Source organism: Tetrao urogallus, assembly GCF_951394365.1.
Source record: "Tetrao urogallus genome assembly, chromosome: 1".
Taxonomy (NCBI): Eukaryota; Metazoa; Chordata; class Aves; order Galliformes; family Phasianidae; genus Tetrao; species Tetrao urogallus.
The window spans coordinates 111616750-111759948 of NC_136813.1; the positions used below are offsets into that span (position 1 = coordinate 111616750).

The 143199-nt window shown below is 43.6% G+C and overlaps 5 protein-coding genes across 5 annotated transcripts; 3 read left to right on the forward strand and 2 right to left on the reverse strand.

Moving 5' to 3' along the window:
• Positions 1 to 805: 805 nt before the first annotated feature.
• GRAMD1C (GRAM domain containing 1C) lies at positions 806 to 51563 on the forward strand (the record flags this gene model as incomplete). Its single annotated transcript, XM_079549591.1, is given in 19 exon segments — positions 806 to 982; positions 984 to 1001; positions 2217 to 2345; positions 17985 to 18069; positions 23544 to 23647; positions 24728 to 24823; positions 25965 to 26045; positions 31244 to 31362; positions 32520 to 32640; positions 36044 to 36206; positions 41782 to 41928; positions 42752 to 42870; positions 43984 to 44126; positions 45853 to 45956; positions 46626 to 46805; positions 48322 to 48379; positions 48888 to 48998; positions 49827 to 49932; positions 51486 to 51563. Coding segments are annotated over 19 exon segments (2139 nt in total).
• A 1027-nt stretch (positions 51564 to 52590) lies between these two features.
• On the forward strand, positions 52591 to 55436 carry ZDHHC23 (zDHHC palmitoyltransferase 23; the record flags this gene model as incomplete). Its single annotated transcript, XM_079549421.1, has 4 exons — positions 52591 to 52700; positions 53070 to 53759; positions 54182 to 54349; positions 55169 to 55436. Exons 1-4 carry the CDS (start codon positions 52594 to 52596, stop codon positions 55434 to 55436), a joined length of 1233 nt encoding a protein of 410 aa, XP_079405547.1. The 5' UTR covers positions 52591 to 52593.
• A 7966-nt stretch (positions 55437 to 63402) lies between these two features.
• CCDC191 (coiled-coil domain containing 191) lies at positions 63403 to 82265 on the reverse strand (the record flags this gene model as incomplete). Its single annotated transcript, XM_079549734.1, has 17 exons — positions 63403 to 63535; positions 65059 to 65213; positions 65593 to 65745; positions 66893 to 67036; positions 68164 to 68265; positions 69417 to 69499; positions 71024 to 71100; positions 71604 to 72070; positions 73439 to 73688; positions 74397 to 74587; positions 76652 to 76811; positions 77618 to 77841; positions 78348 to 78523; positions 79048 to 79173; positions 81225 to 81366; positions 81885 to 81923; positions 82158 to 82265. The coding sequence occupies 17 exons, from the start codon at positions 82263 to 82265 to the stop codon at positions 63403 to 63405; spliced, it is 2730 nt and encodes a 909-aa protein (XP_079405860.1).
• Positions 82266 to 82382: 117 nt separating this feature from the next.
• QTRT2 (queuine tRNA-ribosyltransferase accessory subunit 2) lies at positions 82383 to 93428 on the forward strand (the record flags this gene model as incomplete). Its single annotated transcript, XM_079549982.1, has 8 exons — positions 82383 to 82579; positions 82668 to 82723; positions 85437 to 85513; positions 86572 to 86781; positions 87727 to 87926; positions 90488 to 90639; positions 92082 to 92202; positions 93167 to 93428. 8 exons carry the CDS (start codon positions 82383 to 82385, stop codon positions 93426 to 93428), a joined length of 1275 nt encoding a protein of 424 aa, XP_079406108.1.
• A 15890-nt stretch (positions 93429 to 109318) lies between these two features.
• On the reverse strand, positions 109319 to 119216 carry DRD3 (dopamine receptor D3; the record flags this gene model as incomplete). The annotated part of the gene is made up of 6 exons (XM_079549069.1): positions 109319 to 109515; positions 109893 to 110238; positions 111072 to 111268; positions 111730 to 111872; positions 113045 to 113157; positions 118935 to 119216. 6 exons carry the CDS (start codon positions 119214 to 119216, stop codon positions 109319 to 109321), a joined length of 1278 nt encoding a protein of 425 aa, XP_079405195.1.
• Between the last annotated feature and the right edge of the window lie 23983 nt (positions 119217 to 143199).

The window sequence follows — 143199 nt, forward strand, 5'->3', positions numbered from 1 at the left end:
GTGAATCCACCCTTAAATAGGACGTGACTGAGCAAAGCTGTCAGGCTGGCCAGTCATAACGGAATAGAAAGTGCTCTCGGTGCTGCTGGCAGCTGTCAGTTGAAGCTTCTCACATGGGATAACTCAGTGAGATTAAGAGAGAATTCCAACTTTCGGATGAAAAGGAAAGATGGTCCCCTGGCTGACGTTGAGAAGAGTTAGGAAAATGTGGATTTCGGGTGTCCAAATTAAGAAAGCAAGCAACAAAAGAGAGCTAAACAATGTGTTCTTTATTACACCTTCTTGTACACTTTGGAGACTCTCTACTGGCGGCACACGGCTGTCCTGTCCGGGCCCCCCGGCTGGGAGTGGACATCTGTCACAGGGACTTCTTCCACCCCGGCTACGTCTCTCCCCCTGTAGGTGTCCCCCTGGAGCGAGCTGACCGTTTAACGCACAGCCCCGCTCCGGCCGTTACCCACAAGGGGGGCGCGGGGCCGGCCCCGCCCGTCTCCCCCGGTGCCTCCCGCTGTCAGGAGAAGAGGCAGCCGCGGCCCAGCCGCATCCGCCCCGGCCGCACTCCTAAACATTCCCCGACTCCGCGCAGCCCTCACTACGCTCCCTAAAAGCGTCGGTGAAGCTGACCCCGACCCGCGCGCGTGTGGGCAGGAGGGAGCGCAGACCCTCTCCGCCCACCCTGGCAGCCCCTCGACGCGGGCGGGCGGCCCCTAGCCCCGGCCCGGCCTCCCGCTGAGCCGCTCTTCCCTGGCAACCGCCTCCCGTCCGGGTCCTCGCCCCGCGGCCCGGCCGGCGCCTGCCCCTTTAAATGGCGGCCGCGGCCCCGCCGTGCGCCCCGCTCAGGCAGTTCGCGGGCGCCGCGCCGCTCTCGCCCCCCTCCATGGTAAGCGCCGCGCTCCGCGCCCTCCCCGCCGGCTCACCCTTGCTCTTCTGCGGCCCCGCCGGCGGGCTCCGTGTCCCGGCCGTCGGCCCGCTATCCCGCCAGCCCCCCTAGGGCTGCGCAGGTAGGGGCGGCGGGGGTCTTTCCCTGGGGGACGCCTCCGCCCTTCCGGAAAGTTTTTGGGGGCGGGCGCGGGGAGGAGGGGGCCCGCAGCTTTCTGCCCCCCGCTGCGGCTTCGGCCTCCTCTCGGGGCTGCGCGGGGAGGCGCCGGCTGGCCGCCCGCGGACTGGCTGCGGGGTGCCCGGGGCTTAACTGAATTATAGAGCGGGTCGGGAAGTCTCTCTGTGGCGTTAAGATCTCTGCCTCCGGCGTGGGGTGGTGGCGCGGGACGGCTGCTGGATACCGTGGTGAGGCTGGGCTCCCTCGGGGCTGAGAACGCGGCTTTGCCTTTTCTGTTGCCTCTCTAGATCACCGCTATGGGCGGTGGTTCCTTCTGCTCCAGTTTGCTGTGGGGCTTGGGGCAAGTGTCTTCCCCTTTCTGAGGCTCAGCTTCCTGTCGTGAAATAAAAGTGACCTCCCCGGTGGAAAAACGCTGTCAAAAGTGTGCTTATTTTTGTAATAAGTGATGCAGGTAGAAGTGTCTACCTGTGAAGCGCTGCATTTCATTGTAGCAAGGTGTGTGTGTGGGGTGGGGTGACAGTCTTCTCCCAGGTACATAGTGGAAGGATGAGGGGGTAGTGGCTTCAGGTTGCACCAGGGGATGTTCGCGTTGGATATTAGGAAACATTTCTTCTCAGCAAGAGTGATGAGGCAGTGGCACAGGCTGCCCAGGGAGGTGGTGGAGTCGCTGTCTCTGAAGGTGTTCAAGAGCCATGTAGATGTGGCACCAAGGGACATGATTTAGTGGGCATGGTGGAGATGGACTGATGGTTGGTCTTGGCGATCACAGAGATCTTTTCCATCCTTTCTGTGATTTCTCATGGCTTTTCTCGCTCACTCAAAGGCCCTTCAGATCTTAGAGATGCTCTGTATATCATGTGCTGGTGTCTTGTGTTAATATTATTCTGGTGTTACATGCCTGTGTGGCTTCAGTGTGTAGGTTGAGGTGCTGCTGAGGAAATAATATACTCTGATAACAATGTAAGTAATGATTAAGTACAGCATACTCTGTAAAAACAATTAAAAGCCTGTCAGTTGGGAGTGTTTCCCTGCCACTCACCTAGGTAAATCTGGCATGTCAAGTTTTGTTTAACACACAGCTCTCATATGAGTTAAACATCTTATTTCAGGACCATTCTCTTCCATTGTCCAATGACATTGTTTGCTTCCTTGTTCACAGGAAGTTGATGAAGTGGATCATGGTGTTACTAGCCAGCTGGTTGCAGATTCACAGGAGACTCACAGCTCGTGCACAGAAAAGATGCAGGTTCCTGCTCAGTATAGCTGGAGTGCTGACTGGAGCTTTTGGGTAATGTTTTTTCCCAATTTGTTCCTCTATCTATATCCATGTGTTTACATACTAGCTTTATATCCCTTCTTCTCAGGTTGCTTTGTAGTCATGAATTAGTGAAGTGTTCTCCACCTATGTAGTGAGGTAGATAATTTGTCATTATCAGTTTTCTAAAGTGTAAGCTGACACTGAGAGGGAATGAGGTTGTTTACCTGATGTCATGTATCAAGTTAGTGGCAGGACTTCAGACCTCTGTGCCTAGTCCTGTCTCCCAGTTCCTTGCATGGTTCATGAGCCTATCCAGTGTCCCTATGCCTTTAGAAAGGTACTGTTGATGCTTAGTCTTGGATAAGCTTCCTTTGTATCTGTTTCTTGCTGGATAAGCATGTGTTTTTCATGAAGGTAGGCTTACTCTGTAGAAAAGGAATTTGTGAGTAGGAAGGGCAAAAGGGAGCAGATAGGGGAGATTCCTTTTGCTCTTCTCCAAGGTGCTGCTTCAGTGGAGAATGTAGTAAGAAACGCCATCTTTAACACTGTGTCCATGCTTTTAGTGGTTGTTTTTGTGGTTGTTTTTTTTTTTTTTTTCCCCCAGTGTCTTGACAGAGAGTAAACTTGTAATTTGTGGACTTAACAATGTGTTTTACTGTTAGTTCAATGGATGAGTGGTTGTTGGGTAGGAAGGGGGAGCCCTGTGTGTTGTATACAGCAACAGGTGTGGTAACGCCTGATCTCATGAGGTGTTTGGATTCCTTTCTTCCGAGATCTGACAGTGTGACTCAGGTTCTGCATCAGGTGACCCCAGAGTGAATTATGTGTCTTAGCTTGTGCACAGGGACATCCACTGGACCTTCACATCGTTGTCCTGATGAGTTCATCAGGGTGTTCATTGTGCACAGCAGATGAAAGATTAAAGGCCATGGGGAGTCAGTAGCAGAGCTGGGACCAGGACTGTGGGTTTTCTAACTCTTTTTTAATCAATCTAATTCGTGTCTTTTTATCGCTTCTTTTCAAACTGAGTGGATGTTCTCACTGTGAGAACACTGATTTCACATCTCAGATCCCAGTATATACTAAACTTGAGGTTTCTCTGAGTGGAACTTTTAGGCACGTATTTTGCGCTCGGTACATTGTGTGTCCTCACAGTGCCATTTTCTGCCTGCCCACAGCTTCTCTGGAGATCTGGATTCTTTAGTGCTCTGGCAGCCACAAAAAGAAGTGGGAAGTGTTCTCTGCTGTGTTTAAAAGGTTGCCATCTGCTTAAGATTTATACTTGAAGGCCTTGGTATTTGTTTGAAGTTCATGTTTATCTGGATAGATAAATATGACCTTGTACTTAAGAGGCAGATATTGACACAGTTCTCTTGTGAGGTAGTGCTGTGGCTTGTAAAGTTCTAACAGTGCTGTTCATGGCACTGATTAGTTTTAGAAAACCTCTATTGATCTGTTTGTAGGAGGCAGTGCTACTCTTTTTCTTAGCCTCAAGGGGACTTAGAAGTAGCATTAGACAGAATGTCGCAGAAGGAAGGCAAAAAAGGTGTCTGCATCTTCTAATTAAAACGTTATGTCATTGGCATCTTTCCCTCCTCTTCTAGACAGAAAATGCGTTTTAATAACTTGCATAGTTGATGATCAGCTGCTTAAGTATACAAACAAACCATTAAAACTCCCTGAGTACTGAGTCACAGTTGATGTGTAGGTGATAGCAGGGAAGGCAGCTTGCTGCAGTGGGCTAAGTGTGTATCATTAACACTTTATTGTGGATGATCTTAGTGTCATGTGGCAGGTTTGGATTTATTACTCTCATTCCTACCTTTGAGTCAGTAAAACCAAGAAATTGTTACAGTAGCAGGAATAGCCTATGGTGTACCCAGCTAACAGCTTTGTTGCCTGGCTTGATTGCTTTCAGACATCAGACACTTTTTTTTTTTTTTTTTTTTTTTTTTTTTTTTTTTTTTTTCTCTCTTTACCTGAGTATGTATTGTTGCTTCTCTGATGGAAGCCAAATGTCAATGGTAAAGCCTAACTGGTTTGACTTCAATTTTTCATGGATTTGAGTGGGAGTAAACTGTTGTGCCATGCCTCTGAAAGTCAGGCCAGGTATCATTAATTCTCTGTATGTGCTGTGAGCAGATGCAGTTAACAGCAGACTCTGATGGGAGCTTCTGGGTTATAATCTCTCTCTCCTGACTGTGGTGAGTGGGGAGAAGGAAGAAAGGGAAAGAAGAGAACAAAACAAACTCATCCTATTATGCCAGACTTTTTTTTTTCCCCCCCCCCCATCTCTAAAGCAAGAATGGTCTGGACAGCTTTATTGGAAAAAATGTGAGAATGAATTTTCCCAGTTACTGTAAGCAATCCTTAAATTAGCAGCACTTTGAATCCTTTCTACAAGATTTACAGCATTTAGTAGTGCTTGCAGTGCTTCTTTGAGGATATCATTTTCATAAATACCTTTTTAAAATGTTGTTTTGAGAATATATATATGTATATATACATGGTGTTGTGAGTTTTTTTTTTTTGGTGGTTGTTTTTTGGTTTTTTTGGGGGGCAGGAGTCTGTTCCCCAGCTAGAATTTTGTAATCTCATGGAGTAAGAAAAAAAGCTCACTTGGAAGTTTCATTTGAGGATTTTCCCTCTTTACTGGAACCTGTAAGACTTGCATCTGTTTTTGATTATGTGGTTCTGGTGTCTGCAGGTAGAAATGAAACTTAACTTCCAAAGACTCTTTGATTGTCATCATCTGGAAGTTTTATCTCAAGACTGATTTTTATTTTTTTTCCCCCACCCTTTTTACATTCTTTGTGTTGAAATGTAATTAAGCTTAACATCCTTGGAAGAAGAAATCTGTGGAAATCTTGACTTTTCCTATTGTGATGAACAAAAAGATAAAGATGGACAAGGAAACTAGTGAAAAGGATTGTTGCATCCAAAGTGAGCATATTCTGTCTGGGAACTCTGTTTTCTATTAATAAGCAGTCAAAGAAAGTTCATATATGTATATCATAAGAAGAATGCCAATGGAAAGAAGGAATAAAAAAGTAAGTCCTTCCCTTGTCACAAAATGTTTGGTAGAAAGAGTTGTTGAAATCAAATAAGCATCTCTCTGGGAAATGCTTTTATATGGGAGGCTTGTTTAAGAGCTTGGGAATGTGAGTGCAAGAGAGGTGTTGTAAAGTAGTAGAAGATGTTTTGAAGAAGAAAACTTGAATGCAATATAATGTTGAAAGAAGTGGTCAGTGTGAAGGCATGTGACAACGGTAGCAAATGAGTGATGCAGGGAAAAGTTAAAACAGGAAATCTTTTATTTTTCATAATACCAGAACAAGCAAGGTTGCACAAGACTTGGAAAAGGATTTTGAAATTTGGCAAGTGTGGATGTAGTTGATACAAGGAGCTAATGTATGGGAGTGTGCACATATGTTCTCAAGAATACAGTAAATAAAGCTCAAACCTGTACAGGAGGGATGGAGATACATACATAACATCCAAATGATAATGTGTTGCAGCACAGATGTCCACTGATATACTTTGGGGCCTGAGACTGGTAAGAGTTAGCTGAAATAACTAGAGATGCAAAAAATAGTTTAATACTCCTTTCTATGCAGACTCATGTTCACACTAGGGATGAATTATTGGGCTTGTTGTATCAGTAAATATATTTTGGCAGTCTCCTATTTAAGGTCCTCTAGTCACTTCATCTCCAATGTTGCGTACTTGACATGATACTTTCTTTTTCTAAATAAAGCTTTCTGTTCATCTGTACCTCTGAATGCTTGGCTTATGAAGAAGAGACATCTCTGCTTGTGACATCAGGGGAGGATTTTTAGTTGCCTCATTATTTGCTGGTATAAAGCATTCTGGTCAGGAGAACAAGAATTAGATGTAGAAGAGAATAAAAAATAAAAAATCTTAAGCTTACGTTGTTTTCTTCTGAAGTGCCATAATGTTGGTACAAATAGCTTTTTCTTTATTTCTAGCCCTTTTAGTTGTGTTGACTTACCTGGAATCTCTAGAATAGATGCTTTTAACCCTGTGATAACACTGCTTATAGCAGTATTTTAAAAGAGCGAGGAAAAGGCAAATTGTATTTCTAACTGGCCCTTGCACATTGCTTATTAGGTTTGTGGGGTTTGTTTGTTTATTTGGTGGTTGTTCCCCCACATTGCTTATTTTCATCCTGGGAATTGCTCGTTGTTGATGGAGCTCCAAAGCGAGCCCTGGAATAGATCTGTCTGCCAAAGAGTTTCAGCCTGTTCCGAACAGAGTCTGGCAGTTAGTACCCTGTCCAAATATGCCTTCCCCAGCTACAGTGGTTTAAAGCTATATCCAACATGTATTGTCACACTCATCTGAAGAATTAACTGCATAGTTAACAGATCAGGAAGAAAATACTTCAGATTCGTGTGATCTATTTATTAGGTCACTACAAACAAAACAATTGGAAGTGCAGCATCGCTTAGAAAATCAATAGAGTGTTGGTTGAATTATCATATCTTTTTAATGGAAAAGAGCCTCACAGTTTGAGGAGTGAAAGCTTTAAAAGAGCTCTAAGAGACAGAAGCTCTTCTAGGATCCTTTTGGAAGGGAAGAGGACAGATAAACAGAACTACATCATGTGTGGTTGTGTAGTGCTGCACTTAAGTCATTAGCAACGACTGGTGGAAAAATCTCTAGGAAGCGTTTAAGAGAAAAAAATCAATCTGGAATCTCATGTAGGTGTTGAGATGATTTGGGACACGGACTTACCTTTCTAAAAGCGTAAAAATGTTCAGGATGAATAAATGGTTTTGGTGTTAATGATGACTCTGGAAATCATACTTTGTCTCATCCTATGTAACAGATGGTTATGTCTCTTTATGTAAATACTCGTTAGTGATATCAGCCATATTTTAGAAGTTATACGGAATAAAAGTGCTTTCTGAGTAGTGCTTCCTGAAAATTGCTTGTGAAGGCAGTAAATTGGGATTTTCTGTCACAGCTTTTAAGTTTGATCATGTGGTAACAGATATGCAATCTGATCACAACACACCTGTTCTCCTTCCCTCCCTTCCACTCCCACTTTCCCTGAAATTCAAGGAAATGGGAGTCATTCAGAACTTCAGCTTGCTTGTGGGACTTGTCAACTCCCCCTGTTTTCTGTTATTTCTGCCCAGCAGAACTCAAGATATCAGCCCTTGTTTAGAGCGAGTGGAAGTCTGTGATCATAAATTGTGATCATACTTAAGCTTCCGTAGCTCTGCTTAGCCTATACTGACAAAAATGTCTTCTGATAGCTGACCCTTTACATTCCATTTTATATAAAGTTGAAAAACTGTGTTCTCTCCTGGTGAGAGTGATTCGATCAAATCCAGTAGCAGCTCTTAATGTAGCAATGGGTAGAATCTGCATTTGACTTATGAGGCAGAAAAGGAAGTCAAATTAGATATCTGAAAAATATCTTTAGGGTTAATTCAGTGTTATTTTTCATGCAATTTCAGATGCAGTAGAACTACTCATTAGCTAAATGAGATGACCACTGTTAATTACAACATTGTAATTGCTGTAGTATTCTGCATTCACTATAGCATAAACTACAGCCATTTACATAGTCTAATACACTTCTGCAATCTCTCACTATTGTCCTGATCCAAAATATTTATATATCCTTCTATGAGTTGCTGAAAAGCAAATGACAAAGGTCAGTTAATGCATCTGTGCTAAGGGAAAGCAGAATTAATCTTTTGAGAAGTCATCACCTTTTTTTTCTGACTTGTATACAAGTTCAGTTGTAGTCCCAAAATACAAATTGTAAGTGCCAGAGTCCAGTTCTGGCAAAGTAAGGGTGGAAAAGAACAACTGAAGTATGAGGGGGAAAGGATTACTTGAATCTTTTAATTACATCTTTGTAATCAGGAAAATATACAGACTGACAAACTTCTCCTAAACCAAAATGAGGATAGGCACTTAACACCCTTGTCAATTTGACTTCTATTGGTGTACTGGGGAGACAGTGTGAAACATCACCTCCAGAAGAAACGTTATAGGCATAACTTTACTACCAGATCTAAAGAAGTTGTTGCCAATCAATGCAGCGTGTTGGTGAGGATGCTGAATAAATCAGATCTTGCTTCCTGAAAGCTAAAAGCACATTGGGTTTCTTTTCAGAGCTGGCAAAGGTATTTTTTTTTTTCTATGGAAGAGTCCAAATCTTTGCTTAACTTTCATCTTTAGAAATCAAAGTGTTTCATCTCATCTCAGAGATGTTTTGTAGTAGTTATATAAATAATTATAGTTGAAACTGATGTTCCCAGCCTTATTGTGAGGTGGGTCAAACTTCCATGCTTAGGTGTTTAATCAGATGGTGACTTCACTTTATCAACAGGAAATGAATGCCCTTAAATTTCTTTGTACTCGTGCTGCTTCTGAGATCTGAATCACACTGGCATCCAGTGTTTGGCAATACCTTTCTGAGATCACTTTAGGTCCCCTGGTCTTCCTATGAGAAAGAAATTGCCAGCAAATATTTTCCTTTATAGCTTTTCCTCTCAGTGCCTTGCTGCTCTTATAGAACCTTGAGATTCCCTGTGACGTGTCTCATCTTTGCCTTGGGAAGGGAGAAGAGTTGCCTTGTTTTTCTGGTGAAACCAGTTCATGCTATTTGCTCATGCAGCTGATCTTGACAAGGGGACTGTGTGCCATCCAAAACGTCACCACCCTAGTAGGTGCACAAAGATGAGTGCTTAAGAGCAGTGTGTATCTGTGGTTTGTAAAATGACTGGAAATATGTGCCCATTGTATTCAGTTGTCTTCTCCTGCAGGCATTTAGATTTCAATCTGGTTGTTAGAATGATAAAAATGTGCTGAGATCAATATTTTTTTTCTCTCAGTTCCCTCAGTAGCACTGCACTAGGAGAGGGATGTCGCTTTGGTGAGTCATTAGTTGCATCTTCAGCCAGGTGCTCAAGCGTATCTTCTCACTCACAGCCTAGACTCTTATACAGTGTCACAAGGTCATCTGCCTCTTGTCTTTTGTCTTTGAAACCTTATGAGTATTACAGTAGCTTTTTGGACAGAATGTTGAAGCTGGGGATGCATGGCTGATGTGTAGCCAAAAAGGGCTATGCAGACTCTCCATACGTCAATGGCTTGCTGGCAGCAAGTGATGCTCACAAGCAGCCCATCCTTTTCTTCACAGTTGGGTTTTGCTTCCAGAACATCTCTCTGCAGAGGTAGTCAAAGCCTGACTTCACATCATTACCTGCAGAAATGCAACAGGCAGGCCCTAGATGGGATGGGCAGAAAAACATAGGGAGCACAAAGGAAATAGAGTAGTTATGGGCCTACTATTCCCTTTTGGGAGCAAGTGGAGAGTCCTATTGGGTATGCATAGCCCTATAACTTCACAGCAGCTGTTCTATGCCTGTGAAGAGCTGAGCTCCAGGCAGCAGTGTACTCATTTTGGCAGCTTGGCCCTGTGTGAAGCATGCATCAGTCTTCTCCTCTGATCCTCTGGAGCTCTGCCTGAGGAGGCTTCTTAGCAAGGGTGTGAAGACTTAAAGAAGCAGGCAAAGAGTGGGTGTTGTGCCAACCTAGGTTTGGTCACATACTAAGTTAAGTGGCGTAGACATGGTCTGTCTTTTAAGAGTTGTGTGCAGCTGGTACAGGGATTGTAGCTGTCTGATGCAGAGAGGAGGAGCACTGAGGACCAAGTGCTCCTTTCAGAGTTGATGTTTCCCTGGTGATGGTAGTTTCCTCTGCTGTCCCCTTTGGGACTTCTGTGAACTTGAAGTGACCTATGCAATTTCAGTCTGCGTTCCAAAGTCTTTTTAAGATTATGGTCATTTCAGGTTGGAACTGAGTGGCTTTACATGAATTCCCCTTTGCTGCCTCATTCCCCTTAAGATTTGACTTCTTTTTGTAGCATTTCTGTGCTAGTTCTGCAAAGCCAGTGTGTTTCTGCCCATTTTCCCTGCTGGTGTGTGAGCAGAGGCTGGCAGAAAGCTAACTGGTGCTGCTGGCTGGTGTCCAGCGCTGGCTCTGAGAGAGTGGGTGAGGAGAAGAGAGCTGCGGAGACTGCCTGAGTGTTGGCCAGGACTGGATTGGGCTGCAGTTAGCTAGAGGAGGAGGTATGTGTAGGCATGCACTTCTTCTGCCTTTACATTAGATTCATGCTTCAGTCAGCTTTATTTCTGAAATTGAACATATGCTCTGCTCCTTGCTGTACATGTCAGACTTGAGACTTTGCATCCAAATCAGAGTAGTTATGAAAGTACATTGACGTAGGAAAGTATATTGCCATTTAGGAATGGTTCAGAACACTTCCTTGCATAAAGAAAATACTAAACACTGCAAAGCAAGTGCTTCAGAGTAAGCATGGAGTATTTTCAATCTAAACAGTGTGGTTGTGTTTGTTTTGTTTTTTTCCCAAGGAGAAGTTTATAGTGTTCCTTATGATAAGAAGCTCTCTCATATTGATAAGAAGGCATTTCCATCTGTAATGTGTTCCCAGCAGGCTTTGTTTTTTGTGTGCTTGAAGTGTATTTTCTTTTGTGTTGGCAAGATGCATTATTCAGTAGGCTCTGCTCCCTCTGGATAGCAGGCTCTCATGAAAACTAGGCTCTGGTCTGGTAATGTGCATAGTTAAATTGCTTCTTTATTGAGCAGAGAATAGAGCCCCATAAGGTTAAATATAGACCTTGTTAGAGTAGCTTTTTGCTGAGTCCTAATTCCCTGATATATTGTGGCTGGTGAAACTAAGCTGATTCTGAAAGGAGTCCTGAAGGAGGAATTTTGCAGAGGTCTTCACAAGTTCTGAACTGAAACACTTTGTTTCAAGATTCTTCCTACTATTCTTTGGTGGTTACTGGGCGCAGGGGAGGAGGGGTTGGGAGGAGGAGAAGTAGAAAACTTATCTTTAGTTAGCTGTGCATCTGTGAAGATCTTTTATCCCCCATCTCTTAATATCAAACCTTTGAGTTGCCTTTCTGCTTTGGAAAAAAGCCAGGTTTCAATTTTTATTTTTTACAAAAAATTGCAGCTTTGATTTAATTGTGTAGCCTGGCATTAGCAATGTAGTTTGCTGTAACTTGCGTGGTGCTGAATTTTTTTGTCTGTGGGAACTGTAATTATGATGACTTCGGTTTTGGACTTCATAGACTGTTTTCCAAGTTGTGCTCCAACATGATCTGATATTTATGTTGTATAGGCACCTACCAAGCACGAAACCTTCTGTCCTGCTCTTGAAAGGAGAAGGTGGTTGGTGGAATACAAGAGACAATCAGGCCTTTGTGAGCAGGATTCCAGGCCAGCTGTGTTCATATCACACCACATGGTAAACAGTTGTGATACAGCCTTCCTCTTGAGTAGACAAGAGGAACTGCTTTTCAGAAATGTGGTGCTTTAGTCTGCATCAGGTCAACTAGGGCTTGATGCCTGCAGTGGAGCTAGGTAGGGCTGGATTGCTGTTTGAGATGTGGGGCATTAGTGGGTGAACTGATGAGGCTGGGGGACATGACACAGAGCTTCTAATGTACTTGACCCAGTTTTTAGTCTTGCTCCAGAAGTACCTAATTCAGCCGGTTTAATGACACTGAATGTTTTTCAAAGACTTCTTGAGAGTTTGTCCAGTATCATGGAAGCTCTCCATAATGAAATGCCTCAATTTTCTTGCTATGTGTAATTTTGGAAGCTACTCATATTAAGCAGAAAAAATCAGTGATCGTTTTTTCTGTGCCTGTCTTATACTTCTCTAGAAACTATTTAATATTACTAACACTTATTTTAAGGGGAACTAGGAACTGCCTTGCTTATGATATCTTAGTGGGTTTGTTTGTTTGTTTGTTTGTTGTTTTTTTTTTTTTTTTTTTTTTTTTTTAAAGCAAAAACCTGGAAAATAACTTGATTCCTTGCTCTTTTAATATCCCTTCTTTGAGATGTTATGTGGTGTATTTCCAACAGGAGGTGCGTACAGCGCAGTGAATTTCTCTTCCTATACTCAGATGCTATGGAAGGACAAGACTGACAGTGATTTGCTCTCTGCTCAGGCACTAAAAAATTTTTAAAACCTGTTTCTCATTCTGCCTCTGCAAATAAGAATGGGGCTGGTCCACAGAAGGGGACATAACAACCCAGTGCAGGGCCATGGGTCTGCCAGTAGCTCAGAAAAAGAATGCTGTGTGCTTAGGAAACTCTTCTTGCCAGAGAAGATGAGTGAGTGAAGAAGAGCATAAAATGAATGCAAGTGAAATAGTTTAGGCTCCTTATACTCTTCTTCCTTCCCATTGTGATTGAGCTAGTTTCCATTTCCTTGAGAGCATGGGATTTTGTGGGGAGCAGATACCTATAAATTATAATGGTTAAAGTGCCCTAGCAACTTGCTTTTCTTCTTATTTGATACGAATCATATGACCTATTAATTAAATAAAACTGTGTAGATAATGAGGTAAGATCAAATAGTTCCTTATTTAAAAAAAAAAAAAAAGTAGACTCTGTACACACTGAGTCCCAAAGTACACAATGTACTGTACACATCACAGTAAGTCACCTGAAGTCCAGTGACTAGTGCTTTCTCTGTGCAGGTTTAATATCTTTGTTAGCAGCAAGTTACTGTTAGTAAAGCTTAAGAGCACTCAATAGTTTGGAAGTCATTTCTAACCCAAGATTTGTCTGTGATTCTGTTAAGGTCTGATTAGTGTAACTGGATCACTGTAGAGGAGTGGATCTGTGCTGTTTGCCCTTGATAGGGTGAATTGTAGAACGAGTCTGGCATTCAAAGTACAGCCTCGCACTCATTTTCAGAAGAAATAGAAAACTGTCCCAGGATCCTGGAAATATAAGCGAGTCTAGTCGTCATGTGAACAGTGAGCTTCCACTGTGTTGCCTAATAGCAGACATGAGCCCTGGATATATGTGTTTGATGTGATGCCTGCAATGTTGTGTGTATCTCAGTAGCTTACAGCTAAAGAAGCAAACTGAAAGTAAGAGAGAATTCAATAGAGCATGTAAACAAGTCTGAAAAAAAAATCTTCCTGGCAATAGAATAGAGAAACTTAATATCTTCCAAAAGAAGATAGAGGGTAGCTTTCTTGCAGCAGTTCACAAGATGAAGGTAACATTCAATCTGTAGCTAGGATAGATTCTCCACCAGTGGTGATACTTCTTATATCAAGAAGATAAAGTGAGTGTGTAATTTTTTTCTTTCCCAAGAGGAAATTTAATCATCACAGCTCCAATTTTAAAGCAGGGGTTTTAGCAGAAAAGGTGTGGCTTGTGCTTTGTAGGTTAGATTGGATGGTTCTAATGAAGCTTTTTAGACTGAAGAAATGACTGTCGTGGGATTGGTGCTTCATAGTTGAAAATGCTTGTTAGCCTCAGTGGAGGGACCACTGCCCAAAAGTGCTATGGGAATTGCTCCAATTTTTATAGGTAAGTTTTGCCTGTATCTGCTTTGGAGGAAATAAAGTCCTAGTTTGGTTGCATTCTTCTGCTAAATGAGACTTTTGTTCAGGGCTGTTGACATAGGTAGGTTTCTCATAGCCTAATGAAACTTTAGACTTGGAAAAATTAGTGTTGGATTGCTTTTTACATTTCTCCTTCTACAGATAAGTTTCAAAAATACTTCTGACTTTTTTAAGCACTCTTTGTATAAAATTCAACTCCTTTCCCACTGTGTTGTCTTCCTGGAGACTTTACTCTTGATACTAAGTAGAATTTTAGACATAGTGGAGGAGGAGAAAACCGTACATTCTTTAAGAATGCAAATATTTTACCAAGGATAATTAATGGCTCTTTTAATGTGCTAATGTAGGATTTAAAAATAATTTATTTTCAGCCACACCTTGGAACTTAATAGGAAAGAATAGGTCAAGTTTGTCTGTACTTGGGGAATAGCACGTCGGGTGGTCTTTAAGGGAGGTGGACAGCATTAACTCTCCTTGCCTGTGGACTGGAGAGCAAAAGCAGTAGTTTCATTGGCCGTGTTTTGATGCTTAAGTGAGGCTTCTGAACATAAAAGGAGAAAGTTGGGCAGCTTGTATGACCTCAAGCACATGACGATAAGTGTTTCCAGGACTGTGAAGTTCATTGGAAGCTTGTGTGGATCTCTTAAAATCAGGTGATGTCCGAGTTGTGTTACTCTTAGTGAGGTCATCTGACCTGTGTTCTCAGCTTTTTGTATTTACTACTGCATGTCAAAAACACAGACTGCAAATTGTCAGGTCGTGTGTAGTTTTGTGGTGTTTCAAAACAAGGGCAAAATGTTAACAAAGCATATGCAAAATTATTATTGTCATTAGTATGCTTTAAAAATGTGTACACAATTCTGCTGAGGTTGACTCTTTGCATGCATAGCTATATGTGCAAACTATTTCCTGACAAGTAACTTTTTTTGTGGTACCTTTGGGAGAAGGTTTAGCTTAATTTTCCTCCGTGGTTTCCTAAGTGCCTCAAATTATTTGCATTGTCCACACTTTGATGTTGTAAGTGTGAAAGGACACTGTTTTTAACAAGCTTTCATCATATAAATAACTCAGGTTAGTCCTATTTAGGTTGACCTTATTTCTGGAACTTGACTTAATATAGTTGGACTCTGGTCCATTTCTGAACAAGGTGTGTTAATATCTTGGTTCAGTGTCTTCAGGTAGTACCTGATTCTTAAGCAACCGCCTTTATAAAACTTTCTGAATGATGCTGAAGAGGTTTTTCTGCTTATGTTGTTTTACAGATCTCTGGTGTATTTTGTGGCTTCAGATGAAGAGTGCTAGTATGTTGTTGACTGGACTTAATGGTTTGCTTAGTGATCAAATATAGCGTGCCCAGAAATGCCTAAGATTATCCTGAGGCAAAGTGTTTGCCTGATGACTCATAATTAAACTTAGAAATACACACGTATTAAAAACTGCTGTTTTCCTCTGTTAAGCTCTATAGTGCAGCCTAATGTCAGCCTTTCTTGTTTTAAAATTTGATGGTAAGTTTTGTAACCTGGAGGGGTGGCAAACCTGCCTGAAACACTGCTGTGTTATGAATATTTCAGTGGTGATATGAGAGATGCTATATTCACATAAATGCAGATGTCTGTTTTCTTCTTTTGAAGGAAATTGGTATTCCCAGTTGTATTAAAAATGCTCCTTTTGTTTCCAGAGTCCATTGACTGATGTCTTAATCACCAAGCCACATGCTGAGCGCATAATAATTACAGATCTAAGTGAGCTACTCTTCATACAAAATAAGGAAAAGATAAGGTTAAAAAGCTTCAATGTGCTCATTTTTCTTCTGCTGATTAGATAAGGATTTGGAGCAGGTTCTTCATAAACATTCTAAGAGCTTCATAGAAAAGTACAATTAATAAGAGTGTTTCTTATTGCTTATCATGTGACAAAAAACACTCGTCGGTGGCAGTAAGGGATTCTCAGACAAGTTGTAGCAGGTTTTATGCTCTACAGAAATTCCATTTCTAAGTAAAACTCAAGATTCTTGAGGTTTGGGTTCTTACAGCTCTTGAACTGGCTGATTCAGGCACTGGTATAAAAGTGTGTGTGATTCTGTAATATCTTGATTCTCTCTCCCTGATTCCTTTTGTCTTGTAACCACAGAAATGGTCAATTTCGATATAGCTCAGTTCTGAGAAAGTTCATCTTCCTTTAAAACATGGCTATGTATGTCAGACTGGAAGACTTTCAATTTTCTTCTGTTCTCATGACAGATGAGTTCTCTCCCTCTTCTCATATTTGAAGTAGTGTTATCGAGTTAGTGTTATTGAATAGGTTCAGACTTCAGTCTGACAGTCGTGGCTATGTAATGTGTATCTCTGCAACTATAGGTGGAAACTTCACAAATTCAAGGTAGCTTTTAATTCTTTCCCATGTCTTTTTTTTTTTTTCTTTAGAATAATTGAAAACAACCCTTTCTTGATGGGATGCAGTCATAGAATATCTGTTTCAGGTGATCAGTGAAAAGCGTGTTTCATAGTATGACGTGACAAGGCCAAGAAACCACAGCTCATCTACGTTAATAGATGACGTACTCCAATAATACAGCACTTATAACTTCAGAAATAGCTGTAATGAAATGGGGTAAACATACAGCTGAGAGGACATGCCTCAGATAGCCCTGTTGGTTGCACCTAAAGCATTCATTCTTCCTTCTCTCCCCTTTTGGGAGAAGTATCTATTTTCTCTGTCTCCCTCACTGCCTTTTTCATTACAGTGCTCAGAATATTAGTGGACAGCAAGTGTGTGCTCTCTTGAGGTCAGACATAAAGACTTTCTGTTATTAGAGGTAATATGAGGTAATATTTAGGATAATTTACTTAGTTATTATTTACTCAGTATCTTTTAAAAGCTAAACTGAGTTGGAAACTTCGTCCTTGGTGTATTTTATTCACTTAAACATCCGTACTTGAGGCCTACGAGTTGCATTCTGAACTGTAAAACTAAACTGTAAAAGCAACCATGGATGTATCTAAAGGGTACTGACCAACTACTGTGCTGCAGGAGTGTGCCAAAACTGGGTGTCTTCTAGTAAACATACTCTAAGGTTATATGGTCAAAAGTGGTTCTTCTGCTGCCCTTCTTCCCCCATCCGGAAAATAAATAGCCACTGATCTCTTAACAGAAATGAGTTTAAGATATATGCCAGGTTCTAGAATGAGAAGGGTGCTCCAAGGAAGAATAGCAGCTGTATGCTGTCAAGATTTTCAGAAAAGCTTAACTGAAATCAGACTGTTTAAAAAACAAACAACAGCAACAAAAGAACTTGTATTGCTTGAGAGTGACTTCTGCCTGTCTTAGCTATAATTTGACTGAAATGCTGACTTATGCAGCATTTCATCAGGAAGACCCCTAGAATAAGTGGTGAACATCTGTTAGGGAAAAAAATGAGACCTCATTATGTACAATGAAAGCTAGTACAGTGAAAAATAGGGCTTTTACAGCAGAGTTGTTTTTGGAGAACATGTGGAGGTTTTTTCATTTGAAAGGGAGCACGGACATTGATTTATAAGAATGAGAAGTTAAGGGCCACCTGGCTGAATGTGTTCTGCTGTGACTTTACCACATAATTTTCATCAATGATTTTGATCTTATTTTAAAATGCATGGTGAAGTAGCTCGGGTCTGATAATCAAGAAGTGACAGAGTGGTGCTGATGGCTGTACATACAGAAGGAAGCTTTGGCTTTTATTCCTATAGGTCTAGTTATAGCAACTAGCAAAAATCCTTTTTATAGTAACATTTTTCTTCAGTGGCACTCTAATTAGAAATTGGTGCTGTAGGTGGTATCGTTCTGTCCAGCTGGTGGCCTGTGTGAGGACCTGATCTGCTCTGGCACCTCTTGTGCTGTGATTTTGCTCTCTCTTCACTGAGTCTATGCTAGAAGAGACTTAGCCCTGCAAGGGCTGTCTTGTGTTTTTGAGTGGAATAGGTTGACATCAAGCAGCTGTAATGCCTTATAACCGGTGTCTGGCCTCGTACAGCGTGGATCATCTTATCCTAAATTCTGGGAGCACAGTCTTGTATAAGGGAAGATTGTGGCTGAGACACTGTCACATTTAGATACCACCTATTCCTTATTGCTCCTTTGATGTTAATTTGGTCTTTAAGATAAAGTTACAGATCTAGTACGAAGACAGTTAATGGCTGAAAATAAATCTGTTTGTTTAACCTTTTGCCGTTCTTTGTTGCAGCTCTCAAGTTCCACTTACAAATACAGGAGTGAGGAATTCAAGAGGCAGTTTTCTCATCTGCCAGATTCAGAGAGACTCATTGTAGGTAAGACAATGACACCAAAAGCTCTTGTGTTAGGCTGATAATTTCTGACTGCAGCTGTACCAAGGCTTTTTTTTAATGGCATATTCAATCTGTAGCTCAGCATTTTCTGTTCTCCTATCTCTAAACTACTATCAAATACCTGTAGGGAAAGCCTGGCCCAAAGTCCTTTCATGTACTGCCTAGTTTTGGAAAAGCTGGACTGTTGTTTGGGTTGAGAAGTGAAAAAAAAAATATACAGAGTTATCTGGTTCATCTGTATATTGGGTGAAAGCTTCTTGGTTTCTTTTACTACTGCTACTTTTTACTGAGTGACAAAATACCCACTGGAAGTGGTGAAGGTGTGACTGGTGCATGTTAGCTGACAAGCTGGGAAGAAGGGGTTACTCTGTAAGATCACGGTGAGCGCTTAGCCTGTGAGTGTAATATGCTTGTATTGAATTGTGCAATGCAAGTGTGAGAACAGAGGTAGAAGTAAATCCTAAGAGCACTGGATTTGTTTTATGTTCTTTTCAGAGTGAATGACTGACTTGGTAACTCTTGAAGCATTGTGATTACTCATTTTCCTATCCTTTGAGTGTGTGAAGAGTCCTCTTTATCTCTTTGAAGAGGAAATTAATTATGGTTGAATTAGTTGTTACAGATGTTGTGAGAGAAGGTAGGAATTCTGTAGTTGTACTGGCTTTGTTTTGAGGATACAAAGGCAAGGAGTGTTGCTTCATTGACCCAGTTAAGCAAGTAGATCATCCATTGCCTATAGCATTTCCTTTGCTTTCTGGAAATAAGCCTGAACCATTGTGCTTGACACCTTGACTGGTGCTTATTTCGGGACTGAGAGTGACATAGAGGTCACCTGCAGTTCAAGACGCTGAAAGACAAGTACCAGCTGTATGTTTAGAAGACAGAAAAACTGGTAATTGAAAGGAAAATAATCGATTACCCTTGGAAAACCAAAGACTTTTTTTTACTGCCCAAAGTAGCTTATCCATAGGCTGAGCCAGCAATGTGCCCTGGCTTCTAAGAAGGCTACATTAAGCAGAGTATTGCCAGCAAGTTGTGGAATAAGACCTTTCTCTCTATTCTACGTGTTGTATCTGGAGTACTGTGCCCAGCAAAAGGCTTCACAGTGCAAGAGAAACATGGACTTACTAGAAAGAGTACAAGGGCAACCAAGATGATTAGGGGATTTAGAGCACCTCTCCTTGGAGGAGAGGTTGGGACTGTTCAGCTGGGACAGTTCAGGGAGAATCCCTTTGATGTCAGTAAATATCTGTAGAAAGAGACAATGTAGCCAGGCTATTTTCAGTTGTGCTTGATGCCCAGACGAGAAGCAGTGGGCAAAAGCTGGGGCAGAGGAGGTTCTTTCTAAACATTGGGAATCATTTCTTTACTATGTGAGTGACTAACTACTGGCACAAGTTGCCTGGAGAGGTTATGGAGCTTCCCTCCTTGGAGATCTTCAAAAGCTACCTGATATGGCTGTCCCTGCTTGAACAGGAGGTTGGATCTAGTGGCCTCCAGACTTCCAATCTTAACTGTTCTGTGGTTCTGATGACATGGCTGCAGGAGTAGAAGTACAACTCAACTCTAAGTAGGAGTAGTGAGGAGCGTGGTGCAATGTGAGGTGTAGGGAAAGAGAGGCATCTGGCAAAGAGTTTTGGCCTATAGTGTCTAACTTATCACTACTTTGCTTCTTCAGAACTCTACCTGCCTGTTTTGCTCCATGGAAAAAAAAAAAAAATCAAAAGATGACAAGCGTGAAATTCTACCTCCTTTCCCTGTAGTGGTGCATTTTATTCCATTTTTATTTCTTGCCTTGCAGGTGAGTCTATTTGTGCTGCCTGACCATTGAGTAACAGCTGCACTAAGAGCTGAGCATTGTTTTTATACAGAAGCAGCATTGTAGCTGTTTCTCAAGTTCACATCTCATCTTTTGCAACCTTCAAGGCAGAGAGTATTGAGAGGCAGTATATGCTTGTTGCATGCCAAGTTTCTTCCAAGTTAATGAAAGAGAAATTAGGGCTTTCACTTGCATGGAAATGGTTAAATCCTTGTATTCTTTGTCAGCCCAGGAGGCAGTTACACTCTGAAATATCTTCCTCATTTAAAAATGTTGAAGTTCAGTACAGAAGTAAGACAAAAGAAGATAGCATTACTTCCAAGGTTTGATTTTTTTCCTCCTTGCACAGGACTGATTTAGAAAGCAGTGGAGCAAATTCTGAAGCACAGTTTCAATTAACAGAGTTAATTAACAGTTAAATTATTTGGTAACGATTAATGTCAACAATATTGCATTTTTCTCTCAGATGCAAAGTTACTATTTTATAATTATTTTTTTGTTGTTGTTGTTACTCTATAACATGTTGCCACTTAACTCTTGCATCTTCCATGTTAAGAACTGTTCTTTTGCTTGATTCAGAGAAAGATATCACAGGATTTACACTCCTCAAAGAAGCTGTAGCTCATCAAAAGAACTGTAATGATTCCTGCTTGTAATTTAACTGTTTTAAAAAGCCAAATGCATGCAACAAAAAAAACTATTCTGCTGTAATGAGCAAGAACTGCTCATTAACACCACCTATTTTATTATGTTGGCCCACAGTTTAAGAGGTGAGTGGTGGTATGGCTGAACCTTCCTACCAATATTTCCTTACATGTTGTTGCCATGAGGCAGATGGCAGCAGAGGGGCAGTCTGACAAAATGGCATCTGACATGGAAGTGTAGATGAAGCAAAGGTGAATTTCTCCACGTGAGGGGAAAAAAAAAGTCACCTATTGACCTATTCATTGGCTTGCTGAATATTTATGGAAACTAGACAGTGAATTTAAGGCGCAGTGAGGCAGTGGGTGGTGCATTTCAGCAGTAGTGACTGCAACATGAAATATGGTCCGTGTTCTGGACCAGCTCATCAGTGTGAATCAATGGGTTGTGACCAGGAAACTCTGTAGAGCTGAATATCAGCTTCAATGTATTAGAAAACCATGGTGGCAATGTTGGAATATCACAAAGTTTGCACCAGGTGAATCCCATGAGTGTTTACCCAGAGCAGAAAGAACACTGTAAGCAATTTGTCAGGACCTCTTGAACCAATATGAGGCTGAAAGTGAGTTTCTGGGTTGCATCATTACTGGTGTGTGAGATATTGGTATCACCACTATAAGCCAGTGTCGGATCTACCGTCTGTGGAGTGGTGACATATGAATTCCCCACTGAAGGGAAAAGTTTAAGATGCAGCTCCTGGTGAGTAAAGTGATGAGTACAGTGTGCATACCCTCTTCTAGGGTAAGAGGGGGATAATCCTTCTGGATATCCTGCAGCCTGGACAAACTGTTGGTGCTGACTAAGCTGAAAGCTCTGCCTTAAAGAGTCCAGCCAGAAACGATAACCTTTCTGTTGCAACACTGTAACATCAGGCCTCAAACCAGTTTGAAGACTGTGGAGCATGTTGCCAATCTTGGCTGGGCCATTCTGTCACGTCCACTGTATAGTCTGTCTAGTCAAACCTATAGATTTGGCACCTTTCAACTTTCATCTGTCCACACTGACGTGGGCAACGTTTTCCTAGTAAAGGTGCTGTCACAGAACGTGTGAAACAGCAGGCCATCTCCTTGATGCAGATTTTTGAGTGCAGCATGCAGGCTCTTGTTCATAGCTAGTGAAAATGCGTAGCTGAACTGTGGTGACTGTGCTGAGCAGTAGTGTTTTGTAGCTGAGAATTTGCTGTATCATAGTTGTGCTTTATAGCTGTTGTAATGTTCATGGAAATAAATAGGAAGAATTAATTTTGGAGCAAACTTTCAAAGATCATATGAAATAATTCTATGATAATAAAAGGTTTAGACTTTCAAAATGGGAGTTTAAAGGAGTGCCACTAACTTTAATTTGTCTGAAAATTATTGTTTCCAGGTAGCATCTTAAGTTACTGGATCTGATAACACAAAAGGAGAAATGCTAACCTCTTCCTTTGTTTTGACATTGTCTTTTGTAGGTAGGTCAGGGTGTTGCTTGTCACTCGCCCAAGCCTCCCAGGGGAGTAATTTTGTGCTAGCTCTGCAAGAAAGGAGGAGTATTTTTTTGGATATTGTTTCTAGTATGGGTATCTGGCTAGTAGTACGTGAATGAGGAAAAAGTAGTAAGATGCTCCCATAAAGTGCTAGATAGTACTTATAGGTTTAAATAGGAGCCAGTCTTCCAAACATAAAAGTTAGATGGAAACGTTTTGATATTAGTTTCTGGAAGTCCTTAACCTCAGACTCTTGCTGCCTTCTCTATCTCTCCAGCACTTTGGTTTTGGACTTTTCTTGAATTTTAAACGTGCACTTGAAATGTATTCGTTTGGAATTTAAGTTTGTGAAATTGTTTGGGCTTGTACATATGCTTCGTGCATCTTGTGAGAAACTTTATTTGTACTCACTTGAGGGAAAATCCAGGAGATTTACCATTAAGTTAGTGTGATGAGAGACTTCTGAACTTTTTGCAGCTTGGACAAGAACTGTGTTCATCTTTTTGATGCATACAAAATAAAAATGATAGGTTGGAAAATAACAAAGTGTTTTTCAGAATAAAAAAGGAGAAACACTTTGATACTTCTACAGTTGAAATCACTGAAGTTCTGTGTGAACAGATGCCTATTATGTAAGAAAAAACAGAATGCAACCTCTAGGTTGTAGCTTTCAGAAGCGGTCTGTCTGTCTGAACTTTCTTTCTGTATGACTAAAGAGAACTTTGACATTTATTTCCATATCCTCACTTTAGTGCTGAGTGCTTCTGGAAGAGTTTGAGTCTTCAGGCTCTTGATGAAAATTCTCTCAAAGACTTAAAAGTGCAAGCAAATCCTCATATCTCAGTTTTGATCAGCAGGTATCTGATGATGGGTAATTGCATTCCAGATGAAAAATATTCCTTAGTAGGGATGTTTCGGCCTGAGGCGGTGTCATAATAAAAACGACAGTCAAGTGATGAAAATATCCCCTGCCTAAAGAACTGGATTGCTTCAAGCTGTCTTTTAATGTCTTACTCTGCAGATAGCTTTAGCTAGTGATAGGATCTGTTCAGTGGAAAATCATTGCTGTGCTACAATATATGAATAATTGTTACGTAGGAGTTGGTAGTAGAATCTGTTATACTATAAATTGTCTGTGTATTGTTTTATTTAGGCTCTCTAATGCTTGACTAATGTTTGTGACTATTTCTCCTATGTATTCCTACTTCTTCTCTGAAAACACAGGATAAGGCACAGGGGGTCAGTGTATGAAATATTGTCTTTATACAGGTATTTCTATTGACTCTGACTTTGAGGTGTTCCCAAACAATAGCTTGGGTTCAACCCAACGCAAGTCTGCCATCAGAGTTGAAAAGAGTGGAAGAAATGCATTTTGATTTGTATTGTAATACCATTATCTCCTTTTAAGTTAACATGCTTGGGTCTACTGAACTGCAGTAAGTGAGTAAACTTGCTCTTTCTCTCTATATGCAGATTATGCTTGTGCGCTCCAGAAGGATATCCTGCTGCAAGGACGCTTGTATCTCTCTGAAAACTGGCTCTGTTTCCACAGCAACATCTTCCGATGGGAGACTACAGTAAGATTTCTTAGCGTACTTGAAACCCATTTCTTTGTCCTTGTAGTATCAGGATGTAAGATCTGTTTGAGGGACTTTTATCCTGTCCATCTCATGCTGAGCCTATATCCCTGAGTGGAAATGCAAATCTGTTGCACCATAAAATGAGGGTAGTCTTGGAGATGTCTGAGCAGAAATAAGCCTACTCGGTCATTCAGTATAGGAAGACATTTGGCAATTGTTTTCTTCTTAAAGCTGATCTTTTACAATTCTTTAATGATTTGCCTTGTCATATATATTTGTATATATAAAGTATCAGCATCTAAGAATAACTATAGGCAATCTGAAAAATAACTTTGGTACAAGTTCTCACGTTGTGGTGTGTAGCTTTTGATCAGTAAAAGCAGAAGTAGATATTCATGGTATATTGGCTCTTTTTCTTGAAATTAGCTTAATGAGTTAAGTTTTCATGAAAGCAGTTGTTGCAACCTGCTGAATAAATAGCATAAAGAAGTGAAGAGAAATGGAAGGTAGCCTAGGTAAAGGTGATGGTGATGTATCAAAACATGCAGCTGAGAAGGCTGACAACTTAATCTCTTGAATTCTATCTGCTTTGACATATACAGTGCAGGCAACAGGTAGTTTGTGTACTTAAGAAGGTATGGAAATACTCAATTAAAAATCATGCTTAATTTCATCAAATGGATTTGATGATCAAAATTTTCTTGTAGACCTGATACTTTAAAAAAAAAAAAAAAAATCCTTTTGAAATCACAGCCTGTATGGTTTTATATAGTTGGTATTTTGCCCTTCATTGTGGAGTGCTGCTGCATGGGTGGAAGGAAAGAAGAGAGAGAACAACTTGCCTCTCTAACCCTAATATGAAAGAAGAAATTGTTCTGAAATCAACTTAATTTGCTCCAAATTTGGGATGCTTGCTGTGAAGGTTAGCAAATGGAGACAACTGCCTTCAAAATCTTATTTGTATTTCATTCTGGTGTTTGGGATTAAAATTTTGAGTTCTTCTTGCGTGTTCTATGATTCTGTAAATTGGAAAAAAAGCTTAAATTTAAAAAATATATTTATTCTCTTTCTGCTTAGATTTCTATTGCTTTGAAGGATATCACTTTCATGACAAAGGAAAAGACTGCTCGGCTCATTCCAAATGCCATACAGATAGCAACAAAAGGAGAAAAGGTGAAAACCTGAATCTAAATACATTTGTCTTTTAAATGATAATTTCCAGAACTGAGCACTTCTGGTTTTGAATATGTAGCTTTCCCTGACAAGTTTTTAAACATTACTAGAATTAGAAGGCAGACTTGAAAGCTGATGTGCACAGAGACCAACTATCAACTCTAGCTTGATTACAAACCCCACTGATAACACTGATGCAGTAACCTGAAAGGGGAATTCTTGTCCTACTGGTTATCAAAGTCTACTTAAAAACTAAAAATGCAGGAAATGAATTCAGAATGTCTTTGGATTTGTTATTTTTGTGTTCTCATCGGATTTAAATGTTCCATAAGAAATTGCTGAAAATGAAAGGACTGTGATGCATGGGCTTTGAGTCATGGAGAAATCTACACGTAAACTATCCAATTTTATTTGGTAGAAATAGTTGTTTTCTGGGACTTGAATTTGGATGAAACTGAGAACTGTGATGCAGAATGCTCATGTCCAATGTGTATTTCATGATACCTCTTCTGGCAGTGTCTCAAAAGTGAGACTTCTTGACTGGATACAGAAGATAATTTTCTAGGATGATTCTGGAGCTGTTCTCTCTGAAGGGGCTATGATTCCTGTTGTTTCACATTTGGCTGCTCCCTCTCAATTTCTTCTAAAAACATTAACTTCTTTCATCAAAGAAGATATTTTTTCTCTACTGAACCAACTTCTAAATAGTTAAAACTACAAATGACACATTAACTTGATTTCTGATTTTAATTATTGTAATTTTGCGTCCCATGTGAAAAGATTTAATAAAAGGAGTATGTAGAGGTAGGATGGAAAGGGCTGTGACCTTTAAGAAATAGGCATATACATCTGATTTGTTTCACTTCCCATTTGGAAGTGGATGAAAGGCTTCATGTATTTAGTTGAGGGGTACAAATGGTTGCAATTGAATGCCCAGACAAGCAAGAGTTTTTATATGCTCTGACTACTGGAGATCTAATTCTTGCTTATTAGAAGTGATTAAGAAGTATTCAGTGTGAGGAATATGCAGTTACTGAGGAACATGCAATTACTGAAAATGTTAGAATGTTTAAGGTGAAAGGAAGCATTGTGGTTTTCTTTAAATACCTACAAGTGAGATTTTCATACTTTTTTCCTACAGTTTTTCTTCACATCGTTCAGTGCAAGAGACAGAAGCTACCTCAGTATCTTTCGCTTATGGCAGAATGTGTTGTTGGATAAGGTAAGCTTCTAATTGCTGGTGCCTGTGGTTGAATAACAAAAGAATCTTTTGTAATATATGGAGATGCATCTTGAGGGAGAGACTTTCCTGAAGAAAAGATTAACTCTGTCTTGACACGGAATTCTAACCTCATGGTCTCCTTTGCCTCCTTGCACTTCAGATGGCAAATAAGCTTCTTATCCTTTTTGCTTTTATACTGCTGTGTATAGCTTTGCTGGTTATTTTTGAAGATAGGTTGCATGCTTCTCTATACTAACTTAGGGAGGTATTTGTGTATATTTCCTTCAAGATTTCTATGGCTAACTTGTAGTCAAAAGAGCGAGTGTCTTTTTCAGTGAAAACTTTCTTTTCCTTTTAAGAAAAAAAAAAAAAAAGCCCAAAGTCACCTTCTCAGATAAGTTAGAACCTTTGCCAGCCATTCATTAAAATTCCTCTGACCTTGAATAAATGCGACAAAAGTAGGCTGAATGATATGGGAGTGTATTTTGGCAACTCCTGTTTGTTAGGTTGATTTATGTTTCAATTTGTGGGCACATAAGCTAATCTTTCTAAAAATGTACTGATAATTTTGTTGCAGAACATCAGTGTAAGTAATGCAGTTTTTGAAAACAGTCTCCTTCCTGTTTATGGCTCTCATTGTTTGAATATTCCAATGTATTTGCAGTTGAATACTGAAATATCTCTTTCAGTCTGTAGTGTAGTGGTACCCAAAGGCTTAAAGCTGTTGCAGTACTGATACAGTTGCCACATACATTTTTGGTTAAATGAGTGTTAAGGCAGCCCAGAGGCACTTCTGTAACCAAAAGCTGAAAATCAAAGAAAATGCCAATTAAGGCAAAATTAATCTGTTTATGAAAATCTTTACTGCTTATTCAACTAGATCAAGTTACAGAGAGGCACTGAGTAGATGAGCACATGCCCTCATCAGAGGGGCAGTATACATTTGAAAGGTACGTCTTAGCTCTGAGGCTCTGGTGTGGTATGCGGTGCTGTGAGCCTGGTGTTTCTGGGAGGTAGTTGTCAAAGGGATCCTGTCAGGATCTGTGATGCTTGTGACAACGTAATGATCTCCCTGGAACTGTTTCCAAAAGGAGCTGGTTTTAATGTTTCTTCTGCTAGCAGCAGAATATTTTAAACCCTATGGATAATTTAATTATTCTCTGCAGTGTATCTACCAGTCTAGGCAATGACGTGGTACTGTTAAATTATGAAATAAAGTTATTCGTGTCTCGTCAGAGGGAAACTCTGTAAGCAGCTGTCACAGTGTTGGTTTGCACCACCTTATCGTAGATAATCCCAGGGTTGCAGATTTTGATCCTGGGGTTTGGAATTGCACGTGCTTCAAATTGTGTTAGCACAACTGTCGATTTCAGTTGCTAGCTGTGGCCTTTTCAGAACTTCCTAGCTGTTGAGTTTGTGTTACACAGTCTCACTTCTTCTGAAGAGCAACTTACCTGCTTTACCCAGTATACTCTAAGCTTTTACCCCCTGCAGAACTTCTCAGGAGGGTCAGCATGCTCTTTACCAGATCTCCATCTTGTGGCCATTTTGCCTTGTACTTAAGTGTCATGTTCATAGACAGTTCAACAATTAGTCTTCTGTGAAGCCTGCCTTTTGGATTAGAAATTGTATTATGTAGGAGAAAGACATGGAATACGTGTAACCATTTACTCTAAGCTTAATTAGGCCAAGATGCTGTCCTCTAACTTCTTCATGGTCTCATAAGGATTCCTGATCACTTTAGCTGAGCTGCAATTCTGTAGCTCGTAGCTTCTCTGTACTTGATGCAGTTCACGTTTGTTTCCTTTTAAATCAGTGGGTAGCCTCCTCTTAAGATGGCACTTTTCTTTTTAAAATGTCCATGTAAAGACTTCTGTTTGAGGGGGGGAAAAAAATCCGCCTTTAATTCCTGTTGCAAAATGTAGTCGAAGTGAACCTTCTAGGTTTTTACCATGCCACTGTTTTTGAAATGCTTCTGTTTAGAAGGGAAGCATCATGGAAAATAAGGAATCATTAATGTAGGTCTGGAAGAGACATGACACCAACCTTGATAAAACAGATAGCAGCTTTCCCATCCACTGAAGCTTTAAATAATGCATCAGTTTATTAAATCAGCAATGATTCCTGCTTTTCAACAGGCTTTCCAAATTGGCAGAAACAATTTTAGTCATGGTTGTTATTGATAGAAAGAGCAATGGCATTTATACTATCGCTTTATTCTCCTGAAGTTCATGGATGTCAAATATCCCTCCAGTTTGAGGGAGAAAGAACAAATTAAAATATAATTAAGCAGATTATTCAAATTCCAAACAAACACAATGTTCCTTATTTCTGATAGAACAGGCTCTTAACTCCGTCTCAATTCCCATGAGTTCTTGTCCTTAGAGTTGGATTATTTTCCTTTTATTCCTTTGCTTTGCTTGATAGAGATTTGCACCAGTCTCCAGGTGCTGAAGCAGGGTGTGAGAAGGGACCAGAACTTCAGTTGAAGTGGGGTTCTTGTGGCAAACATCCTCTGGGGCAGCAAATCAACCAGATTCTAAGGCAAGGTTTTGAAAAAGACTTGTTGCACCTTTGCATTCAGCAGAGGTTGTTTTAAAGATCAAAGAGGGCTGAGTTTGATTTTGACCTTCATGTTCGGGCAGTTTTAACTGAACCGAGTGTTCACTGTTACCCTTTGCCATTGTAATCAAGAAATTGGGTAACATTCCATGTTAGAGTTGCTTGGTTTGAGAGTGTGTTTGTGTGTGGGGTGTCCCTGGATTAAATATTTGTGCAGTATCTTGTCTTTACTTTTGCACCTGTCTGCTGGGGTAAAAATCAGTAGCTTTGCTTACGGTATTTTGTAGGACAGCCTGTTTGATGCCACCACTTTAACTGCTGTGACATGAAGTACTGATACTATGTTCCAGGCTGAAAGGACAAAAATGTGCACCACTGCTGTTTTTAGCCTTTTTTTTTCTTTTTTTTTTTTCTTTTTTCTTTTTTTCTTTTTTTTTTTTTTTAATATAAAGAACTGAGAAATAATCTAGCACAGAGCATCACCTTGAGTGGGCAGAGTAGTCTGGATTTAGTTTCAGCTTTACAAGTTTCAGAGCCACTCCAGACTGCTTCTGCTCAGAGACAGAAATCTGAGCCAGAAAAGTCATGCCCTCTTTGCCTTTAGAACTAATCTTTTCTGATTATAGTACAGCAAGTCTGATTTGAAGCTGGGCTGACTATTAATGACTTACTGTATCTAACTGAGCTAGAAATAATTGAGTAGATTGCAAGAATCCTGACTCTAGAAACAGAAGTTAGTAATATTGACTTTTCAAAACCACAGGAAACAACTTTATAGATTACTAAAATGCACAGCTTGTAGTTTTTCTTTCTGTGAATCAGTGAGTTCCTTGTACAAGAACGGGCTGATAAGCCTGCAGACTGATGCAGACCGTGCTGATGAGTGTAGTGGTGCTTAGCCATGGCAGGTCTCTTAGGACTGGAAAAAAAGCTGGGAAAGTACTGGGTAACAGAATGAAAGCAGCCATTTAATGTCTGGTGGACAGGTGGGCTCTCAGGGTGTACCTCAGTCGTATTTTAAAAACAGGTAGGCACTGTCTGTTTTCAGCCAATTAAAGAGAAAGCTGAAGCACACAGTGTCCCTGGAAGGAAGGTGAGGCAGCTGTGCGTTTGGTGCTTGCCGAGCACCGTGGTGCCCCGCAGGAAATCTCACGGGGCAATGGAGGCTGGTGCTAGCTGTTAGGACCCGCGCTCTCTAGGTGCGTGTTCAGTGTTGTAACGCTTCCTTTGTCCCTGGTGCAAGTAAAGGCAGCGATCTGTGCCAGCAGGGTGCTCGTGGAAAAGCCCGACGTCTGTCCCCTCAGAGAGCAGCCGGCGCCGCCTGTGGCTTCGCGCTTCACCGTGAGGGAGGTGGCCGAGGGGCCGTGCGGTGCCGGCCCGGGGCAGCCCCTGCGGCTGTGGGGCCGGGCCTCGCCGCCGAGCAGGAAGTGGGAAAGGGCCGGGGTGGCCCGGGAGCGGCGGGGAGGAGCCGGGCGGCGGCTGCGGGCCCGGAGGGTGAGAGGAGAAAGTGCCGGGCTGTGTGTATCTGTGTGTGCGTTGGGCGGGGGGAGCGTATGGAGCGGGGCCGCGACCCGGCGTGAGGAACCGACCGTATGTAGGTGAGCGTTTACCTTGGTGCCTGTGCAGCGGCCTTTTTTGGGTGGCTAAAAGTGTAGGTGGTGTAACACTGCAGGCAGAGCAAAGAGGTGGAGAGGATCGCTTAAAAGCCCTTTAAATAATGCACGAGTATTTAATGTGATCATTTCATGCAAATAGTAAGCAGACCTGTGTTACTGCCTCATTAGCATGGTTCTGTTCCCTTGATCAATATGGATCATGACTACGGCACATTTTCCAGTGTAATGCCTGGCTTCTTTGACTAAATACACAAACAATATTATTGCATTTCTTTTTTTTTTTTTTCTTGTTTGGCCCTTTCCTGCCAGAAAAAGTGGACTTTGAAACTAGCTGCTTACTTTGCTGATATGAGTTGGCTGTAAAACTCATTTCCCTAACTTTCCTGATGGTCAGAAAGAATGTGGAATTCATGGAGCTTATAGGGAAAGAGAAGAGCGGCTAGCTGTGAGACGAGGTATTATACCTATGGAGCTTGTGGCAGTGTCCCACCTGCTGCCCCACCTTGGTGAGATGGACTGCTGGCTGAGCTAGCACTAATGTCTGCAGTGAGTGAAGTGCTAGTCTCTCTCTGCTGGTAGAGTGGTCTGCACATCCCAAGGAAACAGGCATGGATCTGTAAAGTTTGTTCGGGATCAAAGGGGGAGGGAGTGAGTGGCTGTCTGCTAGCTACTGGTTTTGTGCCGTGTCTTGTGAAACTCAGGAGGGGGACGCTTTGAAGATATTTCTGAAAACGCTGGTGATAAATGAAGATGCAAATACAAGCATTTTTTTCTTGAAATGCTAGTTTTTTTAACGTCTGGCATTATTGGTTGAACAGTGATGGATTGGGAACATGAAGTAGATGGGAGTTCAGTTCCCCAAAATGCTGAAATCTAATCTTGAAATGTGATACCTAAATGCTTGCAGACCTTGTCAGAAGCAAGGTTAAAGGCTGTGGCGTAATTCAAACTTCTTACTGTTTTACCTACTGTGCCTTACTGCTCCATAGCATAGTTCTTGACTAGCTTGCTTTCTTTCAGAGGCTGACCAAGCAGGAATTCTGGCAGCTGGTGCACCAGAGCTATGGCTCTGAGCTGGGCCTGAACACTGAGGAGATGGAGAGCTTCCACTCATCATCTGAGGACAATGGGCAGTGTCGGTAAGGGGAGACTATAAAGCTTATTGATATACTCATGGGGAAGTAATGTTCTCTTATTTTAGAAACTGCTTTCCAAAGTGCTGCTGTAGCCTTACCTGAAAGGTTAAGCCTAGAGTAAAATTATGCAGAGAACTGAACAGCGTAAGCTGAATATGCATAAAAACTTAATTGTGTTCATTGCTTAAAAGAGGAACACTGCTGAGGCCCCTTATACAGGGAGATAGGAAGACCTTGCTGCCTCTGGATTTGCCTGGTGGGAGGGCAGGATAGCTTAAATATCAACTTTTCCTCCTGATAATGTTTGGTCAGGATCTATATGCCCTTCAACAGTTTGGAAGGGCTGAATGGAATGGAGCTATATCTGCTGTTCAAATGCTTTTCCTCACTCTATGGAGACTAAAATACTTGCTTTGTTGTCCCTATGTATCAGGTCTTAGCTTATTTTACATATGATACTCAGGTTGAATTAGAAGAAAACTGTATATGGATATCTTTCTGAAATAGTTTTATTGATTTCTTGGAATAAATATGACCTATATCTTATGAACAGTCTGTGTAATCCTAACAGTGGAGTTTTAATTTTGTATCTATATGTAAATGACTTTGTAAAATTGAACAATGTAACTGGCATCTCTTTTTCATTCCTGCATTATCGAGTATGTGTAATAGGAAAAGAAAACAGTTCACTGCAAGCTTCAAAAAATGTCCCATTAAGTATTTCCTGGTTATCTGTTTTAAAAATAATAATAATAAATGCAGTACTTTGCAACTCAGGAATAATGGATGCAGGAAAAAAGTCTCAGTGTTTCTTCAGATACTTTTTTCTAAATTCACTCAGGGCTACCTCTGTTTCTCTGCAGAGTGCATGCTTTCTATCTCACCTGTGCTTTGTTTTTACTAACAACATAGGCAAAAGCTGGATTTATTGAGGTGGTTATGGTGAGAAGCACGGCTTAAGAGGTAATGAGGTTGATGTGGGAGGATTTAGCTGGTAGGTGTTAATATTAGCAGAATAACTATTGTGTGAGTGCAGGAATTGCTCATTAAAAGCTTAAAAAGGAGATGCGAATTGCATTGTTCAGTTTTACAAAGCCAAGTTTATTTACTTACAGATACGTATGTGGCTCCAAATACATCTTATTTCTTCCTTTGGACAGATCCAGCATTTGTGATGAACCTGGAGAAAGGGATGACAAACTACCTAAAACAGCTGGTTTAGTTCGGGAATCCACACTTCAAACAGAAGGAGAGTCACTCAATAGACACGTGTTGTCAGGTGTAAGTGCTGACTCAATCTTTCTTGCTATTCATAACTGATGAGAAATATTCTGAACTTGTCTATCTGTAAACATAAAATGCATGGGAATTGTAACTTGTGAAATTCATTGGCAGTTCCTGATAGCCTAAGAGGTTTTCACATCAGAAATTGGATATGAATACTGTCAGGTTTCAAGAATATATTTGGGAAGCAAACTTCAGGATAAGATAACATCATTGGTGTGAGTTTCTAATTCACTGCATAATGCTGAGGTTTAGGCCTTGGTCTTCCCAGCTGTAAAAACAAAACTAATCATGTTTTGTCCATCTTCCTATGCACGCTGTGCGTTTCTATGTAAGTGCTTTATGAAAGCAGTACTTGTGTTAACTTCCAATGCTTTTTTGCTTGTGCTATTTCTATTTAAAAAAAATCTCCTCAAGGCTCTTTTGCCTGCTATACATGAGGATTATTAGAGGGTGAGTTATGCTATGTATCCCTGCCTTCAGAGTTCAGCTAGTCTTCTGTTGTGAATATATGAAACCTCTTTTCTTCCACTTTACCCCTGCTTAATTAAACTTATGGAGATCATTTAGAAAGCAGGAAATTAAAAACAAACAAAACAAAACAACCAAAAAACAAAAACACCCTTGGTTAGGATGAGTTTTCCTCATCCTTTCAGTTGATAAAGAACTGAACAAACGTGGGTGGTTTTGTGGTGTTGAATGAATTTGTAAGTGTAATTCTCTATTTGAGAGGGCAAATGCTTTAGCAACGGTATCTGAGTTGCGCACAGCATTTAGCGTGGTTCCTGGGGCTACTATGTGCAGTTATAGTCCTAAAAAGTTACAGGCATTTTCTCTTGGTTAATAGATACCCCAAGGGAGGGAAAAGCAAACAGAGTGCCAAAGCCTGTCGCTATTCTCAGATCAGCTACATAGTTGCTGTTTCAGCTTTGGAAAAATTCAGAGGGAAGAAAGGAGATGCTTGTAACAGTGCTTACTATCATTAAGGTCTTCTGGCTTTTGTTACTTCCTAAAACTTGTTTGGGCTTTTAAGTAGGCTTTAAATAGTTCAGTGGAAATGCAAGTTAGTGGCTAGAGACTGATACCCAGTGAACAAAACCTGTGTTAAAAGCTTAGTTACTACAAAGGGTGTCCCTGAGTCCTAGGAGTCTAAAACAAGAGTTTTTGGAAAGCTGAAGGGAAGGCCTGGGAAGACTGGATGCTGCTGGAATTCTGACTTTTTAGAGTAAGTAAAATTACCCAGGTAGCCTTGATTTGGACTTGTTTAAATCTTATTTGCACAAGAACAAGTCATTTTAAAGTAATGGCTCTGTGTAGAGAAGTGTTTTGTTTACCTACTAGGTGTTGCTCCCAGAGATGTTAGTTGCAGGTGCTAAATCTAATTGGGCATGTAGGTAAGCAGAAATACCCAGGGATTTGATCTATGAGCAGGGTTAATTTTAGGATTCTTTTTGGATAGTCGTGCTTCAAAAAAGTTGTTTAATTATAATATAAAGCAGCAATCTTGATAAATGTGATTATGTATTTTAGCTACACTAAAATATTAATGTTTGTGTTAAACATTTGGTGTTTCTAAAGAATGCGTATGCTCTCCCCACAGCCCAGGATTATAGCAGATATTGTAGAAGCACAAGGGCAGTAAGAGGAGAGGGCAGTGCTTAGAAAGCTTTTATCAAATATCATTGCACTGATGATGCACAGCATAATTGCCTTCCAAAGGCTGGAGAGAAAAAGGCTTAACTCTTTCCTTACTGCTTTGACAGACAAAAGAAATCCACAAGCTCGCTTCAGTAAGAGATCTGAACCAATGAAGGAGTTGGCTGGCATCACTTGGGCTGTCTTGGAAAAAGCTATTATCAGTAGCTGTCTGTGGCTGATTAAATGAAGTCTGTGTAATGCCAGCTGTGGCATGTCTGCTCTAAGTGCAGGTCATCTCTGTATGGAAACCACCTTGCTCCTTCTGCTCCTCTTTAGAAGGCTCTGTAAGGTTTTCCCTATCCTGTAGCCTTCTCTTGGCAGGTCAGAAACAGAAATGCATTGGTACAGAGCTCAGCAGTACTGGACACTTCAGCACTACTAGTTCCTTTCTCCTTTTTTCGTGTGTTGATAGAATGTTATCATTGAAATGTTGGTTATTATCCTCATTTCCATTGTGTACCTGAGTATAACTTCAGGCATGTAGCTCCTTTCAATAGGAGCATTTCTTAATTGGTTGTCTTTGCTGATGCAGTATTTTTTTTTGACCTTTGGGGAATATTTTTGCTCACTTATACTGTGATCGAATTCGCATTTGTCTGTTTTCCAGCCACGCACCTTCTGCTAATGGTTCTCTGTTGCACAAAATAGTAAATGGTCTGTCTTTTGAAAAAAGTCAAGTAGTACAGGAAGAACATGATGATTATTCAAGCAGCGATTGCTTTTAGTTTTGACTCAGTGCTGAATAAATCTTTACTGCAATTAATTGGAGCTACTCAGTTAAGGAAACCTCATTTAATACTATCTGTGTGCTACTGCCTATGGGGACTTCACTGTTCTTGATCCCAGTTCTTTCACTGAACGCAATGGGAGCTTTAAGGGAAGGCTTAGCATGAGAACTAGAACTCTTAGACAAACGTTTTAAGTGGCAGTTTGAAATGCACAAACCTTGTGTATGTGGTTTCACTAGTAATTTCTTCTCAAGGTGTGTGCAAGCTGAACACCCAGTAACTGTAGCCCATGATTCAGAGCTGCATCACTGAGTCAATGGCTGGTGTGGTGGGGCATGCTCTGCTTCTGTACTGGAAATGGTAGCTGATACTCCATTGCTTTATTTCTAGAAGTAGCATTTTATAGGTAACATGACTCTATGAAGTGCTTTTGTTTGTTTTTCTTTTATTTATCTTTTTTGCTTTGTTAAAAGGTGATGAAGCCCTACAAAGTAGGAACATTTTTCAAATATTCAACTGAGGTGACCAAATGTCAGTGAAAAAGGGGTGCTCTGCCTGCTCACTGTGCTTCCCCTTAGGATTGTTGGACTCTTCAAATGGTATAAAAACGAATCTGACAAATGAGAAGTGAATTGCTGCATTAGATTAATGAGTTTATAAATGCCAGCATTGATGCAGGGAAAGGAACTGTAATAGGGAGTAAACTGCCTCTTTAAGGTGGCTCATGGTAAGAAAAGCTGATAAACAAGTCTTGTTACCAGGGTAAAGTGAAAGTCTGAGATAAAGAGTAAGGGAGGCTGGCTGAGGTGGAGGAAATCAGTGCTTGACTGTGTGGTAACTGAGCAGGTAGAATTTCTGGCTTTGGTTGTATTGTTTTTCTTCGAAAATAACTTTTTCTTTTTTCAGTGGCCTATGATTATTAATGATTTTTTTTTTCATATTGCTTTTTTTTTTTTTTTTTTTTTTTTTTTTAGGTGGAAGAGTCTCTAAATGAGAAACAAATAAAGAAGAGCCCCCTTCCATCTTCAGAAAGGAAATCTGTTAAGCTAGTCAGAAGCAGATCTTTAGAAAAATCCTTGGATCTGAATGAGAATGAAAATCTTCAAGAGAAGAGCAGTGCCTCGGACAGTGAAGAAGGTAATTTCTTTTAACTGTTTGGAATCCATAAGATGGCCTTATTCTTGTCCCCTTTCACTTGTAGAGTAAGTTGGAGACCTTTTCGATTTTGTTAAGCCTTTTCAGTATTTCACAGAGTTGAAGCAAAAATGTCTTATCCTAGGAGGAGAAAAAAAAATGTTGGAGGTGTTTAAAGTGAAAATTTTGATTATACTTTTTTCCCTTTGGTGGGTAAAAAGTTGCTAATATCTTATATTAAAAACTTTTTGACAATGTGATGTTCACTTCTCATGCTTTCATGGGCGTGAGAGGTTTTGCATGTCCTAGGGAGAGAGTAAGGCCAGAGCGTGCCTTGCACCCAGACTGGATGACAGTGACATGTGTCCAGATGAAGGACAGAAGAGCTCAGCTTCTGAATACACTGCTAATTTTCTTTCATACACAGAGAAAGAACTGTCATCATCTGCTGGCAGGAAGTGTGAGGCCAGCTCTTAATCTGCCTTTTCAGAGATGGCAATTGAAGGTGCTTGTAGATGCTGTTAGATTGGGATCATTGGAGTGTCTAGGAAAGCTTTCAAAGTAATCGATTGAATTGGCCACCTGCAAGTTGTGGTCTTTGCCTGAGGATATATTTATATTTCAGTTAGCTTTCCTTTTGCTCACCAGTACTGCTTCTGTTTTCTTGAATTCAAATTCAACTCAATGCATATCAAGCTGTATCATTTTTGTGAGTCTACATATTTGGGCAATTTGCTGCTTAATCCCGTACATGTTTAACAGGCTTTACAGATTGTTTACTCAATCTCAGTTGTATCCTATAAAGCTGCAGAAAGCTTCAGCTTTCTGGTGTTGAGAGATTTTGCAGTTTTCCTTTTTGTACTGCCTCTTTCAGCCTTTGGTAGTAAAGGTATGCAGTGAAACAGACTGAAAATAGTCCTGTTGTCTTTGTGCTGCTGTGTGCTGAAGTGATAGCAGCAAATAATAGCTGTCATCCCTGCAACTGATGCTGAGCAAAGAGAGCATATTAAACTGGAGGTGTCTCTTTAAAAGAGAACTGAACTTATGCTGCTTTTATTTCTCCACCTGCCCTCAGGATAAATCTCTTTTATTCAGAGCAGGATTTTCTAGTCACACAGCATCAGTCTTTTCTCACAGGTTCCCTTCTTCATGCTTAGGATTTTTTCTTGTCTGTTTCCTATTGCAGTTGCCCTATACTTTTACAAGGTGAATTCCTTCATGCAGATGAAATTAGCTTACCCACATGGCAAAGGTTTACCCATGCAGTTAACCTCTCTTGTGTCCTGGCAAATAAAGTGAGGGGCAAATTCAAGGCTGTCATTCTCTACCTCCAGGCCCACCTGACACCCAAAGCTGGAATACCAGAGCCTTGGCAAGTAGCTCCCTTGTCCTAGACAATTTTCACACAGCATACTAGGGAAGGGAGTCTCTTCCTGTACACCACTAGCTTCGCTACCTGCATCTTGGTGCTTTTGTTTAGTTTCCTATATTAGTGTGATAAACTTTGACTCATGACAAACTCTTGGCTGAACTAGAAGCTAATATCTATAGTCTCAATTATAAATTTCAGAAGATAAATTTTAGCACAGAATATGTATTCCCAAAATAGAAGCAGCAGATTCTGAGTTTCCTCAAAGGACTTTTTTGTATGTAGAGCTTCTATGTGTGGCTATGAAGCTCAGCAGCAGAAAATACTTTATACAAAGAATGAGAAATAAGATGCTGGAAAACAGTCTTTTGTGATAGAAAGCTTTACTGTGGATGGGGACATCACAAATTCCTGATCTTCTTGAATAACTTTACATGCTGTTTTGTTTCTATGTGTATTAATGACCACCTCAAATGCACGATCTGCAGGAGCATGACTGTGAGATGGGTGCCACAGTAATTGGACTTATCCTATAGATATGGATATGTGGTGCAGAAAATGTTGAAAATAGTTTGGTTGAAATTAGTCCTATTCTTATCAAGAGGTGAAATTCTGGATACACAGCCTTGTATACACAGTGGTAGCAGTGTTGCCTTGTTAACATTTTAATCAAAATCCTGACAGCGTATGTTCTGTTAAATGTATGGCTACCAATAATTTGTTGGTTAGGCATTTGGAGAGTTATCTGTCCTGAATTGTCTAAAGACAGGAGGTTTAAGTTTTATCTTGTGAGCAGGAAAAAGATAACAATATTTCTCAATGCATCCTCTAAGCTAATTTAACACTTTGGTCTTTGAAAAGATAGTAGAATTCTACTATGGTGGCAAACACTGCTGTGCAATCTTCAAATAGGTGGTGTCTGGAAGATGTTCCATCTAAGAGTTGGTCTTATTGACTTATTTTGAAGTGCGTCTGTTTTAAGTTTCTGACTTGCACATTATTCACACAGCGTGCAATTTTTCCCCTATTCCCAGTGGCACAGAAATCCCAGGCAGTGCCAAGAGCTGTGTATATACTTTATTTTTTCCCCTGACCCTCCCTCATCTCCACTGAGTGAAAAAAATCAGAAGTCTTGGTAATTTATCGGACAGCCTCTGTTCTTACTGGTTCAACTCCTTTAATTTGCTTGCAGCATGTATTTAGCTTCACGAGCTGTTGGTTATTAGTGGGAATTTCAAGACCAGAATTTTCTTTCCTGGACCCTTTCCCCCTGCTCCCCTCTGGTTTTCTGGCTCTTCCTTGTCTCACACTGCAGATGTTTTCAAACCTCTGCAATCACTGGTGCGTAATGGTATTATCTGCAAACAGTATTTCACAGCTTGCCTTGCAGTGATGGAAGTGACCTTATGAAGTGCAAGGCAGTAGTGGGGGAGGGAGCAGGCTTGCTACCTTTTTGTAGAACAAGGGTACTCAGGGCAATGTTTGCTTCTGGATTTTTGGGTCCCTGGGGATCCTTAACCCAAAGTCAGGGTAATTTCAGATTCTCTTATCAGATAGTATCTCCGATTCATCTATAAATGTTTTCAGACTGAGAGGTAGCAGCTGGCAATTGCGTACTGCTAAGGGGGTGGAACAGCACTAAAAGCTAAGGGATTAGTCCGATATTTTTACAAGAAAATAATCATTTTTTATAAATAATATTTCTAAGCCAATTCTAGGTAAATTGCTTACAGTTGTGGTAAGTAAAAAGTAGGTATGCTTACCTGTGAGTTAAACCAAAGGAAACAGACAAACATGATTTCTATTTGTAGCAAAGGTGAGCACTCGAGCTTCCTGTTCTGTCCAAATTGCAAGTATGTAATGTGCGTGCTTATTCTTCAGCTATGTTACTGTTTGGGCTCACTGCTTCCTGGAGGATTTCTGTAGATGCTCTGAGTAGCCCAGATGAAAGTGACTTGTCAAGCTCTCGGTACATGCACTGACCAGCTTTTGCTGGTGTGGAGTTGGGGTGTTAATACATGCATGTTGCAGACCTCACATCTGAAAGGTGTCCACACTTCCTGAAAAATAGCTGTTGAATCCTAGCATCTAATTAGCTAACTAGCCTGATATATCAGCCTAGTTCCAGCTTGGGTTTTCTGAAAGTGTTGTTTTGTGTGATAATGCCATCAATTTTCCAAGAACTGAAAGAGATTGTAAGGAAAAACATCCCTCAGTAGATATTTCCATGTACTTGGCAGCTCATTCCCTAGTCATGACTTATAAGGAATGGATTTTTAAAACATGTAGGGAAGCCAGCTAACAGGAATCCATCCATAAATATGAATTTACATTACAAGACCCATGGATGCTCTTAAACTTGAGCCTCAGTATAAGAAGGATTCATGCTTGAAAAGAAAAGTATTTCAGGAGCAAGGTAAGATCTTAAAGTAATAACACTTGGTCTTTGGATTATCTACTGTCTGGCTCCGTATTAATTAGCTGATGCATAGTAGTTGAAGGAGGTGTCAGCATAAGAATGTCTGAAGCTTCCCCCCTTTCTTAGCAAAGTATGGAAAGTGGGGAATGCTTTTTGTAGTAGGAGGTTTGCAGTGTTGGAGCCTTGTTGGCTGAGGTCAGACAGACAAGTTTGTTTTGTGTTTTGGTAGGTTCAGCTATGAGAGGAAACTCTGAAACTTTTGAAACTTTTGATTGAAAACTGGAGCTGAGCTTCTAGCTGTCTGCAGAATGTTTCAGTACAACTGGCTTTGTAGTCTAGCAAATAACTACTATATATTGGTTGGTTCAATAGGTCTTGAAATATGTGCTTGCTACTTGTTCCACTTCGCAATTATATAAGCAGAACCTAGAGCAGGGAGTACATCTCTTGTGCAGGCATAAAGTTTTCACTCCTACTTCAATTTTGGGGTTGTATAATGTAGCCTGCCTGGGTCAAAGAACTATTCTGGGGACATGTATATGTGTAATGGGGACTTCTAGAAGGCTAGAAGCAGTGCTAGAGCAGAAGTCTGCTCAGAGTCAGATCTTGTTTTCCCTGAGGAGCTCTGTTTTGGTATTTACTTCATGTACTTGCATTTATCAATACTGACTGCTACCAGATAATAGTGATTTAAGTGCTGTAATCTTAGCCTATGGGCACTTTGTGAACTGTAGCATGATATTCAAACTACCTTTGCATTGTGTGCTGGCAATGACCTTTTGCTAGCTCTGAGCATTTATTTATATCAATTGAAAGGCTAGGTATCCTATCTTTCTCTTGCTTCGTGAACTTTATTTTCAGGATTTTGGGTGAGGATGGGTTTTCAGGTTTTGTTTGGCTTTTTTGTTGTTGTTGTTGTTGTTGTTAATTCCCTGACAACCTGAGGATGGACTTTTTTCCTAAAACACAAGCAGACTGAGTTGGGGTTGACATAGGAAACTGCTTTCCTTCCAGGATAACAATTCTGTTCCATATGTCTTGTGAGAGTGGCTGAAACATCCACAAAGCAGAGCCATTCCAGGAACCAACAAGCAGCAGAAATAGCAAAGCTCAGTGGTGTACACAGAACACCTTTTGGGTGCTTGTTGGTAGTTTGAAATAGGGGAGGATGGTAAAGCATCTCAGTGCATTTGTCAGGACTGCAAAATAGAACAAGGTACTGCTTGTGCTTCCCATGTAGTAGTTACTGGGGGAGGAACAGTTTGAGGAAAGGTATTTGAGAGTCTGTACCTGGACTATGAGACTGTTAGAATGTGGATGCTGCTGGCATTATAGACTTTAAAAGCAGAATTTTGAAACTAGCCACAACTTAAAAGGAATGCTAGTGTGGTTTTACTGTCCCCTTTGCTATGCACGTGTCCTTCACACGAGAGGCACACATTAAGTGAGGATTGTGGTAACACTGTCTTCTCCAATGCTTCTTTGTAGGATCCTGAGGGCCAAAGGTTCCTCCAAGTGATGGGACCTTGCATTGTTGATTTTTCAAGTCATTTGTACAAAGAAACAGTGAGACAGGGTCTAGAAAACCAGCTCTTGGCTTTGCTCCTGAAAGCCATCTTACTACAAAGTGATGTGTTGCTCTCACTTCTGAGTTTCTGGGAATAAAAAGCAATTACTGATGCAAGATTAGAAAGGATTTGAGCTGTAATAAAGTTTAATACTATGAAGAAACTTCATAATATTGTGTTGTTCTTTTTGTTTTTTAACCTGATCCCTCTGCCTTTCTTTAGCAGTGAAGGAGACTGCCTCTGAGAACGATCTCTATGGGAGACTTTTTATAAACAGAGTTTTCCACATCACTGCAGATAAGATGTTTGAAATCCTCTTCACCAATTCTCACTTCATGCAGAGGTTTCTCAATGCCAGGAGTATAGTAGGTAATGTACTCTTCTTCCTTCTGTCTGTGTTGCAATTTACCTTGAGAATTTAAACCTCTGAGAAATGTTAAAGAGAACAGAGTTGAATTTTGTTCCTCCTGCTTTAAAAGAATTTTGAAGCTCTATATTTTCTCTGTGAAAGCAGACATTGAAAGCTAGCTTGTTTCTGTAGATCAATGATGTTTCTGAATAAAAACTTTATTTAATGCTGTTTTTAAAAAAACAAAAAACAAAAAACCACCACCAACAACCATCACTTGATGCCTGAATTTTGAGCAAGATATTAAAATGTTGCATTCTGTGGGGGTATTTCTGATTCCGTTATGTCCCAGAAATAGTGAAATATGTAGAGCTAGTGCACAGATGAAATTATTGCAGCCTCCTAAACGGCACTTGCAGGCTTTAATTTTCCGGATGAGTAAGCTTTATTCATTGAGATAATAAGGTAAGAAAACTAAGTTAAAAGGGTAATATTTATTCAGTATTAGCTTGGAAGGCAAAGTTGCAAAAGCTTTTGAATATCACTAAGTGAATCTATTCAACTTTTAAGCAGATGGGAAATAGCACGTTTTCACTTACTTGCTTACTCTTCTCTGCACCCTTGAGTTTCTTTCAGTAGACTCAGATTCAGCTACTTACTACCTCACTTTTTGCTCAGTTAGTGAACTAGTTTTCCCTTTTCCTGGGGAAAAAAAAAAAAGAACCCAACTGCTTGGAGTCTGTTTTTTCTCTCTGCACTGTTCTGCAGTTTAAGATATGCCAGGGCAGAGATGATGCCATTCAGGCAACCTGCATGTGAGATTTAGCATTATTTGTCATTTAGATGCTGTGTCAACTCCTTGGAATAGAGATTCCAGCGGCAATCAGTTGAGGACTTTGACGTACACTGTGACAATTAACAATCCACTCTGTGGGAAGTTTACGACTGCAACTGAAAAGCAGGTACCTGTCTGTGTGTCTGTTTGATGCCATTTAAAGCAGGGGAGAGCTGTACAGTCTGTCAGATCTGACCATGGGCTGGAGTTCATTGAGCTGAATCTGGATCTCCAATTCAAACACGGCATCTCAGAAACTGTTTTTCCATCCCTTTTGCTATTACTGAGTAAGTGCTGATGAAATCAAAGGGGCTTTTGAATTTCAGCATGGCTGAACTTCTACTGAAAACTCTGGGGAGAGTAGTATTGACCGCTTGTATGAATTAGAGCAGTCTGAAAAAAATGAAACAAAGTGCTTTCAAGTGTCCAGTTCTGGGCTCCCCAGTACAAGAGAGGGCGGTGCTACTGGGAAGTGTTCAGTAAAGAGCTAGAAGATAAAGGATTGGAATATTAATTCTATGAGAAAAAGGCTGATAGGGCTGGGATTGGTCAGCCTTTGGAAGGGAAGGCTTAGACAGAATCTTACTGATGTACATAAATACCTGAGGGAAGAGTGGTAAGAAGATGGAGCCAGGTTCTTTTCAGTGGTGCCCAGTGCCAAACCAAAAAGCACTGGACACAAACTGGAATACAAGAGGTTCCTTTTGAACATCAGGAAGCAGTCTTTTTACTGTTACCAGGCACTGACATGTGTTTCTTAAAGAGGTTAGAGTCTCCTTCCTTGGGGATCTTCAGAAGCTGCATGGACATAGTCCTGGTGTACCTGGCTTGAGCAGATGGCTTGGACCAGATCTAACCTTAATATTTCTGTGACTGTGGTTTGGGAAAGACCTCATAACTCAATCCTAAAGGACTGTGGTTAAGAGTCGGTGGTCAGTCTTGCATTTGGTATTTGAAATCTTGGAGAAGAGGAAAAGCAGGGAAGAGGAATGGTGTACTACTACCTCCTGCGCTGGCTCTGGCTGGAGACGTCCCACCTCCACTACTCTTACCATTCATATATATATTCTTACCATTAATTGACTTTCGTCATGGTTGTTCAGTCTTTTTACCTATTCCAGTTCACTTGGAGTTGGCTGATCCAACCTAAGCAGTTTGGTTTGAAACTAAAAAACCAATAAATAATCTGACTCCATGTGTATAGAATATACCTATCCATTTCTGTTATCTCTTCTGGTAGGTCCTGCACAAGCAGAGCCAGAAAGGTCAGTCTTATCAGGTGGATGCTGAGGTGCTGACCCACGATGTCCCCTACCATGATTATTTCTACACTGTGAACCGATACTACATCAGCCGCACGTCCAGTCACAAATGTCGATTACGGTGAGCCTGAGAGGTGTGCAGTGGGAGGGGAGGGAGCAGGTTGCTGAAATGTGCTCACCAAAAGATCTGCCTGCAGCACAGGAAAGGTTTGCTTTCTATTGAAGTTGGAAATTTCTTTTTGGGGGAAAAAAACAAAACAAAACAAAAAAAAACAAGCGTGGTTTATCTCCTGTCAGATGTCTACTGTACTTGGATCTGATTAATTCAGTGAGACATGAACTCTTACACTGATACAGAACTCATCTCCAGGGCTGTGGGCTGGTCCTGCCCAGCCGTACGTTTTCAAATGCAGTCATGAAAGGGTGATAAATTAGAACTATGCCAGATGTTTTGTAACAAAGTTTCTGAGATAGCCTTGCTAAAAGCCTGCAGGGGAGGATGATATTACAAGGTGAAGAAGCATACTCATTGTCACAGAGAGGCTATTCAAGCAGATCAGGCTTTGCTGTTACCATCAGGGTGGATGGAGGAGTCTTAATACACTTCCTTCTCTTCTCCTGTTTGTTGAAAACACTTGAAGTGGTGAAGTTACTTGTCCACTGCATTTGTGTGACAGACTATGTAATCTTTGATAGTTTTTCTTCAAGTCTTTTTATCTCAAACTTCATCAGAACATAAGGTAAGGAAAGGTAAGCAAGCCTAATTTTCCTTCTGACTTATCTTGGGCTATAAAAGTATTGAAGACTCCCTCCCTCACTAGGTGGAAAAAGGAGAAGTCCTTGAACAGCCACTCTAAATGACTGAGTGAATCATTACTCCTTTTTGATGGCTGTATTTGTTTTACTGAGACAAGACAACACTAGGATAACTGCAAAAGCCAGGGTTTGACTACAGTCTTTGTTGCATGCTTTTATGGAACAGAACGTGCATGCTGGTATTACGGCTGGCTTTATACTGTTTGAAGTGGCTCAAAAATTAATTGAGATGTGCTGTTTTATTAGAGTAGGAGCTTGGCATGCATATGCTGATTGGGATGATTATGTGAAACAGTTGGAGAGAAGTGTGCATTCCAGTAAGGTTAGTGTTCTTGATTTTAATAAATAAAGATTGTGGACTATCATTTTGCGCCTTTATCTTTATGAAAAGCTTTGGGATTCATTCAGTTGTTAGAACCTTGCGGAGGGCTGCTTCTAGTTGAGTATCTTTCCATTGTAGAAGCGCTATTGACTAGCATAACCTGAGAAACACAAGATAGGAATGCCATTTCCTCTCTGTGCTTCCTTAGAGACAATTTATCTACTCAAGGTACGTTCTTAGTACTGGATGCATAGTTGGTAGTGATGAGTTTCACATGTTACATTGCTGTGCCCCACGTATTATACCATGAGTGCGCATACAGAGTAAAAAGCAGGACTTTGTAAGGCTATTTTAAATGCTTGTTAAAACCAGAACAGTTCACAGAAGGGAAATTCCCTGTTCCTCTGAGCCTGAAGAGAAAACAATTTCTTTCCAGATCCTGGAAAGATCAGATCTCCTGAGGCTTTAACTGGATATGTTGTCTTTGTGTGCATCTGTTTCTTGCATCAGTTCAGTATAAGAGCTGCTCAGCTAGAAAGTTAAGGCAATTCCAGTTGGTATTTCAGGCTGTGGAGGTAAGCTGGAGGCTTCCCTCTGATAAGAGATTTCTACTGTCACTATGCTGTCCTAACACGGCACTATTGTTTTTCCTTTTTTTTTCTTTTTTTTTTTTTTCTTCCTTTCTTCACTGTTGCATTCTGTTTATTAGGGTTTCTGCAGAAGTAAAGTACAAAAAGCAGCCTTGGGGCCTTGTCAAATCTGTAATTGAGAAGAACACCTGGGGAGGGATACAGGAGAACTTCAAACAACTTGGTGAGGCATTTTCTTCTTCTACTGAAGTAAGGAGGCTACCTTTTTTCCTTTGCGTGTTTTCATGTACGTCAAACTTGATTCCTTAAATAATGGTTTGAAAGGAAGGCAGCACTCAGAAGAATCTCCTGTCCTCAATATACTTTTCAATTCTGGAGTGTGTAAAAATAAATAAATCAATAATCCTGGTAGCCAAGAACTCCTGTACACCTTGTCAGCAATTGCTTTCTGGAGGACACATGAGGAACGAGAGAAAAGCTGTTACTCTCAACTGCGTGCCCCTGTCTTTAACACAAGTATTTCCTTGCTTATGGGTATGAGAAGAGTAGTGGCACTTGGCAGGCTCCTTGGCTATGTCTGTTAACAGCCTGGTCAGCTCTGGCTGCTGGCTTGCAGTCTAACACAATTCCTGGTTTCAGTCTAACAGTGTCTTGAAGTGTTCTTCCAACTACTGCTTAATATGTCATTAAACAATCCTGCATAGACTGCACCTACATCATATTTGAAAAGCATACGAGTGCCATATAGCAATGAGGACAGACAGTGTAGGCTAGGGTGTGGTAGATGTGCTTTTTCTTCTCGTTACCACCACAGATACGTCACTTGCAATGTAAGTGCTAGGCTTTTCAACATTCTTTTTCAAAGTTCAGGAACCTTATTTTTCCACTACAGAATCAGAACTGCTAATGGAGGAGTATGCAATTAATCAGTCCATAGAAGACTCTGGAAAATTAGTTGCCCTGAGACGAAGACGACGCACTTTACACCGGAGTCTGGCAGAATCACTTCCCAAACGCTCTTCCCAGCACTCCTCTGGTGACATGGGGCTAGAGTCCCAGGGTAGCATCATAGGTAGGAATTCTTACGTTTGTTACTTTCAGTAAGGTGTGTTCCAGAAAGTTTTAACTTTTATAATAATGCAAGATTAGTGCTTGTGCATATGCTGCTCTCATCTTTATCTAATTGGTGTGACAGAAAATGTGTAGACTGTTCAGCCTTGCATAAAACAGACCAAGAACAGACACAGTCACTATTATGTTGTTACACGTCATGAAATCAAACTTAATCCTACCTTCTGTCTTATGAGAATGGATTGAAATTCTAAAATGTCGCACTGTACCTGCATAGTATTGAAAATGAGATGGAATGAGAAATGTAATCTGAATTTTGCTAAGTTGCTGAAAAATTGCTATGCATAATTTCTTCAAGTTGCACACCCAAGTCATTAGATGATTAAATATTGATCACCTCTTGATCCTATCACTTCATACTTACATTTTTTGGTAATGTTAAAGAGTCCATTTCCTGTCTTTTCCTGTAACTTCTGGGTCACTGAAACATTTCTTGGAATACTTTTGCCACTAAGGGTGACAGACTTAGCCTCTGTATTGTACAGGCATTTACATTATTAGCTACACTTAAAGAGATGAGGAACATCCGGTTCACTAATGTTTACCAGAGAATGGTGGATTTCATAACACAAGTTGAACTGTAAACTGAAGCAGGAGCAAATGCCCTTCCCTAAAGGGGAAAGACAATACTGAATGTTGCAGCAAGAGAGCATTTGGTTCAACAGCAGACATGGTGGCCTCTTTCCTCAGGTGAGATTACTTCCTGAAAGCTTAATTTTGCCACTCCTGCTCCACCTTTCAAGATGATTGTGTGTCTCAGTGCATGCTGCAACATGTTTGACATATGTCCCTCATTTAGAACAGGAAATGTCAATGTAAGGAACTGTTCAGGAGATCAGCTTAATTAGCTTAAAAATCCACCTGCTTACATAAATAGGTGACTGCTACTCAGCTTGGAGAGGACACACACACTTCCTGTCCCCATTAGCTTTAGGTAACCGTTGTCTGACAGCCAGTCTTCTCAAGAAGAGTCATCAGGTCAATAGATAAATGTAGCTGGCCCAGACTAGGCAAGTTGCAGGAGAATTTGATTTAGCATTACTTGGCAAAAAGACTAATACGGCCAGGAGAACAACTAGAGGAGAGCCATGTTGCAGACCATCTCTACTAATGTGTGTGACTAGGGGTGTATGTGCTGAATGACAGCAATGGGTGGACTGTAGCATTCTCAGGCTATCTGGGTTTGATGTTAACCTATCCTAGAGCTGTTCTCTGCAGCATACTGAAGTGAGGGAATCCTCTTCGTAATAAAAGAGCCTGTCTAGCTGACTTGTCTGAGATGGCTACAGAAGTGACTAGGTGCATCAAGTGCATTCTGGAGAGTCTCTTGTGCACCCAAGTGATCTGCTATGTCACACTACTCTGTATAAAATTCTGAGCACTGATGTGTATATGCAGACATGTGTCAGAAATGTTCTTCAGTACTTTTTAACCACCTTCTCTTCCATGCCCTATAGGAAGGAAAAGAGATGCTATTAGTAGGACCACTACCATCATTGTAGTAATGAGTGTCTTGTAAGTACTTACTTGCATTAAAACTTGGCTTAACTCGAGCTTATCCTGGTTTTGATTTGCCTGTACCTACCTCACCTGCATGTTGATGTTCCATGTAGCCATGACTTGACTGATCCTAACCTATAAGGACTGTAAATACAGGAGCTTGTGGGTAGAAGAGAGGGGTGGATTGATTTCAGAAAGGACATGCAAAATTAAAATGCTGATTTGTCAAACTGGCCTACTTTTCAGGTCTCTGTATGTCTGAGCCTACAAAAAATTTTTAGAATTTATTCATTCCTACCTCTGAAAGGTCCAAGAGGAGGCACTATTGTCACTTCCTACAGGTTGCATTACACAACTTAAAGCTAATTGCTAAGAATTATTTAGATAAGTTTTTACTTTCAGTATAGCGCTGTTATTTTTTATAGAGCAGTTATTTTTGCCCCAGAAGGATTTTCTTTTCCTAGTTGTTTGTAGCACTGTAACAGTAATATCAACTTTGACTTCATGTTTCTGGTCTCTACAGTTTGCTGCTCTTGGTTTTGCTCAATATAACACTGTTTCTCAAGCTGTCAAAGATAGAGCATGCAGCTCAGTCCCTCTATCACGTCCAGCTTCAGGAAGAGAGCTCTTTGAAGTAAGTTGAATTCTTAGCTCTCATTCTTCCTCAGTTTATTGCAGAATCTGATAGAAAGAAATTTCAAACAGTGAATCTTGGTGGTGAGTTTTCAAAAGCTGCTGTGACTTGTTACTTTTCTGTAGTCTATGCTGATATCTAGTGACATCTCTGATTGCATTGTCCTTGTTAAAGAAAAAATGTTTTTCTTTGGTTTTTTTTTTGGGGGGGGGGAGTGTTAACCTTAGCTTGCATTTATCACATTCTTGTGACTCATCTTCTGTGAATATCATATTGCTGAACATTGAACTGAATTACTTGCTTCATCCTGTGTGAAGCCAGCATGATCTCAAATATATTGTTAAAGATTCACTTAGCTTCTTAGCTTCTGCTTTTCTGCGAAATTCCCTCTCCCCTTCTAACTTCGTGTTAGATGGCTTTTATTTTCAAGCACATGGAATAGGCTTAGATGTTGCTGCTTGTTATTTATTTGCTTATACTACGTGCATAAATTATTTCCTGGTCTTGAGCATGGAGACAGGGTAGTGATCTCCCATTGCAAAGATCTCAGAACTGATATGAGTAACTTCTTTCATAGAAAGATTTGCAGGCATTATGTGAGCACATCTGTTTCTGGTGATTGTTGTCTGCAAAGGGCTGAGGCAGTATCTTCAAGTAAAAAGGAACTGAAAATCAACTGCTGACACCTTTTCTGCAACTTTTAGAAAAATGGTTTTGTTTTTTTTTTTTTAGCAATGTCACAGTAATGGTAACAGAGCAATTCTTTTTGGATAGGAAGGTACAGAGGTGCTTGTTTCATGTTTCTGATGCGATCTCAATCTCTTCCAGCATATCCCCAGAAATGGGATCGAAAGAGGAGATCCCTCAATATGATAAGGAACAGGTTAAACACGTGAAGGGAGTACTAAGAGACTCAATTGAAATGCTTGAGCAGGTAAGTCTGCCCAGCTTTCCTTGTGATACTCACTTTTTCAACAGCTCAAGTTTTTTCCTTTTATGCCAGAATAGCTTTTGTTTTAATGTTTTCTGATACTAACTGAAGTCTGTGCCTCCTTGGCCTCAATTTTGTCCTGTGCTTGAATTTGGTGTGAAGGAAATGTTCATGTTTCTGATGGGTCTGTCTTTGGACTAAAATTAAATGTTCATATCAATTTTCTTAAACCTGTAAAGTGCCTTTATTGATGAGGTCTGTTGAAGCAGTTCTGAATCATGACAAAGCAAGATTGGAATTATTCAAAACAGATAATCTTTTCTCAAGTCTCAGAACGTAACTACTTGCTCACCTCATCACTGGGTTTCTTCATGCAGGCTAGTCTGAGCTTTTCCATCCCACTGTTGGTGAGAGCTTTTGTTTAATCTTGGTATCAGAGAGCCATGTAAACCTTCAGTGAAATGTTTCTAAATAAATTCTCCAGACTATATATTTCTGAGAGGCTCCATAGCCATGGAGTTAATCCTTTCTGCCAATGACTTGCATTTCCAGGCTCTTCTTGTACTACAAACATTGTATAAAACAGCAGATAAGTTGTGGGGTGAGCATTGCTGTGAGTCTCTGGTCCTGAAGTTCAAGACAGCTTTTAAACCCCTTGGCTGAAATTGCAGTTCAGCAAGTGAAGGACAGTAAATGCGTACATTGTTTGTATTTACAGCCTGTGAATATTCTGGTTTTCAGTTCTTTTAATAAATCTTAAAATGTGGCAGAAGAAATTATTAGATTAGGAAAGCTGTGGAGGAGTTCACATGTACCTCTATCCATCAGCAGTTGGCTCTGTGTTCTCCCACACAATACAGGAGAGTAGAGAAAAACACTTTTTTTTTTTTTCTATTTCTTGTTTAGACATGTCTCTGCACACAAAATTGCTATAACTCTGTTAACCCTTTTGATCACAGCTTCAAACGCTTCCAGTGCTGAAGCACTGAAGAAGTGAATTTCCTGGTTTCCTTGCCCTTTGGGGTTCTTTGCCTGCTACCCAGACAGTTCCAAATTCTGAAGCATTACCCTTTTGAATGCAGGCGTGGAGTGAAAACCTCTAAAAGATGGAGTGAGATCTCGGCCATCTATTTCATCCCAAATAACATGTTGGGAAGTTGTGACACATTACTGTTCGGTTACATTATTTCCTTGGAGGTGTCAGTAATCTAATTGCAGCAAAATGCACTGGGAGGGCTGGGTATGAAAATATGAAAGTTGATGTTCCATGAACATCATCTGTGACTAAAAATGAGTGGGGCAGATTATTTTCCATGCTATTGTCTAGTGGGATGTTAAGATTTATCACGTGGTACTGTTAGTAATTATAAACTGCACACAGCATGGCTGTTAAGAAAGCACACTACAGCAGCTCTTAAGCTCTTTATAGGAAGAGGGAGGAGGAAATCACATGGAATCCTTAAAAGGAAAGAAGCAGGGAGACATGAATTTAGCAATACTCCTGACCCTTGCAGCAGACTTAACACATTGTGCTCCCCAATTATTTCTTTTCACAGCTCAAGCTCTCCCTTTCCATGCTCCAAAGAAGCTTTGATCACTTGAACAAGACACAGAGCAGCAAGACTGAGAGTTAATGCCCACGGCAGGTTGCGAGTCAGGACCTCAGAAGAGAAGATGTGTGTTTAAGGACTTGTGGAGTAGGGACTGTAACCATCTTTGGACTCTTTTTTTTTCTATTTTGGCTCAAAAGCTTCATGGAATAAAGGTTTCTAGAAGAAGTAAGTGGGGCTCTGCGCTCCTGTAGCTCGGTGATTGGCCTTCACTGCCAGCCCTGTGCTCAAAGCAAGATCTGTGGGTAGCAGACATTCAGAAGGCAGCTGCGCTGCTGGTTACTGGAGGAGAGGGAAGGTCCTCAGCAGTGCTGCCTTTGTGCTGGAGGAGTCCTAGTGGTGTCAGCCTGAGCCACGGCCAACCAGAAGTGCTTTGGAGGAGAGGAGCAGGTAGAGGTTCCACACCCGTAGGTTACCGATATCCCTTTTCAGACAGGTGGAGCCTGTAACAAGAAGTCACCATCTCCAAGGACGAGTATTTCTATAATGAATTAACTGAGCAGGAAGGAGGAGGCGTGGATCAGATGATCTCTGGAGGTCCCTTCCAATCCCAACTGTTCTGTAATGTCGATAACCCTACCTTCTTTGAGCCCTTTCCTTCCTCAGCGGCTTTCCCTTTCCCCGGGGGAGGTTCCCTGTAGGTCCCCAGCCCCGCTCCCAGCCCCGCTCTGCCGCCCTTCGCTCCCCCCGCCTTCCACCCCTCGGCAAGCTCTGCCGCGGCCGCCACCTGTTGCGCTGTCTCTTTAAGCCAGGTGCCGTCACGTCACGGCGGCCCCGCCCCTCTCGTGCCGGCATTGGGCCGCCGCGCCGTCAGGTGGACGGGCCCTGAGGGAAGGGGGGGGTCCCTCACCCCCGCCTCCGCGCCGGGGAGGGGCCGGGGCAGCGGGCGGCCAATCGCGGGGGCCTCGGCGGGAGGGGGCGGGGCCGTCGGGCTGGAGGCGGGGGCGGGCGCGAGGCACCTGCGGCGGAGGGGCGTGAGAGGTGCGGCCGCGCCCCTCCCGTCCCTTTCCCTCCGTCGGCTCCGCGCCCTCGGGCCGGGGCGAGGCGGGCGGAGATGGAGGAGCCGCTGTGCTGCTGCGAGTACGTGGACCGGAGGGGTGAGCGGAACCACCTGGCGGCGTGCTGCTGCGACTGCGAGGAGCTGGACGAGGGCTGCGACAGGTAGCGGCCCCGCTCGCTGCTCCTCAACCGGCGGCCGTTGGGCGCCCTCGGGGTTCCGGGTCGCGGGAATGGACGGCCGGGAGCCCCTTTCCTTCCTTCTGCGTACGGGGCTGCCTTCCGCGCTCCGGTGGAGGCGGGTGCGGAGCGGGGGCTCGGCTCTCAGCGGCCGTCGGGGAACTTTGCGGCCCCCTGCGACGAAGGAGGGAACGAGGGGCGAGCGGCCGTGAATCAGCGGGGAGAAAGATGGGCTGGGTGCGCGGTGGCAGACCCTGGGATGGGATGGGATGGGAGCAGAGGGAACGCCGCAGAGGTACGTATACACGTCTGCCTGCCCGCCCGCCAGCGACGCCCCGCGCTTTTCCCGAACAGGTGGCTGACCTGCAGATCCCTGCCCCCAGGAGCGCTGGAGAGAATCGCCGACACCGTTGCGGATCGGTGCCGCGTCCCTTGGTTTGCCGGGGCCGTGAAGATTAACGTCAGCCTTGTGCCGCCCATGGTCCTGCTCCCCGTCTTCCTGCATATCGCAGCTCTGCACTTCCTGCTGGGGCTGGTGGTGCTGACATCGCTTCCCGCCGTGGTGCTGTGGTATTACTACCTCACGCACAGGAGGAAGGAGCGGACTCTCTTCTTCCTGAGCCTGGGACTGTTCTCCCTGGGCTACATGTACTATGTTTTTCTCCGGGAGGTGGTTCCTCGAGGCCACGTGGGGTATTCCCAAGTGACACTTCTCACCTGTGGGCTAATTCTTATGCTTGCAGCTTTGTCGCGAGCCAAGAAGGACCCTGGCTACCTTCCCATCTCAGCGGGTGATGACAGGCCATCCCAGCAGGCTTTTCCCAACAAGAATGTTCGAGGAAGCTCCAATGGGCTCCATGGAGCTGCTGCCAGTGGCCATTCTGTGAATGGGGAGACCAAAGGCTACTCCAGAGTGCTGGCTGAGGAGCGGGAAGGTGTGAAAATGGACTGGTGTGCCAAGTGCCAGCTGGTCAGGCCGGCCCGAGCAGGGCACTGCCGGCTGTGTGGCAGGTGTGTGAGGAGACTGGATCATCACTGTGTCTGGTATGTTTGGCTTTGCTGAAGATGTGTGTTTTCCATTTCTTTTCTTTCTTTTAAGATAGCTTTATTTATTTATTTATTTATTTCTCCCAGACCTTATGAAATGGGGTTGCTTTTCATGTGTGAAGGGAACCCAAAGCTGTCATCACTACAGCATTGTAACCAAGGAGCAGCAGGGTATGAGTGTTTCAGCTATGGATACCTGAAAGTTCCTGGGGTACACAATTCACCACTCCTGCCTTACTGGTCTATTGATTTGTGCCTATAAGCTTTCTATAAAAAGCTATAAAGCTGCTTTGAAGCTGCCTGTGTTGCGGTGAGACCTTAGAAATCAGGTTCTCTGATGATTGGGGGAAGGAGGAGGAAAGAGAAGCCAGCTTATTTTTTTCCCCTTAAAGTAATCTTTTTTTCTTTCCTTTCTGGAGGATTAACAGCTGTGTAGGGGAGCAGAACCATCAAGCATTCGTCCTTGCACTGTTCTTCTTCATGCTCACCTCTCTGTATGGGATTACGTTGACTCTGGACACCATCTGCAGGGGACGAACCCCATTCACAGCATTGTTCTACTGCCCTGGGGCCTATTCTGACTACAGGTGAGAGAACTGGGTGGGGAACTCAGGCCTGACCAGGCAGCTTAGCTCCTTAGCTGTTCTTCATTTTGTTCTTAGGGCCAGTGCTATTGGCTGTCAGACCTGATCTAGAAGTGCTCCTTAAATGGCTCTGGAAAGCAGGGATGCATCTCTGCTTTTGCCAAGGATGGGAGCCTGTGAGAGAGCTCACAGTTTGAGCAAATTGGTGAAGAAGCTTGGACTTAAAAATCTTTATTTAGTGTCCTGTGTAGACAGACACTTTAGATGTTTGTTGCCAGTTAATGCCAATAGTCCAACAGTCTGGATTCGGTATGCTGTCTCACACTGAGGAAGGAGATGGCATTTGTCTAATGGCTTTGTCACTTCAAGTTATCTGCTCGTGCAGCGTTAACATGCCTTGTCTGGCTGGGAGCAGGGTGAGGAGCTTCAAACACACAAGTTCAGAGGCTCGTTCTACCACTGGTGTATAGAGTACGGCAGCACGAGTGACTCTGCCTTCTTCTGTACTCCATCATCTGTCAAGCGTGAGCTCTATTGTTTCCTTAAGTAAGGGCTTCACAGCAGTAAGAGCGAAGCGCTAGGTAGTACCAAAGGAATGTGCAGGGGTAGCTCTGCTAGCACTAAAAGCTGTCATTAAATATGCCACAAAGCTTTAATTTTGAGAAAGCCTTCAAGGATTATGTGACGAAAGCAGCAAAGTGAGATCACTGTGGCAGATGTAGACAGGGATTTGAAAGGCTAGTGATTACCAGGGAAAGTCACCGTAAAGCAGCTGCTCCAAAACTAAACGGCTTCCTTCCCATCTTTTTTCCCTGCTGCCAGCTCTGCTCTGTCGTTCACCTGTGTGTGGTACTGTGCAATTGTAACAGCTGGCATGGGATACATCCTCCTTATCCAGCTGTTGAACATCAGCTACAACGTGACTGAGAGGGAAGCTCGGCTGGCTCTGCGGGACAACGCTGGGCGCAGGCTCCTGGGTGGGTTAGTGATAGACACTGGCCAATATAACAGGGGCTTTCTATGCAACTGGGGCCATTTCTTGAGTCTGGGCTCTCCCCACCAGCAGCGCTCTGCTGAAGACATTGTATGACACCCTTTTTTGTGCAGATGACGTTGACTGACTTTCCTTAGCAGGGGAACAGCCCCTTCCACTAGAACTTCCTCCTCTACACCTTTCCTTTGTGGTCGGTGTATGGGCTGCCCATCCCATCGCAGACATCAGAGGCTTTCCCAAGCAGAAATGGTTCTTTGTGTGCCATCAGCCAGCAATAGGATGCGGAAAGCAGTAAGCCATATGCACAAACCTGGGGAGTGGGAACCCGCTGCCTTTTTGCACTGTGGGAAACTTTGTGCAGCTCGACAGGAAGAAGAGCACAAGGTTATGAAAACTTGAGCTTTCATTAGGTATGAACTCTGGCATCAGTGGGAACCTGCTGTTGGATTTCAGACTGTACGCTGTTTTTTGCAGCTTAAGGAATCTCTGGCTTGTACCTACATGCAACGCTTCAGTGTTGTTAGAAGAGCAAACTTTTAATATAGAAAACAGATGGACTGGTGCAGAAGCCATGCTGTTTAGTTGGGGAGAAAAAAAAAAAAAGACTGCTCAGGCAGTCACTGAGTGCTCCATCATCTCTGGTGCATTTTTCTTTTTCTTCCATCCCATCTAGCTGTATACATGCTATTGCTTGTATTAAGTGCCTTTGCGAGCAACATTCCTGTAGGGTATTGTAAGATCCTCTTGTCACTTGACCTGTCACTCTGACTGGGTGAGAAGAGTGTCATCTTTGATCTCATCGTTCTTTTTCGTAAGCTGAGTTTGTGTTGGTTTGATGGCTTGTCTCATCTCCCTCAAAATATTTCTGCTCTGATTATGGATGCTGACATGAGACAGCAGGTGTAAATAGACGGAGTAAGAAGGAAAATGTTTTGAAGAAACACGATGTTTGTTTGTGAGGGGAGAACAGACTGCTGCCTGATGCTGTTGTTTTACAGGAACTGCCCTACTCCCTCCCTCTCAAGGAGGAGAGAGTCTGTGGGAGAATTGACTTTGTTGCTAACAGTTTTTGTAAGCAACATTTTGATTAGTTGTGTTGCTGATAAGAATGATGTGGTCTTTTCTGAACCCAGTCACCGGGGAGTTGCCCTGGTGCCTGACTGTAGTTTTCTCAAGCCAGGAAGCTGAGGAATTTTGGTGTCTGCATATGTAAAGAGTTGGAGAGGATGCTTTGGAGCTGGCAGCTTTTGGGGTAGATGACCCACAGTTGCACGTAGATGAAAGCATTAACTCTGTTCTGCAAGAAGGCTGCATGTCCTTCAGCAGCCTGCAACTGTATTATTGCCTAGACTTGAGCTTCAGCTGAAATCACAAGGTTTTAGTGGTGATGGCTTCTACCCTTTTGGGGGTGGGTTTTTTGTTGTTTTTCATCTTAAATCCTTTCTGTGTGTTGACCCTGCAGAAACGTCTGGCTGGAAAAGTCTGGGGCTGTGGCATGAGAGTTATGGCTTAAGCCTAAGATGCAGAAGCAGTGGTAAGAGCCTCATCTTAGTTAATGATGCCTTCAGATACGTGTGCAACTTTCACAGATCAAACTTGCCCTGCTTCCGCTTGTGTGGTAAGCAGTTAAGGGGTGTTGCTTGTGTGATGCAAATTCAGTGTGCACTGTTGTGCATATTCCCTAAAGAAGAGATGGAACATGGTGCTAAGGGACAGCAGAACTGGGACTGCCCCTTGAGATCCCTGCCATATTTGGTGTGTATGCTCCTGAGTATGTGTCCCAGTTTAAGGTAAAGGGCATACACTTCTTTGCACTGTTTGTTTTCCTTAAGTGGCACCTACAACTTCTATAACCAGCAGAAAACCAAGGAGCAGCTGCACTTGGAATGTGGCTGTTCAGAAACAGCTACTGATTTACTGAGCATCCTTTGTTTCTTCTTACCCCTTTTCAACTAGTGAGCAGCTCTTTAAAGGAAGTAAAGGAGGCACCTCTTGTGCTTCCTGCCTCTTGTCTAACACACTTAGATTTCTGACAACTTCCCTGGCACTAGTGTGAAGTGAAAGGCACTCAACTGGACTCTATTTCTCTGGCAGCTAAGCATGATCTTCTCATTGTTTGGAGCTGGAGTCTGACCTTAGAAGTTTAGCTTTACGCAAAGATCTCTCCTCTGTGTGAGTTGTCTGTAAATGCTTCTGTAGAACATATGCATTTTGCAGTGCCTGCTGAGATGAGCTGAAGCTTGGCAACCCTGGAGCCAGGGTTAGCAGGCTTGTGATCTTCTCAAACCTTGTTCTGCTGCCATGTGGGAAGATGAAGCCAGAATGAGCTCCTGGACTAAACCCCTGCTGTGAAGGTAGCCAACCTTTCTGCTCCTCTGAGTTACACACATAGACATCAATCATGCCTGTAAACTGAACAAGCTCTGGGAGTGCTCACAGATTTGAGATAAGTGGTTTTTCAGAGTTCTGCTCTGGAAGAAAGCAGAGCTGGGCAGGTGACAGATTCATTCCCCTGGCAGTCGCCTGACCCTGTTGTACTTATTCTCTCCCATGGGTGGGTTTTCATTATTTGCAGCTGCACATCAGTGTAGCCTTTTCCCTTGCTTTTTAATGAACTCTGGTGTGGGAAAATTTAAACTACTTATACCAAGGCTTTCTCAGTGGAATTGTCAGTGTGAGCTTGAGTGCAAATTAGGTATCAAGGGCCTTGGACTATTGTAACCCTGCCAAGCTTGATCAAGCCCACTCCAGTATATAGGGTAAAGTGCTTAAACTAAGTTCTATTTTTGCATCCTATCCAGAGAGAGTCAGAATCATTCAGGACAATAAAATGCTTGCAAGACCGGGTTTTTATATGAGGAGAGTGCAGTGCTGACTTCCCAGTGAGCAGGAAGCTCACTTCACTGTAGTCTGCATAGCAGTGGTGGCTTTTCCTTTAAGGACATGGCTATTGTTTATCCTCCTGGCTTTTTGCTGAGAGAATTTACCTTGTACATACCTTTGGAGATGGTGGAGATCTGAAAGGGTGGAAGTGTTGAAAGCTTCAGATGTATGCACTGGAGCTCTCCTTTTAATAGCCTTCAGAATTAAGAAGACCTTAAAGGGCAACGTTTCCTGTTTCACTTATAATGTAGACAGACTGCCGTGATATCTTGTGCACGAAAGGGCAGTTTTTGTTTTAAATTTTATTGCTGAGCTCAACGTTGGCTGTGCTGGGAAGAAAATGCTAAAAACTAGAGCAGCCTGGTAGGGCTGGAGAGTCAGTCCATAAAACCAGTAAACAGCATGCATCAGTGTGACAATAAGAAAACAGTACGCTGCTGGTTGTTTCAGAGTTTTCTGTGTGAGAGTACCCAGGGACAATAAGAAGCAGGGAAGTATCTGAATGGTATCTAGCCTTGATGTTTCTTCACCCAAACTTAGAAATGGGTGGATCTTGCTTTAACCATGACCTTTTGTTGTTTCATGACTGGTTTGGTTTTATAGAAGGGCCAGGGTTCTAATGTTGCTGCTGTCCTAGTGTTAAGCCCCCTGTGTACAAATACTAGCACCCTGTTGTTTGGTGACTGTACTAAGAGCTGTACATCATTAGATAGACTGTGTAAATGGTGGCTTGGCACTCTTAACTTTGTCATCTTAAACTGAGCTGCTCATTGTAGACTAGACATAGGTCCCTACGTACATTGTTTCTCCGTTTAACTTGTCTTCAGATGACAAGAGTCACTGGTGAGCCCAAGTTGGTGCTGCTTGTGATTTCTTCTCATATTTAACCTTCATGCTATGATGGTGCTTTTCTGAAGTAGGTTGCTTTCAAGTGTCTTAATGGAAACCATTTGCTATGAAAGTTCTTCTAGAGTTAAAATGGATACTGCCTCATTGCCTAATGTCTTAATAATGTGCTTGACGTTTTCCTTCTATATGAATGTATATTGCCTCGTTAGGGCAGAAAGCGTGTGTGATTATGGATGTTTTCCTATATTGCTTTCAATGAAGAATTCTTGTTTTATTAAGATTTTCTTCTTCTAGGGTGTTTGTACAACAGAAATCTTTGGACAGGTGAGGTTCTTTCTGAAGCCTCCCAAAATCTTCATGCATTTAATTACAGTACTAAGAATGACTTGCTCTGGAAGAACTGTTTGCCTTGGAGAGTGGAGTGTGTCTTGTGAGATTTTTCTTGTCTCTGTTTTGTTTTTTCTTTCCCCCCTGCCAAAGCTTTAGGAAGAATTTCCTGAAACATTTGTGAGCTTTGTTGAAAGGACTGGTGTGTGTGTGTATGTGTCCACAGTATACTGTATCCAGTGATTTCAAATAGATGCAATGATAAATCAAAATAAACTATCAGACATTATCTGTGAAGTTGCCTCTTGATTTATGCCAATGCCCACAGCCAGGTCAAACATCCAAAATGTGCCACCATCTCCTGGCTACTTAGCTGTGAAGTGGACATAGGAACAAGGGAGCAGCAGGCTAAGGAGGCATTTGGAAATAGATATTCTTGCAGTTCTTCAACTATTGACATTCAAATCTTTCCATGTTGGGATGAAACAGACTTGGCTGGCTCTCACCACAGAAGTTAGGAATACTCCCTCCAATGGGGGTTTGAACCAGGGCCTTGAATTTAGAGTAATGCCATCCAATGTCTTGGTTTCTCTCCTGTACCTGCCCTTGCAGTACATCTAGAACCCTGAAAAGGAACTGTTTTTTTCCTTTAAACTCTTTTCTAAGCCATGCTTGGAAACACCATGGATATTTTTTGTGCAGGTAGTGGGGAGACGTGTCCCAAGATACCAAAAGGATCAAATGACACATCTTTTGAAAGGCAAGATGACTTCTGATGAATACAGTAACAGGTGCCTTTGATTGTTCCCAGAGCTCTGCTTTGATTTGCCTGGTGGCATTTCTCTCAGCTGTTCAGCAGTGTCTCTTTGAAGATTGCTTTGTGCTTGCTGACAATGGAGACTTTTCAGCAGCAGTAGCCAGACTTGTGTTGGGTGCAGTCAAGGATTTTTGGGAAGACATGAAAGAACTCAGCAGGGCAGGTGTTGAATGGGGATAAGGAGAAGGGCAGCTTGTGATCAGATTACGGTTCTGAAGGTTCTGAATTTGCTGTTATACCTAAGTGAAAATGCCTTTTTCTATCGGATTAGCTGCAGCAATGACAAAATGGGTGCTGAAGTACACCTTCCTGGATCTCCTTTTGGCTTTTTGCTGCCAGAACAATACAGAAGAAGAGCATCTTGGGACAGTGGGAGAACCTTGGTCAGAACTACTAAGAATAGAAGAAAACCCCAGAAGATAAGACTGGTCTTTGTCTTCAGTACTCTTCAAAAGCAAGTGCTGACTCACCCTTCATTCCCCCCCCCCTTCCACCTAAAGTACAGTCATGCTCTACAGAAGCAGCATTATTTTCATGGCTGGTGAGTGGGCACAAAATGCACAACTATGGCATTGTTGGAGGAAGAATCCACAGTTCAGTAAACTAGATGCACTCCTGAGCGGCTGGTGATATGCAGTACCCTTTTAACATGTGAGAGACAGCTCTGCTTAGCCTGTGGCTAGCCTCATTGGCTCAGTCCTCTGCAAGAGATACCACCCTTCTGCAGTGCCTATTTCCCCCTCTGCAAGATGAGTTATTCTACCCTCTCAGCTTGTAGCTTCCTCTCACAATCTGCTTTTAATGCAGCCAGATGGTCTGTACTCGCCCACACTCTGTGTGGGCACCTTCAGCTCCCTGCACTTGGATAGCACGCTCATCTGACCTGTTGGTGGTCAGGTCTGTCATTTGCTGTAGGGAGAGTGGTAGATGTTAACATTCTTGGGAGGGAGGCAGGCTGGGCATAGCAGACATCTTCAGAAAGACACTGAGTCAGTTGGGCAGCCCAACTTGTGTGAGAGGGGAGGCTCTCTGGACAGACTATCTCCTGAAACTAAAGCTTCTTAAGCTTTGGAAACTGGCCTATCCTGCACTGCTTAATCAATAGTGCTTAGCTCTGGTCCACGTTCCCTAGACACAGACTCTAGTCATTCAGTCAGCTTCTGTCACACTGATACTGAAAACCTGGTTATGTTCATTTCAGATTTGGGTTTACCGAAAATGTTCAGTGCATATACAGGATTAAGAAAATTACCCAGTACAATGGGTAACGGTAAACTGCCACCTTCCTTGCTTTGCCCTGGTATTTTCCATATTGCCAAGCTATTTTGGAGACAACTTCACCTATCTTGGGGGGAAAGCATTTCCAGATTCCTCCCTTATGCTATTGCTGAAGAAAAGACATACTGTACCTTGGCTGCATTAGTGTATCTGCACTATGCTGCAGGTTAAGGTTAGAGTTAAGAGAAACCTTCCTTTTGATTATGTCAGTTTTAGCTTATGTAAAAACAGTCAGTGTTTTTCTTGTTTGAGGTATGGGTCAAGTGAAAGGGCCTAGACAGACTTGCACAATGAATCTTTAAATATTACAGTGAACCAGCCTGGAGAATGTTTATGTGACAGACATGAAGCAAGAGGACACAACAGAAGGGAGGGATGCCATCCAGAGGGACCTAGACATGCTTGAGAAGTGGGCAAATGAGAATCTAAGGAGGTTTAACAAGGCCAAGTGTGACGTTCTGGGAGAGTGGCAATCCCATATACAAGTGCAGACTAGGAGAACAACTTATTAAGAGCAGCCCTGTGAAGAAGGACTTGGGAGTCCTGATGGACAAAAGGCTGGACATGAGCCATCGGTGTGTGCTTGCAGCCCAAAAGGCCAATGGAATCCTGGGCTGCACCAAAAGAGGAATGGCCAGTAGAGAGAGGGAGGGGATTGTTCCCCTCTACTGTGCACTCACAAGGGCCTACCTGCAGTGCTGTGTCCGAGCCTGGGGTCCCCAATATAAGAAGGATGTGGAGCTGTTAGAGCAAGTCCTGAGGAGGGCCATGAAGATAATCAAATGGCTGGTGCACCTCTACTATGAGAGAAGGTTGAGGGAGTTTGGCTTGTTTGGCTCGGAGTAGAGAAGGCTCTGGGGAGACCTCATTGTGGTCTTCCAGGAAGGGAGCTCAGAAGCAGCAGGGAGACTGACTTTTTACACAGTCTGATAGTGACAGGACAAGAGTAATGGCTTTAAACTAAAAGAGGGTAGATTTAGGTTAGATGGTAGGAAGAATGTTTTATTTACTCAGAGGGTGATGAGGTACTGGCACAGGCTGCCAAGAGAGGTTGTGGATGCCCCATCTCTGGAGATATACAAGGCCAGGTTGGCTAGGATTCTGGGCAGCCAGATGTGATGGCTGGCAGGGGGTTGGAACTAGATGATCTTAGAATGGCTTAGGTAGGAGGGGATCTTTATCATAAGAGGTTCATAAACCTGGAATAACTGCTTGCCACCAAAATCAAAGCACCATGCCTCTGAACTGGACAGCACTACAAACTAGACAGTCACTGTAAAAGTCCAGGTTTTAGACTATCCATATGTGATGCTGTGATCTAGTCTGTTAGTAAATAGGATTTGCACAAACAGCTCTTTTTTCTCCTCCCATCCAAACTTCCCTGGCACAATTAGCTAAAATCTGTTCTTTGTGTGGCCAAGTTCACAGCAGTGGTTAGCAGGGATCAGCTGATAGTCAAGTCTGTTTGCTCTCTGGTCAATTTGTCATTCTGTGGAGTACTGGCAACAGAAAAGCACCAAGGTTTCTGCTTAATAGATACATCTCAGTTCTCCGCTTTCTGAGCTGGGGTGGATTAGCGTCAGGGCTGCAGCTTTTGAGTGCAGAAATGGTCTCAGCTTGAAATGCTGTGGCTACCTCGGCCTTGCTGCTACCAGCCCATAAATCCCTATGGAGACTTCATCATGGGAAGATCTCATGGGGAAGAACTCTCCCTCAAGTTCAAAGTAAAAACATCAAACTAAGTTCCATATACGTTTGGTTTGGCCCCAACGAAGTTGCTTTGGCTGTAAGACTACCATTTTCACTGAACAGAACTTCATCTTGAATTTGTTTCAGCTGGAAGAAAGATAGCACTGAACAGAATGAGACCTTTTGTCCATTTTCCCAGTCTCCTTTCAGTTTCTTCTGTCATGTTTGGAAGTCAGGAAGAATTTCAGCCACTCTCCTTCGTAGCTGGTTCCTCCTTTCCTCTCTCTCTCTTTCCTTTTTCATCAGTAGTGGGTACTGCCTCCAAGCCTTAAATGCATCAAGCATGAGTCTCCTGAAAGAAATGATGAACATAAAGAACAGTCCCTAGATGTTTACTTAGAGGACCAGATAAAAGATGACCTCTATTTGAGGGGAAATTCCCCGGAAATACCTGTGGGATTTGACCTTTCTGCAGCTAGTTAGAACTGTGACACCTTGAATGTGTACATGTATGCCATTTCATTAATATGTCAAGTCATCCCAGGGAAAAATAACACATTGCCATTCTCCATCCTTCTCCCGCAAGGATTTTGCTCTTCTCTCTGACAAGATTCATTAGCTTGTGTGTGCTCAGCGCTCTGAAGACAAAAGATGTTTCTTAAAGAATAAACAGGGTCTCTGAAAGCAACTTATTCAGGAGAAGCGTGAATGGAAATTATGGGTTTGTTCAGTCCAGGTCAACTGTGTGAGAACACAGACAGTTGGACTCCATTTCTTATCTGAGTTTAAGCACCTCACCAATGTACTTTGCTCTGGGTTCCCACGTGTTCTATGGAGAGCAACCATCCCTTTTAAGGTCACTGCTGAGTTGCTCAGCTCACTGCCTTTGCCAGGATCTGCCAGGATCCTGCTGAGCTCTCAACTGCCTGTTGCCAGCCACTGGAGGAAGAGGTGATGAGGCAAACCATGTGACTATGCTCCTAATGCAGGTCATGCTGTAGAATCAATCCAGACTCTTCCTGCATCTGAATTCTCCTTGACTCCTCCAGTTTGCTGGTTTGTTGAGTTAAACCATGCCTTGTTCTGGCCCTACTGACTTAGCAAGGTAGAACAGCTTCACTATATTATGTAAGAGGTGATCCTGACAGATCCTGTTTGAGGTGTACACAAGTACATCCCTATTGGTGACTGTGTGGCTGACATACATTCATGGTCAGGTAGGTAAGCATGTTTCTGTTTTCTGCTGAACTTTGACAGTAGTTCTTTTCTTCCTGTTCAAATGCACAGTTGATGCAGTTGTGGGACAATGAGTGAAATAGCTGCATCTAGCTCCAATTGTGATCGGTAGAACTGTTTGCTGTGTTTTTTCCTATCAAATCAGGCTCATGATGGCAGAAACTGAATGATTCCCTAAGTAGGGTTTCTAGTTAATCAACTCTGAATTTGTAAACCAAATCATTCACTGTGGATGAAACAATATAATGTAATTCCCGCACAATCATTGCTTGGTATAACTGTACTTAAAGATTTTCTGAGTTTAGAGGAAGCTGCATGCCCCAATCTGCTAATTAGCTTAGAAAGTTTCAGCCACTTAACTGCTTTCACTGTATTTTCTTTCAGCAGGTTTAAAAGTCCTGTAAAGGATATGACTAAACCTCCTTCTCTGGGCTGTATGGACTTTTTTTTTTTTTTTACTATAAATCTCTGCTGATGTCTGTTCATATCACAGAAACAAAACACCAGCAGTATATAACCCACTTCACATAATGTTGGGGAGAGGATCATTGCCCTGTCAAAAGCAGAGTCTCTAAAATATTCTGTGGGGTGGAATTAAACCTGTGTATAAAAAAACTGCTGGTAAGGGAATGTGCTTACCTGTTACAGTGTTCAGTAGCAATCTTTAGCTTCTCCTTTAAGGTGCTTTTTTCCTCCATGATCAGATCAAACCATGCCCAGAAAGACTTCCTCTTGAGGCAGACTGCATGGAAAGCACTTGCTTTCTTCTCCAGAGTGGAGAAGTAATCTTTGTACTGGGGGAGGAAGACAGAAGGAGGTAAGAATGGCAGCTTCTTCACAATTCCCCATCCCAATAAACACATACAGAACAGCACCGAGACAGCGGCTGTAAAAGGTAACAGGAACAGGAGTCGGATGGAAATCAGTGGGTAACAGGGATAGAGTGTGTAAGGGTGGATATGGGGAGTGTAGGAGTGTCCTAAACTGAAGAGAATGATGGAGAGTGTAGAGCTGAAAGAAGGTCTCTGAGGAAGGGAATGGTGGTGCTGGAACGAGGACAGCATAACTCAGCAAAGGCTGGGCTGCAGGTCTGTAAACAAGTGTGTGATGATGGGAAAGTATGGCAGCAGCAGGCTCCCTTGGTGCTGTTTCTCTGTTGTGGAGAAGGCAAACCTTTAGCCAGTTCCTGAAGCACCATCTGATCAATGTGTGGGAGAAGAAGCCCTCAGCCCGAGACACCTTCTCCATGAGTCTCTCCTGGGTGTGCTGGAACCAATTCATCAGGCATTTCCTCTGCAGACTCGAGCAGTAGTGCCTTTGGGCCACCTGAACAAAGGCAACAGAAAAGGCAGCTGGTTACTTGGAATAGTGCGTGTGTCCTGAAAACCAGATAAAATATTATATTACCCCAGCTCTTGGGGACCCCTAAAATGCAGTTGTCTGACAACTGGAGCAACTTGCACGGTAAGTTCCCAAAAGCAGGGAATGCTGAGTCTTTCCTAGATAAAATCGTTTTGAATTTGATACACAGTTTCACCTGTTGTGGAGCAGAGGCATTGCCTAGCAATTTAGTCTAACCCAATCCTTAACACTGAACAGCAGGATAGACTTCCAGAGCATCTGCTATCCCTCTACTTCTTCCCAGCTGGACACCTATGTGAATTGGATTGAATACTGTAAGTAGCTCCTGTGACTAAAAATGGAAGCTTACCAGTTTAGCCCTGGGCTTTGGCTAAATATTCAGGATAAAGTTTATTATCTACCACTGATAAGGCATGCCAACTCAGTCACATACAGAAATGTTTCATTATCAAGATGTATGTGTCAGGATCTCAGAAGCTATTAGTTGTTCTCCACTGAAGGTGTGGCAAGGCTGGAAGAGGTGACTTTTGGTCACTTGGATTATCACATGTGTCTTACCTCAAGCAGTACCCCACACTGTGTCAGCACTGCTGCCAGGGAGAATGAAACTCCTACTGATGGGCTGGCATTAACTAAATACAATGGCTTGGCAGTATCTTACTAACTAGCTTTGCTGTGATCTGTGGTGCAAAAGAACTGACAGGCTCAAATCATATGACTTCAATTTTATTTATTTTTTTGCTTTATTTTTTGGGGGGGGCTAAACTAACTTCTACTGTGTTACTGGCATTGAGTTAAGTGGCAGTTGAGTTAATTGCAGGCAAGTGTAAGCTAACAAAAGATGACTTTTCATTAGATTGAGATTTGTTCTTTTCATTCTCCTCTCGGCTCCTGTTTAACCAGCAATAAATGAGGACATATAAAAAAAAATCCCACAAGTGTGATGACCTTTCATGATTATTGTCATATGAGATCACTTAAAGCCTCAGTGTAGGGCAGAGTGTGCAAGAATTTTTGCTTTGTCCTAAAAGCCCATTAAGGTTTCTGCTACATCTGTTCTTTTTCCCTTCCTCCCATGGCGCCAGACCTTTCCTTTATTCACAGTGCTTACCATCATGCTTTCCATGGCCTGCTCCCTTAGCTTCTTCCATGGCACCATTCCCAGTTTTCTCAGTAAGGCCTTCTCATAGTGATCTCTGGCCTTTTTCTGGAGCTGTTGCTCTTTCTCCAGCCTTCTTTGCTTCTCCAGCTCTTTCTACAATACGAAGAGCAGTAGTTTTAATTCAGTCTGGATGAAATGAACCTTAAGGTTGTTGTGTTGGAGCTGGAGCTCCTGATGGGAAGTAAGGGTCTGTGTTATCTTTAGCAGTGCAAACTAGACACGAACCAGTAGAAGAAAGCAAGCTGTCTTGAAAATCCTCATGGAAGAAGATGATATATCTAGACATTTCCTTGGGCCATATGTGAACACAGGGCCTTCCCCCAGCACTGCAGTCTGGTGTTACAGTAACATTCCATATAATCCGGCTGCCAGCAGCGCTGAGGTAACAACCTCCTTCTGCTGGGCCCTCATCAAAGTGAAGAGAGGTGAGCTCAAAGGGTAGCTATTTGTGTTTATGAAACTAGACTGGAAACCTGTACAAAAATGATTGTTTTATCCATGGAACCCATCACTTAATCTAGCTTAAGCACTGAAGAACAGAAGAATAGGGAAGGTATGTGGGTATTACGTAACTGTACAGTATTACTTTTGGTTGAGACACAGAGTTAAAGGTCAAACATTCTAAAACGGTCCAAGTAGAACAGTATTTATAGATTGGATTCCTGTGGGATTTCAAGTGTGGTGCTGTTTGGGTTACTAGGGCAGCTCGTTTGTAAGTAATAAGATTGATGTGGGGCTATTCCCAGGCTGCTGGATATTGTGAGCTCCAAGGTGGGGATGCTTCGCATTCTTTGGATGGAAGGTTGCCCTTCATACATCTGTCAGGCTTGTTTATTTCTAAATTGTGTCTTTGTGGTTGGTATTGTTGTGCTGCTTGGAGGAGCCTACAATTGGAAGGAACAGCCTGAGGATAGTCCAAACACACCCCCTCTTTGCGGGTTACGTGGCCATGGCTCAGCACTGGACATTCACTATGTGGGACCTTTAGTCTGGTTGCTGAGATGGGGACAGTATATACCTCATGCATTTGGCCAACAGCCCTTCTAAAGTTGCTAGAAAGGGAGATGGTGGTGAGTTGATGCATTTGGTGCTGTGGAATGCTTCTCTACTAACAAAGATCTTTAGTTCACAGCATTGGCTGCTGACTGAGTGCAAGTGAGTAATGGCTCTTATTCCCTATCCTTGCTGAAGTTGGGGAGACAGATGACATGTTTGATCACCAGCTTCTGCTGCCTCTTCTGCTCTCGTCTTTTTTCTTGCTGAGCTTCCTTTTCCTCAGCCTCCTTCCTCTGACGTGCTTCCTCTTCAGCCTTCAGCTGGGCCTTGGAACGCACAAAATAGATACAAATTAGTTCAGTGTCCCTTTTTGGAGAACACGGGCCTCTAAACTTCCCCTGGACAGGCAGTATTCTTCTAGTACTGACTAGTATCTGAAACTCCAGAAAGCAGCAGACTTTGTCACATACTAGACATGATGCATGCTGGACAAAGAACTGTGTGGAAGAGAGAGGAAGGAAAGATTGTTCGTTCTACTACCCATATGTGGCAATCTTTCTTAGTTCTAGGTTAATATTCACCTATGACTCTTGTCAGTCTCTACCTGCTTTCATTCACAAAGCTCTTGCTCTTGGCATATGCATCAGAGGTCTAAAACCCACACCACCATGCATGATTGCAATCACTGTGCTTCCTCTAATCTCTACGATCAACAGCAGTAGCTAAAGAAACCTAACCTAAAGCTTGTCTGCCCACCCTATGGTTAAAGCAATGTCTAATGCTTGCTTAAGTTTCCAGTATGCACGTGCATCCTTCTTGCTTGAAGAAGAAAGAAACACTGGTTGTTTTAGGATCCTGGTTCTTAGCTTTCTATTCCTAATGCAAATTAGTATTAATGCTCTCAGTAACAGATTTAATTAATGCCTTGAAGCTAAGAAGGCTCCTCTGTTAGATGTGTATCATGGAATTTCTATATTAACTATGTAAACATTATCAGTATCTTCTCCTTTCAGCAGAGATTTGCTAGAAACCAAGATACAGGATTTTTACTAGGTTAGACTGCATGTTTTCAAGCTGCATGTGACCAGAAAGGAAAAGCAGGGAAAAGGAACACCCATCATTTACCAGGTCCAATCAAGTGGATCTCTACACTCTTCCCATCCTTGGCAAGGACAGTTAAGGTCATAAAGTAAGTGTGAAAAAGTGCTGGAGGGTGTTGAGGGAGACTGCTTCTAGAGTTGCAGCTGCATCAACACAAAGTGATACGTGATATGGAAAGGCTAGTGGGTTCCCTGAATATGAGTGTAGCAGGAACTTTTTTTTTTAACGTATGCTGGATGTTTGCTTTCTGACAACCTGTAAAACTCCATTTAGATACTAAAGGGATTTTTCTTGGTCCCTGGGTTTTTGAGGTTAGAACAGCATTTCTTGTCATTAGAATAGTGTGGAAGTCTTTCATTTTTCCCACTGTCCATACCAATTTTTCCTCTTCTCTTTGTTGTTTAGCTTCTTCTAGTTTCCTCCTCCGTTCTGCCCTCTGAATTGCTCTCTCCTCCATAGCTACAGAAATGGAAACACAAATGAGCTATAGGGTAATGGTACAAGTTGGTGAACATGACCGCTGTACTGCCAAGTCCCCTTTTGACCTGGCAATGCCAGCACTAAGGAACTTGTTTTCAGCTGCCCCTTAAAGCTGTCAGTGTTATGAAAAAGGAGCCCACAAATCCGTATAAGACTCAGGACTGCCCCAATTACTGTCATTCCACCTTCCTTTGTTGACAGTCACAGCAATGAGGCTGGATTATGAAAGGAGCTGTGTCCAGAAGTTTCATCCCAGTATTTCCTGTTTGAGGGCCAAAGATCAAGGAACCTATTTGGCAGCAGTTACAGCAATGTCGCCAGGAAACTCCAGCTGCTTATTTAAAGAGTGACTGCATTATAGAAAAGTGCCTCTGCCATGGTGACACACAGGTACTCAGTCCCACTAGTGTGAAACTACTGCTTAATTCTTCTGGAAGGTAAGTTGTAGTGCAGCAGTGTTGCTGGCTATCAGTGATGTTAGTCTGACATGATGTCACAGAACATGCAGTGGAGCTTCCCTTGCAATCACAAGCAAAGCATAGGCTGGAGCAGTCCATAATTGTTTGGATGTCAACAGGTTACCTCAAGTTCTTTTTTTCTATCAGCTGTGCCAGATTTCTCTGCCAAGGGAAAGTGTCTAGTAACAACTTTGCCTCTAATTACTTACGGATCTCTAAAGAAAAGCACTCGAGTGCTTCGGAAATACTCTTACTGTCCTCAAGCTGTACAGAGCTCAAAGAAATCAGAGTGATGGCTTGCACTAAAAAGCTGGGAACTGAACCGAGTCAGTTGTAATGAAAGATATCTATTAATGCCTAGCCATCATAGCCAAAATTGCTCTAGAAATTCTTAAGACTGTTGAAACATCACATAGCAGACAATCTTTTCTGCAGACTGTGACCACCCCTAGGTTAATATGGAAAAAGATAAGTTAAGGACATAGCAAAACCTGATCTTAATATACCCTATGAAAGGCTGTGTTGCATGTTTAACATGTGCATGCTGTTCCAGTATGGCCAGAGATGGGGAGTTAACTCACAGAAGACAGGAATCCGATGCTTCTTCTCCAGTCTACTGTTGTCTCTCAAAATCTTAGGTAGGTACTTAATTTCCCTGGGAATTCCTAATACTTGTGTGTGTCAAAGTTAAGTTAAAATGAGCAGTTAGCTTAAGTGTTACTTGAATGTGCAGTGAAGGGAATGATAGCAAAATAACTTGTAGAGCTCCATTCAAGTGATTATTTCTAGTCTGACTAGACTCAGGTGTTAGTTAACAGCTGCTACAGCATACTGAGCAAGAGCTTGCAGTAGCCTAAGTTCTACAGATGCCTGATTTAGCCATGAAAACAGCTTACTCTCTCCCAGGGGTGGCCAGGCTAGAAAATAGTGTTGAGTTTTACTTGCATACCATTCTCAACCAGCAAAGTTGAGGTAAATAAACACAAGTTTACATGAGTTTTTGAAAAAAGTAGCCTAGAATGGTCTTTGCTGCCTAGAAAAATACCTTTCACTATGGGATGAGCTGACCTCTTGCCTTGCGTCGCTGCCTTTGTGTTCTCTGGCTCACAAGAAACAGGTAGACTATGAAAAGAAAGAGTAAAGAAATTCATCAATAAATATGGTAAATGTTGTCTCAAGCTTACCACATATGACTGAGATTCAGGCCTTATAGTTTCTATTCTCCACAGTGCTGCATTTTCATTGTAGGTCCCTGATACACCTTTCTTCTGCCCAAAATGTGGTTAGTGATGCATCTCTTACAAAAGAGATGAGTACTCAGAGCTGTTGCATATTCTGAAATACTGAGTATGACAATCTCCTAACTAAATAAATCCATGCTGCTGCTATGTGTAACACTCGTTGCTTCTTCTTAGTAGACCTTGTACAGATCATGTGCTGTCAAGCAATTGCAAAAACAGAGGATGGAGAACTGTGGCCAGACTGACACTGCTTGAGGCTATCACTGTTAAGAGGAACAGCAGATAGCACTAATATGATGGAAACATTCCTGTCAATTTGTGTTTCTACTTGAGTAGGGATGAGACATGATGACTAACTGAGCCTGCCTTATCTAGGACATATACCTCAAAGGAGTTGTATTCTGGCATCTGGATTGTTTTCTGCTTTTCAGTTTTTTCTCCATGGTTTGTGAAGCAGAGTCAAGTGCCTGGGTTGCCACTGTAGCTTGCACTGCCTCTTTGTTTGCTCTGCTCAGCCTCTGATTTTCTTGCAGTTCAAGGATCAGCTCTTGCTGTTTCTGAAGCTGCCGCTTTTGCTCCTCAATCAGATGTTGCTGGAAGGTGTGATGATACTCAAAACAGCTACCATAAGCAGGAGCTGTCTTTGGGCTGGGTGCTTGAAACTGCTTGGGAAGACCAGCTATTTCATTCCTGTACATAACCTGGTCCTGGGCACTCGGGGCTGCATGTTTGATGGTGATCTGCCAGGCAAACTTGGGTTTTCTATAAGAATGAGACATGTGAGCAGCATCCCCACAAGAGCGGTCTCTGATCTGGTCAGGTTCTTCCTGCAGGAGGCATGTTTTGGTTGGCCGGGAAAGGGGAGTGGGGAAAAAAACAAACAACAAAAAAAAAAAAAACAAGAAGGAAGATTTAGCATTAATTAAAAGCAAGCTTTCTTCTGATACACAGTATTACTCTAATGAAAATCTAGCAAGATTCCTGGTAAGTAGAACAATCTCAGCTATGCAATCTTTATCTAGTTCCTAGCCAGGGCAGAGGGGCCTGGGTATGCACAAAATGGGAGGATGTTGGAGAAAAAACTATTTTAAGAAGCTCTGTGCCATTTCTCTGCAAGGAGGAAATCCTGATCAGGAAAGAGTTCTGGCAGGAATTTATCTCTATTTTGTTAGGGAGCACAGCGTGGGACAACTGATTTCTCAGGGGTTAGCTCATCTCTCAATTACCACACTCCCTTTTGGACTTTGCTGTCTCTTTTCAATGCTCTGCTCAGACTGAGGCAAAACAGTTGTTGAAAATGAAATACGAGTGATCTACAAGGCTGATCTACTTGACAGCTCCCTCTCGGATGGGAGAACAGTCTACAAAGGGCAGCTACATTTTGCCTCTTCTCCAGATTTGATCAAATATTACCATGACACTGGTGCATGGTGAGGAATTACGCCGTGCCTCCTCTGGCACCTGTTTTTATTCAGAAGAGGCATGAGATACCTGATTTGCTTACTGATTTCTAGGTCAAACTCCAAATTTGGTCCCATCCTTCCAGCACAACAAGCATCCAAAGGAAAGTACTGACCTACTCTGATAATATAAACACAATGGAAAATCAGATTTAACTGACACATGAGCTAATGAAAAGGTTGACTTGTAAAATATGTGAATGTGTCAGCTTTCATATGGGTCCTGCCCTATAGGTTTTACAGACAGAAAGGAAAGGCAGGCTCTGAACCAACGAAAGAGAAATTTAAGGAAGCAACCTCTGATTCTCCCATCTCCTTGTGATGTGCATTACCCTTAGATACTCACTGACACCTTTTTTTTTCCCCACGCTTCTGAAAAGCCAGAGCGCTGTACTGACATGACAAAAATCTCTTGCCATGCAGTCAAGTGTTATTCTTTTTCAGTCTAAGCAGGCATTAAAGATGTAACTAATCTCTCAGCAAAAGTGATCTGGGGGTGGGACTGCGACTCACAGTACATGAAGGGTTGTTCTCTGGCAGCATAAGAAATTAGTTATTTTTAAAACTCATCCACTGTCCTTCACAGTTGCCTCCGCTCTTTAACAGCTTCCCTCCTGAACGGCTGTAGGTAGGTACTGGGAGGTCACCCTGAACAAGAAGCCTTCCTCTGGAACAGCGTGTTTTTTATTTCAGATTGCACAGAAGTACTTTGTGAATGTACTGGAATGCCAACAGACAAAATTACACACAAGACTTTACCTCGTCTTGCTGCAAAACTTGATGCTGGTTTACTTTTGCTGTCTCAGACTTGCTAACCTCCAGTGTTCTGTTCAAGCCACTCTTCCCCAGTGACACTGTCTCCAACAGCTGTGCCATCTTCCTCTTCATCTCCTCTCTCTTGAGCTGCAGCTCTCGTTTTTCAGCCTCTGCTTGGCTCCAGCGCTGCCATGCCAGAAAGCAGGAGCGCAAAAGCCGCCGCTGGTTATGCTCTGCCGACAGCTGGTTTTTCCTGAGTGAGAAAGCATTTGTGTTATGATAGGAGTGAGGCATCTGCCAAAGCCCACCTGGAACAGCAGGCCAGGACATGTAGTCAAGCTCCCAAGTCTTTTTGTTACTTAACTCTGGAGGCCTTCCAAAGCTGTGCTGTTTCTCCAAGGAGGAATGAGAGAGCAAAGGTAATGCTCATTAATTTGAAGTAAATCTCCCTCCCTGGCACTTTGCATTTTCCTGTCATCCTTGGGCAGCAGAATAGGTGCTAAAGAGGCATTCTGTTTTCCTGCCAGCTGCAGAGAGGGGGAAGCACCAGTGCCTTGCCCACAGCCTCTGCAAGAATAGAATTTTCCCCTGCTGACAGGGAATTCATCCAACAGCCTCTTTAATGAAAGGTAGTGGGCAAAATGATTTTGACTGTAATATCACTGAAGTAGGCGATAAGCCATATTTATTCCTGATTAATATATTTTTAATATTAGCTGGGGCCCCGAGCCAGCCAGAGTGAGATTTCCAGGAAAGATACCTAGACAGAGAGAGTTGCAGACTTGCTGAACAGTGCTCTGTCTCTGCTTTCCTTCGCATCTGTGCCACAGGCCCTCTAGAAGACTGTAGGCAATGTAGCAGTTTTCTCAACACGCTACTGTTTTCCTCCTGTTGCCTAACAGCCCTCTGATCACCACCTGGAATACTTGCAGTAGGAGGATTTTCAGTGCAGGGTCATTACCTGTTTTGATCTTGCAGATGAACTTCTAATTGCTGTGTCTCCCGCTCTATTTTCTGGGCCCATGTGTAGTTTCTCCATGCTCGCAGGACCTTCTGTTGGCATTTCCAGTCAGCAAGAGCTCTGGCTTTCTCCATTTTAATTCTGTGCTCCAGAATGAGTCTGAACCAAGCAGAGAAATGCCGCTGCATGCACTGCATGGGAGAGTTTAAAAAACAAAAACAAAAAAACAGTGAGCAAGATACTGACCAACACAAACACCAATCCTTTTTCCATCGTTCCCCTTATCTGACTTTGCTTTTGAGATTTTATTTTTTTATAAATCCCACTTTCTACAAATACCTAGAGGGTAAATATAAATAATGCAGAACAAATGTAGCCTAATGCAAAAAGTGGGCTAGAAATATCATGGGGCTCAATGCTTTTGAGTGAAATGCTCTCGGTTCACAAAATGTAAAGGAATAAAATGAGTAAGGAATATGGAAACAATTTTTAGAAACAAGACAGATGTTTAAACATTTAGAAAATGTCAAAGATTCTATAGGCAAGGGTGCCTGATCTGAAAGCAGTCAGCAACTAGTCTATGGGTATATATGAGGTTGTTTTTTTTTTTTTAACTTAGATGAAAATCGAGATCCTTCCTAGTGTAGATTTATAACATGACCTAAGCTCACCTTTGTTCCAGAAGGAAGCAAAACCATTCCTTTATTGTGTAATTAGAGTCGCTGCCTCTGGGGGTGATTTACATTGTACAAAACAGAAATTTGCTATCTAATCTCTCCATAATTCTAGCCCTGCCACTGCAGACACTGCTCATTTTGATCCTCCAAGTGGGTCAAGTCACAAGACTCAGCTGTTCCCCTTTTGTGATAATGCCTTGTATTAATTGCATTCTTCTCGGTCACTGAAATCTCCAAATGGAGACTTAGAAAAGGACAAATGTCAATGCATTAGCTATTTCTTTCTGCTATATAATATATATAGAAAATAATCAGAATTGCTATTGCTTAGCTCAGTTAAACAGTGGCTTTTCATTTAGGCTTATCTTCACAACTTCAACTGTGCTGGAAGGAGACTGTGTACTGCTAAACTGCAGCTAAGCTTGAAGTTGGTACGTGAGCAGATGAAGTAAGCTGGGGGATAATCACTGTAAAAGCTATGGGATTCTTTGATTGTGGGGGGAAAAAAATAGGTGATGTTAATTATGACTGCTGTTTTAATTAAGAATGTTTCATGATGGATGGCATTCATACCTGAACATGGGAAAGTTTATTTCCTTTGCTGAAACTACCCACATAAGATTATTCAGTACAAAAATATCTCTTTAATTGCAAGGATGTGATACAAGTACATATAAATCCTACAGCTGGCTGCAGTATCACAAATGAGCAGGTGCATCCGTGTTCCTTTTTTATAAGCTCTCAGGATGATGACATTGAGAAATACAAAGGAGAATGTTGGAAATCCCCACATTTATGTACCTATCTTGGTAAGACAGTGTAGGTGATTTCAGATGGAAAGCACTCCTGTGATTTAGCTATCGATGAAGTGAGTTACTATGGTTTTTCATCCAATCAGTTTTTTTAATCTCCCAATAACAAATCGGTGGTTCAGGGTTCCGGGAGATTTGTGTTTTTATTTCCCTTCTGTTTTGAGATATTTTTGAAAATAGGGTATTAACAGTCAATAACAAGGGTAAAAGAAATAGCTTCCTACTAAGGATTATTGAACTCTGCATGATTGTCCCAAGCTGTTGCAATATTGCAACAGAATATTCTCCTGACCCTAGTGGGAGTGGATCCTCAAAGAAGCCATTACTCTAGATACAGTGGCATGCTTCAACTCTTAGAGATGCAGCTCAAGTCAGCCTAAACCCTCAGTACTTCTCTTTCCTACTCCTTGTTCCTCTACTAGGGTTTTCAAGGCAATCTTTAAAGTATCTTCTCATACCCTTTTGCGCCACTACTTCCCCTCCTTTTACTTCCTTCCTGCAGCTGTTCTGGATGTGACATCTTTTCCACAGTTTTAAGCAAAATCTCCCACAGGGTACACTTGAGAGCTAGATACAGTGGGTATGAGGGATCAAGATTTCTTGCTCCTGGTCTTACTTCTCGCCCTGGTTTTCTACTTTGCTGATATCTTGGGAAACTTGGGAAAAGTAAAAAGAGATTTGATAACCAGGACTTTCTATTTCAATTCTGCAGAGTAGCTGAAGGCAGGTAGTTCAAAGCCCTAGATAAAAGGATGGCGATGCTTACTCTCTGTTTATTGGTGTGAATTCGGCTCAGCAGCTCCTGAACCCTCCTCTGTTTCTCCTTTCCTTGCTCTTCTTTCTTCAGGTCCATAGGTGGTGACATATTAATAGATACCTCCTGCACTGACTGCTTCTGGCTTTTTTCTTGTTCCCTTTTCTGTTCCCTGCAAAGTGAGCAAACATTGAGATCTGATACAATGAAGAAAATACTATAGTACAGGTCTTATCCACTTTTTGTCAATCTGATGATTGAAGAAAGTGACCAGTAGCACTTAGCAAGCTGCTATTTAACACAGTCTTCATAGAGAACAGCACCAGTCAAGGTTTGGGATCTCAATGATTATGCAGTCTGGAGCATTTCCAAAAATAAAACACGAAGAAGAAACTAAAAAGAGCTCAAAAATGGAACTGTATGAGAAGAATTAGGATGTGAGGGCTGCCTGAGTAAATAAGTGGCATCTCTACAGGTCACATCTCTGTGGCAATCCAAGCTTAGCTGAAGCAAAGAACATCTCTCTGCAGAATTCTTAGCCAAGAACGTAATTTGTACTCTTATAGGAGAAGAGGTCTATTAAGTGATAGGCTTTCAACATAGACTATCCTAGGTAGGCCAGCATTTTGTTCATTTACTTTAGTATACTGGCTTTCATGCTGTATCAAACACTAATAAGGCTGGCTATGGCTGTGCAATTGATGGAGAACACATGGTATTGCAAACACACTCCTGCTTTGTGCTTCAGTCTACATAACGGTAATGGCTGGAGGGAATCTAACAACATCTTAAGCCCGTCTTCTCTCTAATGATAAATTCTGCCACTGAAGTAACAGAGGGATAAAAGGTTTGGGGATGTTTGAAGACAGAGCGATCGAAAATGTTTCCTTTGGGACCACTTCTCTTACGTTTACCTGAAGAAGCTAAAAAGAGTTGCTCTTCCATATGGTACTTTCTATGTCCCCTCCCCCCCCTTACATTCTCCATGCTTCTGCCATAGTTTGCCTCTTCTCAGCCATTTCCTTTCGTAGCTTCACCATTTCCCTTCGGATCTCCTCCTCCTCCTTCTTTGCCTTCAGGGCCTTCCTTCTGTCCTCCTCCTGTATTTGAAGCTTGGCCTCGCACAGAATGGCTTTCCTCAGAGCCTTTTCTTGTCTCTGAAGCTCTAATGCCTTCTGACGCCTCAGTCGATTTTCTTTTACCTGAGGAGGAGGACATTGGCAAGAATCAAAACAGGTGAGAAGGGCTCAAGAATTTGAGCTTCAGTGCGAATCAACAGGATGAGAAGCATGCAACCCTATCTGTAGCTGGCAGTGGTTGAACTGGTTGTTTTGAGACCACCAAAAAACTCAGTTCAAGAGAGTGGTATTAAACCAGCATTACTTGATAGGAGCTTATTCAGAAGTGAGAGTTGTGTTGGTTTCTCCTGTCAGTCTTCAGAAAGGAGGAAAACCTGAATAGATGAAATAGTGAAAGTTCACCTGAACAGTGAAAGCTGACCATGAACGCTACTGTGAATGGCTAACATGCAAGCTGAAGCACAGTAACTTTTCAGCTCCATCCTGGAAGAGTATTGCAGTGTATTTGCCTCCAAGACAGGGATTTTTGTGGTCTAGGAGAGACTACCTAACAAGTGTCACTGAGCATTTACTCCAATCCTATAATCTTCAGTCTTACTCCTTTTAACTGTGCTGCTTTGCATGCACACCTGCTTGTGTCTGAGCTCCATGGTTATTCGTGGATCTGCAGGTTTTTGTTTCTTGATGTCTTCAAGTCTGAGGTTTTCCACTATCCCACAGTTCACAGTTTCACTCTGTGAAAGATGCTGTAGGTACTCTTGGACAGAAGAACTTTCCAATTCATGTTCCAGATAGTTGTACAAGTCTGAAATGACGAATTCAGATTATCTCAAACTAGTCTGAAATGAATAAATCCCTGCATCAGATTACAAAGCCTAATATAATTAAAGGGATCACTTTTCCCAGACTGTCAGTGCATTTCTGATGAAAGCAGACATACTGACTGCACTCCATGTATCCCCAGTGAGGATTAATCTAGTGTATTCCACTGAATGCACGAGAGCAATAACAACATTATGTCCATTTTTTACTGCCTTGCCTCCAAGCATCTCAAATTGCTGTATAAATCTGACAGGCCTTGAACATACCCACAAACAATAGAAATATAATTTGTTTTACAAGGGAGACATAACCCTGGCCATTCTGTGATCACATGTTTATGAGGTACATTTGGGCAGCCCTAAGGCCAGCTGCTTTAAGAGCTGGGAGAGAGAAATCATCACCCATAATGTGACTTGCACCTGTCAGTCGAGAAGCCATGAGCCCCATCTCCCTTCCCCACTACATCCCTCTACAAACGAGCCAAGAGCTGTTTTGCTGTGCTCTCACCATCAAACCGCTTATACTTCAGAAGGGCTGTAGGATTTTCCGGGACAGAGTCAACTTCTGCTTCTCCATCACTTGTCAGCTGCAGCTGCAGTTTGGACTTAGTCCAGTTACTGAGCAGCTCTCGGGCTATCACAAAGAAAGAGACTGATGACTTTAAAAATATACAGGTAAGTGCCAACTAGCAAAACTCTTTCCCTGGGGCAGTTGTATCACGTGCTCGGAAAACGTTCTAAAATGATTGGAAGCTGATCTACAACAGAACATGGAATAGGACTAATAATTCTGTTCTCATATTCTTGATCTATAAAAGAATAGGATGGTGGCAAACTTCTTCCCTGTCACATGTATCACAAATGAATTCTTTTGCACCTCATTTTTTCCTACAAGATTCTTTGGACATCTAGATCACCCCAGTGATCATTATACCATTTATCAAGGAGAGAAAATGCACACAAAATAATTGATATATCAGATAGCTTTACAGTGTTTCACCTCTGCACTTGCAGGCACTTAAGATTTTTTTCATGTGTACAGCCAATGTTGTCACACATTAAATACAAAAAGAATCACTGAGACAAATATTTGCTCCAAGTGTACAGATTAACCTTTGCAAATAGCACAGCTCCAGTAACGTCTGTTAAGTCTAGATTAAAAATCTGTCACACGGCAAGCCTCAGTAGGGACTGTCTTTACTCAGAAGGCTGCAACTTAACTACAGGGATGCACCCACGATGGATTTGCTGCTCCTCAATGAGATGCCAAATACACAATTGGGTATAAAGCTCTTCTGCAGACTTTATTTGCACCTCCACTCCTGTGGAGAAAAATGTAAAACATCCTTTTTTCAGAATTCCTAGTCAAAGCAAAGACAGTTAATGTGAGTGCTGCCTCAACGAGCCACCTGTTCTCACTGCATGGGAGTCTGGGCTGTTCCTGAAGCAGAACACAGTAAACCACAAGGCATCAGGAGCAAGCTGCATTAGTGGAACCATCCATGCGGTAAGGATGGGCAAAGGGCAGGAATCTTGCCAGCTGCTGCAGTGCAGGGCACACCTATAACAGGAGTGTAAAAAGAGGAAGCAGATGCTCTAACTCTCTAGTTCTAACTCAAAATGGGGAGTTGGACTCGATGATCTCTGGAGGTCCCTTCCAACCCCTACAATTTTGTGATTCTGTGAAAATGGTGATATTCCAAGCAAACCTTTCTCATTCAAAGGCAAAAATGCTTTTGAAGACTTTTTTTAAAAGAATAACTTTTTTTTTTTTTTTTTTTTTTTTTTTTTTTTTTTAGAAAAAATAAATCCTATGTTTACTGTCCTTCAAATCACTTTTGTTTTCTCTTGTAATCCATCATTTCAGCTCAGGAACAAGGAAGTATATCTGATATGAGAAAGAAGAGAGAAAAACTGCGTATCATTCAGAGGAGTTATACCTTTCTTTGCAAACTGAGATACATGTAGATAATACTGTTAATTACTCTAATAACAGATTCTAGATAAATGGCTTTCAGCTGTGCTTAAAACAATCCGGTGAGGTTGACAGCTATTTTAAAAAATAAAAAACTGAGTAAAATGAGCATAGAAGGACAAATAAAAACAATAAGGAAACAGGAGGAAAGCGAGAACGCTACCAGCTCTTTACACTGCAGATATATTTCCACTATTGATGGGAAATCATTTTATAATGTACCACAGTTTTAATTTTAAATGTCAGTAAGCACTTGTGGCTGCAGACGGTGCAAAGGGAGTATTTAGATAGTTAATTAGTAAGCAAAACTGCATGGGAATTAAAGCAAGCCCACACAATTATTCATAGATGGGGAAGTCACAGAGGGCCAATCCATTTCCACATTTGGCCTGCTGTCAAAAATATGCAGCTAATTTCATCCAGTTTCCTGTGGGCCAGTAACTTGTATTTGACCAGATCTTCAAAGGCAGTATTCACTCGTCTCGACCTGAAAATTCCAGGAGATGGGGAGCTCATCACTCCTCTAAGTCTACTAACTGAACTACGTTGAACTCTACCAAATGATTCTTTTATACCTTTCCTCCTTAGATGAAAGGCTCAGATCTCTACTGCCAACTGTTTCTCTTGGTCTACAGCTTCGTAACAGCCTGTCCACACCAGACCAGGGTGTTGCATCAAGAGGGGTTCATCCTAGGCAGCATATGGCTCACCTTCCAGACATGCCTCATCACGCTCTTGCAGCTGGTCCACAGTTTCCATCCTCACTGCAGGATCACAAAGCCCTTGCAGGTACTTGGGCTTTTGAAGGGAAAAAGCTTCAGAAACAGCATACTCAGAGGCTTGCTCCACTCTCTTTAAATTAAAGAAACATTTCTAAGGGTTGATGTATATTCATTGAGAGAGAACAAGCATCAGTGGGGCTGTCACACAAGGCAGTATGGCCGTTAAAAGAGATTCCTTTTGAAACACGTTTCTGCAGCTGCTCTCGATTGAGTGGAGAAATTTCACTCAGAAATGATTAAGCGATAAGCGCTCGTTTGGCAATTACTGCCAATCACAGCCATGGGAGAACGCGTTGGGGGAATGCAAACACCCAGCCCCCTGAGGGTCGAACGAGGACTCGCCTCGTTGCTGCCCTGCAACCAGTAATGAAAATTTTGTCACAGCCATTGCCGACCAGGAAGAGTTCACGCAATCCTCCTCGGTATCAGGTGGCCACAGCAGCAGCAGAAAGGCTCCAGGTGCCACTTCCACCTGCGCCGTGCAGCGCTGCTCAGCAGCCGGCTCTGCCTGACCCACGGCTCCGCGTGGAGCAGGGGCAAACCCCACTTACGGGCGAGCTCCCCCCTAAGGCAGCTGAGTTACTGCACCTTCATCCAGTATTCCACGCTGTCGGACTCAAACCTGGCCTGGAAACAAGATAAAGCAAACCTTACAGTCATCAAAATACAAAGCGCATCACCTGCCCGCCACGAGCACTGACCCCGCCCCTCCCGTTAGAATCGTTAGCGCAGCCCCTTGGCCACCCGGCGCCCCCTGGCGGTCCCCGCGCCGCTCCCCGCTCTCATTGGCCGCCGCCGCTCCAACGCGCTCCGCCCCGGCTCGGCGGCGGCCGTCCGGCGGCGAAGCCCGCTGCCCGTTACCTGCGGGCCGGTCGGGGCGGCCAGGCGCCGCCAGCGGAACAGCCGCGACTTCCCTCCCGCCAGCGCCATGGCCGCCCGCCGACCCACAGTGCTCCGCGGCGCCGCCATGGCAACTCGGCGCCCGCCCGCCGTCGCTCGCCGATGCCGTGGCGGGAGGCGATTGGGGAAAGCGGGGGAAGCGGCGAGGCTCGCGTCTTCCTTCCTCCGCCGGCTGCGGCTTTCGGGATGCGGGTGAAGCTGTGCGGGGCGGCGGGCGGGCGGCTGGGCACGCTGGCGGGGCTGGGCCGGAGCGGGGCTGCCGCCTTGGCGCTGCCCGGCTGCTTGCTGTACACGCGGACCGGCACGGCGCCGCACCTCACCCGCGACACGCTGCGCGAGGTCGGCGGCGTGCCTGCCGTGGCACAGCTCACGCTGCCCACCATGTGAGTAACGGCGGCGGGACGCGCGGCTCCGCGCCTGCCTCTGCCACAGCGCCCCGCGTGCCTAATGCGTCTCTGTGTCTGGCTGCAGGGCCGAGTTGCACGACGTCCTGGAGGAGTACAAGGAGGGAGCGGCGAAGTTTATAGGTAAAGTGCGGATGTTTGCTGCTTATAGCTGCCGGGAGCTTGGAGTCTGTGTGGATGAGGAGCAGAAACGATCATGAGTATGTGTGAGAAGGCAGCAGTATGACACAAGCATGTCCAGTGTGACAAACTGCTGTCAGCAGAAGGCGAGGGGAAATGCCCCATAGCTGACCTTTAGAATCCTGGAATCGTTAAGTTTGGAGAAGACCACTAAGATCACTTACTCCAGCCGTCAGCCTGTCCCCACCGTGCCCACTACAACTTCTCTCAGTGCCACATCCTCACGGCTCTTGAACACCTCCAGGGATGGTCACTCCACCACCTCCCTGGGCAGCCTGTGCCACCGCCTCACCACTCCTGAAAAGTTTCCTCATATCCAGCCTGAACCAGTTCTGGTGCAACTGGAGGCCGTTCTCCCATCATATCACTAGTTACCTGGGTGACGAAAAATAGATGGAACAGATAACCAGTTAGAAACTGCAGAGAGGGAAAGTTCAGTAAACAGTGGCGTGTAAATATTCAGGGGTGCACTTGCTTTATGGCGGCTTGCCAGGCTCCTAGTTCTGCACAGAATTAAAATGAAGCTGTCTGTCATGTGAATTCTGACCTTGTGTGCTTATAAGCCACATGTACAGACTCAGACCTAATGAGGGACGATGCGTGTCTGGAGAGAGATGGATCTAACTGGTGTGTCTTGAGATGCAAACACTTAGGTGCAGGCTTTCTACGTTTATGCATTCTCTCAGTCAGAGTGAATCTAAGGAGGACTTAAAATATTTTGTTGTCAACAGTAGGGCCAGAAATCCATCAAACAGAGCATGAGATTATGTAGTTCTGCTTTACTTTTTTCTCCCCTAATCTTTGCCGTAGAATTTTCAACACTGGCAAGAATGAGCCCAAGTCAAAATTTGTGACTAAAACAGAGAGAAGTTACAGTAGCCACTGTCAGTAGGGGGGCTACAAAAGGATCTTGCTAAGTGCAATTTCTAACTAGTCATGTGAGGAGAACATTGCCTTGAAAATAACCTTCTGCAGCTGTCTAAATGATTCTCTGAGAGTATTCATCTTCTAATAAGCGCTGCCATTTTTTGGTTATCATAATGCAGTTGGTTTCATTTAAGCCCAACAGAAAGTTTTAATCTGGCATGAAGAATAATTACAGAAGAAAATTTTATCCATTCATTCATCCATTATGAGGAACGGACAAAACACCCTACGTCAAATCAGTCTCATCGAGTGAATGCTTCTGCCTCCAAACTGGTCTTGTTTTGAGAGAAGGGGCCGTGTTGGATTTGCAGGAGCTCTGAGAAACTAAATGAGCAGCTGGAGATCAGTTTTCCTCCTGTTCTTTATTCCTTTTAGTTTGTCAGATTGTAGTTGCACTGATCCATTCGCCTTCCATTTTTTCATGCTGAATGGTCGCTTTTAGGAATACATCCAAGTAAACTGGAATATGAAGTAAGTGTTGCTGCAGTCCTTCGTTACTGCACTGAGCCTCTGTAGTTTTTATCAGTCCCTCTATTACTGGAGCAGTACATGAATGAAACCTTTAGCCTGGTGCTAAGAGTGAGCACAGACCATGGTGTACGTGTGTGCAACAGTTGTAGGTTTTTTCCCTGTCAGTCATTAGAGACTGGTAAAGGACTGCCCACATGCAGTGCATCACTAAGATCAATGTTTTTGGACTCAGGTGGTATAGGAACCTGAGAGTGCAGTGAAAGCAGAGTTGGCATCTTGAACGAACATTCAAAGTCAGTATTTCTATCTGGGAAGGTAACTCAAAGAATGGTAGGGTGATCAGCTACCATCAGGCTTACTGGGATGATTTGTCCAGGTATCTAGGGCTATAACAGCTATATGGTAAATCCTTGAAGTGGTTGAATGTCTATTTAATTTCAGTAACACTGACAGTTGTTAAGATAGAAATCTATTGGACAGAGTTTGTTTTTCTTTAAATAAAAAAAAAAAAAAAAACTTCACAGTTTTGGACATTTATTTCATTACATAGCAAAGCTTTGGCTTGGATTTCCAAAGGAGATTTACATGCAGCTTTTGATAATTGTCTTGGGACTGCTTATTCCATCAAGAACAGTCGTAAGTCCCTTCTTTCTGAAACTTCTTGGAGACTTTACTAGTTTCAGTGCCTGTCTGTGAAGAGAAAACTGTGCCATTAAGACATACAAACTTTACGTATGACATTAGAAACCTCTGGTCTAGCAGAGATGAGGCTCTCATTTCTATAGTTGATCTCCCACAATGTGTTGCCTTTCCTTTACAATATTAGGCTTGAGGCTGTTATTCTGTTTAGATTGTCAGATGTCTCCCAGTGTACCTGTCAAGTTGTCAAGTGAGTTAGCTACTGTGTCTGGCAAATTTAAGTAGTGGGTGTGTTAATCAAGAAGAAATAATATAAAAAAAAATCGAAGGGGCTGTGCAGCTTGCAGAAACAATGGCTGTTGTTTCCTGTTTCATCCCAGTACTGTGCTCTGTTCCCTGCAGCTGGTAAAGCTGAGGAAGAAGTCTGGCTACCTTCTTTGGTACTGAGAGATCAATTGAGCAGTATTTTTCTTTATCTGTCCTGTAGAAGAACTGCAGAGGAGGATTGTGAGATTGTTTGTGGGAGGAAAACATATTCCATTTTGCAAATTCATAGACCATCCCTTTACATTAGCCTTGTTTTGGTTCATGAAGCTCTTCTCTGTTGCTTTGCTCTCAGGTATGCCAGATACAGTGCTGTACTGCTCCCTTCAAGATCCAGCTGCTCCTTGTCCTTCTGGCTACAACACCAACAAGGTACAGTAACTGTAAAGTCTTGAAAGAGTCCACTTAAAGTTACCAAACAAGAGCTGCCAGTCTGTCCCCACACTTGTGTGGATGTGTCTGGAAAGCAACAAGATGATGTTCATGCACTATATAGAAAAAGAACTCTCTGTAGTAAAAGTGACGCTTGCGTGCTCATAGCTCCAACTAAATAAATCTGGATATTTTCTTACTGGAAGTCTCTTTCCGGATCAGTTAAGAGATGATTCAGATAGGACAGAGATCTCTGGAATCTTGTGCTGTTGTGGTTAGTATGGCAGTAAAGGAAAAATCATGCATTTTGGCTTACATGCTGAACAGGCTTGCAGTGATGCCACTGCACTGATTGCAGTAAACCTGCAACCCTGTCTTTGTAGTTATAGTCTGACACAAACCCACAAAAGGAAAGAACATAGTACTTCTGCAGGAAGAGATGTCAGTAACCCAGGAGCCTTGTGAGCCTTTGCCAGTTCCATCCTAGAGATGTATCAATTTCCCACTCAGTACATATGGTACATACTGGTTGCTGTGGCACTGGCCTGGAGGGGCAATTCCTGGTACTTGCTTAGATCTGGTCAGTTCTGGATCCTGCTTGGATATGACGACTTATCATGAACGGCAGGATAAGCTTCACCATGTAGTTTTTTGCACTGCATATTCTTTGCTGTTAGGAACCAGCCTGAGTCCTCTCCCTGTGCAGGAAAGGAATTACCTAAATCTATAATTCTTTTCATTTATTTTTTTTTCCAATTCTGCCACTAATTTGAGTGATAAGGCCAACTGTTCCATCTCAGAGACTTCCAAACACCTTGAGGAGTTGCTGTGCTACATGTGTTTGATGGTTTCGTGAAAGAGTATCCTGGAAATCTCAACTTGGTCATTTCTCATTCACTCATTGTATCAAGGAGAACTGAATATCTGAGCCATGCTGCTGCAGAACTTATCTCTTCAGTGTCTTTCCAGTATCTGGTGTTTCACCAGACTTCTCTCCTTTGACACTTGAGATCTGTTAACCTTTGCATGGTCTTTCAGTCCTATTCTTTTCTTGACAGACAGTGTCCCTATGGGGCAGCTCAGGACGCATGGAAATGACAGCTTCCAAGTTCATGGACATACAGCGGGCTATCCAGCCTGACTGGTTCCAGTGCATTGCTGATGGAGACACTATTTCTGGAGAAGTTACTAGAAAAAGGGCCAAGAAGTCTGTGGACAGATCGCTTTCCTTCCTGGATGCATGCCTTCAGCTGCTGGAAAAGGCACCGGTAAGGTCCCAAAGATGTCAAGACTGTAGCATTGCAGCTGCTTTTTGGCCTATGCTGCACTGTGTGCCAGTTCCAGCATGTGATTTAGTAGGAGATCTCGTCACACATATATATCAGAGCATGTGCAGGTGAAAGTCCTGGAGGAGGTAAGATCAGTAGCACTGTGGGATTTCCTTCTGCCTTTCTCTTCTCTTAATAACTTGTCTCCAGCTACAAAACAACAATTTCTACTAGTTTGAGAGAATTATATTTTTTATAGTATTCTGCTTTTGGACTGTAGTGCATTTTTTTTCACTTTCCTTCATGCTGTGTACTCTGGCAAAGTAGGATCTTCTCATTCAGATAGAGACAAGTCTTTCTTTTTCCCCTGAAATCTGTTCAATTCCAGGTGAAGGAGGACTTGCCAGAATTTGCCAGTTCTATCATTTATTTTCTCCAGATGGTTTAAAACTTCCTTCCCTTTTGGTGAAAGGGAACAAATTATTCAGGTGTGCACTACAAAGGAAAGTGGCTGCAGGAACCAATACTGTCATCTCCTGAAGGGCAATAGAATGTGAGCTCTGCTGTCTGGCAGCCAAGATGGTTTAACATGCTTTGTATTCTGGACTGACATGGAGTGCTGAGGGGACACCTCCAAAAAGCTGTGTATGAAGATCATCTGTTGTTATTACTTTCTGTGGGGAGGTGGAAAGAATGGCTCTGAAATTCTCAGTGAATTAGTGCTGAGGCTGGAAACAGAATCTTTTCTCTCCTAATTCCTTTCTACCTCCCAGTTGGACTTCACAGTATCGTTTGAGGGTTTATCTTACATAGGATGAATCACTGTGGCTCTTCCAAGTTCCTGTGAATGCGTGGTTTAGGTAGCAAGCATCTGTAGTCTGTGCTGTGAGATCCTGCATGTCTTTGGCAGAACTCTCTAACGCTTGTTGCTTTCTTCTGAGCCAGGAACTACAAGGAAGTGTAATGTTTGGGACAATTGAAGGTGGAGATGTCTTGGAAGAGAGGCTCAGATCAGCCAGGGAGACTGCCAAGAGACCCGTGGGTGGCTTTCTGTTAGATGGCTTCCAGGGACATGCCATGGCCAAGGAGACCAAATTGAACCTGATTTCTTCTGTGACAGCAGAGCTGCCAGAGGATAAGCCAAGGTAAGTTATATGGGTGACATCCCAAGAAGTTCACCCATCTTTTTACAAGGCTGCTGTGCAATATCACTGTGAGAAATAGTCGCTGTCTTGCACAGTGCTGTGTGTGTGTGCCAGGCCACGGTCAGGCTGCAGGCTTCAACTGTTGTTTCAATTTTCAGTTGAAACTGACACCAAGCTGTGTTCACGTTCTAGATATGAGCATTCCCCACATTTAGAGAGTAGTCAAATTTGAGTTCAGGGCTTCTTTGCTTTCTTGAGGAAAAATTTATAGATGGGATATGTCTAGGCTATTGTCTGAACTTGTTTGCATTTGGCCTCTGAAGCCATGTTTTACTGTAGGTTCAGCTAGAACAAAAATGATCAACTCATTCTACAGGGACTTCTTCTAAGAAAAAAGGTCAGGTTTGCAGTTCTATACAGGCAAAGCTGGAGAAGAGTAGAGAGGGGTGCTGACAGGATCAGTAAGTGCTTACATGACCAGCGGGCTCTGACCTAGTACCTAAGGTGCTGAGCCTGTAAATTACCAGAGCTCAATCAGCCTGGACAAGAGAAACTGCATTCTCTGGATTGGCATAGTGTGGGAACTGTAGTATATTCTGTGTTGTTGGTTATGCCCATCTGATTGATCCATGTCAGAGTCTACACAGTAGTTTAAGCATTCTTGACTTTTCCCAATCACTAAAAGTAACTAAAGGCTTCCAGAAAAGATGTGCTAATACTTACTAGTGGTTCAAATGTGGAGGGAATTCTTAGAACGGTGTTGAATTTGCTAACTTTTGTATGAGTTTGAGTTGTTCCTCTCTTGCTGCTGCTCTTGTATGGGGGCTTCTTTCGTCATTTCCTGAAGGGAATGACAGGGGCCCCTTAGTTTTGCTGTAGCTGTGTTGTCCTCTGCTATCTGAGCACTGGTTTGAACAGGTGGTGTTCAAAAGAAAGGAAAATGTGAAAATGCTGTCATGCTGCAGCTTGTTCATGCTAAGGGGTGCCCAGGGTATGAATTTCCTTGACAATTAGAAGCCTTGCTGTGTTGTTGCCATCTTGTCTGGTTTAACTACTTAAAAAGATCCCCTGAGAGCATTAAGTCCAATCTGCTCAGGTAACCTCAAATAGTTTGCTTGTCTGAGTAAGACAAGTGTTTGTGACCCCTAAGTAAGAAGAAAGCTGGTTCGCCTTTGGGGTCTTGTAAGTACCTTGAGTGAGTGTCAGATAGTCCTGCTTTCACCCTTGTCGTTCTGGCTGGAGAAGCTGTTTTGCAGCTGTCTTCCACTCTAATGTGAAATTCTCCAGAAGCCAAACACTCTCACCCTCACCTGAGAAGGAATTGCTTTTTGTGTTAGTGAAATGATGTCATGAATGTGATCTTTAGGGTCCTTTCAGGAACCTAAGGTTGTAGAAATCTCTTATTCTTTTTTTCTAGTAGGGGTGGAACCCTTGCAAGAACAAACTTTTGTTCTTGTCTGTACAAAGTTAAGTTCTAGCAAGGGTTTTGATCACACATGCAGAACTACTGCTTTAACTATTGAACATTAGTTTCTCCCTTTCATAAGAGCCTGAAGCAGAAGACGCTCCCGCAGTAAATCGTTCCCCATCCATATTCTTTGCTCATCAATTTAATTCAGGTACTTAGAAAAGTGACTAAAAATGGCACCTTGTGACTTCATTTATCAGCCCCTGTATATTTTTCTAATTATCTGTTTAGATCACTGCCCTACATTAGCTTTTACTGCCTTCAGCCCAGCCATGCACCTGCAGGAGAGCAGGAACCACTCTGTTCTCCTCTGCTTCACCAGCCCTCAATGAAGCTGCCAGCTAAATTTGGCTAACAGCAGGATTCCTATTACCACTGATGGCAATCCAGCTGGGCTGTTCTTGTCTCATATTGTATCCCAGTGGATGTTACTGCCCAGTTTTTTGACAAAGTCATTTGTTTGGGTGAATCAGAGACATTTATAGAATAAAGGGTATCAGTGAGGGTGAAAAGGTAGGCTTGACTAGGAAGAGTGTGGAGAGGAAGGAAGAAAAAAGCAAGGAACTTCTTTCTATTTCCAGTTATGTTTCTCCTTAGTGCATTTTGCTCCAGGCAGTTCTTCAGATGCTAGAGAACTGTATACTGCTGGAAACATCTTCTGCTGTTTCTGCTGGTCTAGGCCAAGTCCTTTCAGACTGTTTCCTGAGCAATTACCGAGTAAAGAGATCAGTGTATCTGGTACCTGGTAGCTATTTAGGGCAGAAATATGACTAAGGAAAATATCTGTTCTAAAACATAGCTGTTAGGTGAATTTTATAAATGTATTTTATTCACTTCAAACATGAGCGGAATGAGATTTTTCTTGGTCTTCTGAATGGCAAAGGAGGAAAAGCATCTTGTGTACCGGATTGGTTAGGGGTGTGGAAATAGAGCTGTGCAGGGCTTGGAGTGATAGACTGTTGTATGCACTTGACTTGTGTTTAGCAGTTCCAGGGTTAACCTGTGTGTGTTCCACATGCCTCTTTTCCTTGAGGTATCTGTTTGCTTCTGCTTGGGATATTCTCAGGTTTATCTTCTTATGCATCTCTTACAGAATCATCCACGGTGTGGGCAAACCAGATGAGGTGCTTGAGTGCATTGAAAGGGGAGTGGACATCTTTGAGAGCTTCTTTCCCTTCCAGGTGACGGAGCGAGGCTGTGCCTTGGTGTTTGGCTATGATTACCATTCGGATCCCAAAGCAGCAGGTAGGATGTGTCCATATCAGCTGGTAGTGTGGCAAGCATAATTCATGCTTTGGAAGAATCTGTGTTTGAGGGTTCTTTTGTCCTTGATTTAAGCCAAAGATTTGAATGTCTGGTTAGGCAAAATGTGCATAATGATTTCTCTAACACTGAACACAGTTGTTTCTGTAGACTGAACTGTGTATCTGTCCTCTGTTTGACACCATTTACAAATGTTTCTGTTAATGCTAGAGGTGCAGGCTGGGCAAATTTATATGGAGTTCTACTATGATACTCGATTTCTACATTTAACTGAGTATGTGTTTGTTTGTTTTTAAAGTTTATTTTGAAGTCCTTTTCCTTTATAGCTGACCAAAGTTAGGGATGCTGTTTCTCTGGGTAGCTTTCCTCTCAGTTTGTGTATTCATATGAGAACAGAACCAAGATGTTCATAGTGCATTACCTCATTGGGCTGTGAGAGAGGAGCAAGCGTAGCAACCATTAAAGCAGCTGTTAAACATTCTTCAAGCAGTCGTCTTGTTTTGGACTCAGTAAATGTTTTTAATATGGAAAAAAGAAAAACAACATTTTACATTTTTCTTCCTAGGTGGAACTTGGTTTCTTTTCATGCCTGGATAATTCAAAACCAGATAAATAGAACAGAAGGAACATCTTGTTTCCTTCTGTTTGCTGTCAGCTTTTTTTTTTTTTTTAAACCATTCTCTTTGTTTGTTGTTGTTTGCCTCATCTCATCTTATTACTAAACCAAAAGAAATTACGGGTAGGAATAACCTCTTTGTTCTGTTCCTATGCAACACTCACTAGATGTGGATTGTGCAAAAAATAATATTACTGATGTTTCCAGAAACATCTCCTGCTCGACAACAAAAATGCCAACCTACAAAATTATGGGGTGTTTTTTTATTTTTAAGGTAGACTATGAACACACACATGGAATCTACATCTCCTGCGTCAGTGCTATCAGCTTCTTTTGTTTCAATTGTTTAAGAAAAAAAAAATCTAAATCTTTGAGTTGGGTGACAGAATGGAAAGTAGAATGATTGAATGCAGATCAGTAGGCTGTTTATTCCAACAAAATCCCAATAAAATCAATTTGTTCAGGTGACTGCATTCTAGTCAGCATGCTGTTCAGACTGGAAACATTTTATTAAGAATTCAGTTCAGCAGAGCAGTGCTGTTATTTCAGCTCTAACTCTTCATTAAGTCTGATAGATGAGTTTTCACTTGTCTCTTGCTGTTCTAATAATCTGAAATTCTATTTTTGTTAACTAACCTATGATAATTAAAGAAAAATGCTTGCTTACCATAGGAGGAAGTGGAAACTTGTGGCAAGAGTTTTTTCTTTTGGCAAGAGAGTGGCAGAAATACTCTAATGTAGGATATTACAACCCTCCCTGTGCTCTTGCTGACTGTTGATAAAAAGCTGTTGTCTTTTTGTTTCATAGCAGCTTTAAAGCAAAATGGGGCCCAGGACCTGGAGAAAAATGGTACCGAAGAAGACGAGGAGGAGGTTGTCAAAGCTGACCCAGAAATGACACCATTTGAGATATTTCTGAAGGAGAAAAGGTATCTGTGTTTGTGAGGAAGGAACCTGCACCTGTACCAGGAAATACTATGGTTTTTGTCCTCTATATTTTCATGTTGTCAGTAGCTGGATGGGAAACTTCATAAAATGCAAAACCACTGGAGGAAGTAAAGTAGACCTAGACATTGAATTAAGTGTCAGGTAGTCATTTTAGCTTGATGTACAGAGCAGTGTATGGCTGAAAGTGCTATCATTTCTCTGATCTAAAGCCAGAGATTTTCAGATTGCTTATCCAGCAGAAATACAGTGGCCACAGCAATGTTCCAGCTGGAAAACTAGTGTGACAAAAGCTGTCTGAGGATCATTTTGTTCTTCTGCATCTAATTAACTTGAGTCATTTTCAGAAGGTACACAGGTCACTCCAAAAGTAATGCCTCCTATTTATTTCCATGGAAACTACAACAGATACAGAGAGCAGAATAACACTGAAGAGCAAATTCTCAGCTATGAAACACTATTTTTCAACTGGTTTTTTTGTTGTTGTTTTGTTTTGTTTTTTTACAGCTTATTAATCAACTGTGTTGTTTTGTTCCATTCTTTGCCCACTTTGTGAGCATAGTGCATCTCACAGTAGCAGGGAATACTATTCTGTGAATCTTTGTTTCTGGTAGCTTCCTTCTCTGCAGACTGATAGCTGACACGGTGAGTCTTGAGCTGCAGCTTTTCTGTGAGGGAAGGTGCAGATAAGCCTTCTTGCTACTGTTAGTGGTGATGCAGTCAGAATTATCTTCTGACTTAACTGTGTGGCTTCTTGGCTCCATAGTGAGTTCCTGAATGCTCTTAAGAGTCCTTTGTGTTGTGCTTAGATGCAGTGCATCTTAAAGAAACTAGATTCCAGCCCTCAGGGCTCAGGTCCACATAGAGGCCATAGAGTAACTAGATAGTCTTTGTTACCTGAGTGAGTCGTCTGACTTTTGATGTAACCAAATGTGTCTCCCTCCTTAGATACTATGATGATTTTCGTCCTTTGCTGGAAGGATGTACCTGTTACTGTTGTCAGAGGCACACTCGCGCATACCTCCATCACCTCCTTGTGAGCAATGAGCTTCTGGCTGGTGTCCTGCTCATGATGCACAACTTTCAGCACTACTTCAGCTTCTTCAGTGCCATCCGAGATGCCTTAAGAGACGACAAATTGGATCAGCTGAAAAAGCTCATCTTCAGTCAGGCACTGCAAGGCCCAGAAAATGCAAAGATAGACGAGTGAGTTCAGAGAAAATAGAGGAGGTCACAGCTTACATCCTTACCCAGTGGGACTGCTGAAACTTCACTGCTAGCAGAATCATCTGTTAAGGTACTAAAATGCCTCCCTTCCTGGAGGAACTGTAAAGGGATGTTTTAAGATCTCACTTCCAGGCAGGGAAGGAAGATTTTACTCAAACATCCCTTGAAGTTAATTGGCTTGGTGCATTCTCAGGTTATAGAATAGTCTGAACAGCTCATAAAACCAATATGGACAGCTTTGTTTCCAGTTATTCGTTGGTGGCTTTCCATGTGTGAGAACTCTGAGCGGAAGCTCAGCAGCTGTTTGGGTCTTTTGCCCCTCTTCCCCAAAAATGCCTGTGATGAGGTCGTTCCTTCATGAGGCTCCTTGTGAGTTCCTGCCTCAGCCTAGCACACATGCTCCTTGTGAACACTGCCAGCATCCATGTCCCCAAAAAGAAATGGTTGGAAGTGTGCTGTATTTAGTGGCACAAAGACACCATACCCATACTTCCGTTATTCTGCAGTGCAGAATGTTCTCTGGGCTCTCCACTTCAGCCCTTTTTACTCTGTATCCTTTACATCTCTATGGATTAAAATTTCAGTCCTTTACTGGAGTATAAATGATCGTGTGCCATTCTTTCCAGCTGTCCTAGCACTGGACTTACTTATAGCAGGCTCCATTAATGCCAGTTTGAGATGGAGCTGTGGAAGGGGTGTATCACAAGAAAAGGCATTCAGACAAGATTCTGGTTGTTTCTTATTTTAAGATTTTGCTTTGTTATGTCACATTCCTTTTATTCAGCTCTTTTATGCCTCTGACTTTGTAATTATGGATTTATTCTTTTTATATTGCAAAGCAACAATAAATTCTTTTTTTTTTTTTTTTAATTCCACTGGTACATTATCTCCATCACACCTTGAGGAACAGGGGAGCTTGAGTGCAGCACTCAAGCTGGTATCTCCTGGGAACACGAACTAGCAGCCTGACAGAGAACAACGACCCATCTGGGATTAGGATACTGTCACTGAGCAGAGGTCTCACTGCTTGCTTCAGAAGGAGCCATAATAGGCCTGAAAACGTTGAAGACACCTACCCCTCCCTTGAAGTTTAGAAAAATACTGCAGTTGCTGATTTTAAAGCAATTAAGTATTAATCTGCAGTTTTACGCTCTTCACTGTTTCACCAAAGTACAAAAATGCATTATGCCTCTTTCAAGATCAAAGCAGGAAATGACAGTAATGTTGGGATGTTGCAGTGCTTGTTTCTGCAGTGCCAGTTTGCACAATGCTGCATGTGTCATTGGGAAATTTTATAGGAGGGAACAGTGGCTATTAAAATTTCCTCACTGCATGCACATCCCTAGGCACACACTCAAAAATAAGCAAGATCCATGAGTGCCCAGCATTCAGGCACCACAGTGCCTGTATGGAGGAGATCTGTCAGAAATGTTCTGCAACACCCTGGATGACAAGGAATGTTAGCTACGTTGTTCTTGTCCTCTTACCTGCATTGTTCTTGAGTTGGCTGCTCCATCACCAAGTTTAGAAGTGTCCTTCTGTGCCCTTTAGGAGTGAGCTCTGATCAGTCTCCTCATCCTGTCCCACCTCTGTGACTTAGGCTGTGCTCATTTCCTTTGTTCACCACCCTGAGCGTGCTGACAAGCTGTGTTGGGATCTTTGTGACCAATCTAAGTGCCAATAACATGCCAGTCTTATAACACTTCCGCTCTTTCTCCTCACCCTCCAGTCATTCCATGTTGCTCTGTTCCTATTAATTCTCCAGTGATGCTCATGAATTTTTTCATTATGATTCTCTGCTTAGTTTGTGTGTGTGTGCATGTGTGTGCTACAGCTGCAAAGCCTAAACAACTTCACACTGGGCAAAACTGCATTTGGTCACCTACATCTGCTCTTTATCCAACACAGTACTGATCAGCCCTAATTCTGCAACAACCCTGATGTGTTATATTTACACGCTGTCATTCTGTCAGCACTTCTAATTCAAATTGTAAAAGTTAAGCAACATTTCTAATGCCAAATTAGAAAGTTTTTTATTTTATTTACAAGCAGAGAAGTAATTTATTTCAAAAACAGAATTCTTGCCCGAACATGCAGTTTTCTTCCCCACCTTCCACGGAGAAGCAAAAATTGAAATGAATAAAGAGTAGAAAATTCCCTGTTCTTAATTAACTTTACATAGCACAGAAAACTCTGCAACAACATTCTTGACTGCCTTCCATTCCCAGATGGCAGAATACAAAACGAATACAGAAGAACAGAGCAGAGTACAGAAGAGGTGGTGTGTTACAAAAACATTAAACTAGCAACTTCTAGTGTAACTTTCCCCTCGATGAAGAAAAACCTGTGTTCTTCTATTTCTGATGAGAATAATCAGCAGGCCCATATGCTAAGCGTTAAGTTCTGTGCCTCTCTGACCACTTCATCAGTATTCTGCTCAGTAACTTACTCGTTCCAGAGCTATTTTAATATTGCAGACTCCTTAGCAGTTTCAAAGGTATGCCTTAAAATCTATTAAAGAAAAAAAAAAAATAATCAAATTTAGTCTACCAAAAAAGGTCTTCTCTGTTCCTCCAGGTATGACATTCCTGCTCCTGGACATTCAACCCTCCCCATCCTGTAGATTGCTATGACACTGACCATGACAGGTTGTACCAAGTCCTTATCTGACAGTTTCTAAGTCTGCTGTTCCATGGCTCTGCAGGCCTGCAGGAGAGCTGTTGCAGCCTGAAAGTGTTCCAGCAGGATGTTCCATTTATTTCTAAACCTCTGAGGCCCAGATGGCTTTCAGATCATGGAACTTTTATAGAAAAACATTTTCATAGAAAAATTGGTTCCAGACTTGTTTCAGCAGTGCTTTTAAGCATTGTGTAGCTGTTTTTTGTGGGTTTTGTGTTGTGTTTTTAAGTCCCTGAACTCTGATTTTTGATTCATAACCTGCGTTGGCAGGCAAAGGGCCTGTTCTAATAAAATGTTTAAGTCTTTATCTCAGTAATTTCAAAGAAGCTTCCTCTGTGATAGAGAGGACATACAAAATTCATGACAGTGCAGGCCTGTTCAATAGCCTTATTTACAATACTCTGTCATGATCTACACAATTCACTACATACTTAATCTCTGTTCTGCTAATGCACTTCTGGCATGAGCTCCTTCTCACTACTACAAACGTTCAAGCACATCATCATCCTTAAGCACGAGCTGTTGGCATGACAGGAATTTCCAAACAAAAAAAGAATGAAGTTAAATCCGCTGGAGAAGCTGAACTGGCCAAGTCAGTACTGGCACAAAAGTGGTTAACTTCTTCCTGCAGCAAAACGCTTCTCCTCAAATGGTGTTAGTGTGAATGGCTTCTGTCAGAATATGCCTTGTCCTCCTCCCCCAGGGCATGCTGAATAGGAAATATGCCTTCCCTGCATCACAGTGAGGTGACCATGAACTGCCTGGCTATTTCTACATCTGTCATTCCTACTATGTAATTAAACTGGGAATTGTATGTGCAACACAGTGCAATGCCCTGCTGTGCTTCTGACACACCTTCTCACAGAACCATCAAATCCTTAGAGGTGGAAGGGTCCTCTCAGTGTTATCTAGTCCAGCTCCCCTGCAATGAACAGAGACATGCACAGCTACATCAGGTTGCCCAGGGCCTGATCCAGGCTCACCTTAAAAGTCTCCAGGGACAGAGTATCAACCACACCTGTGGGCAGCTGTTCCAGTATCTCACTACCCTCACTGCAAAAGACCTTTTCCCTATATCTAACCTAAACCAACCCTCTTTAAGCTTGAAACCATTTTCCCTCATTCTGTCACCACAGACTCTGCTAAAGAGTCTGTCCCCTTCTTTCCTGTAGTTCCTCTTTAGATACTGAAAGGCCATTATTGGGTCACTTCGGAGCATTCTCTTCTCCAGGCTGAACAGCCCTAGTTCTCTCAGCCTGTCCTCATCAGGGAGGTGTTCCATCCCTCGGATCATTTTTGTGGTCCTCCTCGACATGCTCCAGGTCTATGTCTCTCCAGCACTGAGGACTCCATATCTGGACACAGTTCACCAGGTGAGGCCTCAGCAGCACACAGCAGAGGAGCAGGATCACCTCCCTCTTCCTGCTGGCCACGCGTCTATTGATGCAGCCCAGAATACGGCTGGCATTCTGGCTGCAAGGGCACATTGCTGGCTCATGTCCAGCTGCCACCCATCAGTACTTCCCAGCTCTTTTTCAGCAGAGATGCTCTCAATCCATTCATCCCCTAGCTTGTGGCGGTAGTGGGAGTTGCCTTGACCCAGGCACAAGACCATGCATTTTGATTTGTTAAACCTCATGAGGTTCACCTGGTCCCACTGCTCAAGCCTGAGTCCCACGGGGTGGCATCCCATCCCCCTGGTGCATCAACTGCACCCCAGAGCTTGGTGTCATCAGCAAATTTGCTGAGGGCGCACTCAACCCCACTGTCAATGTCACTGATGAAGATATTAAAGAGTATCAGCTCCAGCAATGACCCCTGCGGAACACCACTCATTACTGATCTCCATCTCAGCTACCACACACTGAACTTGATCCTGCAGCCAGTTCTTCATCCATTGAACAGTCCACCTTTCAAATTTGGAGAGAAGGTTGTTGTGGGGTACTATGTCAAAAGCCTTACTGAAGTCCAGATAGATTACATCAATAGCTCTTCCCTTGTCCGCTGATGCAGTGACTCCATCATAAAAGGTCACTAAGATGATGGAATCAGAATTGATCAGGTTGGTGAAGATCAAAGATCATCAAGTTCGGCCACACTACCCTAACAACCCACCACTAAATCGTGTCCCTGAGCTCCACATCCAAACAGTCTTAAACACATCCAGGGATGGTGACTCAACCACCTCCATGGGGAGCCTATTACAACTCAGTAATAGGAGCCTATTACAACTCAGTAATAGGAGCCTATTACAACTCAGTAATAGGAGCCTATTACAACTCAGTAATAGGAGCCTATTACAACTCAGTAATAGGAGCCTATTACAACTCAACAAGTGCTTAACAACTCTTTTTGTAAAGAAATTTTTCCCTGATATCCAACCTAAACTTGCGCTGGCACAACTTGAGGCCATTTCCCCTTGTCCTGTCATCAGTGAGAAGAGACCAACCCCGCTCTCACTGCAATCCCCTTTCAGGTATTGGAAGAGAACAGTAAGGTCTCCCCTCAGCCTCCTTTTCCCCAGACTAAAACAGCCCCAGTTCCTTTAGTGGCTCCTCATAGGGCATATTCTCCAAGCTCCTCACAAGCCTTGGTTGCCCTTCTTTGGACCTGCTCCAGCATCTCAGTGACCCTTCTGTACTGAGGTGCCCAAAACTGAACACATTACTCGGCATGGGGCCGAGTACAGGAGCAGGATGACTTCCCTAGTCCTGCTCACCACACAATTCCTGATACAAGCCAGAATGCCACTGGCCTTCTTGGCCACTGGGCACACTGCTGGTTCATACTCAGCCAACTGTCCATCAGTACACCAAGGTATCTTTCTGTCAGCCAGCTTTCCAGCCACTCCTCCCCAGGCCTGTAGGGTTGCTGTGACCAAAACGCAGGACCTGACACTTGGCCCTATTGAAACTCACAGTTTACCTTTACCCATTGATACAGCCTATCTAGGTCCCTCCATAGTGCCTCTGGCAGATCAATGCTCCTTCCCAACTTGGTGTTGTCTGCAAACTTAATGAGGCTATACTCAATCCCCTCATCAAGATCATTAATGAAGATGTTAAATAGGAGTGGCCCCTGTACTGAGCCCTGGGGGACACCACTTATGACTGGCCACCAACAGGATTTAACTCCATTGACCACAACTCTTTGGCCCTGGCCATTCAGCCAGTGTTTCACCCAGCAGAGCATATGCCCATCCAAACCATGGGCAGCCAGTTTCCCTATGGGGATGTTGTGGGGACAGTGTTAAAGGCTTTACTGAAGACCAGGTAGACCACATCAACAGCCTTACTTTCATCTACTAAGCACGTCATCTTGTCATAGAATGAAATCAAGTTTGTTAAGCAGGATCTACCATTCATGAACCCATGCCAACTGGACCTGATCCCCTGGTTGACCCTTAACTGATCCACAATGGTTCCCAAGATTATCTATTCCATAACCTTCCCTGGTACTGAGGTGAATCTAAGACTGCAGCTACCAGGATCATCTTTCCAGTCCTTTTTGAAGATGGGCATCACATTTGTCAGTCTCCAGTCCACCAGGACATCCCCGATTAGCCAGGACTGTTGAAGGATGACAGACAGTGGCTTGGCAACCATATCTGCCAACTCCATCAGCACTCTTGGGTGCAATCCATCTGGCCCCATGGACTTGTGAGTGTCCAGCTTTCAAAGCAAGTCCAAAACCAATTCATCATGGATTATGTATGGCCCATTCTGTTCCCCATCCCTATCTTCCAGCACAAGGAGCTGTGCACCCAGGGAACAACTAGTCTTCCTATTAAAGACTGAGGCAAAGAAGGCAAGAAGGCAAAGAAGACCTCAGCCTTATCCTTGGTCACCATGTTTCCCTCTGCATCCAAGAAGGGATGGAGATTCTCCCTAGCCCTCCTCTTACTGTTGATGTATTTATAGAAATATTTATTGTCGTCTTTCACCTTAGTGGCCAAGTTCATCTCTAGCTGGGCTTCGGCCTTCCTAATTTTCTCCCTGCACAGCTTCACTGCATATTTGTAACCCTTGTAAGCTTCTTGCCCTCTCTTCCAAAGACCATAAACTTTCCTTTTGTTCCTGAGTTCCAGCCAAAGGTCTCCGTTCAGCCAGGCTGGTCTCCTTTCCCATTGGATCATCTTCTGTGACTTGAGGATGCTCAGATCCTGCACCTTTAAAATAACTTCCATAAAGTATTTCCAGCCTTCCTGAGCTGCCATGCCCTCCAAAACTACCTTCTAAGGAACTCTCTCAACCATGGTCTGAGAGACCAAAGTCTGCCCTTCAGAAGTCCAAGGTAGCAGGTCTGCTGACACCCCTCCATACTTCAACAAGCATCAACAAATCTATCCTTTCATGATCCCTTTGCCCCAGATGGCCTCCAACCTTTACATCCCCCACAAGACCTTATCTCTTAAGAAGCAGCAGTCCAGGAGTTTGCTTCCCCTGTTGGCTCCTTCACCAGCTGTGTCAGGAAGTTATCTGCTATCTATCTACCCTATCTATCTAGGAACCTCTGGGACTGTTCCCTTTCAGATGTCTGGGAAGTTGAAGTCCCCCACAAGAACAAAGGGTGAGGTCTTGCAGTCCCTATCCAACTGTCTATAAAGCGTCTTGTCCACCTGTTCATTCTGGTTGGGTGGCCTGTAGCAGACTCCCACAACAATGTCAGTCTTATTGGCCTTCCCTTTTATTCTGACCCATAAGCTCCCAGCCCTATCATCACCATCATTAATTTCCAGACATTCACATTTTTTATTAACATAAACACTGCCTTTCCCGCCTTGCCCATCTCTTTTGAAAAGTTGGTAGCCATCAATCACAGCACTTCAGCTGCGAGTCATCCCACTATGTTTCTGTGATGGCAACCACATCATAGTTTTCCAACCATAGAATTACCTCCAGCTCCTCCTGTTTGTTACCCATGCTGTATGCATTAATGTAAGTGTATCTAAGCTGGGTCACCTTTTGGGTGGAAAAAGTCCTAATACCCCCTAGACCATACTTAGGTGTTTCCATAGTAACCAGCCTCACACCAATCCTTGTATTCTTCCTGAAAAAATGGTGTCACCCTCCTCCTTCACCAAGACACAGAACCGTGGGATCTTGCCAGCACATCCTCCTCTCACAAGTGCTGGCATGTTACATTCAGGCTCCTTTCCAGTGACCCCAGTTTCACTTCCAGCCCCCCTCATACCTAGTTTAAAACTCTATCAATGAACCCTGCCAACCCCTTTCCAGCAGTGCGATAAGCTATTTCCCATTGGTTGCCAGCAGGCCTGGTCTCATGTAAATTGAGCTGAGGTCAAAAAACCTAAATCCCTGCTGGGCACACTAGGCTCAGATCCAAGTATCCAATCTGTTGGCCCATCGTGTTCAGTCCCTCATCATTCCCTATAACTGGAGGGAAAGAGGAGAACACGATTTGTGCACCCAAACCTTGACCAAGGTCGCCCCAAGGCTCTCAAGTCCTTCTTCATAGTCCTTAGGTAAGTTCTTCCTATTTCATCACCGCCTACCTGAAACAACAAGAGATAATCTGAGGGCTACACTAAGGAAGGAATTTTCTTCCTTACATCTTCAATGCGGGCCCCCAAGAAGGCAGCAGACCTCCCTGTGTAGTGGGTCTGGTCTGCATATTGGGCCTTCTGCTCCCTTCAGCAGCGAATCACCAACAACAACGACCTGCCTTTTTTTTTTTCTTTTTTTTTTTTTTTCTTTTTTTTTCTCTTTACTGAGGAGGTTTTAATGCTAAGGGTAGTCTGGTGATACCTTCAAGCAGAAAGAACCCCCTGTACTGCCCAGTTGTCCCTGCAGAGCACTATTCTGCAGGGGCAGCTGGGGAGGTAGGGGACTTGCAGGGCAGGTGTGCCTGCATCACCAAGCAGGGACCTTTTGCCATTGCCCCCTGCCCCCAGTCTATCAGCAACTGCTGTTGGAAGGGATAGGGGGTGATATACTTCATGTAGAGCCTCAGCATCCATGCTTCGATCTCAGAGCTGGCAGGGTCTGGCACCACCAATCTACCTCTCTCTCAAATCCCTAATGCTCCTCAACCTCTCCACCTCCATTTTCAGGTCAGCCACTAGGCTAAGTAAATCATTCAGCTGACCACATCTAACACAAGCGCTATCTCTGTTGCCCTGCAAGGGCCAAGCTCTGGCACCCACTGCAGCCACAGACCCGTGCACCAGCGTGTTTTTGCAGGGCCCCTGTCTGGGTCTCCACATTTTTCCTGGCAATAGCCTTCCGCCAGGTTGCAGCCACGGCAAACCAGCAGACTCGCTAGCACCATTAGGTTAACCATTAGCGTTAATGGGATGTGACTCACCCGCTTCTTCCCCGTTGCCGGCAGCGCTGGCTCCATCTTGTCCTGTTCCCAGCCCGTTAGCAGGTGCCCTGCACTTATCACTCGTTGAACGGTGAGACAACACGCCTCCTCACTATGTAGCCACATAAACGGGTGGCAAACGGTTTCTCCGCGTTAAATAGCCCTCGGTAGCGCCGGAATAGCCCCCAACTCGAGTAGGGCAGACCCAGCCTAACACACCGCCACACTCACCGAGCCGCTCCCGCCACCTCGCCGTGCAGACACGAGAACGGGCGGTTTACGGCTTCTGCGCGCTTGAGCGGCCCACGTGACGCGCACGCTCCTCCCCATGCCTGGTGGGCAGCGACGCATCGTAGCTCTCGCTGAGGCTTTCTAAGGGTTTTCTAAGGCTAAGGGAGGGCGTACGGCCGTCGTTGCCTCGGCAACGTTCACGTACACCGGCCTTTCTCCCGAGAGCTGGCGGCAGCTGCGGGTCAGGAAACTGCAGAAACCCCCCGCTGTACTTTGGTTGGTCAAGCAGGATGTGCCGTTGGTGAAGCCGTGCTGGCTCTCCCATATCATTTCCCTGCCTTCTTTGTGCCTTAGCGTAGCTTCCAGGAGGACCTGCTCCGTGATCTTTCCCAGCACAGAGGAATTCAAAATGGGTGTGCTGTTACCTCTTTTTCAGTCGACAGGAACTTTACCTGATTGCCACCACTTTTCAAATATCATTGAAAGCGGCTTGGTGACTGCATCAGCCAGTTCCTTCAGGACTCTGGGATGCATCTCATCGAGACCCACAGACTTGTGGATGTTCAGGATCATTGCTTACAGTGGGAAGGACGCTGCTTCTCCAGTGCCCTCCTGCCAAACCAAATGTTTGCAGGCTGTTAGCAGTTAGCAGAGAAGGCAAAAAAAAGTTGTTAAGTACCTCAGCCTTTTTCTTGTCTGCTGTTACCAGCCTGCCTGTGTCATTGACTGTGGGTGAAAGCCCTCCTGGATTTCCTTTGTTTGCTTGAGGTATCTGTAGAAGCTTTTCTTGTTCTTCTTGGCATCCTTTGTCAAGTTCAGTCAAAGCTGGGCCTTGACTTTCCTGACCCCATCCTTACACAGCCCAGCAGCTTCCTTACACTCTTCCACAGTACCTATCCCTGTTTCCACTGCCTGTGCATTTTCTTTTTGCTCTTCAGTTTGACCAGCAGATCCCAGCTCAGCCACGCTGGTCTCTTGCTTTCCTTTCCCGACTTCCTACAAGTGGGAATGGAGAGCTTTGTGCCTTGAGGAAAGCCACCTTTCTGATCTTCCAGCTCTGTTCCAGACCTTTGCCCATGAGGACGCTTTCTCAGGATGTTCTGATGACTAACTCCCTGAAGAGCTGGAATTTAGCTTTCCTAAAATTTAGCTTGCTAATTTTACTCTTTGCCTGTCTCATATCTCTCTGGAGCGTGAACTCAACCATAGCATGGTCACTACAGCCCAGGTAGCCTCCAATCCTGATGTTACCGATCAGCTCATTTACAGTGATGAGCAATAGTGTTTGCATCCCCCTTGGTGAGTTACTCGAGTCAGGAAGCTATCTTCAATGCATACCAGGACCCTTCTGGGTTGCCTACAGCTCACTGTGCTACTTTTCCAGCAGATGTCTGGGTGGTTGAAGTCCCCCAGCAGTATGAGCGCTTGCAATTGCAATGCCTCCTCTACTTGGAGGTAGAAGGCCTCATCAACAGGCTCTGCCTAATCTGGTGTCCTGTAGTAGACACTGGTCACAAGGCTTCCCTCAATGACTTGGTCTCTAACTGTCACCTAGAGGCTTTCAACTTGGTCTTGAGTATTCTTCAGGAACAGCTCTTCACACTCTGTTCCCTTTGTGATGTCAATAGCAACACCCCCTCCCCTCCTTCCTCATCTGTCCTTCCTGAACGGCTTGTAGCCATTGATAGTCACACTCCAGTCATGAGAATAATCCCACCAGGTTTTGGTGGACAACTATATCATGGTTTTCCAGTAGCACAGTAGCTTCCAGTGCCTCCTGGCTTTTTTTTTTCCCAAACTGCATGCATTGCTGTAGAGGCACTTCAGCTGGGCAGCTGGTCTCCTCACTTCCTTAACAGATAACTCCTTAATGCCTCTTAGGTATATCACTTGATTTTCCCCATTGCTTTCTCCTATTGCCCCAGGAATCACTGCCTCATCATCATAGGATTTCACATATGCAGCAGTGTTGCTAGCACCTCTCAATGCAGCATATCCTTCAAGGCCCCTGCCAGCACCTTATGCCTCTAAAATGGCTATGCTGCCCCACACCTCATCATGGGAAAGCTCACTATCCACCCAAGATCTGCCCAGATTTTTTTATATTTTCCTTCCTAGTCCAGAATGGAGCCATATGCAATATGATGTCACATTTAATGTCATTATGTGCTGAAAAACAGCTAGGGAAACCAACCTGTAGGAAAGGCTGATGTTCAGCAGAGCCAGGTGAGCTGGGCTGGGGGCAGATCACAGGATGCTGGCAGGCAGCTGAAGCCTTCAAAGAGATGCAGAATCTTCAGGGAAGGGGGAGTGGGAGATGAAGCAGAGGCAAACAAGATTATTAGCACTTGGCAAGGCCAGAAAAGAGAGTAGCAGGAGCTATGCATGATATCCAGAGCATTGGTAACACTGAGCTGCAGAAGACACTGGCATGAGGCCTTTCACATCCTTTGCTTCATGCACATCTTGAGGAGGAATGAGCATCTTGTTCAGGAAATTCAGCCATGGCTGCTATCCTCTTGCTCACCAGGAAGCAAAAGGCTGAGGAGTGATGCTGGTGACCTTCACACCTGAGGCTCTGTGGTGCTGGCCTCACCCTAACAGTTAGTTGCACCACAGAGATACAGCTAACAAGATGTTAATGCTGTGGAACTCACAGTCTGCCCACCTCCCTCAGCATGTCCTTCATGGGCAGACAGGAATGCTGCTGCCTCTCTGCTGGGGCAAAGCAAGGTGAGCAGCCTACCTACATCATGGCCCCTCGGCAGAGGCACAGGGTGGCAAAGAGACACACAGTCCCATAGCCAGCATGCCTCTGCCCAGTGAAAAGTAGTCCTTATTGTGCTGTTTGATTAGCATTGCTCACAGCTGCAGGATAAAACTTATTAAAACTGACAAGAGTCCCCAGGGCAGGGAACCGGAAAGGTCTCTCCCACATCACCAAGCACAGAGCCGGCTGGTGCTTGTCTTGCCAAGATGCTTAAATCATTACTCTGAAATTAATTTTTAATTTTGCTCATTTTCTTTTTTTGACTCTAGAGGTTTTCTGTTTCTTTGTTTCACATTTCTAGAGGCATTTTAGGGAAGAGCTGAGAACAGTGTCTAGCAAGATGGGACTTGCTGATGTGCAGTCAGAATCATGAGGGAGGCTCAGGAGAACTCTTTGCCTGGACCCAGGGGGAGAGCATCCCTACTGGAGAGAGGCATGGCTGATGGGCTGCGGTTCTGGCAGCTGAGACTGAGTGAAACCAAAGTGATGTTTGATGTAAGAAATGTCTTCTTTAACCCAGAGCAGAAGAGGCTAAGGGGAGGCCCCATGGCGACCTACAGCTTCTCACGAGGGCAGCAGAGGAGCAGCACTGAGATCTGCTCTCTGTGACAGCGACAGGGCCCGAGGGAACAGCATGGAGCTGTGCCAGGGAAGGGGCAGCTGGGGATTAAGGGACAGGTTCTGCACCAGAGGGTGGTGGGCATGGAACAGCTTGCCCAGGGCAGTGGGCGCCATGGCTCCAAGCTGCTGGAGTTCAAGGAGTGAACTTGAACACTGTGCTCAGACATAGGGTTTGGATTTTGGGTGTTGCTATGTGGGGCCAGGAGTTGGACTCAGTGATCCTTGTGCGTCCCTTCTAACACAGCTTGTTTTGTGATTTTATGATTCTAACTCCTATTCAGTGTCATAGGAGCTGGCTTTGAAGACATCGTCGTTGTTAGGAGAAGTTCACTTCAGTTGTTCACTAGATGGCTAATTCAGATCTGGGATACTTGTATTGGTCTGAAGCAGAACTGGCATTCCTGCTCTCTCCCTGGGAGATGTGACACCACACAGGTCAGGAGTATTTGCAGGCTGCTAGAGCCTGTCATCATATCATGAGCGGACCTTCACACAGGTTCTCTGACTGTCCACAGTTCCTGCTCCTAGTTTTCTGTGTATCACCAGTATTAGTAGCCTGCAGCCCACTGGTCCTTCCTCCAAATGCTGGCAGTGATTGACTGGGTTTTTCAAAAGCTGTCAGATAAGTAGCAGGTCTGAAGCAGAGCTTTGGTTTGCACTGAGCTTAAACAAAGCTCTATCTTATGTAAGGCTGCCCTGCCAGCGTAGCTGCTGGCCTGAGTGGTTGTGCTGACCCCAGCTGTCAGCAGAGGACCAACTTGAGGAAAATAGCAGTGCAGTTGCCACCCTGGATTCCCTTACAGGCTGAAATACAGCAGTCTCCAGGTGTTCTTTGCCCAAGCAGGAGTTGCTTGTGCTTTGACCCATAGCAAGGTGCAGCTGAATAGCTGGCCTGCCTGTCCCTTAAGGAGTCTAGGGAGCATTCATTGTGGGGAAGAGAGATTTTCTGCAAGCTTTGCAGGGTTTTGTCCTAACTGTAGCCTGAACAATGGTTTATTTTCAAATATGACTGTATCTGAGGCTGTTTAGATGACATGTCCCACAGCTGGAGCACAGTAGCTGAGCATGAGCACTGGCATAGCATGATGGCTGACACACAGCAGCCTGAGGAGAAGTCACAGACTGAGAGGCATCATGGAAGACAGGTTCTACCTGAACAAGGCATGGCAGTATGTGGGCTGCAGTGGCTTAATCACAGCCTTTTGTGGGTTGGGACTAATGTCTGCCAGGAGAAATGGTGGAGAAAGGGGTAAATGGTATTTTTCCGTCAATTTTTTCATGTGCCACTGCTCCAAGTTGTGTCTAGACAGGCAGTGCTTGGATGTCTTCCTCTTGCCTTACTGGGCAAACTGCTGTTGTTCCCCATGGGTTTGGGTTTTGCCAGCTCCCTTCTGTCTCCAGAGGCTCTTAACTCTCCTTAAAACCATCACAGAGATGCTTTCTGGCTCTTCTGCTTGCTGGCTTGATCACAAATGGTGTCTAGCACAGGGGACCTTTAGTATCCTATCCCTGCTACCATGTGGAGCACAGTGAGGGTGGGCACAGAATGCACAGTACCTGGCTGTGCCACGTATCTGTTGTGGCATGGCAGCAGTGCAGGCTTCCCAGTTCTGTGGATTATGCGCAGCCTGTGGCAGGCTCCAAGCTCCCTCTCTAACTCCGTGGGAGAGGAGCTTCTGCATCTTCCAAGGGCTGATGCTGAAGTAGCAAGGAGTCCAACAGCTCACAGCACTTTCACTTGCTTCTACTCCTTGGGCTTTCCTGCAAGGCTGCTTGTGTTCTTATTGCCATGGTAAGACTGAGGCACAGAACTCAAGCAGTATTTGAGGGAGGGAAAAAGTCACTGTTTTATTTTGCAGCTGAATTTTTGTGATTGTGGGTGTATTTTGTGGTGGGTTTTGCTTAAGGAAAAGGTTCAGATTCAAGTAAGATTGGACTGAACATAACAACTGAGAAATGCTAGGCCAGTGTCCAAAATGGACTCACTCACCCTTTAAAAGATGTTTCCTGTTTTCCACTTTTCTGTCAACTCTATGTAAAGAAACCAAAGCTGGTCTCTGGTGGTCTGTGTTGACAACATCTTAATGAGAATTACTGGGGCAACAATCTTTCCACAGGTTGATTCACTGGATTTATCCCCAGCATATCCTGAGTGCCTCCTATGCACTCCAGCACCTCTAAGCAGATGGAATAACACCACCACATGCCTGTTTAGCACAGCTGAGAAATGAATTTACCACATTTTCAGAATTTGTCTGCGGGAGGTGTTTACAACAGGCATTGATTTCTTTCCCAGTTTCACTAGTGCTTCACTGTGTGAGGCCTGGAGAAACACTTCCCTGATTTGTTCTGTATTAGTAAAAGGCAAGCACTAATAATGACCTTGTGTGGATGCCTGGGAGGATGATTGCTTCACAGAGGGAAAGTGCTGAGAGGGCTACCAGTGAGAAAAGACTTATGGCAAATGTGGCAAACAGATCCCACAAAAGCACCAAAACATCCAATTTGATATGTGTTTTATTGGATTACTGCAGTTACAATACAGGATGAGGAGCATCTCTCCACGCAAACTATACATGCTGTCCACTGATGTCCCACCCCAAAACCCATCAAACAAGAGAAGGACAATGCTTTGGCTTTAGTATTAGGAAAGAGAGAAAGCACTGCTTGGATGGAGGAGCCAAGGTGTAGAAGGCATAGACAACTTGTAGTTATGCCCAAAGCTGTCAAACAAGCGTGGCTAACAGCACTGCTAAGCCAAGGCTTGGGAGAAAGAGCTGGGGCCCCCCTGGTGAGTCTCTCTGGATCCTGTACAGTGAGAGGGGAAAATGGGAGAAATCAGGACTGTCCCAGGGTGGGTTTTTCTGAACAGGAAGAGCATTAGACTGCTCTGGCATGAGACCAGCTGATGTGGCCTAGCAGGACTCATCTGGTGTTTTGACCTAGGAACTACTGGGAGATGGATTTGTGGAATATCACAGGGAAAGGAGACCATGATACATACTGCTCCAGAACAGCTGTGGGAAATGGGCCAGCCTGCATGCTGACATCTGGGTTGACAAGGGGACTGATGAGCTGGCCTGAGGTGCTAGTTATTTCTTACCAGCGGGATGTGATCAAAACCATCTCCCTAGGGCTGTGCTGTGAGAGCAGGTATTCCAGCAGTCAGGACGAATCCTTATTCTGGTCGTGCTTTGGATGAGGTTCAGTGCATTCCCGAACAACCAGAAATGCTGGCCCTTCCATCAGCAGCAGAGGATCTTGAGGAAGGCTCTGCGGAAGTCAGTGTTGAAGGTGGTGTAGATGATGGGATTGAGGGCGCTGTTGACATAACCAAGCCAGGTGCTGGCACTGTATAGCCCTGGGGGCACATGGCAGGCCAGGCAGTGGGTGTTGAGGATGTGAATCAAGAAGAATGGCATCCAGCAGACTATGAATGTCCCTGAGTTTAAAGAAAGAAAACAAATTCTGACTTCAGAGAGAATCAACAATTTGGAAAGAGGGCTACACATGTGCCCTTATCCCTGACCCTTTCAGTATTTCCCTGCAGCCCGGTACACCTGTCTGCCTTCGGTAAATGCAGAAGGTGACATTAATTCCTCATAGAGAGGGACTTTGCAAGAGTTCAGGTTCCTCAGAGTCAGTTATGTGAATGAGTACAGTACTCAGAGAAGTACAATACTTCAGATGTGGCCTGCTGACAGTGACCGAAACTTAGGAGGGAAGACTACTGCCTTAGCTGTTTTAAAGAGTTATGATGAGGGCTGCTTTATTTCCCTGTTAGTACTCAGTTAATGAGGGGAACTGGCTCTCACTCACCCAGAACAATAGCCAGCATCTGTGTAGCCTTCCTCTCCCGAAGCTGGATCAGCCGGGGCTGCTGGTGCGCTAGCTTCAGAGAGCTGACAGTTTTCCCATTATTGAGCCTCTGTACCTCCAGCCCAGGGTTCTTGCTCTTTCTCCTCTCTTCCAGCCTGTTGTGTTGTGGAGTCCCAGGTGTCTTGCTGAGAGATCTATCTTGGCAGAAGCTGCGGTACTGCCGGAGGCTGAAGGCAGTCAGCAACTTTCTTTTGGTAGACATCTCGTGGTCTGAGCATTTGAGCTGGAAACAAGGGGAAAATGGGCCCTGGCATCTGTTTGGCAAAGTTTTCCTCTTGATGTGTTCCTGCAAAAGAGGATGCCACAGAGGAGCTTGGAACAATCTCATCTGTTCATTGGGTCAAAGGATGAGGAGAGGAGTTGTAGGAGTTATCCTTAGCCTGTATCATTTATTGGGTGCTAAGACTAACCTCTGGGGATGGAACAAAATCTAGTGATTGGAACTGGCCTTAACTTATCTGAAGGATGAACCATAGTGTGGCAGCTCTCTGCCTCTATCCCTCCAAGGAGAAGCATGAGAACAAGAAGAGTTGAACCACCTGCTCTGCTAGCATCTCACTTCTTGTGCTGTATTGGCCCTGATACCTTAAACATCCTGACCCTTTCCTAATGTACTTCACTCTGAGAAAATGGTTAAAACAAATGGGCTTGCATGGCTTGCGTGACCAGGTGATCCCTTTCAAATTACTGTGTTGGTTCCCTTGAGCATTTTGAACATTTAAGTGTGATGAATAAAGATTTTTTATTAATGATCTAGGTCATTAAAGTCTGTGAAGCCTCAAGAATGAAATTTCAAAGAGTAAAAATCAATAAATGAATAAATCAGTTTCGCTGGCAGAGAAAGGACAGCTCAGAAGGAACAGGGGGGTGGAGGCTGTGCTCTTTTCCAGTTGCCTGGATCCAGAGGCAGAGATATACTTGAGATATCTTGTTTCTAGAGTGCTAAAAAAGGACTTAACTAAAGCTTCTACAACTCAAATACCACGGTGCATTAATGAAGGATGGGATGAAAAGATGTCATATCCCTTTGTGCTTTCGATTCTGTGCTTTGACCCTCTGAAGAGATGATAAATGCCCTGTCCTTTTTGACAGTTCCTACTGTGTTCATGTGGATCTTACTTTGTGTGTAAAACATGGTTTGGTGCTGGCGTTGTAGCTGCACTGCCGAGTGAGGGTTCTCTTCTTTTGCCTTTGTCTTAGCACGAGGTAAATCCGGACATAGAGCAGAAGGGTCACCATGAAGGGGAGGTAGAAGGATACCAAAGAGGAGTAGATTATGAAAACAGGATTGGATATTGAACAGACACTGGGATCCCCTGGGGAGGAGAAAAAAGAGAGAGGAATGGCTGAGCTGCTTCAGTTCATCGGAAGGAGGCTCTGGTGTATTGGCAAAGCAGGTAATATGCTGGCTGAGGGACAAGGGCAGTCTAAGGAGCGCAAGCATCTCCAGTCTCCTTTATCACAAATTATACTGAGGCCTACCCAGTCACCTAAAGGGTGATTAAAACCAGCTCTCCCTCAGACCATCTAGCAGCTGCTTGTTCTTCTGGCCAACAGCTGTGCCCGCTTCTCTCACTTCCATTTCCATTCTTCCTCAGATCCTTTCTCCTTTGTCCTTTCTGCCATTCCTGACATCTCCTGAGATGCTCTTTCCAGTTCCCTAAAATTTCCTATAGCTTCAAAAACCTGCAAGTTCCATGCTAAATGACCTGGCCATATAAAAGGCAGCTCCACTGCCAGCCCCACCCTGTGTGCTATTGTTCAGGATATCACTTACCTGTAGTATTGAAGCCAAAGAGGAGAGGGCATGACACTGCGAATGCCAGCATCCAGACTACCACAATCATGAGAGAGACCCTCCTGCAGGAGCTCTGCCCAGTGTTGTACTGGTACTGCACTGGTTTCACCACTGCAGTGTATCTGTGAACCAAACCAGCTCCAAAAAAAGGAGAGGTAAGAATGGCGGGAGGAAAAGCATCAGTTTTAAAAGGAGGAAGGAAAGCAACATAGGGAATGTGATGGTAGAAGTGATGAAGAGATGGAAGAGGAAAGAAGAACAGATGATGGATCAGCAGTTTGCAGAAATGATAAGCAGGGTATTGTGGGGAGGAACAAAGGAAAACAGAGTTAGTTGGCAGCACTGGGGAGAAATACGCGCAGAACTGCTGGCATGAAGCTACAAGATTTGTGGTACCAGATGGGCCCCTCAGCCCCCCAGGGTTACATGTGCACTGCTAGGAAGGAGCACTCTCTGGAGCAACTGTGGCCCATTTTCCTGTGCCTCAGCTGCCCTCCCTGGTGTTGGCCATGTGGACAGCCAGATGATTGCACACCGGTGTGTATTCAGAAACATTTGGGTACCAGGGTGCCCTAGAAAACAGCTCCACAATCCTGGGATTTGGAAAGCTCAGGAGTCTTGGCTTGAGGAGCACCCAGTGACAGAACTGAACTGAAACAGGAAAAGATGCTCCTATGGAGAAACACTGGTCCATCCCGTTGCTGAGAGCTGCCTCTTCAGTTTAGCTTTGAATCAGAAATTACAAAGGTACAGTATGTTATGCTTCTTCCTTTCCCTCCTGATCCCTGTAAAGAGGAAGTTTAGGGCCTAACTGGACCACATGTGCCAAGGTCTTGGCTCCCAGCTCTCACTGCTGCCTAGAAAAAGCTAAATTTTAAGACAGAAAAACAGGACAGGGCTGAAGATTATGCAGCAATAATCTTCTCCCCTCCGTACGTATATGGCAGGACTTCCTTCAGTAAATCTTCCGGGGGGAATATCTCTACTCAGTGGGAACCAGATGATCTGGTTTCTACCTTCAGAAAGAATGAGGATGTGGCTGACTATCAACACCTAATGGTTTATTATTTATAATGCTTGTGTATCTGCACCTTTTCTTAAGTGTAGGCATCTTCTAGCACATAGTGGGCTAAGCCATATTCACAGCTGTAGAGACAGTGACAGACTTGATGGAAAGCTTATGTTCCTGAGGATGCTGATGCTGCCTATGCAGATCCCTCATCCACATCCTTTACATGGTTATCTGGGGCCTACACCTCTCCAGGCTATTCTCCTGTATGTACCCGGTACTCACCTGTCAATGCTGATGGCACAGAGGTTTAAAATGCTGGCTGTGCACATCATGACATCCATGGTGACAAAGACATCGCAACACATGCGGCTGAAAGTCCAGACTCCCCCAGTCACCTGCATCAGGAATCACAAAGCTGTCAGCCCTGTTCTTCATCAAGTTCTAAAAAGTTATGTATAAGAGGGTGCTCTCCTCCAAGCACCTCAAAATCAAGATGAATTTGTATTCACTGTGATGCTCAGAGTGAAACTAGTGCATCTGTGTTATGTTCTGGATAACATGTGATAAGTCACAAAAAATCTAGGAGCTGAATTTAACTGCTTTACTTACTCTTACAGAAGGAGGCAGTGTGCAGAAATAGATAGCAGCTGTCCGTTTTCTTATGGCTTAGTATGATAAATTGAATTAACTATGGTATCACTGTATGCCTTCTTTGATTAAGAATTATCCAAGCAAATCTAAGGGCTAAAAGTGTTCCTCAACTTAGCTGTTGGAGTTCTGATGGAGTTTTTTTGTAGCCACTGAGCTTGAAAAATGCTGAAAATCTTATGCATTTATGCATGAAGCAGAGACCTGAGACCCGAGGCTTCTCGAGAACCTCATCTGGATTCTCAACTCAGTTATAGATTTTGATTATTAGATCTGAATGAGAGTAAAAAACTATTCAGATAAAGGGTTTTTTTGGGTTACTACCTTGTCTAGTTCTTGTTCTGCTTGCTTTGAATTTTTGATCAGGAAAGCTTAGCTGCGGCCAATCTTTGTGATGGAGAAATAAATATTTGGCCCAGGTATTGAGATCTTCGCAATTGATGTTTTCATCTGGCAACAGCATGCTCCAAGCACTGCGTGGCACTGTTGTGCATGGGTCAGCTCTCCTCGAGGCTGCAATGGTGGCCTGGCTCAGAGGGAGGTGGTCAAGAAGCACCTGCTCCTTGCAGGAGATGAACAAGGATGCATCTTGCTCTAAAACAGATAAGCCTAATGAATGAATACAGCTAAGATCTGAAGTAGTGCATGTAGTTTTGGGGCCCAGAATAGGAAAGACACTGATGAACTGGACTAAGGCCAGCAGTGGACCACTGAGATGGTCCTGAGGGGCTGAAGGACTTGTGAGAAGCTGAGGGGAACAGGCCTTGATCAGCCTGGAGGAGAAGTGACTTTGTGGGGTCCTAGCAACAGCCTCTCAGTATCTAATGGGAGGTATTAACAGAGTTTGAGCCAGATTACTGAAAAGCTAGGCTTTTCTCAGCAGTGTGTGGTAAGAAAAAAAAGAGACAACAGGCATTCACCGAATGAAGAGAGGTTCAAAGTGGTAATGAAGCAGTGGAGCAGGTTTCCTGGAGAGGCTGTGCAGGCTCCATCCTTTGAGGTTTTCAAGAACCAATTGGATAGAGCCCCAGGCAGCCTGTTCTGACCTCATGGTTGACCCTGCCTCAGGTTGGAGTGGGACCAGAGGCCCCCAGAATTGTCCTGTGATCTTGTGAATATGTGCCAGCAACCTACCTGTCAGGTCCCTGGGGCCATGCAGCATAGAAAAACGCTGATGAGGCATGAAAGGTGTAACAGCTTCTTATAAATGACTTTTCTTGGGTGTGTGCTCCTCCTTCAGCTCCTGCTCCCCCATCTACATCACTGATCTTAGCTTAAGTCATTTATTGTATACTATCTCTCTTGAGAGATTTATATCAGATGAAATGGGGAGAGGGTGATGAGATGCTGGAACGGGTTGCTCAGAGAGGTTGTGGATGTCTGATCCATGCAGGTGTTCAAGGCCAGGTTGGATGGGGCCCTGGGCAGCCTGATCTGGTTGGTGGCAGTCCTGCCTGTGGCAGGGAGTTGGATCTGGATGATCTTTAAGGTCCTTTTCCAACCTAAGCCATTCTATGATGTCTATTATGTCTTTGATGATGTCTAAGACAAGAGCTAGACATTTGAAAATTCTCATACCAGGACAGGCTGGAGATGGTGCCACATGGGTTGCCTTTTTCTTGTAGGTCAATGGGTCAACACTGGCAAGCATTGGTACCTGAGGGGGGTGCAGCTCACTGCAGAAAGAAACAACACTAATGCACTCTGTATGGTTTTTTTTTTTTTCGAGGTTGTTCAAGAAATCATCCTGAGAAATTGTCATGTTTTTGGCTGTTCCTGTGCCACCACTCCTGCAGACGAGCACAGAAACTTGCTGAGGTGAGCTTTGCCTTCAGGGTGTTCTCTGCTGGGCCCAGCTGCTGTATGTCAGAAGTCAGGCACTGAACCGACTGCCAGAGGAACATTAGATCCCCCTAGCACTGAATGGGTGCATGGGAGAGAAAAGGAAATCAGCCTACAAAACGCAGACAAGAACTGTGCTTTCATCTTCAGTTTTCTTATAAATTTTCTAGTGCTTTTGGGGCGCCTTTGTTTCCTTTCCAAAAAACAGCAAGCAAAAAGCAAAAAGAAAAACAAAACCTACCTTACAGATTTTCTGCACAATTGGAAAGCTACTAGATGTACAAACTGAAGGCTGCCCCTCAGACACTTGATCAGATAGGTTCCTTTTTTATAGGAAATCCTACATCACTTGTGCATTAGCTGCAAATTTTGAGACCTGCTTGCCCACTTCGAAAGGGTGCTTCTGTAGTGTGAGGCAAAATACAGTGCAGTGTGAGTGTTTGCGTGTGTGTGTGTGTGTGTGTGAGAGAGAGAGAGAGATCTGTGAAGTCTGAAGAATATCTCACCAGGAATTGCTGGCAGGTGTTTGCATGAAGCCAGCAGCTGCTATCCTAGCAGATGTGCAAGCACTTAATGGATTGAGTTTCTAAGGTCCTGAGCATATTTGAACACAAAGCCCAAAGAGGAGCTCTGGGAATGTGGACCATTAAAACTGAAGAAGCCGGTGGTGGGAACGGCTGTGAAGTGAACCCTCTCAGGATGATGTATTCAGATCACATCACTTGTATATTAAGCTGCTGCTTGTGTTCAGGGGATGCTTGGCACATCAAAATGTTGGGCTTAAAACCCATTCTAGCTTCCACCAGTCAGAACTGGAATGAGGGCCAGCCCCACAGAAGTCAGTGAAGAAGCTGATGTTTACATACATGAGAATACAGAATTTATTCCAGAATTGAACAAAGAAGTGCTTTTTTATTATAGGCCTTGTTCATGCTTTCAAATTTTATTCCTGCTCTTTATTTTCTTGTTCTACTCATCTTTGTTACAGAAGCAATAACTTGCCATGGTTTTCATATGCTGGCAGGGCACCTATTCTTTATCCCTCTGGAGTCTTTTATCCAGGAATCTCAAAGCACATTGCAGGTATTAATTGAATGTCACCTCACAACTGTGTGAATGAGGTGGATGGTTAAATAATATTCTCCTCTTACAGATGATGAGAGCAAATCTCATAGAGATGAGCCGATACAATCTCTCATTACCACTCAGTGTGTGTACAGCAGAACTGAGAACAGAGCCCAGGATGAAATCCTGGTTCTGTCAAAGACAGAACAGCTAATGCTCCCTATGGACCATTCAGGTCAGGCTCTCACCTCGTCCTACATGGTGACCAGCCTGCTTTATCCACAAAACTGCAGCATTATTTATAAATTTAGGAAGTCTTCCAATCTAAAAACCATTCTTGCGCATTCATAAACTTATGCAAATCCATGACTCTCCTGAATCCCTACAAATAAACAAAGGAATCTGTAAATTGTATTAAAATAATGATGCATGGATAGGAATAAATTAAGCATGAACACAAAGTTGCGTCAGGTTTGTAAGCAGCTGTGCCTCTAAGCACGATCACTTAAAGAGTTTTGTATTTAGGAGTAAGTTCTTCTTGGGGATGCCATTAGCACCCTGCAGCTGAGAAATCCCACTTACGCTTTTGCATGGCCAGAGAAACTAAAAGCATGCGTTTAGACAGGCCAGCTGACAAGTGGGAAACTGCTGGGGGCAGAGGCTGCTCCGCAGATGTGCTCCTGTGCACACACTCTTCACAGCAATAGCAACTGGTAAGTCTTTTCTAATGCAATGCATATGGTGATTTCTTTCGAGACTGGAATTATGTTTGAGGTAATGGAATATTCCTGTATGAGCAGTCTGAAATTAAATTTGATTTTAATAGTACTTTTTAGGTGTAATCAAAATGCACAGTTATTTTTTTTAATTGGGTTGTCTTTCTTCTCCTTATTTCTTGCTTTTTATTGTTCTTTCCTTCTTTATTGCTTCCATCTCTCCAACACCCCTTCCTACCCTATGAGGTAACACCACCGAAGGGCACACATCCTGCAGAGCAGCTCCAGGACTGTTCCACACAGATTAGTCTAAATATCACTATTAACTCCATTAAGAACGTGATCACACAAGCAGGATTATGATGCTTTGTTCTTTCATTCCACAGTGATGCTATACATAAATAATTAACCATCAATACCCTTACTAATTAATGATGCATGTACACAGAACAGACCCTTAATTTCTCTAAATTGTGGTCTTGCTGATACTGCAACAGATACAGTTTGGGAGAGGCTTGGTTTAACATAAGGGAAATGCCTGCACTCAGTGCCAAACTTTAGAGATCTGCTGGCTATTCAAAGTGCCCTGTTGACAGACGAGGGCTGCAGACCACTGCCATTCCACTGCTGCTTGATCAGATATCCTTGCACATGCACAGCTGGTTTGGCATTCGCTGGAGTTGTCCTGTATTGTCCTACTTCCTCTTCATGCACTGTATAGCCCATATACACAAGCTAAAATCCCTCTCTGCTGCTGCTTTGCTTTGTGGGAAGGAGGTCAGCCAAAGGTGGGCAGCCGTCACCAGAATGCTTTACCCACCCTCTGGCCTGATCCCACCTTGCCCCTTAGAGAAGGAGCACAAGACTTTGTAGAGATCATAGCTCAGAGGCTTGTTCTGTCTCTGTTATCATGGGAACAAGGCTGACAGGGCACAGCTGAAAGCCTATGGCTCATAGGCATTCACTCTAATTTTTCTGGATCTACCAATTTACTTGAGTTAGCATGAAAATGCTAAAGAGAACAGATACAAATGCCAGCTGTAGTGTGTTTTCTGTATTTACTGTAGCAAAAATGTTTCCTGCTGGAGTGGCTTCAGTAATTCAGAATTTTGCCACTGTGGGGGGGAATCTGGAGTTCATCATTACTACCCTATATCTGACAATGTTCTTCATATTTTCGCTGTCATGCTACTACAGATTTACACCAGCCCAATGTGCAAAACTTGGGAAAGTGGGAATAAGGCCCTGAGGGCTTGATGAGTCCTTTGAAGTTATTGTGAAAACCCTCACATGACTTAAAGAGATTTTGGAGCATGATCCTTAGCTTCATCTCTTTGTCAGCCTGCTTAGGTAATATTACTTGGAGCTATCATCACAGACATTCAAGTTCTGAAGCTCCACAAAAAATGAGGATTTGACCATTCTTTTGTTTTCTTGCCAGCAGGCAGGGATTGATCTGGACTCTGAAATGAGTTCCTTTAAGAAATTTCCACCCCTTTGCCTCCCCCTGTCATTCCTAATCCATCACAGTGCCCACTGGCAACCCTCTGGCTGGTAATAGCAGCTTCAAGGGCACCCAAATTAAATGTTGTTAGCACACTGAGACCCAAAGCTGACATCACTGGAGGTAGCCCAGATGCCATTCGAACTAAAAGAGCTGTGCCAGAAAGAACTGGGCTCAGGATATGTGCTGGTGGTGTGTACTTATCCAGCTTGACTATGGTCTCCTAGGGCCACCCGTGGGCCACCACACACACCGCAAGTGCTCCAGAGCTAGCTGGGAAACTGAAATGCAAATGGGCTTTATCTGTCCCAGAGCTTGCCTATCCTGAATGCACACAGTCATGCCAGTTAACTTGTACTCAGTTCAATGCTGCTGCACTTTTTCAAGACATACTCACCTCCAAGTACACCACCCATGGCATCACCAAAGTAGCCACCAGCAAGTCCGCCACTGCCAGGCTTACCACAAGGTAGTTTGTGGTGGTTTGCAAGGCGCGCTCCCTCAGCACAGCTAAGCAGACCAGCACATTCCCAAAGATGATTGCCAAAATCAGGATGCAGTAACAGAGGGCATAGTAGGCGTGTGAGCGTGGCAGGTCAGGTTCTGTTGTGTTACCTGCTCCACAGGGAACAGAGCTGGTGGTGTTAAGATGAATGCTGGCTCTTGTGAAGAGTGCCATGGGGATGCTGCAGCACAGAGAAAAAGATGAGCGAAAACTGAGCCATACGATAATTCTGGAGAATGATATGTTTTGGTAGATGGTATTTATCAGTCATATTTCATTTGTGATGCTACTTAAAGTCAAATTTAGAGGTCTTTATTCTGCTCAAATAAAGGCAGAGCTTTATTTTACAGTCTAGTTTGGCCTGGTTTGCTTTTCATTGAATCTAAGCCAAAAGAAGAATGCAGTATTTCATTTCCTATCATAGAACCATAGAATTATAGACTATCCTGAGTTGGAAGGGCCCCAAAAGGATCACGGAGTGCAACCCCCTGCTCCATACAGCACCACCCCAAATCCAAACCCTATGTCTGAGGGTGCTGTCCAAATGCTCCTTGAACTCTGTCAGTTTGGGGCCTTGCCCACTGCCCTGGGCAGGCTGTTCCATGCCCACCGCCCTCTGGTGCAGGCCCTGTCCCTAATCCCCAGCTGCCCCTCCTCTGACACAGCTCCATGTTGTTCCTGTCGCTGTCACACAGCTGAGCACACCACAGGACATCAGCTGCTCTCTATACACCTTGCCCTCCAAACCGTTCCCCATCTTCACAGCCCTCCTTTGGATGCTCTCTAATAGCTTATCTGTCTCATTCTGTGGCACCCACAGCTGCACCCAGTGCAGGAGGTGAGGCCGCTTAGCACAGCGCAGAGTGGGACAACCCCTCCCCCTGCCCAGCTGGCAGTGCTGGGCCTGCTGCAACCCAGGGTACGGCTGGCCCTTTGGGCTGCCAGGGCACTCTGCTGACTTACATTCAACTTTCAGCTTTTCATATTCAACTGTGTTCATCCAAACAGTTCATCTTACCAACCAATACAGCTGAGGAAAACGGCAGTAGTTTCAACTTGCACCAAAGTCACACCACACTACCGCTTAGGCCAGATGGGCATAAGAGGCAGTCTAAAACAAAGCAGTCCATCACACTTAGAAGACCCAACACATTCACCCAAATGAGAGCTTGGAGCTCCTATCTTTTCCCTGGGAAGCACTCTCCTTCTTCCCTCATTACAAAACTCTTTAATATCTTCATGCAGTTGAGATCTCAGCAGCCTGGCAAAGATTGCACCTGCACTGCTCAAGAAGGCTCTTGAACCCTCGCAGCCTCACAGTGAGCACCACAGGCTGAATTACTCCTCTCCTACAATGTGTTCTCATCCCAGGCCTTCTGTTCAAATGATGCTCAGCATGCCAAATTTTTCAGTGCAGCCCCCATCTCATCCATATTGTGCTCTATGTATTCCATGCCTGGCTGGAAGATACACTTCATGTGCTGAAGAGCAAATCAACTTGTCATTTGGGATGGAATAATGGAATGATGCATGAAGCAAGGTCTGCATTTTTTTTTCTTACAATGGGCTTGTGATTGTGCTCAGGAACCTGCCCTTTTTTGATTCTGGAGGCTGATTTTCTCCTGATTTAGGATGCTAATTTTTTCAAGGTATATGAAGGCTGCTGTCCCAGGCTTGTCCTACCGCATTCAATCCCTTTTATCTGATTTTTTAAATTATTTTATTTTTTTTACTAGTGCTCCTATTGCTAAACTCACTATCAGCATGAGAGGTACGAAAGGCAAGGACAGAACATTGCAATGCCAGCACTATAAATAATATTCCTTGCTCCACCTTACCACTGAAGAGAATATCCACAACGTATGCACTTGTAGCTGTGTAATAGGTGATAATTGCTCCAATCCCTTTCATAGAAGCATCCTTCAAACTAAGCTACCCATGCCAGCCTGTCATTGTGAGAGGATGAGGGCTGAAGGAGATGGCAGCTGATCTTCCCATTCCACCAAAACAGACATCCTTCAGGACAGGGTGAACCCATCTCCTACCATGAGCGTTTCAGCTGCAAGTGCTTGTACTTGCCTCCCCTCTGTGTCTTTCTTCTGCCTGACTCAACCAAGAAGTTAAGACCCCCGCTGGATGTGAAGTATTCATTTCTAGTGGAGCCAGCATTGCTGCTGAGCCCAGGAAAGCGTTCCACAGAGCGGTCCCACTGAAGCCACCCAAGTCAGGGCTCACTATACACCGACACGGCTCCACTGTCTAGGGCCACGAAAGGCGAGGTCCGTAGCACTGGAAGCAGCTGCCCAGCCCGTAAGCAAAACCACCCGAGAAAACGAACGAAAGGCACAAGGCTTTCGTGCTACGCGGTTTGATAAGGGGTCCCTCCCGTACCTCATCGCAACCCAAAGCGCTATCATATCCCCTTCCGCCAGGAGAGCCCCGCTGCCCCCATCCCCGCCGTTCTCCCTTCCTCCCACCTCTTATCGGGGTACGGGGGGTGAGGGCGACTAGGGGGGCCCGGGGAGGGGAAGGGGCCGGCGGCGAGTGAGACTTACCCCTGCCCACTGCGCCCCGCCGTCGCGGCCGAGCGGGGCTCGGGATCGGTGCCGCCTCCTCCCCGCCCCGGCCCGGCCCAGGGGGCGGGCGGGGACCCGCGGTGGCGGGGGGGCGGGAGAGGCGGCGGTCCGTGGGGACCGAAACCCATCTGTGGGTTCGGTGAGTGGGAACGTGGGGTGGTGGGATGGCAGCTGGGGCGTGGAACTGAAAAATCGTTAGTTAAAAGATTAAAGGAGAGAGGGATTTTACAAAGGAGACAGTTACAGAAATCTGCCTTAAACCTGGGATGGAAGATGGCAAGCGGAGGGAAAGCTGAACTGCAGCGTGGTGTTGGAGAAGTATCCTGAGCGCCTCGGAGATGCTTCCCGAGGTGTGAGATGGGGTCTGTATGGCTCTGCAGGGCAGTGGGTTGGCCCTGAAGCTCCGAGTGGACCCAATGGGAGTGGGCAGTACCCATGACCCGCTGTAGCACAGCACAACAAGGCTCACTGTCATGGGGAACAGGCTTCATGCATCTGTGGCCATGGGCTGACTTGTGGGTAAGGAGAGGAAGCACTGTAGAAAGCAGCATTGTAAAGAAATGAGTAACCTTGATGAATATGCTTTGTGACCATTGCTGCCTGGATAGTAGATATCCGGGATAATCTCTTTGTAGGTAAGGGCGATAGGAAAGACAAGACATGGAGAGCACACATGGCTACTAGAAGTGGGTATTTTGAGAATAACAGAATCAGAGAATCATAGTTGGAAATGACTATGAAGATCATCTAGTCCAACCATGTCTCTTCGTCCTGGTTGGGCAGTCTAAGACTTCCACCAGGATGTCAGCCTTGTTGGCCTTTCCCCTGTTCCTCACCCATAAGAACTTGATATCATCATTCCTAGTATTGAGTTCTACAACCTCAAAACACTCCCTAATATAGAGAGAGCGAGCCACCCCACTGCCTTTCCTTCCTTGCCTGTCCTTCCTAAAGAGCTTATCCATTGCAGCACTCCAGTGATGACTAAGTCATAGATTTGCTCCCACAGAATGTCTTCTAGCTCCTCCTGTTTGTTGCCCCTTCTGTGTGCATTGGTGGAGATGTATTTCAGGTGGGCTATTTGTCTCACCCCTAACCCTGGCATGCTGCTCCTAAGTTCATCTTTAGCAAGTTTCATTTTGTCCCCTTCTCCATTCAAACCTAGTTTTAAACGCTCTCAATAAGCCCCACAGACTCCTGGGTGAGAATTCTTTTCCCCATTCAGACATTTTTCACCAGCAAGCCTGGTGCTGAATAAACTGCCCCATGATTTAATAAACAAACAAACGAACAAACAAATAAATAAATATTCCTTTGATGACACCAGCCTCTTAGCCATGTGTTTGTGAGATGGGCTTTCCTGCTCCTTCTGAATCCTCTCAGTAATTTTCCCTACTACTGAAGGGATCAAGGAAAACATCACCTGAGCTCCCCCTCCTTCAACTAACTGCTCCAATGCCCAAACACCAGCTTTAGCCTGTCTGGGGGAACTGGAAGTGTGAAATGCCCCACAGGTCTCAGTGCTGCCATCACCAAACCTGTAAGCTCACACCCAGCCATGCCCCAGGGCAAGATGACAAATAGTGCTGGGAGACCCCAACAAGCCTGCTCAGTCTCTACAGGTGACGTGTTCACAGGTATCCTTGGTGAAGGGTTTCACTGTCAGACTGTAGAATGGACAAGCCATGAAGGAGACTACAGCCTGATTGAGGGCTCTGGAATGGTGTGGCATGGACTGCGCTGACCACTCTTTTATGTGTCCAATTAACTTCAGCTGTCATCCATCCTCTACTGCCTACTGTCATGGAGATGTGTAAGCAAATTGTGCATGGAGTAGTTAAGGGGAAGTCCTCTTGTCCCCAAAGCAGACTCATTATAGCTATGAGCTTGGTACAGTCCCAGGCTGTGCTTAAAACTGGAGTGAGAAGGGCATGCCATGATGCTTCCTCTGTCGAGTGACGGCTGTGGGAGTGGCAGGCTGGGTGCAAATATCTAGAGAATGCAGCTCTGTGCAGGGGGGAAGAAGCTGCCAAGTACTGGATGCAACATTGCCTAACTTTAGCATTTTTAAATGCAGTTTATTTGTATGTGGTGTGAGTGTGGCCAGTAAGGTGTTTGTGTCAGCTCTAGGACACTGGTCTCCCAAGGTGCTACTGCAATTTGCTTAATTCATGTTGTCCGTTCAGTGTATAATGGATAACCAAGAATCAATAAAGAGATGTGTCCTCACACCTGTTGCCCTCCTCTGAGGCAGGGATGTTTCTTGTTTTTCTACAGCAGAAACACTGCTCTTCACCCATAGGCATTTCTGCTCTCACCTAGATCCCCACCTTGCAGAGTCTCAGAATCGAACCCTTCCCCAGCATGTTTGCTCCTATGTTAGTAGATCTCTCCCAGCAGCCTCCTCACCTCTTTGTCCCTGCTGTGCCTCACCACAGCCTTGTAACCACCTCTGTTCCTTCCTGTCTCTGTTCTTAATATTATACTGTCTTGAGAAAAATATAAAACCGACCTTGTTGCTGCTCTATGTAAGCTCTTTTGCATACTCCACACCAGTGTGGTTCTGTTCACGCCCATGGTTTCCCTGAGCCTAAGCACTGTCTGGGGTACGAACCCAATGACTACCTTGTGTCTGCTCTGTGGCAGTGGTCTAGTGGAGCAAGATAACGATCCATGTGATTAATTAATTTATATAAGATTGTACTACACACGGAGGCAGGACTGAATTAAATCATGCTGGGAATATAAATTGCAATAGTTGCTAGGAGTGTTTTAATTTTACACATTCATTAATACAGTGCTCAGTGCTGGCATGTCCCACCCACAGCCCGGCACAGCTCTCCCTGCAGCCATTCCCTGCCCCACACCATGATGGCGGTGCCTCTTCCCGCCAAGCGGCCCGGCCCCTCAGCACCAACGGGACATCGGTGCGCTGTGACCCCATCCGGGCTGGGACCGGGACATGGGGCGCAGTGCGGTGCCAGCTCAAGTGGTGGACAGTGGGGTTATGCAGTGTGGTACACTGGGCCACCACAGTCCTCTGAACAGCCGTTTTGATACAGGGATTTGAGAATGCGTTTCAAGATTGCTGAAAAAATCATCAAATTTTTAGTTTATTTGCGGTTCCATTTTCAATCAAAGTACATCTGTGAATTTCCAAATGGAATGTATAAGTTGCAATTAAAAATGTGATCATGTCTCTTCACCAAACTTAGATCAGACCTCATTACCAGAGAGAAATACCCTTCACTTCACAGTCACACCTTATTTGTGTCACTGCTTTTGGCAGCATGTACATTTTTGAACAACTGTTTCTAAGGATTAAACACAGGAAGAGCAAAATTTCATCAAAAATCTCTGACAAACACCTTGAGAGATCACTGAGGATTGCAGTCACTGCCATCGAACCAGCCTGAGGCATTGGTTTGACACAAACAAGGTCACATATCCCACTAATTTTATGGCTTTGTTACTCTCTTTTGTATACATTTTAATAAAATACCTTAAAAATTTAAATAAGTTTATTACATTATATACATTAACTATGTTATACATTTAATGAAGTCTGCTCCAAAAATAATGCCTCCTCTGTTATTGTGTTGGCCCGCAACATCAGAGAATAATGTTAGTGGGATGATAGTAGGGGTGGTGCCTTCCCACCAACATTCCAAACACGCTGCTGCTGTGTGACAGATGGCAGCAGAGGGGCAGTCTGACAGAATGACATCTGATGTGGAAATGCGGATGAAGCAAAGGTGTGGAATTGAATTCCTCCATGTGGAAAAAATGGCACCCCTTGTCATTCTTCAATGCTTGCTGAGTGTTTGCAGAGACCAAACAGTGGATGTGAGCACAGTGAGGTGGTGGGTGGTGCATTTTAGCAGTGACAACAGCAACAGTGGGGTCACCTCCACAGTGCGGATTTTTACAAGCACAGCATGCAGGCTCTTGTTCATCATTGGCAAAAAATGCATAGCTAATGGTGGTGACTATGTGGAAAAAAAACATGTTTTGTAGCCGAAAATTTGCTCAATGAAGTGCTATTGTGCTCTTTGTTGTAATTTCTATGGAAATAAATAGGAGGTATTACTTTCAGAGCAACCTATGTGGCTCAAGACAATTCCCCTTCACTCAGTGCAGCCCAGGCAAGCCAGAAGGTTGGATGTTCCTGGTTTAGCGCAATGCCATTCTCATTTACTTTTCTCTTTCTCCCTACCCCAAAATCAAATATGTGGCACATGCTGGCCCCACTCACATATTGGACAGGGTGAATCCATTGGAGGTGATGACATGGTCTGCACTATAGATGACTGCAGCAATAGATCATAACGAGATGCAGGAAGCTGCATGTGACAGGATGTCACAGGTATATGCTAACTAACTACGGTAAAACTCCTGGCTCTCCAGCTCCACCACAGGAGTCCATTAAGCTGAGAGAGGCCACTGCTCCCAAGCCTGGCCCATGTCCTCTAAATCCCTCCAGTCTGTTTTTATTTCCCAACCTCTGACACTGCCCCTTTCTTGTCAGTCACACATGTCCCCAAAGCTTTTTGTGAAAGACTTCAAATAATTAGGATAAATCTCAGTGTTCTCTCTTATTTTTACCTCCATCTTCCTGTCCATTCCACCAGCCTTAATATTTTCTGGTGCTGTTTGTCCAGCAGCTGTTTGTAGACTCCCCTTCTTACCAGTCCATGCTACGTTGCTTCCTTCAGTTTACAGCCCTAGCTTCAGCACTTTACCCAGCTCCCGGGCCTCAGACAGATTCTTCCTGCTAGTTTGTCCCTCCCTGCCATGCTCCCAAGCTTCTCACCCTTCACCTTGCAATCTGTCTCTGGGTTTCTTGTCCCCCACTGCCCAGAAAGAGGCAAAAAACCTCCACAAAACAAACCACCAACAGAGGGTTTTTCACTGTTACTGGCTGTGCTTTCATGCCATGCTCATTCTCACTACAGTCAGAGTCCAATATGCACTGCTCAGGTGGAATACAACTTTCATTGCTTTCTCTGCCAGCCAAGATGCTCCCCTGACAATGAACACTGTTAAAAAGCTCTGCATTTTAACCTCGGGGTTTTCTAGGACCTGGCTGTATAAAACCCTGAACTCTGACTGTGGCTTGCCAAATGGATGTAAACAAAGCTTTCTTGGGCAACACAACACACAAATTTCTGATTAAACTTCAGTTCATACCCATCATCTAAGCATGGCACGCCTTTCAGCTTTGGCCACTTCAAATATTTTACAAAACTTACTCTATTTTGCAGCAGCTACCTAACATGGAAGTCAGGCAGCTTCAGAGTAACATATGCACAGCAGCTTGCAGAATCTGTACAGGCTCCTTGGAGAAATTGAGGGAAACCACTACAGCTCACATCAGATGGGATTCACAGGAGAGTCACTTCCTTTCCATTCACCCTTTACCTTCCCTGTTCCTTTTTTTTCTAGGCTGAGCAGAGGGGCTGCATCCTGAATTTGCATTCTGGAAGGAAATGTTTGTCATAGAAATTGTATCTACAGATGAATTTACACAACAAAATAATATTATTACAAGGATAAGTGCTGCACACAGGAGCATTTAGGGAACCAGGAAGGTTAAGGACAAAACAGTGGGACATGCAGAGTAAAGAGGATGTTCTGTGGGCACAGGAGGAAAAATGTCCAAGGCCCAGTGAAAAGGCAAGAAAAAGAGCAACAGCATTCATAAGTACTGTTATGGTCTTCAGGGAGAAGTTCATGTTCTCCTGCAAAGAAGCTGAGGAGCTAAGAGGCTGAACCTCACTCCTGTTCTGAAAAATGCGATGGAATAAGCTGATAGGGATCCCTCACATCTTGCTGTGAGGCATGTTCTTCCAAAAGCTGGGGCTGCCAAAGCACCTGCCAAAGCCCAAACTCTAAAGAATGGTTACCCCTGAGCACCCCATTTGATACCACACTTGGAAACAGGAAGTAATGGTGTTTTTCCTGGGGGAACAGTGTCCCATTCTACATGGGAAGGCTCTCCAGAACAGGTGGAGCTAAGCCAGAGGCAGGTTGCTCATTTTGAGCTTGAGGAGTGGGGGTCTCATGACCCAAATCCAAATGCTAACCTTACAGGTGCTCCTCAGGTCAGCATCCTTCCTTCCCTCAACCTGGTGCTTTCCAGCAAACAGGATTTTGCCTTAGCTAAAAAGCCCATGCAATCATCCTGAATTGCTTGCAGCTCTCTTATTCCTGCCTACCTTTTCCATCCTAAAAACAATAAGGTTCAAAAACTTCTGAGCCTTTTTGACTTAAAACACTGAGAACATTAAACTGAGGACTGACAGACAGCCAGACATACAAAATTACAGCCCAAAGAGTGAGACAAGAAATTACACTGTATTCTTGTTATATCTTTCAGGGGTGAGACCACACCTTGAATATTGGTTCAGTTTTGAGATCATCACCATAAGAAGTCTGAATTGCTTGAGTGCACGCAGAGAAGAGTTAAGATGCAAGTGAAGATTCTAGAACATATGACACATAAGGAGCAGCTGACAGAACAGGCACTGTTCAGCTTGGAGGAGACTGAGGGGAGACCTCATTTTTCTCTACAACTGCCTGAGATGAAGTTGTAATGAGGAGAGCATTGGTCTCTTTCCTCAGGAGTCAAATAATAGAACGTGAGGAAATGGCCTCCAGTTGCACTGTGAGAGGTTTAATTTGGATGTCAAGGATAATTTTTTCATAGAAGCATTGGTCAGGCATTGGTAGATGCTGTCCAGAGAAGTGGTGAAGTCCCCATCCATGGAGATATTTAAGAGACATGCAGATGTTGCACGTTTTAGCCATGGGGCTTGGTAGGTCAGGTTGAAGATTGAACTCGTGGATCTTGAAGGCCTTTTCTAATCTAGATTTTTAATTAAATGATTTAGCTGCTATTAAATGATTTAGCTGCAGATACATCAAGTGGAAATTACTGTTGCGGATTTGGACAGTTCCCTGGCTGTGAACTGACATCTCTTTTCGTGCTTTTGCCTTGCAGACCTCTCTTTTCTCTCCCGCATCATCAAACATCTGCCATAAATCATGTACCTCTGCCTACCTCACCAAAACCTGTTTTAATTTATTGAGAACTTTTCAGTGTGAACTTCTGTTCTAGGCTGCCTCCTGAGACAGAAAATGGTGAGACTTACAGCTGGCTCTTTGTTTTTCCATTCTGTGTCACTGAAAGGCATTAGAAGTCAAGGAACAATCTAAGGTGTCATACCTAGCTGCATCTTCCTACTTCACTGCAATTTGCATGCTGCTCAGGTCTTAAGATCTTACATCAAGTGTTTTTTCCTGAAGGAGAAAATAGCAGCTTAATCAGAACCATCTGCAGGGCACAATCTTTATTCAGCTATGGGGTAATTTACTTATTTCTGCTAAAACAAGCCTGTGGGGAACGAGGAGTTAATAAAACAAACTATTCCAAGTTGGAAGGGACCCAACCTGACCCCACTGACGCAGCTCCATGCCGTTCCCTCGGGCCCTGTCGCTGTCACACAGAGCAGAGCTCAGCGCTGCCCCTCCGCTCCCTGTGAGGAGCTGCAGCCGCCATTAGGCCTCCCCTCAGCTCTTCTGCTCTGCGCTGTAGATTAACAGCCCTGTCCTCCAAACCCTTCCATACTCATAGCCCTTCTTTGGATACTCTAATAGCTTTATGTCCTTCCCGTACTGTGGCATCCATAGATGCACCCAGCGGTCAAAGTGAGGTTGCACAGCACAGAGCAGAGTGAGACATCCCCTTCCCTCACCTGACTGGCAGTGCTGGGCTTGGTGCACCCCAGGGTGCTGCTGGCCCTTTGGACTGCCAGGGCACTCTGCTGACTCAGATTTAACTTGCCATGAGCCAGAACTCCAGGTCCTTTCCCATTGCACTGCTCTCCAGCTTCTCCCAGGACTGCCCCATCCCACACGCAGAATCCAGTACTTGATCTTGTTGAACTTCATGCAATTGGTGATTGTCCAGCCCTATCAACCTCTCTCTGCAAGGCCTCTCTGCAATTCAATGTCATCCACAACCTTACTTAGCATACCTTTGAAACTTTTATCAAAGTCTTTGACAAAAGCATTAAAAAGACCTAGCACTAAAAAGAAGCCCTGCAAAACCCCACCAGTAGTGACTTTCTTCACCACCATTAGGTGTGTTCCTGTATTGCTTTGAATGATTGCTAACTTTCACTATGCATGGGCCCCACTATACGATACTTCAGCTTTTTCTTTTCGTGTTGGTAGAGCCTGACCTCTTTGTGCCATGAGGTTCCGGGAGAGTTCCTCTTGTGCTGATGTCCCCTCAGCTACTCCTTCCTACCTTTCCCGGAGACTTGCCAACCAGCATGCCCTCCCTGACTGTAAGCTTCCTTGAAGGGAAATCTGGAATTGCCCTTCAGTTTTAAGCTTAGCTTGGCCCATTCACTTGCCCCTGAACTTTCAGTTGGAGTGAGAATGTCCTCTCATTCCCATATCCCACTCAGAAGGATTCAGGAACGAACACCCAAGGGAGGTTGGTTGTCCTTATTCTTTTATTTCTTGATCTGGAAACAAAATTCCTTTCCTTCCCCTTTGCCCTTCTCTTGTTCTTGCCCTTACCGTTTTCCTTTCCCTTCCTTTCCTTCAAATCTCCAAAGTGTTCAGGTAGTTTTTAGAAAGCACATTTTAATATCTCTTGATATTTCACAAAGTAACAATACTAAACTAGAATAATTGAATCATAGAATCATCTAGGTTCAAGACATTCAGGATCATCATGCCCAGCCATCAACCAAGTTGCATTGTTAGACTGCATTGTATGTCACATCCATACATCTCTTAAAAAACTACAGGGATGGGAGCTCCACCACCTCATTGTGCAGCCTGGTCCAATGCTAGACCACCATCTCCATGAAGAAATGCTTCCTGACATCCAGTTTAAACTTCCCATGGAGCAACTTGAGGCTATTTCCTTGCATACCAGCGCTTGTGACTGGAGAAAAGAGACCTACACCTCCTGACTGCAGATTCCTTTCAGATTGTTGTAGAGAATGATGAGGCCTCCCCACAGCCTCCTCTTCTCCAGACTGAACATCCCCAGTTCCCTCAGCTGCTCTTCTGTGCAGCAGTGGTTCCTGTTGCTGTCAGAAAAGCTTTGGTCCCATGCCAATACACACATCAATCATCACTGTTTAAGTTCAGCCATATAGTTATGTATCTGTTTTTGCTAGATGCCACTTCACACATAGACACAAAAGGAGATGTATTTCCTGGTGGTCTTTCACAAAATGTCAGCTCAAGAGCATGTTCAGACAGTCACAGTATTTAAAAAATGCTTTAGGACAGACCTTACGGGACCCATGGTTTAGCGGCCATATGTATTGGGGACATGCTTGCTTCCCACCCTTGGTTGCCTGTGCTCATCCTCAGGAGAGAAAAGGAGTAGAGGGCTCTAAGGAGTGCAGCTGCTCTGCAGTTCCAGCATTGCTGCCAGGACTTAGAAGGGTGCCAGAAATTAAATTTCCCTGGCATTTTTTCAAATGTCACCCAAGGCTGGCACAGGGTGGTCTGGTAGCATTTTTCTTTCTCGCATATAATTGCAGCCTAGTGGCCTTGTTAAAATACTTGCTTTTATGATCTGTTTTTTTTTTTCTCCTAAGCAGCTGTTTATACACTTTATTAATGGTGACTAATTAAGTCCCTTGGATAAAGTTCTTTGGAAGCTATCCAAAGACATAAACCCAAATAAGCCTCGGCACTATGATGAAACACAGTCTCTAAAATATCTTCCCAAAAGACATGTAAGCAGATAGCAGATGGACCAAAGAAGGGTCTGATGAAAAGGGGAGAGAGAAGATATATAGATTCAGGTAGACGTTATCCAAAACCTTGAGGAGGAAGGGGAAGGAAATGAGCATAAAATGCCTTAAAGTTACTTTTATGCATGAGGTCTTTAAGACCATCAACTTGTATTTATAGCCAGCCCAGATCACTAATGCACTTCTGGGCAAAGATGCAATGACAGGACCCACACTGGCAGACCAGAGCCGTCATGAAAAGTAAAACATCCTCAAAGCAAAGAGCAGTTGTGAAGTCAGGCTGTTGACCTCCTCACTCTGGACAGTAAATTGGTTTTTCAAAGGCATTTGGAGAAGACAAGCAGAGAGAAGACCTACAATTAAGAGTAGGTGAAATTTTGGTACAGTGTGGGACTGAGATGAGGAGGCAGTGAGCAGCCACTATGGACAGAGAGTTGGAGACCCCAGAAGTGACCCATGCTCAGCTCCACTGGCTTGTGAGGCAGGACAGGAATGAGACCCTTCCGATCTTTTCTGAGGTCTTGATCATAATTATTTCAATGCTGTCAGGAAGTCAGCAACAGGAGAGCAGAAAAATCTGATGGAATACTTGTGGCTTTCGTAGTTATGGTCTGCACCTCAGATTTCCCAGTAGATAACAAAATCACTTTTGATGCGTTCCCCAGAATATGTGGGAGAAAGGACAGGCCTGTAGCCATCTAACCTTGCCTCGTGTGTTTGTCTTTTTTTTTTTATTACAGTAACTATTGATAAAATCCTCATCTCCTGTTGCCATTCTACAGATAAGAGAGCTCCCCATAGACATCATACAGGCATCTTGGCACAGCGTGCATAGATTTTAAATTTCAGAGAGCAAGGATATATTGGGCTGACAGACTTTCCTTCTCATGAGATCTGCCATTGAAGTATGGAGCAGGAACTGCAAGCACTATTATTTGTTACTGACTCTTGTGTTTTCTTCTGGCCACCCTGGGACACCAGGTTATATGGCAGCACTAGCAAAGTTAATATAGGGTGAATAGATGAATATATTCTGAGGTGTGTTGAAGAAAACAGAAATCTCTTGATGATAAAAACTATAGGGCTTAAAACATGGACCTTCTGTTGGGAAACCAACCAGTGTCAGCATAAGGGCCAAGTACTTTGTTTATGTGCAGGCTTGGGCAGCAACCCAGGGACATTGCCATGGCTGATAGCAATATGCAGCATGGCCTGCGCTATCTGTGTAAGTATCATGTCAATATTCCTGAAGGCAGCAGGCTGCCAATGCTTGCCTATGGCCTAGTATCCTGCTCCTATTATTTGGCTGCTGTTTAAATTTGACATCATGGCAGGCCAGAAATGCTGCTGGAATTCTTCTTTCACTTGTCCTGTTGTCTGACCCTGTTCATTTCAGATGAAGTTCCGGAGATGGCTTGTTTACCCATGAGTTGCTGGCTTTGCTGCCAGTCACATTCATGTCTTCCACATATGTGTACATAAGGAGGAAACCCAGCAGTGGTTAACATGACTATGGAGTGATTTGGATACAGACAAATCTTACGTTACTGTACAGCATTTCTTTGTCATGTCACGATCTCCTCCTCAGCCCTTTGTTCTCTCTTTCACTCTTCCTCCCTTAAAACTTCCTGCTCTGTTTTTGCTGCCCAGTCTGTTTCCCAAGGTGCTGACCCAAGGCTTTCATGGCTTGGTGGCAGCATGGCCAGGCTGCTTCCACCATGGGGATGCTGGGGTAAGTAGCTAGCATCCTCATAGTCTCTGGTCCAGCTACAGTCCTAGGAGGGCACTGAGTTATGGTGGCTTTCCTTTGGTTCAGGCAGGGAGTGAGAAATCTTGAGGCTTTTCTGAAATGCTCATCTGCAGAGCAGGCAAGCTGCTTTCATCATTCAGTTCTTCCTGAAGTGCTGCTGGCCTCCAAAAAGAATGCAAGGAAAAAAAAAAAAAGGGTTACGCTGTTGCCTGGGAAGTTGGGATCCCATTGTTTGATTGATTGTTTGTTTATTTTCTTTTTCCCTTTCATTGCTTTGTTTTCAGTCTCTTCCAGGCAGCTGACTCTGTCTCATTCATCAGGCTAATTGATGATGGCTGATGTAGTTTTATGGAAAACAGTACTTGCCCGAATAACTAGATTCTTCTTCATTTGCTTATTTCAGTGAGCCGAGATGGGATGATGGTCAGCAAAAGTACTGGTGTCATGCACGTCCTCAGTCATGGCCCACACTCAGTGCCAGCATGGTGAGATATTGACATGGTATATATAGCAAAGGGCTCAGATGGGATCTTTGTGTGGGCTTGTCAGCATTGTACCACTGCATGTGAGAGAGCTCCTAACTCATTGCCACATCCAGATTGCTGAAAGCTCAAGGAAGGGGCAACACTGAATAGACGTCCATGAGCAGGACAGCTCACTGACTCAGAGGGTTTGGAAGGGACCTCTGGACATCACTGAGTCTAACACTGCACAGCTGTGTTTCCACAAACACTTGTAATTCCTTGGGTTAATGATATGTAGGAATTTATAGAATCATAGAATTATAGAGTATCCTCAGTTGGAAGGGACCCACAAGGATTGTAGAGCCCAACTCTCATCTCTACATGGGACTAAACAAAAATTTTAAAACCCTATGTCTGAGAGCAGCATCCAAACACTCCATCAGTGTCCAAACAAACCATCAGCTTGGGGCCATGCCCACTACCCTGGGCAGCCTGTTCCATGCCACCACTCTTAGGAAAAGTGGAAGAACTTTTCCCTCACCGCCAGCTGCCCTCCCCTGACACAGCTCCATGCTGTTCCCTCAGGCCCTGCCACTGTCACACAGAGCAGAGCTCAGCACTGTCCCTCTGCTCCTTGTGAGGAGCTACAGCCACCACCAGGCCTCCCCTCTGCTTTGGGCTGAGCACACCATGGGACCTCAGTCACCCCTAATACATCTTGCCTTCCAGAACCTTCACTACCTTCATATTCTTCCTTTGGATGCTTTTTAATAGCTTAATGTCCTTCTCTCACCACCAATATAATGACTTGGTCTTCACATCTGTATGAGTGTCATCAAGAACCATAAATGCATGTTGCCACAAACTGTGGCCAATCTTACTTAAAAGGATGACAGATTCCAAAAACTGGATTGAGATTTAAAGCCACACAAGGCAACAACAACTGAGCATATCCAGTATATTTCAGGGGTTTTCTATTGAATACCATCACAGGGACAAGATGGGTTGCAGAAGCAGGACAGCAGTTGATCTCCATATGTATAACCTCAACAGTGAACAGAGCTTGATGAAAGCTCTGCTTTTTTTTTTGATCCCCTTCAATTAGAGAGATGAGTAATTTTACTCTATATTTTTCTGCTGCTTTTCTGATTGCATCTGAAGATGACAGAAGCCTGCAACAGACTGGAAACTTAAGGATTACAACAATTTGCATAGAATGGCTAAGAGGGAGGGGAAAATAGGCTTCTAGAGGCCATCTTGTCCAAAATTTTCCTGCTGCCCTAATGGAAGCTCTGGGTTACATCACCCACCTCACTGCTATTCCTCTTTCTCCTTTTAAAGGAGACATAGCCAAAGGGATGCTGACGATGGTTCTGGAGCTAGTGAAGGCTCATTGAATAATCAATGAATATGAAGACATTACAATTATGAAATAAGCAAGAGAGTTTGGTAAAGAAAATTATAATAACAAAAAGAGAATAAATAGACTGCTTACCACATCCTGGGCTCACTACAAAACTCCAGAGGAGGGATCTCCAGAAGAGATCCTTTCCCACTGGTAGCCAGCTCTTAAATAGGTCTAGGAGAGGTAAAGCCAGACTCCACCCCCCTTCCAGCAGCACAGGTAAATTGCTTTCACCTGTGCTCCCAGGGCTGACTCATTGCTCTCCTCAGGTGATCAATCAGAGGTTCAGGCCGTGTTTCAGCAGTTCCCATACACTCATGCTTGGTTGGTGAGCTGGAACTGGTGCAGCTGAGCAAACCTGGCAAAAAAGCTCTCTCTGGCAACCGAGTGGGATTATGATGGCAAAGTCCACACCTTCCCTTCTGGGTTGTTGGAGGTAAAATGTTCCTCAAAAGGGGCCAGGTAAATCAAGGGAAATAGTAGAAAAAAATTCTTGGCAAGTGAGAAGTTTTGAGAACAGCTATGTCCTGCTTTTGAAAAGGGCAGAGACTCAGTTCTGAGGAGATGTGTAGGTCCTTTGCCTCCTTTGAAACCAAGCCACATTCAAGATATGGAATTGTTTCCTTGGACCCACTTGAAGGCATTTCAAGAATCTGACCGGACCTCTAAAATCACTGGGCTATATCTGACAGCTGTCTTGCATCCCATGGTATCTATTAGAAACATTAAGAATGTAGCATTTCTGAAAAACAAAAAAATCCCCACACAAAAAAAACCCCAAAACCCCAACAAAACAACAACAGGCTATATTTAGTGATATTTGACTACAATTTAGTATTTTGTTACCACATCAAAACCCACAGTTTCAATAGAAATGATTTGAACTTAGTGTGTTTTCATAGGGAAAAGGGAATTATTCATTTCAGTTTTGGCACATGGAGGCATTTTTACTTGTCGGAAAGTAGCCTGAAAAAATATTGAAGTTGCTGTTTTTTAAGAAAGTTATGTTCCTTTTCTCCATGTCCTAAAACATGCAGATGTGAATATTCAGACGTGTATTTCTTAAGATCCTGATCTGGGAGTTTTGCTACAGCCTAAAGCATGAGCTGTAAATCCCCAGCTGTGGATACTACATGGCTATGCTAATGTTATATACTATTGCATATGAATGATGCTTATCTTGTGGGCCATTTTATCAATCCGTTGACCTTTGTAGGGTCACTTCTAAACAAATTAAAATTGGGACTGCATCTATGTCAGTCAGCTGGCAGTGAAGCTTACCCATCCTGTTGGTGGGTCAGGCAGTGCTGTCGGCCATTGATGGAGGCTCTAGAGGAATGTCACACTGTTGTGTCCTAGCGTTGTCATATGGTGTGAGGTGTACGCCTTGGGAATCAAGATGCTTGGTCATACAGTCATCTTGTTGCACATCTGAGCTGGGCGGCTGACCAATTTCTGAGCCCAGGCAGAGCGGTTAGAGGTGCTCAGCAGGGAAGACTCCAGCCAGTCTGGTGACAGTCTGCACATAACTGCCTGGCTTCTTGGAGGTAAGAAGCCTGAAGGCTGGGGAAAGACTTGTAATGAGCAGTGATGGACCTTTTTTAGCCCATGAACCCCTAGGAGTGCTCCCTTCACCAGTCTTTCCTTAAGATTTCCTTCCTCAGAAAATCAGGAAGAGTCTTCAACCCGCACCAAGTTTGTGATTTTGAGTTCTCCTACATCTCTTGTTCCCTTTGGGTGCCTGAGGTTTATGCCACCAGGAAGGCAAGGAAACCTCTCAGAGTTGTGTGAAGGTATGAAGGTATAAATGAATGTTTGCATGTGTGTGTGTATGTGTAATATGCCCCCATTTCCTTCCAGCTATTTAGTTAGACCACGCCACGTCTTTCCAAAAGCCCATTTCTAAACAGTTTCCCATTCCTAGTGACTGTAGGTGCAATTCTGAGGAAAAGCTTGTTCTAGAATGCATATTTCATGCTTATCTTGTGTATCTAAATGTGCTTAAAGCCCCCACAGAAGCCCCAGGAGACTCTCATTTCCTTCATGGGCCAAAGGTGAGGGTACACTTCCTCCATATCTGGAGACAATTTTCCTGCAGGGTCTTCCTTCTGCTTGTCACTTAGTGCGTAATTCCTTCCAGAAAGACTCCCACACCCTGTTGGTCTGGTATCAAGATGCATCTCTGATCACATCTATTCCCCATCTCCTCTTCACTCCTCCATTAAGATCTGCACATCAACTCAGGAGACAGCATGACCTGTGGTAGGGTCATACTGAAGCATTGCTCAAACTTGACTCAAGCTGTAGTACCAATCCTTCCTGCTGTTTGGGGGAACAGTCAATTCAGTGTTCCTGAGAGTGTGTCTCCTGGTTTGAGGAGAAATTTTAACAACTTGGTTTGCCTTCTAAAAACAAGCAAACAAAAGCACAAAACACATAGTGAAAGGCCTTTCCCATGGATGCTAGGGGACAGCAGCAGAGGAGGACCAACCTGCAGAAGAGGGCCTAGTGAACCTGAGTACCTTGTGGTATGAAAGCCATATCAGCAGCATAAACATTGCAATAAAAAAAGGATGACTTGACAAAGAGGGAGGCAGTGAAGTCTGGAAGGTGTGTGTGTGATCCTGAGATCAGTCCTATCATTGCCAGCATCACTTGGGTCTCTTGGGCTCCTCTGTTTCTCCCAGATCTGTAAAAGGTGAGCCAATCTAGGAGCGGAGTTGTGGCAGAGGCATGAGAATGAGCTGCTTGTGGAAATCAGTGAAACTGTTGTGGGGCTGGCTGAAAGGTAAACAGACCTTTATCTGGCAGGCAGAATTTTGCAAGTGTTGACAGGTATAGCCCATGACAAAATTCTACACAGCTGGGCCTAGAGATGGCCCTAGTGTTTGCTGTGGGTCGATGTGGTGTGAGTGGAGGCATTGAAGCACTGATAAGAAATCTGTGCTGCTGCTCTACCCTATTTCTCATGAGGCTTTTCCTAATTAGTTTTGCACTTCTGAATAGGTTTCTGCAAATGTTTCTGCTAGAGTTCATTGGAAAAAGACCAGCAAAACTAGTAGTGAGTGCCGCCTTGTGAGGGAGGATGAGAAGCTAAGTGACCATCACTCATCATGAGGGATCATCACTCGTAATGAGGGACAGCAAGGTCTCTTGGGCAAGACCCAGGTAGGACCAATTGCAGCATCTTGTCATTCCAACCCACTTCAGGGTTGTCACTGCCAGTGGCACACAGGGAATGTGCTCACAAAGTTGGGCTTGGGCCACTGGCAACACAGTGAGCTGCAGTGCCTAGAAGTGATCCCTCACCCTCAGTCCCTGAGAATGCAGATCTGACATGAGGTCTGTGAGAGGCACTGAGCATGCTGCACTTTGCAGGCAATGTGGAGAGGACTTTGCTGAATAATAAGATGGCTTTGTTGTGCCACAGAAACCTTCCAGGCTTCAGCCTCCTACCTGAAGCTGCACAAGAGTGAACTGCTGCATGCCCGCAGCCTGCCCATTTGTCATACTCTCTCAGAAGGAGGTGTCAGGCATTAGATGTGAGGCAGATTTGGATCTCTGCTGATGGTAGGTGAGAAACAGGATGCTAGTTCCATGCCAAAATACTCCTCTGAGCCTTTGTGGAGAGGCTTATCCATGGTGGGAGAATCCCTTCTTTTCTACCACACAGGCATTGGAGGAGTGTGGAGACAGTGATCCTTCATTGCATTATGGAAAATGGAGAAGATAATTGTTTCATATGCAGTGCATGCAGTAGAAAACGAGTTGACAAAATGGACCTAAATTTCACGAGGACGAAGTTAGGACAGGAGACCTTAGTCTCTCCTTCGAGCTCTCAATCTGCTCCATGTGGAAAGCTGGTAAATAGAACCAAGCTGTTTGCAGCAAAATTAGAGATTTTTCCAGGTCCCATATGGTTTTGGTTAAGAGAGCAGACTTCAGTGAGAAACAGTGCTCAGGAAGCGAGTAGGAACTTAGCTTATGTCTGCATTTCTAATTCTGGTTTGTACAGTAATTCTAATTCTCAGCCTCAGTTGCACATTGGCAATGCCCACATCCTGTTTTTAGATCATTCTGGGTGTAATTTGTAGAAACCTATTCTGTAGTTTTTAGGCATTGGTTCAAGAGTGAGTTCACAGTGAGCCTGGTGGCCCTTGCCTACTGAATGTGTTTAATCAATGTCATCAGTCTTAATCATAGAATCATAGAATGGCCTGGGTTGAAAAGGATCTTAAAGATCATCTAGTTTCAACCCCCTTGCCATGGGCAGGGTCACCAACCACTAGACCAGGCTGCCCAGAGTCCTAGAATATTGCATCTCATGGGTGAATTTGTACTGCAGGGAATGCTGTAGGAGCAGTATGAAAAGAATGACATCCGCTATGAAAACAGCAGGGCTCAATCGGCAATGCTGAACAGTAGGGCTGAATGGCACTGTTGACATCTTTTGTCATTTTTAAAATGTAATATTTAACAAAATTTGCATCACTTAAAAGTTTGTTTTGAAAGCTGCTGTATTGCAACACTGTTCCGTTCTATTCAACCACTTCTCTGTTGCATGCAGTGTCTGTATGATTTTGACCATTTTAAGTTTATTTCTGTACCAAAAATCTTTGGTGAACAGCATGAACCCATACATGTTTTGGGAGAGTAAGGGATTTTTATTTACTATTTTATACAGTCAAACAAAAGGACAGGACTGGTCATTGTGAATAAAAGCAAATACCTGGGAAAACCACTAAAGGCCCTTCAGAGTGAGTGCAGATCCCGCCAGCCCTAGGGAGAACTTCACTCTTTCTATGTCAATGAACAGGTAGAATCTGTTTCAGGCATTTGGGGTGGGCTGGAAAGTGATGGGTCTTGCTCTCCCAACTCTAGTGCAAATCCCTTACAGTTAGTGGAGTGGGAAGTCCTCCACCACACCCCAGAATGGCTCAGGTTGGCACGGTCTATCTGGTCCAACCCAATGTTGGTTGCTTCAACCCAACCCAAGCAGGGCCACCCAGAGCAGGGTGCTCAGGAACCCATCCAAAACTCATTTTATCTATAGCAAACTCAAACAGCACACCGCAGCCTTCCAAGCACACAGCCCCAGCAGTCATTCCTGGTGATGGTCAGACTTAACAGCAATCACAACGGGATCCCCCAGAGAAAAACAAATGCACAAAGACACCTGTCACGTTCTTTTGTCTTTTTTTTTTTTTTTTTTTTTTTAATTATTCCTTCATATTCAAACTTCACAAACAGTGTGAACTTGTACAATACCTCAGAAAGTGAAACTTACAAAAAAAGTGCTGGTAACATTAAAAAAAAAAAAAAAAAAACAAAAAAACAAACATCATTCTTAGCAACATCAATTACTCTTCCACACAAAACAGAAACCTTGTAAAATTTATTTTCGTATTTTTTTAAGGCGTAATACTTCCGTATAAAGTATATGCAAGAGATAAAACTTCACAGTATTCCAAAATGTCACAATAATAATAATAATAATATAGTATAATGAAGCGCTACAGTTAATTTTCTTTTTTTATTTTTTTTTTCCTGTTTTAAATAACAAATACAAGTCACAGGTAAATATACGTGAGAAAAATACGAGGCTAATATTAAATGGCAGGTAAGGATACTCTCACTGTAAGAAAAAACTGGCAGGATGTGTGTATTTATTCTATATTTTAAAGCACTTGATAGAAAAGGCGTATGCAAGGTATTTTTTTTTTTTTTTAACAATTTTCTATTTGCTTGTTTTTGATAACTGACATACCATTTACAGAGTATAATGAGAGAAAAAAAAGGAACTTAACCCCTCAAAACTGTTGACCTGCTCTTCACATCATCACAAACCATGTTTCTCCAGAGATGTCTGTATTGCGGTGCACGTGTGGAGCGTGGCGGGCAGGCGAGCAGCAATGTGAGCGAATGGGGCTCAGTGGGGCCACATCCACGGGTCTCCATGCAGGCAAGGCCGCTGCTGAATGCAGGGAGTTGCTGGCGTGGAGACCCCGAGATGCAGCCTGGGGTGCAGCTTCCCATTCATTCCACTCTGACTGTTGGGAATTTTCCTCAAAAACAAAAGCGCCCCATTTGTTCCCCTCCACTGCTCACCAGTTTTGCCTTCCCCTTTTCTCCCTCTGTGAAACAGAGCAAAGACAGACCCAGAAATTTCCACCCAGGTCCCCGCTGATGCCACGAGGAAGCGGAAGCTGATGGCCGCATGCTCGGTCCCATGCCACGTTGTGCAGAGAGGCCCCACACGCCCGCACATCTCCGCTGGCAGCCACCGCTCAGCCCATGGGTAACAAAAAGACAGCAGATAGCATTAACACATCAGTAAGGTGCTCAAAGAAAAAAAGGTGGCTCCCACTCTTGCACTCTTGGCATGGGAAAGCCACGTAAGGTGCTTCAAAAAGGTTTTTTTTTTTCTTTTTTTTTTTCTCGTTTTTTCTTTTTTTTTTTTCTTTTTTTTTTTTTTTCTTTTTTTTTTTTTTTTTCAGTTTCAGACATTTTTAAAAAAAGGACTGATCGAGCATGTGGTACGTGAGAGCAAGGCCGAGAGTTTTGAGACTTCTGACATCCTCCATAAACAAAAGCTTCCTCAGGGCAGGATGCGTTTCACTTTGTTTGCTTTTTCTTTTGCAGGTGGATCAATTTAGATGCAATTTTTTTTTTTTCTTTCATATAGAACAAAACAAAAAACAACATAACCAAACAACCCAATGTAAGAATTAGTGTAAAAGTCAAACTGTGTTATTGGGCTGAGTTTTTGTTTTTGTTTCTGTTGGTTTTGCCCATTCACTCAGTTAGCACCGTTCCTTTTTATTCTGGTTACAACCCAATTCCTCCTGTAATTATTGTATATACAGAAAGGACCAAGTAGTTGCTTTTGTTTTTTGTGATCTGTTTCAAGAGCCCAACATAATTCCTCTGCTGCTGCTGTGTTTGTGTAGCATCTGGTTTCATGAGCTTAAGGAGAAAGGTTATAGTCTGCTGATAGTTAAGGTTGACGTGTGTGCTCGTACGTATACACATTGTTCTATACATACACACTGCATGGAGTACATTTCAACTGGAGATAAGGTGAACTGGGTTCAAACACATATGCACTAGCTTCCCCTATGCATTTGAAACAGTCTGGAGCTTTGATTTGATTTTTTTTTTTTTAAAGTGCATTTAAAGCAAAATAACTGGCATTCACATGCCCCATGGAAAACACGATAGTGGTGGAAAGCTCAACTATGCGGAACTCCTTGACTCGACAACACCAAAAGCAAATGGGGCAGTAACAGGCCTCAGTGTAGGCAGCTATTCTTGGGCAGCACCATTGGCAAGGAGGGAAGGCAGGAGGTGGCAGAAGGGAAATTGCTTGAGAGCTTGAGTATTTGAATGTCTGACATAGCTGTGTCATTCGGTGATCACTGACCTCTGTCTTACAGATGCATACGTCTGACTCTCCCTAGCTCTGGCTGTCATCGATACTTTTTGTGTGTGTGTCCCAAGTGCCAGCATCTATTAGGAGTAAGGCACTGCTGAATTTACAGTTTTACAAAAGATGCAAAATAATGCAACCCTAACAATCCTGACTGCCCGCAATGCTCTCCTCCCTCCCTCTCTCTTTTCCTTTTTTGTTTTTTTTTTGGAAATATTGCATGTAATGTAGTTTATACTAAGTGTATAGTGTGTCAAAAGGCCTTGGACAAATGTCTTAAGTCCATCAGCACCAAAGGTTGGTAGGATTACACTCCTCCTCTGAAGAGAGGAGACGCTGTGCAGACCATTAATGAGATGCACCCATTGCTACCCTGCTACTCCTCATTGTCCCTAGAGCCTGACCTACAGAATAATTCCCAGTCCTTCATCCACAGCATCTTCATTTACTGGCTCCTTGATGGAAACGATGTAGGGATGTTTCTTTGCCATCACTCAGCAGCATGGGTAGATGGCCCTCCTGCTGGGTGGGTACTATCTGGGGCTGCTTTGCACTGATTCTTAAAACTAGAAAACGCCTCCACAGTGCAGCAGGCAAGTCTGCAGAGAGGGCAGGGGCAGCTGGCTCCATGTCTTTCCAACCAGGCCTCATGTGCACAAGAGCAGCTGTGGGTGGCAAGTCACTTTTTTCAGTGCTAAAGTGCTATTTCCTATCCATTTGGACCTGGGAATAAGCCATGCTC